The sequence below is a fragment of the Trichosurus vulpecula genome, chromosome 8, assembly GCF_011100635.1.
Source record: "Trichosurus vulpecula isolate mTriVul1 chromosome 8, mTriVul1.pri, whole genome shotgun sequence".
Classification (NCBI taxonomy): Eukaryota; Metazoa; Chordata; class Mammalia; order Diprotodontia; family Phalangeridae; genus Trichosurus; species Trichosurus vulpecula.
Window position 1 is genome coordinate 13,104,422 of NC_050580.1, and position 121,896 is coordinate 13,226,317.

General features: G+C 44.1%; 1 protein-coding gene across 1 annotated transcript; it reads right to left on the reverse strand.

The window, feature by feature from the left end:
• Window positions 1–36,576: 36,576 nt before the first annotated feature.
• On the reverse strand, window positions 36,577–117,619 carry PTEN (phosphatase and tensin homolog). The gene is made up of 9 exons (XM_036735336.1): window positions 117,394–117,619; window positions 89,812–89,896; window positions 74,265–74,309; window positions 71,095–71,138; window positions 70,038–70,276; window positions 56,525–56,666; window positions 45,104–45,270; window positions 42,902–43,129; window positions 36,577–39,979 (listed from the first exon to the last, which is right to left on the reverse strand). The coding sequence occupies exons 1-9, from the start codon at window positions 117,470–117,472 to the stop codon at window positions 39,794–39,796; spliced, it is 1,215 nt and encodes a 404-aa protein (XP_036591231.1). The 5' UTR covers window positions 117,473–117,619; the 3' UTR covers window positions 36,577–39,793.
• Between the last annotated feature and the right edge of the window lie 4,277 nt (window positions 117,620–121,896).

Below are 121,896 nucleotides of genomic sequence, written 5' to 3' on the forward strand. Positions count from 1 at the left end.
GCTAGGAGTTCCAAGAGGAAGAAGTGAAGAAGGGGAGGACAGAAAATGAAGCCCCAGGGATGAGGCGTGCCGGAGCTGGGCCCCAACTACTCGAGTCACCTGAGGAAGGTATCCTAGGATTGCCAGTATAGGATTTGAGAGATGAGGTTAAGAATCGAACCAGAGGAGGCTTGCAATCTGCGCTCAGGGAGGGGTCTTTTACACTAATGAGATCCTTGATCCTTTACTGTGGAGAAAGTTCAAAGATGAGCCCGCAAGTCCGATGATAACGCCCCTTCCTTGGAGCCCCAGAGGGTGGGGAGGGTGGTGGTGGAGCCGAGGCTCCACTGGGCCTGAGGAGCCGGAGGAGAGAAGCCGAGGACTGGAGCGGGCTGGGGGCATTTCTGTAGCTGCCTCCGGGAGCTCCTGGTCTCCTACGAGGCTCAGCTCAAACAGCACCTCCTCCATGAAGCCTTTCCCTATCCCTCCAGCTGATCTCTACAGTTAGGTGCTCAGTCTGGACCAGCTGAAATCCACTCATGTCATTTCTCCTTTAGAGTGTGAGCCGTCGGAGGGCAGGCGCGGCTTCTGCTTTCTCTCCTTAGCCCGAAGCGCGGTGCCTGGCGCGCAATAAACCTCCTGAGCGCTTGCTGATTGATCCTTTTGAGCCCATTTCACCGGTAAGCGACCTGAGGCCGAGAGAGAGATGAAGTGACAGCTAGTACACGCCGGAGGCGGGATCCGAACCTCTCATCTTCCCGACTCCCAGGCCAGTGTTCGATCGCCTACGGGATGCAGCCTCTCCAAAAATCCTCCGGGGCCGGCCAGCGCCCATGAGGAAACTGAGGCCAGAAATGCAAAAGGCCTTCCACACAGTAAGCGCTTAATAAATGTTCGCTGGCTTGAGCCAACAAGAGGAAGCTTGGCGTAGTGGATAGAATGCTAGGCTCGGAGTCAGGGCACCTGCGCTCAAATCCCAGCGCGGGCATTCACTAGCTGTGTGACCTGGGCCAGTCACTGGACTCCTCTCGGCCTCAGTTTCCTCGTGGGTACAGTAAGGAGGTTGGAATGGGTGACTTCTAGCTCTAAATCAGTGATCCTGAGAATTGTCATACAGCTAGCGAATAGCAGGGAGGGCCAGGATTAGAACCCAGGCCCTCTGAGTCCAGACCCAGGGTTGGCTCCACTGCACCAGGCTGCCTCGGGAAGAGAATCGGCCGCTCGCTAACAAAGCCTCTGCTCCTGCCTCGCCGAGCTGCTCCGAGCAGCTTCCAGCTCCTTCCTGGGGTGTCACTGCAGAGCGCTCCGGCTTTGTCTGCACAAGACGCGCCGGTGACTCGCAGACACACAGATGCCTTTGGCGATAGTCCCCGCCCGCAGCCAGCGGGCTGCCGGGCCCGGAGAAGCGTCTCTCTCCCACGTTCTAAGCGGAGAGCTTTCCGGGCGGCGCGTGTCGCAGATGCGGGGGAGCTGCGCAGCGGAGGGGCGCCCTGGGGGGGAGGCCACAGAGACAACTGCCAGGGTGCAGGCGCTGCCGGTCCAGCCCTGCAAAATGGCCTGGCATGGGCTGGATTTGGGGGTAACAGATGGTGCCCAAGGGTGCGGGGGACGTAATACAATGGAGACAGCCCTTGCGCCTCGCTCATTTCAGGTACTAGTCTATTAAATGTATGCCAAATGGAATTGATGGGGGCGGGGGGAGATCTGGGCTCAAGTCGCTGCTTTGTAAGGGATAAGCCACGAGACCTTGGGCAAGTCGTTTGCTCTGGACCTCAAGATAGCTCTATCGGGAAGGCAGGTACCAAAACTGTTATCGATCTACGACAGACTGCACAAGCAGCCATTCAGCCTTGGTTTAAAGACCGCTCCAGTGAAGGGGACTCCGTACTTGGAGATAGCTCTCATGGTGAGGAAGTCTTTCCTTACATCCAGCCTAACTCTGCCTCCCAAATGCTCCGGAAAAGGGGGCGGGGAGGGGGGGAGAGGAACCACAAAAAATCCCTTTAAAGACTTAAAGGCGACCATTTTGTCCCCACCCACCCACCCAGTCTCCTCAGGCAGCTAAGAGAAATGGATTGCGGGTTGGACTTGGAGCCGGAAAGACCGGAGTTTGAATCCTTCCCCAGGCACTTGCTGGCTGTGGGATCCGGAGCTAGTGACCGCCTCTCAGCCTCTGCTCACCCATCTGAAAAACGGGAATGATGATAACAGTTTCTACTTCACAGATGCGATAACACAGGCAAAGCATTCGGCAAACCTTAGAGCATTAGATAAGTTAGATAAAGCCAGTAGATAACATTACCATTCTATTCCTCTTCGGCCTAAACAGCCATTTCCTTTGAACAAGCCCCACGTGGGGCTTTCATGGTCCTAGTTGCCTCCTCTGGATGTTCTCCAGACTCCTAATGCCCTTCTTAGAAGATGGTGCCTAGGCTGCCGAGGTGGGCTAGCCGGGCAAGGACGATGTCACCTGCACCCTCTGCCTCTACATGGGCCAGGGGATGATGATGATCTACAGGGCTTGGAAGAAGCTGAAGAGCCAGCTATGGAAGAAGATGATGATCAGTAGCCCCGAAAGAGGAGAACTAAGTTGAGGTATCCCTAAAACAAGACGCTACATTATGGGCTGCTCCAAGCAAGCAGCAAATGCATCTGGAAATTTGTAAGATTCACAACTGAAGGAGAGTGTTGATTGAAAATCCAGGGATTTTTTTTAAAAGTAGTATTCATTCTAACATGTATGTAAATTCAAATGTCCTTTCGTTTTTGCTTTTCAATTTTTATCTTTAATAGCCCAGATCATTTGGTGAGACTCCTATTCTTTCAGGGGAAGGAGTGGGGGATGCAATGTATTTTTTTCCTACTTTTTTTTTGGTTTGAAGCAGGTTGTAAAGTTAAAAGCATCAGTGCTGCTGTCGTTACTAAACCATTTTAGTGTATGCCACACTCATAATATCTCCTATGAAGGTTCATGTCATCCCTTTAAAAAAAATCCTGCCTGTAGGGTTTTTAAACACATTTGATAATTCAACAACATGTCAGGGTGTCAAACAGCAGTGTCGCTTACCTTTTAGCTAGTCCTCCCTGGAATCGACCATTCCTTAGTCTGGGGAGGGGCAACCACTAAGGTAAATGCAAGGACTCTCCCCCTTCATACCAGTGTTACCATGGCTGAATGTCCTTGTATTTTGCTTTAAAGACACTTAGTTAATGCTCTGGAGCTGGATAGGACTATGCTATCATTTGGGGTTTTTTTGTGCCAACAATCACTGGTGAAAGGGAAGATGGTTTCTGGCTCCCCTCCTTAGACTAGAGCCAGAAGTAGTACCACCTTCTTAACTGTTGTGATACAGGGTTTTGTTCCACAACTTTCTGATGCATTGCTCTGTGGATGTTGGATTCTTTTCCAAGTGTACAAAGTGGTTTCCGCAGTAAACCAGGATGCTTATGGTTATTGGGAATTGGGGAGGGCAGTTGTGTGAGTATGGGCCACGGATGTTTGAGCTCAATCAGACTTGATAACACTTTAAATATTTCCACCATAATGTTGGAACTGAATACACTGGCCAAATACAGTTGAAATTTTAATTAAAAAAATGATGATGCCCAGGCCTGTCACCTGCACCCTCTGCTCCCCCCAACAGCCACCCCAAACCACCTCTGGTTTAGGGCCTTTACACCTCACTGTTGATTCACTGAGCTTGGAGTCGCTAAAGTTTTACAGACCTTTACAGACACATTGTCATCTAGCCAAGCTCCTCTCTCCTACTTGGAAGACTGACTTCTTAAAAAAATACAAATGGGAGACATTATATTTATCTTAATTATATTGCCTGCCTTTCCTGCCCAATGTGCTTGTCTTCTGGGATCTCTTCAGATTGTGACTGTCTCCTAACCCATTAGCTACCCCTCCCTGATTTATGTCATCTGCATATTTCATAGCCAGCCACTTATGCCCTTAATCATTTCATATATTTATATATGTGTGTGTATAATAGCACAAGAGATATTTATAGATCCCTGAGGCACTCCAATGGAGACCCCCTAACATGACCTGAAGCCACTAATAAGAACCTTCTTCTCTTCTATAAAAAATGCAGACAAACTTTGCCCTTCTCCAGTCCCAAAATTCATCACCAGTTTTCTATGGAGAGGGATTTCCCCATCAGTGGAGAGATCTATAGATGGCTCTTGTGGATGGTGTTACACTGGTTGCATGAGGCCCTGCAACATTGTGGAGCCTCCTTAATGGGAGTCATGATTATTCAAAAGAGATCAGCCTCACAATCCACACAGAAAGAGCCCAAAGGATAACAAATGTCTCTTTGTCCAGATGATGACTTGATAATGGATGGCTGGTCCCTTGGATTAGCACATCAGGACAATGGGCTGGCTCTGAAGAGGAGAGCCCAGTCTGGGTTTTCTTGGAGAAGTGGTGTAGCACTTCCAGCAATCCCCGGTGGCTCCCAGAATATAACCCTCCCCTTGTCACAAATACTCTCCCTGCACCACTCGGCAACTGCAAATTTGCAAATACCACCACCTCTGATGAATCAGCTGCCAGTGACCCAAAGGGCAACAGAGAGACATATGTGGGATGCATATAGGGCACAGTCTCATTCAAGAGGTGACTCACATGCAGAAAGGGGAGTGAGGAACACTGAAGAAAAAAATGCTTAGTAGAGGAGAGCAGCCACTTCCACGGCCAGAGCTCAAGCCCATGGCTGTACCGGTGCCCATGAAATGCCTGGCATATCTGCGCCATCTGCCATGGAGGATCTATGGGAGAATGTGGACAAAAATCATTCAGGATGAGAAGGTATAGAGCTATAGGCTACAACAACCCAGAGTGGTAGGTGCTACTATTATCACTCCCACTTTATAAATGGGGAAACTGAGGCAAAAGCATGTACCCTTCAGTAACTGTGTGGCCTTGGGCGAATCTCTTTGGGGCTCTGAACCTCAGTTTCTCCATCTGTAAAATGAGGGGGCTGGACTAGATGACCTCTGGGGCTCCTTCCTGCTCTCAGTCCTACACCTCTGATAGGATCATGACAATGATGGTGAAAATCCAAGCTGGTGTCCCTTCCCCCTTCCCCCAGCCCAGCCTGGCACTCAAGCAGAACTGGCCTTTCTTTCTGGTGTGAATTTCTCTTCTTCCTGGTTTGGGCCAGGAACACTCTGTCTCAATGTTTCAGCCCTTCCGTTTCCAGGCCCAGGAAAGAGCAGGAAGTGCGGAGGGGGGAGGGGGAGGCCCGTGTGAAAATTTGGAGAAAAGAAGACTTGACCCGAGCCTTTGCAATGACATGCCCCGGCCTCAGAGGCTCCACTTATGGCTTGTGGCCAGCTGGGCATCCCATCTGCCACCCCCATGTCTTGGCCCAGGCACTCCCCTCCTATTGTTTCATTCTTGGTGTTTGTATTCTAGGGCCTGGCACACGGGAAGCCTTGGATGCCCCATCTCGGAATCCTTGGCTTCCTTGAAGGTTCACTCCACAGGCCCCCACCCCGCCCAGTCATGGGGATGTCTCCCTCCTCAATGCCTCCCTGTCTGAGCACTTTCTTGGCCTCTCCCTCCCTCCCTAGCTGGCATTTAGCTGGGCACCTGCCGGTTGGGGACCCAATCAAATGCAAACTCCCTGGAAGCTCTTTCACCCCACAGGCAAGTACCCAAGGAGACTGTCTAAGACTGCAAGTTAAGAGCGTCTGGATTTGGCAGAGGGAGTTCTCTGAGGAAGTGACAGGTCTGGACCAAAGAAAAGTGTAAGGCTTTTCGGGGTGCACTCAGTGAGGATTTTCACTACTTTGATGCCACAAGCATTTACTGAGCATCTGCCAGAATAGGGGAAGAAAGTTCAGAAGAGACGTGGGGCAGAGAGACCAGGAGGGGAATGAGGATCCAACACAGATCCCAAGATCATCCAAGATCACATACAGAATCACTATAGAAGGAAAGTTCCTTGAGGCCAGGGACTGCTTCCTTATTCTCTTTGGGTCCCAGAGGCCTAGCCCACTGCCCGACACATAGTAGGTATTTTATCAATGCTGATCAAAAGATTGGTTGATTGATTACAGGCTCTGTGAGGTCCTTTAACAGTTTTTACCTATGAGAGACCAGGGCAGGGCAGCATTTGAGTTGGGCTTCAGTGCATGCCTAGGGATTCTTCTGGGGAAAGGGAAGAGGGGACAGTCCAGGTAGAGGCTTCTAGAATTTAGAGCCAGACTAGGCCCCCCAGAGATCATCTGGCCCAATCCCCCTCTTTTTACCCAGGAGGAAACTGAGGCCCAGACTGGCCCAAGCTCACATATATTTGTAGAAAGTAGAACCAGGATTGGAATCCAGGCCCTGGGACTCTATACCCAGGGCTCTCCTCAGCCATGTCTCTGGCATAGGGGACACACTGGCCCAGGTTGCCTGGGGCTCGTGGAGATTCTGTGGACGATATGAGGACCAGGCCTGCTTGGGGGCCTCCCTGGCCCCAGACACAGTTATTGAGAGCGGCATGGGGTGATCAGATGGGGCTCCAGGCTGTCTCCACACAGCATCCACCAGAAACTCTGGCAAGAGGAAGGATGTTTCCTCTCCCAGCTGTGGGCGAGGGGGAGGGAGACACAGCAGAAGTGAATCAGGATGAGTAAGCAAGAGCCGACTAAGGCCCAAGTGGATTGAGGCTCAGGGTCAAGCTGAACCCAGAGGCAGGCAGTGAAGAGAAAGACAAACAGGGAAGGGAGCAGGGCCTTCCCAAGCCAGGAAGGAGGGACCTTTGAGACCGAAAGAGACCTTGGAGATCACTCAGGCCTATTTGGCGGAGGGGAAACTGAGGCAGTGACTTGAGAGGTAACACAGTCACTGACCATTAGAGCCAGAATTTGAACTTGGACCCTGTGACTCGATCTTCTTTTCCCTGATTTAATCCCCCCTTTCATAGTGTGGGGTCTCTGCTTTCCTTTCAGCTTAGACCTTTTCTCAAGTCCAGTCCCACATCTGAGCCCAGGAAATCCCCTGCCATCCCACAGCTAATGTGTCAAGGAAAGACACTCCCTCTTCACCCCAGCTGGTCAGTGAAGACACACCTGGGACCCAAAATGAGGGGGCCGGATTCAGTGGCCTCTGAGGTCCTGCCCACCTCTAAATCTATGACCCTCTGACCTCTCTGAGCCTCAACGTCCTCATCTGAAAAACAGGGGAAGTGGAAGAGATGATCTCTGAAGTCATCTTCAGCTGTCACTCCTACAGACCTCTAATTGGGGAGGAAGAGGCATTCAGACATGGGGGAGGGCAAGACTCATTTGAGAGAGCCCCAAGTAAAGGGCCAGCGAGGTTTGGTGCCTGGGCAAACACTGTGGGGGTCAGAGAAGGCTCTGTGGGGGAGGAGACATCAACATGGAGCCTTGAAGGACAATCAAGTCAACAAGCACTTACTGAGTGCCTACTGTATAACAAGCCCCAAGTAAAGGGCCAGCAAGGTTTGGTGCCTGGGTAAACACTGTAGGGGAAGGGGACATCAACATGGAGCCTTGAAGGACAGTCAAGTCAGCAAGCACTTATTAAGTGCCTACTGTGTACCAGGCACCATGCTAAGTTCTGGCAATACAAAGAAAGATTAAAAAAAGAATGTCCCTCCTCTCAAGCAGCTTACAATCAAATGCGAACACTTATGTAGAAACAAGCTATCTGCAGGATACCTAGAACATGATCAAGAGAGGGAAGGCATTTGAATTAAGAGAGGTTGGAAAAGGCTTCTTGCAGAAGGTGGGACTTGAAGGAAGCTGGGGAAGGCAGGAGTCAGAGATGAGGAAGGAGAACATACCAGGCAGGAGCCACAGTCAGGAAAAATGCCTGGAGTGGGGAGATGGAGGGTCTTGTGTGAGAAGCAGCCAGGATTCAGTCCTACTAGAATGTGAAAGTCAGAGGTGACTATGGGGACCCAAACACTAAAGAAATTCCCTCTATGACCCCCTAAGGAGTGGTCTTGCAGCCGACAACCTCTAAGCAGGGGACCCCGGCAGCAATCTGGGCAGCCTCAGACAGGATGTACCCCCTCAGTTTCACAGAGAGACGCAGCCATTTGCTGAAGGTCCCTGAGCTGGGCTCCTCCTCCTCCAACCTCCAGGCTCTTGCCAGGACACCCTGCTGTCTCAAACTGCATGGCCCTTTTGCATGAGATGCAGGGGTCCCACTAGCACCGGCGGGCACACAACCATTCAATTGAGAGTTCACCGAACCCTGGTTTGGGAAGGAAATCGCTGTTCATCAATTGCAGCAAGCACGTGGGCCCTGCGCCAGGATGGGAAGAATCTCTGTAATGGGCAAAGCAGATGTTGCTGAACTGGTTGCAAAAGTCAAGCAAGCCCCAAGCCAGGCCTTCCACGAGCGATGCTGATCTGGCCTCCTGAATGGAGAAAACAGAGCAAGTTCAGAAATGGACCTGGGGCAGGGAGGAGAGCCAAGGATGCCAGCCCGGAGGGAAGGAAGAGACTGACCTGGACCTCAGGGCTCCTGCCAAGTCCTGGCTCCGAGCTGGTGAGGGCAGCTCCGGCAGCCTGGGCTGGCCGGGGCTTCTGGGAGGAGCGGCTGGAGACCCCACATGGCCCGTTTCACCTTTGCCTGTGCTGGCCATGACACCTCTCTGATAAAGACATTCAGTAGCCTTAGTGAATGAATGGTGGGCAGAGAACTCAGCTCAGAACCAGGAAAGCCCAGGTTCAAGTCCCACCTTTGAGATATACTGGCTGTGTGACCCTGGACGAGTCAGTGGTCTCTCAGTACTCTAGGCAACTCTAAAATGATAAAGGGCTGAGAAAGCCTTGGTATAGAGTTCCTGGACTAGTGAAATAACATGCCTGGTCGCTATCCCTGTTAGATTAAGATGTAGTACAGCAGCAGGGTCAGAAATGGGTTCCAGAAGGTTCTGAGGACCGCAGGAGGCAGCGCAAATACCTGGGTTCAAATCTTAGCTCTGTGTGACTTTAGGTGAGTCACTTCCTTTCTCTGGGACTCAGTTTCCATATCTGTCCAATGTGGGGATCGGACCTGATCCTTTCTGAAGTTCCTTCCAACTCCAAACATGAAACTCTACAACTCATCTTCATATAAAAACACAGAGGAGTTCTCACCCCCTGCTCACTCCCTGAGGCCTTCTAAACCCATTTTGAGTCTGTCTCCAACACAAGGCCTTCCCCGTGGATTTAGCCCTTGAAGATCTCTTCTTCCTCTGAGGGATTGTCGCCCTTAGACTTCTCATTTAAGAGCTGGGAGGGGATTCCAATGCCATGTAGTCTAATCTTCCCATTTACAGATGAGGAAACTGGGGCATAGAAAAGTGAAATGACTGGCCCATGGTCACACCTGTAATCGATGGCAGTCAGAATTTGAACTCAGCTCCCCTGACTCCAAAGGCAACTAGCACTTTTCCACCGTCCCACACTGTTTCTATCACTTCATTGTATCTGAAAACCACAAAAGGGATTGGCCTAGAGTCCTAGCCCATCTCCACAATTTCTTCTGACTTTCTGATGACTTCTGTCCTTTACATACCAGAATCAAGTCATCCTGATGGCCCAGAGAGCGGAGACTTCCTAGGGAGAGCCCTGCTCAGAGCTGCAGCCAGCAGGGCAAGAGGAGCCAATGGGCTGGTGGGGCTCAGGAATGCTGTGTTTACCCGCACTTAAAGGCACAGATCAACGCACAGGGAATTCTGGCCTTGATCCACGTGGAAGGAGGCAGCCTCAGCAGCAGCAGCATCATTTTTTTTTTGTCCAGCAGCGGCTCCATGCTAATGTCCTGAAGTCAGAGTCGGAGAATAAACAAGCCTTCCAGAGTTCACATTTGTTTACTTTTGGCAAAATTCGAGTTCCTGTTTGAAAGCAAAGGGGCAGCAAGGTTCTCTGGGAACCGCTGGGATGCTGGGCCTCCCCACAACCCATCGGTGAAGCAGGAACGAATCAGACCTAGGCGGCAAGGGCTTCCCTTCCCTTCCAAAGTCCCATCATTTTAAGAATGAGATGTCTCAGCAAAGTCAAATCAAGGATTAGAAAAATGCTGATCTGCTCCAGAATCCCAAACAGGATCCCTGCTCAGGCTATTCTTGAAGCAGGACAAACAGACCTAACAAAGGCAGCCAGCCTCTGTGTGCGTGTGTGCGTGTGTGTCTGTGTGTGTGTGTGTGTGTGTGTGCGTGTGTGTGTGTGTGTGTGTGTGTGTGTGTGTTCACACGCATGCGTGTGTTGTCTCCCCAAAGCAGCCTTGATACTCTATTTGGAGACTGAGATTTCATTTGCACAGAAAGCCAGAAATATGCAGTTTTCCCGCAGTTGACTTTAACCACATCCCCTAGGAAAAAGATGGCAAAGCCCAGCTTGGGGGTCCATGAAGTCTTCCCAGATGCTGTGGCTCTCCCAAAGCTCCTTCCCCAGCCAAGCCATGGTGCCTGGCCATGGAAGTGGGGGAAGAAGGAGGTGCAGGTTGAGGGTTTGGTCCAGTCTTTAAAGACCACTGAAAAGAGGAAAGGGCCCATCAGCCATGTGTGATTAAAGATATAGGTGCCTCCACCCAAACTGCTCATGGAGAATGTCAGCTCCTTGAGGGCAGGCCCCATCTCAAGGTCCTTTGTGTACGATATATACGCACAGCCATGAGAAATGTGTATGTCTGCATGGGTTGGCTCCCAAGAAAGCAGAGATAGACATGATCTGAGGTCCGGACCACGTCTCTGGAGAGGAGAGTCAGTGTAGCAGCTGCAGGCGGGGAAGGCAACGCCCGAGAGCTTGGGAGGCTGGGCGTTTGGTGCTCTCTGCCCTAGTTTCAAAGAGCATTATGAAACTAATATTCTATCTATCTGCCACAGTAAATATCACTGGTCGAGGTTCAAAACAAAAGCCACTTTCCTGATTGCTCTTAGGGGAGAGGACTGTCCCAAGCTCACCCGTGAAGGCTTAACTCTTTCCCACCAAATTCGGGCTATACCAAAGACCATCAGAGATAGCGAACAGCAGTTAAAAACATTTATCCAACCAAAAAGCAGAGAGAAATCGGAGAATTTGAGCGTGCCAGAAAATACAGAGTGAATGAGCTCTAAATAAAGGGGCCCCAATTTGGGTTATATTCGTACCCCCCCATAGTGTCGCCATCTTGGTACTTTGACCATAGTAAGTTCTTGATAGCAATTGAACTAATTAAATGATTAAGACTGGATTAAGTCCCTGACCCTGCAATGAACTCTATTCGACATTGAGGATGCTGAGGTTCAATTCATTTCAACACATGTGTGATTAATTGTGTGAAAAGGCTCTTATGAATTTACTATCTGCCAAGTATTGGTATTAATTGATGAAGATTCAAAAAGAAAAAGCCAGACAGTCCTTGATCTCAAGGCATTCGCAGTCACAAAATGGGGGATGTGATACATGTTGAGTGTCTGCTATGCTCCAAACACTATGCAAAGCACTGGAGATAAAATTTAAAATTAAGCAGTCAGTCCCACCCTCCAAGAGCATGGCCACAGGAACACGTATACAGAGTATTTAATCCAGGGAAGGAGGAACACGATCAATGTAGGAGCTCCAGAACAGGTCTGACCATATCACTGCCTTCCTCAAGAAACTCCTCTGGCTCTCTATTGTTTCTAAGAACAAGGTGACAGTATTCTCATCTTTACCCTTAATTCTAATATGACGATGAACTTGACTGTGCCTCTAACCAGAGGAAGATCTGACTGCCCACTGAGAGCTGATTCTGAAGCGACCCAAGTGCCAGGAACAACTCACTTTCTCTGTGAAGACAGAGGGGATCCATGTTTGGTGATACTGTATGGTGCCCATCGTACCTTCCAGCTCTCATCTCCTTAGTCCTAGATGCCATGTCTCCCTTCATGAGCTTTTCAGGCTGCCTCTTTTCATACACCTGGTGATCCTGTTCAGTGCTCTGCCCACCCCCACCTCCAAGCCCCACACTGCCTCTAGGCAGCATCAATTTGGGCTGGTCCCCTCAGACCTAAAAGAAGCCACCATATTTCCTGATCTCCCTGCTCCTTTCTCCCCTGGGCCCTCCCAGACACACAGGCCATTCACAAATGTTTATAGCGTCCCAGCAGATCCAAAAAGGTTTCTGACACAGCCTTTACCCTCAAGGGGCTTCTGGTACCTGGTCAGACACTTGGAAGGATGAAATAATGATGCCAAGCAGCCAATGAGAGGCCTAGACAGAGCGTTGGAGTTTGGAGGAGGAAGAGCCAGGTGTGGGCTGGGGCAGGCAAGGGAGCCTCCTAGGAGGGAGCCATTCAAGGGGGTCCTTGAAGGGTGTGATTTTTCAACAAGCAAAAGAAGTGAGAAGATGGAGGTAACGTGTGTAAAACCAGGCAGGGAGTAGTGGGGAAGAGGAGGAGGAGGAGGAGGGGGAGGAGGGGAACATGGGAGAAGGAGGTGCAATAGGAGGAGGAATGGGAGGAGGAAGAGGAGGAGGAATGGGAGGAGGGGAAAGAAATGCTGGGGAGTGGGAAGGGGGATGACTGGATCAGCCAGATTGAAGTCAAGGATTTGTGGAAGGGAGTGAATAGACTCCTTTCATGGGCAAGGAAACTCAGGCCTAGACAAATGAAGTCGGAGGTCACACAGGCGGCAACCAGCAGTGGGGCTAAGATTTGTGGGAGATGTGGCCAGAGGAGCCTGTGGGAGACTTGGCATCTGGCCTTGATTCTGTGGGTAGCGGGAGCCACCGAGGGTCTTAGATGGGCTTGAGTAGAGAAGGCAGCAAGGAGAGTATACCCAAAGAAAATCTTTCTAAGTGTTAGAAAAATCAACATGGTTGTATGTTAGATAACCTGCCACCCACTGCTGGGTCATGAGAAAAACAAGATCGAATCCGTACACAAAACCCTACCTAGTGAAGTACTGCATGTATCACCGTTCCCCCATGTTACAGATGAGGAAGCTGAGGCTCGTGGTTCAATGGCATTCACACAACCAGTATGTGAAACAAACAGACCTAGAGCCCATGTGGACTTCACCCCTCCATGGACACCCACAGAGACCCATGTATGGGAGGCATCCTTTCTAAGATCCTTCAAATCCTCCCATGCAGGCAGCCCTGCCTTGTGGTGGGCCTAGTGAGATGAAGGATCACTGGAATCACAGTCACAAGAGTTGGGTTCAAATTTCCAGCTCTGCCACTCATTGAGCTGTCACCTAACATCTCTGGGCTTCCATTCTATAAATGGCAGGGTTGGACTCTCAGCCTTTAATCTATGATCCGTGACCAGATCCCTTCCGTAGGTGACACGTTGGGTAGAGTGCTATGTGCTGGGAGCTAGGAAGACCTGAGTTTGAATCCTGCTAGCTATGTGCCCTGGGCAAGGTACCTAACCTTTCTCAGCTGTAAAACGGGGTAAGAACAGCACCTACCTCCCAGGACCGTAGTAAGGATCAAATGAGATAACATTTATAAAAGTGCTTACACAGTGGCCAGCACACAATAAGTCCTCAAATCATTTTCCATTCATTCACTCACTCGTTCATGTCATGTTTCCTGACTGGTTAATTGAAAACCAATGACTGTCCCAGAGAAATGCACCTCTCCCACCTCTTGGAAAAGAGGTGGGGAGCCATGGAAGCATGATGGTGTATACATTGTCAGGAGAGCTCTGATACATATATATTAGGTGCTTTTTTTTTCTCATGTTAGAGGAGGGTTTTGTTCTGGGAGACTGTGTGGGTACATCCAGAAATGAGAGAGATACTAAGCCAAAAAGCATCAATCATACGGTAAAAAAAATAAGCAAACATTCCTAGATCCAAGTGTCCCAGGACTCCCAGAGCATGAAGCTCAGACCCTTTCTCTTCTCCCAGAGGTCACTCCTGTCCTGACCCATTCCTCGGGAGCCATCTTCCACCTTAGAAATTCCTCCCTGAGGTTTCAAGAGCCCTTGACTTGAGGCGCTGCCCCTGCCGCCACAGCCATGGCTACCCACCAGCCTCCACTGAAGCCCAAAGCTGGGGCAGGCCATCCCAGACCGACCCAGGCCACTGTGGTTCTCATTGTTTGGAGGTCCACGAGCAGCTGTTTAAACAGGCCCGACCATATCAAAGCCACACTAATTAACTTCCTGCTTCTCTGGGACTTCAAAGTGGTTTTAATAAGTTTTAAACAGGGGTTTTACAGAGAATTTGACCTAATATTTGGAGAAAAATGTGCAAGCTTGCCTGAGAGATGCCCCTCTCTCTTCCCTGCCTCCTCCTTGCCCCCTAAAGCCCAAAGGACTGGAAGATTAGGCCTGAGAATGCAGGAGGAACAGGGACGGTCCCCCTCCCCTTCCCAAAGATAAAAATCTCCAACCACAGCATCGTCCCTCAGAGGGCCCTGCCTGGCGTTCCCAGAAGCACAGATTTAGAGCTGGGGGGAACTCAGAGGCAGAACAGTCCAACCCTTGGTGTGCGGCTGGCTCCTCATCCCTGCTCTTCACTGCTTCCATGGCTTCCGTGGCTGTGTTCTGGTGGGTAGAGTCATGTTGGCTGTCAGGAGTTGGTGCTGACCAGTCTCATCCGGCTCGGTCCCAGAGAGCAGAAAGAGAAATGAACAAAGCCACTTGGAGGAAGACTTCAGCTTGAAAGAGGGAGGGAGGATTCCTGACCATCAGAGCTGCCCCAAGTGGAGGGGGCTGTGAGTTCCGAGGTCCCCTCCACCAGAGGCACTTCAGGCCGGCTGACAGCTTTGTTGGGGATCTCAGAGAAAAGATTCACGTCTCAAATCGAGCAGACTTGGCTTCTGAGGGCCATTCTCTCTCTTAAGATTCCGCCCTTCTGTCACCTCCATTTCTCATCAAACAGTAGTTAGAGGACTCTGCCTAAGGACCCAATATTCCAGCTATGCCTGGCCCCTCTCAAGCTGAGACCCAGACATAGAACTGCAGGGTGGGAATGGACATTAGAGGCCATTATGTCAAACCTGTAACTGGCCAAGAATCCCTTCTATGACGTGCCCCCGAGTGGTCATCCAGCCTCTGCTTGGAGACCGCCAGCCAAGGGGAACCTGCGTCTTTTGCGCACTGTTCCTCTTCTTACCGTAGTGGGCCAAGCAGAATAGAGGAATCCCTCTCCCACATGGCTGCCCTTCAAATCCTTGAATGAAGCTAGCACGCCCCAGCTCTTGGATGCACCATCCACTGAGCCCTTACCCAGTCCCTAGAGAACATGTGCTGGGGTCCCCTCTCTTTCTTACCTGCTCTCCTGTGGCAGCCTGTCTATGTTTTTCCTAAACCATAGTGCCCAGCACCAGACAATCCTCCATATAAAAGCTGACCAGAGCAGAAAAGTCAGTCAATAAACATGACAGCAATCCCTTATTAAGCATGTGCTGGGCACTACGCTAAGTTCTGGGGACACAAAGAATTACAAGAACACAGTCCTGCCCTCAAGAGGCTCAGATTCTATTGGAAGAGACAAGCATACAGCTGACACAAACAAGACATTGACAGGACAAACTGGGGGTAATTTCAGAGGGTGAGAAGTACCCCTGAGAGGACCAGGAAAGACCTGTTGCACAAAATGGGATTTAAGCTAAGTTCTGAGGGAAGCCAGGGAAAAGGAGGGAGAAGGAGGCATGGGGGACAGCAGGAAAAAGGTATGGGGCGTTGTGTGTGAGGACCCACAGGAAGGCTGGTGTTGCTGATTACAGAATACGTACATGGAGGAGAGAAATGGGTGAGAAGGCTGGAAAGGTAGGAAGGATCCTGGCTCCACCCTGGCTCTGGAGCTTCCTTCTGCCAAGATCGTGGGAGCTTCAGGTCACTGCAGCTGCCGGAACACGTAGTTATGAAGTTCCTATTGTTCTTAAACCCAAAGGGAAAAATTGCCCTTATTCAATTACTTATTTGTATTCCATTCAGCCCAACATTCCACACATTAGCTAGAATGACAACTGCCATTTTCATCAGGTTTGCAAAGCACTTGTCAGGGGGATGGATAGGCCTGGGAGGACCAGCCCTTGAAGGCTGTCTAGCTATTCCTTGCCTTCCACGTGACTACGTAGAGCCTTGGGGGGCGGGGCCGGGGATGGGGAGCAAGTTTCTGGTCATAATGACTCAGGAGTTAGCACTGTGTGATGAGAAAGAGTCTTTTAACTAGTCGCACAGCTGGAAGAAGTGATAACTAGAGTTGTTGAACTGGAAACTCAAGGGGCAACTCTCCCCTTCATCACATTCTTCCCTTTGTAGCTTCCAATGAACTGCTTTGAGCTGGTCCCAATAGCCAGGTGGGGGAGAGATATCAGCCCTCTCTCTTAGCCACCCCTGGTGACTGGAAGATGTAGCCACTTGTGTCTTTTTGAGGTTTTTCCTCCTAATATTAGGGGAACATAAATCCTGAAATGGAAGTAGCCAAGAGACTAGACTCTCATTGGAATTTCCACTAATGGCTGGAGCTAAATTGTGGCAGTAAGGCACTGTCCACTGGAGCACTTGTGGCTGAGTAAAGTGCACAGGTGAGTGGCCTGGTTGCGCAGCAGGCTGGCCCATATAAGCAGGGGAGCCTCTTGTCCTTTACTAATTTCACACCCCAAAACAAAGGGAAAGGGAGGGGGTTTTCTAGAGCCAGAAGTTGGGAGGTATACCTCTGTTCCAAATTATCTCTGCTCTGGTACCTCACTACCACTCTCTCACTGGATTTTGTGAATACTATTGGGAAGATATGACACCAGGCTTTAGGGGACCATGTTTTATGCCAACTATTTTTGCTATACTGTCTTAGTAAATCCATTTTCTAAAAGCTAGTTGATGTCTACTGGCTCATTTATAATAACGGAACACAGTGGTGGAGGCTCAGGAACAATGGTATGATCGCTGGGGACAAAGGCCCCAGGTTCTTCTCAGTGACCTTTGAGACTCAGCTGCCAGTCCAGCTTCCCCATTGTCAGGGAGACACAGACCTGACGTTGAAAAGTGAAGGGAGGCCCAAGCAGGGAGACTTTGGAGACCCAACTCACTGCACCTCAAAGAAAGCATTTCTGAGGATCTGGGGGTGGTGTGTGACATCAACTCCAAGTTCATTCCTTGGGCACTGACTCCTCCTTACCGCCCCTGTTTTTAAAAGATGTTTTCACCATAAACAGAGAGCGAGCTTCAGTGATTCCCTGGAGAGAGGGCTGAACATGATTGAATGGACTCCACTGACTTATCACAGCAGTACATATGAATCTTAAGTGTGATTTAAGGAAAGTCACCAACTCTTCTGGGCCTCAATTTTTTCAAGTTTAAAATGGATGGGTTAGACCAGATGAGCCCTGGGGTCCCTTCCAGTTCTGCACCTATGACCCTATCATAGGATAAAGAGCTAGAAAGGGACTTTGTCTAGTCTATGCCCTCATTTACCAGTAGGGAAGCCAAGCAAGGGGGGAAGGGACCTGCCCAAGAACACCCACGAGACCAGCAGAGGAGCTGAGATGCTCTTTATGCCATGCCATCCCCCATAGACTTCTCCTGGGAGATCAGAGGCCAACAAAGTCTGGTTGTTGGCGAGCATTCTCATAGCGGGTTTCTAGGTTTACATATATGCATGCCATCTCTCCCTACGGTCCTTGAGGTCAGGGATAGTTTTTGTCTTCACATCATCAGTGCCAGGCACATAGTAGGTGCTTAATACATGCTGACTGGTGGGCTGGAGGAGTGGGGATGAGGGGCCCTAGGGCAACACAAGGCTCTCCCAGAAGCCGATCTTGGGTTTCTTTCTCGGGCACTTGTGTGTGTGTCCAGTTACTCTCCCCTTTGATGGCTGAAAAGGCCTTTTCCCATATATACCAATTGGCTTCCAATAGAGTAGTAGGCAGCCCCCAGGCTCAGGGCCTTCCTTCTAGCCACAGTGGGAATCCAGAAGAAAAATACAATGTTTTCCCTTATCTCCCCGAAACCACAGCCTCTGGAGACCACCTTCCACACCCCAAAGTTGTCCTGAACTATCCCCAAACCAAACACATACACCACTGCTGTGCTTTGTTTCATGGGGAAGTTTTTTCCCCTCAGAAATATTCTTGCCACCAAAAATAGAACATTTTCCATTCCAAGGAACGATCAGCATCCATGGGAATTGCAGGGTTTCTTGCCTGTCCAAAGGCTCCTGGCCAAACGCCCCCACTCACCCTCAGCGGGTTTGCAAAAGCTGGGCCTGAGAGGGCTCCCAGGAGGTGCAGAGACTGGCCATTGGGGATGAAGATCTGACCACTGCTTTCTGTTTAAGAAAGTGAGCCAGGGAAGGCCATGGAGATGCCCCTAGGAAGCTGGGCAGAGAACATCCAACACCCCTCCATTCAGGAAAAACAAACAAAACCCTCCAAATTCCTCCTTACTCTTTCCCCTGAATTTTCCTTAAGTCTAAATGGTCTAAGATGCCAGAGGTTCCAGCAGCCAAAGCTCACAACCTCGATTCCAATGAGCATGGCGGGTGGGTGCTCCAGGGCAGCCTCCATGGCTCAGAGTCTGGGAAGACAGTCATGATGTCAAGATTCATCCCAGGATAGAATGAGGCAGTGACCCCTAGTAAGGTCCACAGAACAGTGGAAAGTGTTCAAGTGGCCAGAGAGCATGTCCTCAGGGCATGAAAAGCCCTCTATGCTCCAGCTGCACCCAACTTGTCCAAGCTTATTCCTCTCCATGACTTTGCCAGACAAAATGGCCCACTCTGATGTTCCTTATGGTGGGTGGACAATCTCCCATCTACATGTCTTTGCACAGGCTGTTCCCCTGTCTTTTCACCAGAGGCATTCCTGGTCACCTTTGAAGCAAAGTTACAGGGTTGGTGAGTGGGCCCAGGGTCAGTAGTCTGACATACTCCAATGGCAGAGTTGATTTGATCAAGCTTCATGATTCCAGGACTGGAGAGAATTTGGGGTGGGGGAAGGGGGAGAGAAGGAAAGTTGAAACAGAGAGATAACATTTATTAAGAAGTGCTTACTATGTCCAGGCACACCTAAGTGCTGGGGATACAACTACAAACAATAAAGATAGTCTCTACCCTCAAGAAGCTTACATTCTAACAAGGACAGATGACACATAAAAGGGAACTGGAAGACTGGGAATGGGGAGAGGGGAAGGCCAAGGCTGCCAGGGAAGAGGTGGGAAAGTCCAGGGTCAGGCATGGAGTCCGCAGAGGAGTAAGCATGGAGGTCCTTGGGCATCTGGACAGGAGGAACTCCCCGATGGAAGTAGAGGGTCATAGGAGCAGCCTCCAGGACAAGAAGGCTGCTGCTGAGGAGGTGGGAGAGGAGTCCCCATACGTGGTGGTTGATGAGGCTGGAGAAAAGGAAGTCAGGCAGAGCATTTCTGAAATGGGGGTCTCAGAGAGAGTCGCCAGTCAGAACTCACTCCCTGGGCTGGCATCTATGGCCAGGAAGATGGATGGGCCCAGTGGGGAGAAGAGTAAGAGGTAATGCCTGGAAGGGCATTCATGAAAAGTCCCCAGCCTCAGAGGAAGACCTCCAGGACTCAGGATGAGAGGCAACAAGAAGTGGCAGTTCTCATGGAAATACTGAAAATCCTGGAGAGCCTCGGGGGTCTCCTATACCCATCCCAGGTAGCCAGGGCACCTCTCAATGGAGCCTCCCGAGACCTCGGAGGCAGGTGCTACAGGCTTCATCAGCCCTTTTGTGCAGGTGGGACATTATCCCCCAGGCCTGGGCAGGACCCAGGGGTCCTGCCACCTCCAGCCCTGTCTTGTGATAGCTATCAGCAATGTCCCTTCCACCCACATTCTGATGTCTCCCCAAGGATGCTTCTTAGAACTCAAGATTCCATTGAAGTGAGTGCAGAGAGACAGACAAAAGGTGGCCCAGTGGGATGACTGTTGGCTTTAGTCAGAAGCCGTGAGTCTGCATCCACCACCCGTGTGGCTTTGGGGAAGTCACCTACCTCTTTTCTTATCTGAAAAACAAGAGACTTGGATGAAATGAACTCTAAGGCCCCTAACAACTCTTTATTCCATGTTCCTCTGACCCTAAAATGATGAAATAAATCATTGTCTCAAGAGGAACTCAGAGGATTCAAGATTACTGAATTAATGTTACTAATGTTACTAGCTTCTAGGCTAGACATGAGTCCTCTCTTGAGACTGTGGAACAATGGCAGAGTAGCAAAGGAGAAATCCAATTCAACAGACATTTATTAAACACCTACTGTGTACAGGGCACTATGCTCTGCACTGAATAAATGCCAGGTTGGGTAAGTTTTGTCTCCTCCCTGCCTCTTCCAAAGTCTCCGTTGGCCACCATCACTGAGCTCTCTCTTTCCTCACTCCACCCAGTGCTGTCCCCCGGTCCAGATCCTTGTCTTTTACTCATCTCCTCTTTGTCCTTCCTCCACGTTTAGGGACCACCTGGTTCTCAGGCTGGGATGAGGGTCCAGGGTAGGTGACCTTCGACCATCCCCAGCCTCCATCTGCCTTTGCCAACTGCCTCAGGCTCAGTGCTCTGGGGTTGCTTGTCTTCCCAATGGCAGAGCTGGCTCCCAAGCTCTGATCCATTCCAACCTCAGACTCTTGAGACTCTTCTATTTTTGGCTCTAGTCCAAAGGGTCCTCCCCTGGTGGGAGGGAAAGGAGGAAAGCCCAGAGCACAAATATGAATCAGGTTTTATTCCTGCACATGAAAGCAAAAATAATTCTGGAATGATCACAATCAGTATTCAGACCTTTGGGCTGCTCAGCGTGTTTCCACTGAGTTGGTTGTTGTCCTTCGTTCTCTAAGAGAACCAAAGCAATATTGCTATGTTGGGGTCAAGGTCCAGTGCGCCCAACTGTGGCTGATCAGACGAGTAGGGGCTCGGAAGGCTCTAGCACAGGACGGGCACAAACAGGCCTGGCACAAACAGTCTGTATGAGCATTTGCAGGGGAGGTGCCTCTAAATTTGTGCATCTCATGTTTCTTGTGAGCTACTTCAATTCTGCTTCGCTCGTAGATCACAGCGCCTTCTCTGAAGCGGGCACCCCATGCCAGGCGGTCCAGTGTCAGTGTCTCCCCTGCCCAGTCAGTACCACCTCCCCCCCCACAAGTTCTGTTTCTCTCTGTGGGCATCTACTCCTCTCCTGGGCCCTCTGACCGCCACGATTCCCACTGTAACTGCTCTGGTTGTCAATACACCACTGCTTGGGTGCCTGTGCTGGGGAAGATGCCAACAGCCTGTGAAGATCTTGCAAGCCCCTGTACAGAAGGAAAGAGGTCACAAAGAGGAGGTGTTCCGGGCACGGACTTGCCAGGAGGCCATGCACTCCAGAGGGTCAGCAGGAAGTAGAGACTAAGAAGTGAAGACTGGCTTTTTAGGATGTCCATGGAATCATGGCTCATCAGCCAATTAAGTGAGTGCTAGCTGTCGAGAGGAAAGGGTCAAAGGTGACAGACCCTCCTCTACCACATGTGCCCCAGGTGGAGGAGGTGCTATACATTCTGTGGAATCAAAGGAACAAAAACTTCCTCAAAAAAGAACCCAAAGTAAGAAAACTCCAGAATTAAAGTGAAAACCTTGAGATAGAGGTGTGCTTATGTGTGTGTGTGCATTCATGTGGGGTAGGGGGGAGAGAGAGGGAAAGAGAGCGAGAGGGAGGGATGGAGGGTGAGAGAGAGAGAGGGAGAGAGAGGGAGAGAGAGCTACTGACAGCCTATCAACACAGTGTCTATTCTCTCTCCATCTGGTCACCCCTTCCTGCATCCTTTCTAAAATGTGAGATCCATACAGAGCCCAATGATCTGGTTAGCCCCTCCACCTCCTGGCCTCCCTGTCTTTCTTCAAGTCTCAGCTAAAATCCCACCATTCCTGGTCCTCCTTAACACTGGCATCTTCCCTCTGAGATCACCTCCCATTGACCCTGTATATATCTTGTGGGTATACAGTAGCTTGCATATTGTCTCCCTTATTAGAATGCCATTCGTTGAAGGTAAGGACTATTTCTTTGTATTGCTGGTGCTTAACACAGTGCCAGGAATATAGTAGGAGCTTACATATATATATTAATCAATGTATTATTATTTATAATTATTATTTATATTTTGTTTAAAAAATATTTATAATTTATATATTCATATATTATATACATTAAAATATGTATATATACAAATATATTTATATATGTTTATTATATATAGTTTATATATAAATAATAATTTATAATTATTAATACAATACATAATAATTAATAATATAATAAATGGAGGCTTTCTTGTCAACTAGTTGGCTGGCATGTTCTTTATTCAGACATTCTTTTTCTCCTAATTTGCTATTTCCCATCCACGCATACATTCATCCCATCCTCCTTGTGAACAACGCATTTAACATGCAGCGGTTGGCTGGGATGGGGGTAGGAGGTCCCAGTGCAGCCCGAATACACACATTACACCACCACTAAGCCCACCTCCACAGCCACAAGAGGCTAGAGTCCATACGCTGAGCCTCTCACTAACCGAGCTCAGAAGCCACAAACATCAGATCAGTTCCTCTTACTCTTTGCAAACTCAGCCTGGAACAAGGGGACACTAGACCTCACATACGGGGCAAACTTACTTAGGGAATAGGTGATTTGAAGTTAAAACATGGTACACTCGACTTTTCCTCTGATGCCATAACTCAGAAAAATAAGTTAGCTGAAGGATCTCTATGACTTTTCTTGTCCTCATGTGTAAGATCTACTGGAGTCACAAGCATTTCCATGTGCATCACCCATCTCTAATGAAGGCTGAGAAGTCTGAATTGTGTTTGTGGAAACTCTTTCAAAGCAAAAAAAAAAGTTTTAAAAGCACCACACTTTGCCTTGGAATTTCAGCAAACTGAGGCACAGAATGTGATGTGTTCTTAGACAGAGGTCCTGCTGTTCTCTGATCAGGCCCCAACCGGAGTCTTGTTTTCTGCTCTGGGAACAGCTGCTTTAGGGGGTCTAAAGGAAGGCAACCAGGATCAGTAAAAGCATGGAATCTATGTCACATGTGGATCAGCCCCCACCTCCAACAGAGAAGGAAACATGTGAAAATCAAGCCAATTCTCTTTGACATCAAGCACCTGTCTCAAGAAGAGAATGACCCACCCTACACAGGCAGTTCAGGGAACAGCTAGTGACCCATTAGGCTGGAGCAGAGAGCCTGAGGGAGGACCAGGAGAAATGAGGCTGGGAAAATTGGGAAGTGAGAGCCCAAAATGCCAGGAAACATCAGACTTTTCCATTCTTAGGAACCTTGTGTCTTAGAGATGGACAGCGTCTGAGATGGATGATCTTCTGGCTCAGCTGACAGCAACTGACCTGAGGTCACAAACGCAATAAATGATAGGACTGGGATTAAAACTCAGGTCTTCTGGCTCTGGATTTATTGGTGTTCACATTTAGAACTGAACCAGCAAAGAAAGCCCCAGGCCCACAGCCAAACCCTGCAAAGACTCCAACTGGCTCTGGCCTCCAGCCTGGAATGGCCAAGCACAAAGCTTGAGCCCCCAGGCAATCCGACCAGGGCAGCAGGTTCTTCGGACCCATCTTGGTTCTTAAAAAAACCCAACTCTTTTTGGACTCAGCATAATGTCAGCCTGCAACAACGTCCCTGGGAAAGAAGGAAAAGGACCTGAAGCTGCTTCACTTCGGTACCTCATCAGGTCCCAGCCACTTCCTCTTCATTACCCTCCAGTGTTTGGGGTACTGGAAGCGAGGACTACACATGTTCCCATACTCAGCTGACTGGCTACAAGAGGGGGGCCCGCAGAAGGATGAAACAGAGATTGTCGATGACCAACCACCTGAAAAAGCATTCAAATTCACCGACGGCAAGGGTGAACGGAAACAACTGAGATACCTCCTGATACCATTTAAATTGGCAAAAATAGAAAAAAATGGAAAAATTCAGCCCTGGCAAGACTGTGAAGAAACAGGCACACCATCGGATTTTTGGCATTCAGTAGAGTCATTCGGAAAGCAAATGGTGACCTCTAAGAGCTCTGAAGCTGCTGCTACCCTTTGACCAAGTGGTTCGACTTATTGGGATTAAGGCCTGTGAACATTATCAAAAGGGTAAAAACCCCAGAGCGCCTTCACCAAAACAGCCTCAAATAGCAGTAACACAAACTACCCACACTCCCAGTGATTGGGAACTAGCTGAAGAAAACCAAGGCTCCAGAATATCACGAATATTATTATTATTTCAGACAAAATAAGAAACAGGAATACAAAGAAATACAGGCGGACTTACAGGAAGAGTGAAGAGTCAAGAAGCAGAAGCAGAACTTTGCCCACTTCAATGACAACCATAATACCAGAAACAAAATTCCCTTTAAAAAGCCAGAAAAAAAAACAAGAGACACACAAGCAACTAGGATGCTTCTGTCACTATGTAATCTATAATTGGGAAAGTTGTAAAGAATTTGGAGTTTGTAGTTTTATATGTGACCTTTTATTAGAGGGTTTATATTGATAGGATAAAAACAATTCTTCAAAATTAAATTTTCTCAAGAGAAGGGGCCACCAAGGCACTTACTTTCACCCATGATCAAATGGTCACCCATGATCCCTCTCAGGTCACATTGGGATGTTCTAGACTGAGAATAAAGCTCAACACATGCTAGTCAGGAAAACCAAGTTCAAGTTCCAACTGTGAGCCAGTGTCTAACTACTCTGGGCCTCAGTTTCCTCATCTGCAAAGTGGAAAAAATGCCTGCACTCGTGACAAGATGTGGAGAGGAAAACACTTGTCAATGGCTTCTGTAAGCACAATCAGGCAAGAACTCCGTCTTCCCCAGCCCTGGGAGCATTCTGAGCATGGAGTGAGAGGGGGAAATGAGGAGGATCTGTGGGGCGTCTCCCAATGGCGGAGACCTCAGGGTATTTGTGCCAGCACACCGTGGGACTCTCATCTATATCCTCCCACCAAGTTCACCTCTTGGGATCCACGAGCACCTTCTTTGTCTCTGTCTCTAAATAGGAAGTGGGGTACCAGAACATGCGGACTCACTTTCTCTACATGGCCATGTCCACTTTCATCTCTCTGACACTTGAATATTGTTTCCTGCACACACCCTTCAATATTTGGGGTAGTGTTGTTCCTAATAATTTGCCATGACTATGCTATACCCACTATACATCTTTCCATGATCTTTGGTCATTCTTCTGACTCTGGGAGGTGGTACTCCATGATAGGCGGCCATACCAATCAACCAACAAGCATTTGTTAAGTGGGTACCCATGTGCCATGCACTGTGCTAAACTCTGAGGATACAAAGGTCCCTGCCCTTAGGGAAATTACACATGAGAAGTAAATCATAGCTACAAAATGCCTACCTAATGAACATGACATCACCTTAAATGTTCCAGCAGCTGTGGGGATTGGGAAAGGACTCCTGCTGAAGCTGAGCCTTGAAGTGTGGTCAGAATGGGGGGTGAGGGGGATGGGGAGACAATGACCTTGGGCTGGAAGTAAATAGGAGGAAGAGAACAGGTGGAATTACACTTGGGAATTTGTGTGGTGCATTCCCACCCCCAATAAACTTTATTAACACTCTTTATTTCCACATCACCTGCATTTCTCAATGTATTTCCTCCCAGAGATCCATCCCATACAACCTAGAATTGAAGAAAAGTGGGAAAAAAAACAATTCAGCAAATCTAACCAACATATCAAAAAAGTGTGACATTTTCTGCACATTATCTAGGGGTATAAAACAATACCCATAGGCCCATGCCATGGCAGCAGGAGGTGGAGGGAGGGGCAGGCTAGATGGTTCTAATTTCCCAGCTATTTTGTTGTTTCCATTCACATGGTTATAGTCATTATGGCTATCTACTGTCCAGCACTGTCAATCACTCCACAAATCTTAGACAAAAACTCATTTTTAACATTGTTCTTCTTCTGCTCATAGACTCAGACCCATATATATAGTCCACAAGGTCACAGATAAAAACAAATAAAAGATATCCACAAGCAGGGTTACCGCCATTCCCAAGACAAACTTCCAGCTAATTGAATTAACGAGTTAGATATACAAATAACCCACAAAGAGAATATGTTGAGTGCATGAAAGACATAAAATGCTCCATATGAGAAACGAGACAAGAGTATTTCACAGAGGAGGTGGCATTTAAGATGAGCCTTGAATTGATTTTTTTGAGCATTTATTCAGCACCAGCTATGTGCCAAACATCATGCTAAGCACCAAGTATACAAATACAAAACAGTCACTGGCCTCAAGAAGGTTGCATTCTACCAGGGGCACACAAATTGTACACAGAGAAGTAAACACAAGGTAATTTGAAGAGAGAGAAAGAGCACAAACAACCACAGGGAATCAAGAAAGGCTTCCTGGAGGAGATAAGACTTGGGCTGAAGCTCAACCAAAAATGGATTCCTGTCAGAGTAGAGCAAAGTCACAGACACAGGAGGGAAATGGTGACTTTGGGAAAAGGGAACAAGTAGGTCAGTCTGGCAGGATTAGAGAATACATGATAGGAAGGAATATTAAATAAATCTCAAAAGGCAGGGAGGAGTGCAAATTGGGACAGCTTTCAAAGCTGGCTGAGAAATCTCCTATACTAGAGGTAATAGGAACCACTGAGGATTTCTGAGCAGAAGAGTGACTTGGTCAGACAGATCTTAGTAATGTTGTCAGTTGAACGGACAACAGATTGAAGAGGGAGGAGAAACTAGACATAGAGGAATCAACGAGAAAGAAAAATACTGCAAAAGTCTCAGAAAGAAGGAGTAAGATCCTGGGGAGGCTGTGAGTGAAGAGAAGGGGTATATATGAAAGGAAATAAATGTGGAAACAGAAATGACAAGATTTTGCGAGTGAATGAATACACGGAGTGAGAGGAAGAAGTTGAGAATTAAATCAACCAACAAGTACTTACTAAGTGTTTACTATGTGCCAGCCATTGCTTTAGGCCCTGGGGATATAAATACAAAGAAGGAAACAAACTGGCTCATATTTTACTGGAGGAGGCAAGGACATGTAAAAATATAGAGTTGTTTTGTATGCTTTGATAATCTTATGAGAATGGAAGAGGAAAAGGGATACACTGAGGAAAAAGGGAGAGCAAGGGTAGGGGAAATTAGACAATCAGGGCACGTAAGTAGATAACTCTAAAAAGGAGGAAGAGGTAGGGGAACGAGGCAACACTTGAACCTGTCATCTGATCTAGTCAAAGGAAGGAAGAACACACACAGACACAGACACACACAGACACAGACACACACACACACACTGTTGGGTACAGAAACATATTCCCCTGAACTGGAGGGAAAAGGGAAAATGGAGTGGGTGTAAAATAAGAGGAAAGGTAGATTAAGGGAGGAATTAGTTCTAAGCAAAACAAACTAATAAAAAGGGTTAATTTTGAAGATGAGTTTTAAAGAAAAGAAAGGATAACAAACTAGGGTTGCGTAACACTGCATGAAGAAAAGAGAAGAGGGGCAAGGGAACAGAAGCGGATTTTGCCAAATCTAGAGCCCCAGGGATAGAAAATAAATAGAAGGAAAATGTATAATAGGACAGAGGGAAACTAAGAATAATCACTGTGGATGTCAATGGCATGAACTCACCCATAAAACTGAAAAAAGATAGCAGAATGGATTAAAAAGGAGAATCCAAAATAATATGTTGTTTACAAGAAGCACGTTTGAAGAAAAAAAAAAAGATTCGTGCAGAAACAAAATAAGGGACTGGAACAAAATCTATGCCTCAGCTGAAATCATAACCTCAAACAAGACATAAAAAATAGGCTTAATTAAAAGAGACAAATAGCAAAAGCATATTTTGCTGAAAGGTACTATAGACAATGAATAAATATCAATATTAAACACATATGCAAAAAATAAAAAAAGGAAAAGTTAAATGAGTTACATGGAGAAATACAATAAAACCATAATAGTGAGGGATCTTGATTTATTCCTTTCCTTTCATACTAGATAAAACTAACAAGCAAGAAAGAAACAAAAGGAAGGAAGAAAGGAAGGAGGAAGGAAGAAAAGAAAGAACTTACAGATATAAAGAAAATTTTAGAGAAACTACACATGATAGTCCTCTAGGAATTTTAAAATGGTAACAGGGGTATAAGTATTTTTCAGTGGTCCATGAAAGTGTAACAAAAATTGACCAAGTATTAGGGTATAAAAATCTCACGAATATAGAAAAACAGAAATGCTAAACGTATCTTTTACAGATCACAGTGTAATGAAAATTATTTTCTTAAATAAAGGGTCACTGAATAAATGATTTAAAATTAATTGGAAACTAAATAACTTAATCCTGAGGAACTGCTGGATAAAAGAACAAATCATAAGAAATAATGAATAATTTCATTAAAGATGATGACAAAAATTAGCCAATTTACCAGAATTCAGGAAATGTGACTAAGCAGCCTTAAAGAGAAATTTTATATCTCTAAACACTTTTGTCAATAAAAGAAAGAGCAGATCAATAAACTGGCCATGCAACTTAAAGAACTAGAAAACCAACTAATTAATGCCCTCAATTAAACATCAAAATAGAAATCATGAAAATCAAAGAAAATATTAACAAAATTGAAAAGCAAAAAAGCTATTAAATAAAACTAAGCTGTTTAAAAATATATAATAGATAAACCATTAACTAATTTGATTTTAAAAGAGAAACAAAACTAAATTACAAATATCAAAAATGAAAAAACAAATTCACAACCCATAAAGATGAAAGAAAAGAAATTATTAGAAACTATTTCTGAATTCCATTCCATTTCCAATTATATGCCAATATAACTGATAAGCTAAATGAAATGAATACTTATAAAATTACAAAATGCCGAGAAGAATGGAACAAGAAATAGAAGACTTAATTCAATCTCAGAAGAAGAAAATGAACAAGTCATACATGAACTCCCAAAGGAAAAGAAAACCCAGGGCCTGATGGACTCACAACTAAATTCTATCAAACATTCAAAGAACAATTAATACCAATAGCATAAACCTGATTGAAAAAAAATAGAAAGGGGGTCCTGCCAAATTCCTTCCATGATACAAATAGTCTATGATACAAAAAGTCTTGACACCTAAGCCAAGGAAAACCTAAACAGAGAAATAAAACTATAGAATAATGAATATCAGTGTAAAACAACTAAATAAATTTTCAGAAAGTAGACTTTAGCAACATATTACAAAGATTATGCACTATGACCAAGTTAATTTTATATCAGGAATGGAGTGCTGGCTCAATATAAGGAAAACTAAGAATACAATTGACCATACTAACAATGAGAAAAACAAAATCAAATTATCATATCAATAGATGCAGAAAAAGCTTTTGACGAGATATGACATCCATTCCTGTTTTCAAAAAATACAAAGTAGAGTAATAATCGGATCTTTCAGAAATATGATAGATAATAACTATCTAAAGCCAAGAGCCAGAATTATCAGTCATGGGAATTAGAGGATTTTCCAATAAGAACAGGGGCAAAACAAAGGCGCCCATTATTACCACTACTGTTTGATATAGTGCTAGAAATGTGAGGTGCAGTGATAAGACAAGAAAAAGAAATTGAGGAAATAAGCAGAGGCAAAGAAGAAACAAAATATTTATTGCTTTTTGCAAATGATTTGATGGTTTTCTTAAAGACTCCTAGTCAACTAAAAATTAATTGAAACAATAACTCAGCCAATTTTCAGGCTATAAAGTAAACTGACAAAAATTATCAGCATATCTGTATATTTCCAACAAAAAGAGAGATTCCACTTAAAATAACTACACAAAGTATAAAATACTTGGGAGTCCACTAGCCACCACACACACACACACACACACACACACACACACACACACACGAACTATATGAATACAACTAAAAAACTCTTCTATAAGAAAAAAAATATAGCTCTATATAGTTGGAGAAATAATAATTGCTCGCTACTAGAGTGAACCAATGTAACAAAAATGAAAATATTCCCTAAATTCATCTACTTATTCAGTGTCATATCCCCCTCCCCCCGCCTTGGGGAGAAAAACCCCAAAGGATTGCTTAACAGTTAAAAAAAATACCAAAATTAATTCAGAGAAACAAAAGTTCTGGGATCTCAAGGGAAATACAAGAAATAGAAAATAAAGAGGTCTAGTACTACCATATCTCAAACTATTCCACAAAACAGTAATCATTAAAACAACTTGGTACTGGTTAAGAAACAGAGGTTAATCAGTGGGACAGATTTAAGACACAATATGCAGAAGTCAATGAGCACAGCGACATAATATTTGATAAACCCAAAGATTGAATTTATTGGAATAAGAACTCAATTTGACAGAAACAGTCTGGGAAAATGGAAATCAGTCTGGCAGAAACTAAAAAAAGATCGACATCTTATACCGCATACCAAGATAAGCTCCAAACGGATGTACTTAAGTGACATCATAAACAAACTGGAGGAAGAGGAATTATCTGTCAGATCTATGGATCTGACAGATCTATGTGACTAAACATGATTGGATTCTTGGAGATAAAAGATAGTTTTGATTACATAAAATTAAAGTTTTTGCGAAAATAAAACCAATGTGGTAAAAATTAGAAAAGAAGCAGAAAACTGGGGTAAATCTTTTCAGTAGGTTTCTCTGATACAAGTCTTGTTTTTAGATATATAGGGAACTGGCTCAAACTTTTAAGGCTAAGAGCCATTTCTTAATTAGCAAATGGTCCAAGAAAAGGAATAGGCAGTTTTCAGAGGAAGAAATCTTATATATTAAGTCATATGGAAAACATTCTTTAAGTCAAATGCAAATTAATATTCTGAGGGACCACTTCACATCCAACAGATCGCCAATGCTGTCAAAAAAAAAAAAAAAAAGGAAAATGACGAATGCTGGAGGGGTTACGGGAAAACAGGTCCATTAAGGTACCATTGGTGGAACTGCGGACTAGTCCAGCTAGTCTGGAAAGCAATTTGGAATTATGCCCAAAAAGCTATTAAATTGTGCATACCCTTCAACCCAGTGACACTGATACTAGGTTTATACGTCAAAGAGTACAAAGAGGAAAAGAACCCGTATGTAGAGCAGCTCTTTTCATGGTCTCAAAGAATCAGGGAATGGCTGAACAAATAAGCTGTGGTATATACGAAGGTGATGGAATATTATTGTGCTGTAAAAAAGGAAGGGATGGTTCCAGGAAAACCTGAGAAGACCTATATGAACTAATGCAAAGTGAAGTGAGCAGAACAATTTATGCAGTAAAACCAATACTATAAAGACAATTTGGAAAGATTTAGGAGCTCTGCTCGAAATGATCAACAACCACAATTCCAGGGAACTCATGATGAAACGCGCTATCCACCTCCACAAAGGGGTGATGGAGTGTAGTTTGAAATGGGGGGCAGGGGTGGATGGGGAAGGGAACATGACTACCTTGGGGATTTTACTTGACTGCACATGTTTGTAACGGGTTTGGGGCTTTTTTACTTTCCAAACGGGGAAGGGAAGGAGTTAATTCAAAGCTGAAAGTGAACCTTCGAAAATAAAGCTACTCATTTCATTCACTGTATATTATTTTCCTTTCTTCCCATAAGATCACAGACTTAGAGCTGGATGAGGATCTTAAAGGTCACCAAGGCCAAACTTCTCATTTTACAAATGAGAAAACTGAGGCCCAGACACATGTGGTGTCTTGTCTAGGGTCATACAATGGATAGTGTCTGGCAGGATTTCAACCCAGGTCTTCTGGACTCTGTGCCTAGCACTCTTAAAAGGTTATACCACGCTGCTTCTTTCAGCAAAAACCTAGTTTTCTTTTAAATGCACAATTTTAAGAAGTTAGTTCCATTTTAAAAATCTTGGGGGAAAATCTTCATGGGGACTTATTTACATTTTTATTCATCATCGGGAAATGTGATTAAATACACATTAAAAAAGACAAATTTTGGTTTTACTCATTTCTAAAAACGCATTTAATGCATACATTCAATGACAAATTTGGTTAAGAACCATCTAACACTACCTCACGTGTAGATTATCAATGAGCTGTAGTTTATAGGTCAGCTAGGTTGGGCTAGCTTTACTTTTCTTTTTTAAAAGTTTTTGTTTAAAACATCAAGTTTACCTGAGTATGATGCAATGCAGAGCATCAAACTGGGAGTCCAAAGCCCCATGCTCAAATCCTGGCCTTGCTCCTGACAAGTGTGGTCCTAGTTCAGTCACTTAACCCTGACAGGCCTGTTTCCTCAGGTGTAAATTAAAGGAGGTGGACTGATCTCAGGCATTCCTTTTAGCTCTAAATCTATAATTCTCAATCTGTGAAATTATAACACAGCTAAAGAAGCTGAATTCTGAAGTTTAGTAGCTAACACATTTCAAGATCACCCTAAAAATCTATTTCTGTAATCTTACTGCACACCCTTTGGCAAGGCTATTAAATGGAACAAAAATGAGCCAATTCAGGCAGTCACTGATTAATAAGAGAAAAATCAAAGGGACTAGAGCTTCTAACCTGTGCGTATGGAAAGAGGAGCCAAAATATCCTCACCAAAAAGAATTCCACAGCGGCAGATAGATACATGTCATTTCTAAACTTAAAAAAGAAAATGTGTAAATTCTGAACAAACTTTATCAGGGAAGTCTACCAAAGTTCAGATACTCGTCACCAAGATGCTATTAGCAATTCGCTTTGGATCTTTTCCTTTCTTCACGGATTGTAGAAAAATAAAAGCTCAGCTTTTCTGTTTTAAAAATCCAAATAACTGTTCAATATATGAACAATATGAGACAATAGAGACATACAAATTAATATTCTCAGGGACCACTTCACATATGAACAATAACATAAAATTTTCACGAACTGGTCACAATAGATCCCTTAAAACTCTTGTCTATATCATCTGCTTAAATTTTTTAAAACTTATTTTCATTCATTTCATTGCTAATGTTCCTGAATCCATGACCCGGGGAAGCAGTCTGTCTAATCCTTAATTATGGAAGAGCTGGCCAAGGCGTGAGCATTCAGGTATCACATTTACTGTAACAAAAAGCGTAATAAATTTCAAGGCTGAAGGAAAGTAATTCATTCAAGAAATGTTTGCTAATGAAGTTTTAAACTGAAATAGGAAAGGTCACTTAAATACTAGGAAGACTGGAATTTAAAAATACCTCTAAATATCAAGTTGTGTTGACTAATATCAGAATGAAAATTTTATTTCAAATTGAAATTGTAATATCTACTTGTAATTATTTGTAAAGTACATTTACACATAAAGAAAATATTTATTACCAAATATATTTCCTTTCCATTTGGGATATCTTGTCCTTCTAACCTATTAGAGTGATAATCTAGCTTACATTAATTTCTTTTGAAGTTGTAGGAGGAACAAAAAGTCTTTCTGTAGATGAAATCATATACTGAACAATTATTTGGGTTTTTAAAAAAGCAGAAAAACTGAGCTTTTATTTTAAGTGAATTGTTAATCTAATACTTTAAATTTTCCATATTTACCTGGCTGAAAGTTCAATTTTTTTCTTTAAAAAACCTATTTCCTAGCTATAGGTGTTAAAAATTCATAAGTACAAATGATTTTGTTTTTAAAAATATTACACAAAATTGGAAAATTAAATGTAGAACCATGAAGGATCATTTTAAATATCTGGTTTTTGGTGCTACCCATCATCCTAACAGCATAGCAAAAAATATTCACCAACTGCCCATAATTAGCTTGTTTAAAGTACAAAAATTTCAAAACACAGCAAGATTCTCTTAGCTTAAATAACCAATAACCAAATCATCAAATTTCTCATTAGTTGTACAACTAATCTGAAAAATCACAATAAGCCTACAAGAATGAATATTAAGATTAAAAGGTCATGGGAAAGCATCCTTAAGACAGAAGCCAGCCACCCTAAGAAGCAAGAGGTCTCTCCTATTTCTGATGAGCTGCCACTATACACTGCTGGCCTGTACAAACACCCAGGCTTTATCACTCCATTTTACCCACAGCTACGAAAATTCTGTCCTCAAGCCTTGGCCCCAATTGTAAAAGTGTTAAGAACACCACCAAATATGTGCGCATGTGTGGCACATACATATACCTTTGTGAGAGGGGCCAGTAAAAGTCTGATAAGCTATTCAACAAAAATATTTCTGGGCTAATGGAAAAACAGAAAAGGCATGGTAAAATCTGGATTTACATTCTAAATTTGAAGTATGAATTTAAAATTGTGTTAGTCTTCTATTGGCTGTAAAGTACGAAGGCGGTAACACAAACCTCCGTATTTTATTGTGTAATCAGCGCCTCACTAGATTTCTACTCCCAATATCATTTTAGGCCCCTACCTCTCTATCTTAAGGACTGATTGGGGGGTGGGGGGCAGGAGAATGATATAATTTCTGCACGTCTACCCTAAGAGATCTGCCAATCAAAATAACCCAGATTTCACATCATTCTGAACACCGGCAAAGAGGACAGAGATAGGAATGGTCAATGTTGGAGGGGTCACAGGAGTGTAACAAATGTGCATTTTGCAAATAACATCACCAAAATGTCCATATTCTTTGACTTAGAGATACCATTACAACCTATAAGCCAAACAGGTTATTCATTGGTAAGGAGTCCTCATAGACAGCAAAGCATTTACAGCAGCATTTTGGGGACAGCAATAAATTGGAGACAAAGTAGATTGCCCGTCAAAAGGAGAAAGTCTAAACAAACCGTGGTACATGAACATAACAGAATTATTGTGACGTAATGACAAATAATGCAAAACACAGAGGGAAAGCATGAACACAGTGAAGTAAGCAGACCAAGAAAACAATGTGTGACTACAACAAAGTCAATAAAAAAAATTAGAAAAATCAAGTGAATGTTGCAGAATTACAAAAAATAAGCCTGCCCCCACCCTACCCCTTCACCGGGATGGGAAGCCCAGGAGTGTGGTGGTGTTGTCATTCAGTTCTGACTCCTGGGGACCCCATTTGGGGTTTTCTTGGCAAAGATACTGGAGTGATTTGCCATTTCCTTCTACAGCTTATTACACAGATGAGGAAACTGAGGCAAACAGGGTTAAGTGACTTGCCCAGGGTCACACAAGCTAGTGTCTGAGGCCATTTGAACTCAGGAAGATCAGTGTAATACATCACACATATTTTCAGACTTTTTTCAATGTATTCTTATGCTTTTTTTTAAATGCTAATATATAAGATGGCTAAGAGAGGGAGGAGGGATACTGAGGCAAATTATGGTGATGTAAAAAAAAACATCAGTAAGAACTTAAAGTCTCTGCCCATACTTACGCACTGTTCCGAAACCAGCTACTAGATGGTGTTGGTCACAAGTTACGATCAAGCCCTCTGTCTGCCCACCTGATACTTACTACTTGTTGCAGTCTTTTTTGGTGAAACTCAATGTGAAACCTGAGATGGTTTCACGATTCCAGTCAACTAAAGTGGGCCCTTTTGATTTCCTGCAAGTCTTTGGAAAGCTGCACAACCCTGGTGACTTTGAAGTTCCCCCAAGCACAGTGATGGCCCTTGAGGAGTACCCAGCACAAGTCTCACCGTGAAGTCTGTAAAGGCCTTCCACATTTCCTCAGCTGAGCCTCACAACAACTCTGTGAGGCAGGTCCTACTATTACCTGATTTTATAGCTGAGAAAACAGAGGCAGAGGAGAAGTGACTCACCTAGAGTCACCCCAACAGCATCTGGTGCAGGATTTGAACTCAAATCTTCCCGAGTCCAAGCCCGGTGATTTCATCTCTGTGCCACCAAGCTGAGAGGGTTGGCGATGCACAAGGGCTGGCTGTTTGCCAAGGGTTTATCCAAGAGAATGATTCCATTTCCACAGGTTCCTCGGACTGCTACCAGCCCATGTTCCCTATTCAAGCAGCATTAGTTCATCCCCTCGAGTTCCCATCCCTAACCGGCAGCACTGTCCATGGAGGAGGCCAGGAGCTCTGACTTGCCCTGGGTTACATCATCTGCAGGGGGCAGAGCCTGGACTCAGACCCTGCTTCTTTGACTTGAACCAAAAACCACACACTCTAGACAAATACTGGAAACTATCAGTATCAGGCCCGCTCCCAGCACACAAAGACACCCTCAGGACTGCCCCTGCCAAAGCCTCAGTGCATTCCTCTGCCTTCACGGTTCCCTCCCATGTCTCAGGGCTCTCCAAGACTCATGCCAGGGAAAGGCTCTGGGTCTGAGGCCAGCAATGTCCTCCGACCCAGGGCAGCACCAACTGCGTGTTCAGGATATTCCAAGACCACTCCCAGGGCACAGAGTTCTGCTGGACACCAAAGAAATCACAGATCGCTCGAGCCGGAAGTCTGAGCCCAGAGAGGGCTTTTTCTTTCCTGCTTTTACAATAAAAACTGAAGAGATCCATCCACTCTTGAGTTGAATGCCCTCAAAGGATGGAGGGTGGGGGAGAACACCCAGACATAAACCGTAGTTTAATACAAACCTCACTTTTAAAAGTAATAGGATCTTTCCCAGGATGCTGGTGTATTTAGAATTCTTTTTTACTGTAAACAGAAAGAGCTCCTAGCTGAAGCCTCCTCCTCCACTCCTCTGTCCCTGAGGCCCACCAAACTTCTGTAAATACACACTACCCAATACATTAGCAATCGAAGTTCAAAATGCTCATTTAATAAAACACCCACACAGTGACAAGAATGAGACTTTAATCAGTTTTAAGTGGAGTTTATAACACTAAGAGATAAAGGGTTAACAAACACAATAACAAAGGGACATCTGATTGGTATGAGGCATTAATTATCCTGTACACATCGTATGGTGGTGGTTGTGTATCCTCAGTGCATCCAATTACACACGGGGCCACTGGGGCACAGCACTGGAGGATCTCAAGAGGCTGAATCCGAGTAAGGCTGCTGAACAGACTGGACTTTGTTAGGATATATACTCTATAGGGAAACAGACTGAAAATGTGACCGGGCAGAGTCGAGGCCCCTCGGAAGCCCCCGTGTCAGGGCCCAGCTCCACCCCTTCCATCTGCATGCAGGACACGCTCTAACAGTATTAAAGGTGAACGAGGCACTTGGTGGCAACCACAGCCATCGTTAACATATTGCACACATTTTCTATAACTAAAACACGGACCTTGCACCCTAATTTAATTTTTTAAAGCTGAACCATCTGAGGCTGCCTGTAAACTCCACTGAGGCTTACAGCCCACGCCACAGCACATCATCTTTACTCTCTCTGTTCAACTGCCCTTCGAGAATGGTGGCAAAAAGAGTCGGGGGGGGGGGGCCTCCAGGCACCTGGGGAGGGCCCAGGGCCCAGTGGGGAGCTCTGCGGAAAGGGATGGATGCCTTCAAGTAATTTCAGACATGTAAGCTGCTGCACATCCAGAAAGTTTAAGCATACAGTCCAGAAACTCAAAGACATGAGCTATAGAATGCATCTCAGGCTACTTGTGAATACTGTCATAAATAAAGTTTTCATAAGGACTCAAAAAACCTTTCAGTCGTAGTAATTCTTGTCAAGTTCTATGGGGATGGTAACTGAAATAAAGTATAGGAGAGTATTATAATATATATTTATATATATAATATATATATATAATGCCATTTTTCCATTTCCAATGACTACACCATAAAATGTAAGCAAGGCTTCTCAAAAATGCGGAAACATTCAGAATTGAAACCCTCATTCAGACCTTCACATTCCAAAGGAAAAGGAAGTAGAGTGCAAAAGCCCATCAGAATGTCCTGACTTCCAATCCAGGCCTCAGCAGGACCCGTTGGAACAATACAAATTAAACTGTAACGTCTGGAGCCCAAAACCGGAGCAAACAGTGTCAATAACTAAAGTATCTCAAAGCGTGAACATCGGATTGAGTCGGCAATACTTGTTTTTTGTGAGTGGTGGGAGACCAATTTCACGTGTCTATCTGCGGGGTGACTACCTCCTGCCGGTCAGTTTCACCAGCCTCACCTGTGAGCGCCAAAGCAGTATTTTTTGTACATAAAGATCATTATGGGGGAAAATGAATCATTGATCCGTTGAATGAAATTGACCAACAGATATCGATAGTGTTGCACTACTGACCAAGATTCTTTAGATGACGTCCTGCCAAACCAAATCACCATCCAAACCCTACAAATGCTGCTGTACTGGGCCAAATGCATTCTAAATTCAATAGATTAATGAGGTTAGACCACAGCTGATGAACAAGGTCAGCACCAATGAGTTCATTAAAACGGGATTTTACACCAGAAAGAAATGGTATTCGAATCTTCTGAAGATCAAAGTAATTTGAAGTACGCCAAATTTCTGGAAAAAAAAATTTCAACAGCATCCTCCCATCTGCCATAGCCTACCAGTTGTTCCCTGCTGATCTCCTGGAGTCTGGGCACGCTCGTTCTGTGGCCATATTCGAAAGGGAAACGCAAGCCTTCCCTCCGACTACAGGCCTCCGAACAAAGAAGACAACACTGCCAGTTTAAACAGAAATCTACAACAAACACTGTCTGATGAGGAGGAGACGAGACCCCTTCTCCTTACAGCTGGGCAGTGCCGAGAAGTTCCTTGTTTCCTGTTTACCGTGTGTCATGGTCTTTCTTAATATATAAATATTCTAGGTGCTAAGTATTCTTCAAGTAAAATTCCCTAACAGTTAATGACATTAAAAAAAGTGTGCAAAACTGCAAAACTCATGGTGATCGAATGTGTGCGGTCCAAGGGCGGAAGAGCTGACAGCTAGGTGCCTGAATCAATGCATCATGAGTCTTCGGTCTCACTTACTGGGGAATCTCCCATGGAAATTTTCGGTGCAGCGTCACAACCGCGTTCCTACTTAAGGAGGACGCAAAGCTTGCAGCAGCACAGGAAGCAGCCACAGCAGGGAGGGGAGCTGGGGGCTGAAAAGTGAGGGGCGGGGGGAGGGGGGGGGACACACTGATGTGTGGACTAACAACCTCTGACCTTTAGCACTGGCCTCGATTACGTGGAAGAGGGAGCAGTCGGGACAAGCGAGAAAGCCCATTTCAGAGCGCACTGTCAAGGTTCATCTCCAGCCTCCACATTTGTATGGTGAAGTCACTGTTGCTGTGTTTCTTCTTAGCTAAGACCCCCCTTCGGCTTAGACCCCTCACCTGTGGGGCTCTAGGATGTTGCGGAAGGTTCATTCCTGTACCCCTAATACAGAATCACTCCTTCTAGCTGCCTTTTCTAGCACCAATATGCTTAAAAAAATAAAACGCACAAACAACAAGCAGTGAGAGCGGCCAATTTCTCCAATGTCCAGGATTAGTTACTGTAGCATGCTAAAGAAAGGTGCCTGTAGAACAGCTGGAGATGGTGCCTGGTCCAGAGTCCAGCATCAAAGAGACTCCTTTCTGAGCATTCTTTCCACTCCCCTGACCCCAATCCATGCAATATTACAATGGAGTCAAACCCTCGGGAAACTCCTCGCCACCAACTGCAGCCCTATCTGTCGCCATGTGAGTGCAAAGGGGCAGGCTGTGAACCAGGACAGCTCGGGGAGCTCTGAAGCCACATCGGGAGGGGACAGAACACAAAGGGACACCCCTACGCATCACACACCAGGTCTGCCTCCACTTGTATAAAACTTGAAAATGGGAAAGTGCCATCTTTATTTTTCCTAATTGAAACTTTAAGTGTCCTTTGAACACAAAAGGTATATACAGAAACGAGGCAGCCTCCTTCCCACGGGACGGGACGAGCATCGCAAGCCTGCCACCGGTGGAGAGGCCCCGATGAAACTGGTCAGGGAAAGGTCACTGTTCCTATCACTGGTCAGCTGATACAATGTCCTATTGCCATTTAAAAAAAAGGTCCTTTTTCAGATTCTTCAAGTTTGTCTCTGATATTTTTTCTCTCTTGATAAAAAAAATATTCAGACTTTTGTGATCTGTGTGTGTTGATCTTCATCAAAAGGCTCGTTCTCTGGGTCAGAGTCAGTGGTGTCCGAGTATCTATAATGATCAGGTTCATTGTCACTAACATCCGGGGTGACCGAAGTGGAACTGCTGGCCTCTGGGTTTGACGGTTCTTCTACAGTTTTTGTGAAGAAAAGCTTCACCTAGATGACAAAAACACAAAAGCAAACCCCCCGGTGAAAACCCACAATAAGAGTAACCAGCAGTCAGGTGACACTTTGTCTTCAGAGAAGAGGAACCAGGCCCAGAGGGGCAGGGGCCAGCTTTGGTGAGTGCCTGACTCGGTCATTCGCCCCCACCGCTTTCTACACTGGTGTATAACACACTAGCTATTTAGATCACTTACTCCGAGTGGCTGAGAACAGCTCCAGGAAGACCTTCGTCAGGCAGGACCCAGGAGAGTCGAGTGCCCACAGATTAAAACAGTCTTTCAGAACAAATTCCTCATTTTTTGAGAAGCTCATAATTGTAGCATTTTCATTAGTACTGAAATGCATTTTGATGAATGATAACCAAGTGGTGATTTCAGAACTAAAAGAAGCCAAGATATGCAAATGGGCCAAGGTCCCAAGGTTCCTTCACGACCTGCCAATGTTCTGTGTGGCAATTCAAAAGCCCTTTCCCATAAAAATAGATACACATGGTGCTGACATTCCCAGGTTAGCCAAATTAATCCATAACATACTCAAAACAATAAAATTTTACAATAAAGAAAAATAGCAGAATTATGTTCTTTAAAAACAGAAAAGCAATATAATTACAAGTTTATTTTGAATGCTGGACTTGAAGGAAAGTGTTCTAGAATCAGTGAACAAAGAGGTCAAGGGACCTTTGTTACGGAGATACTTCTGAAGATGTTGAGAGGGACAGGTAGTGTGGTGCAGGAGACTGTGTGATGACCTTGAAATAACGAACACGAAAGCTCAAATCCTGCATCAGACCCAAAGAGCTGTGGAATCCAAGGAGTCCCTCAATGTCTCTGTGCCTCAGTTTCCTTGTCTGCAAAATTCTAAGGTTGCTCTCAGCACTATAAACCTATGCCTGGGGGTCGGAGGTGTCCACAATAGTCAGAGACCTCCGTAACCCTTTTATGACTCAAGAGGCTCAGAAACAGAAGAAGGGGAAAGGAGTGGAGATGAGAAGAAAGAAGAGAGAGGACACAAGGGACAAGAAAGAGGAGGAGGCTGAAAGCCAAGTGGAGTAGTCCCAGCCTGGAGGAGCTGCTCCCTGAAGCATGGGACGGCCAGGAGCGGAGAGCTGGGCACGCACAAGACCAGAGTCCCTTTAGCGCTCTGGCAGTCCCCAAACTTTTTAATCTCAGGATCCGTTTAGTCATAAAAACTGAGAACCCCTCCAAAGCTTCTGTTTATATGAGTGTTATCTATCTACTGATGCAGCCCATGTTTGACACTAAAATGTCTTAGTATTATTACAAAAATAGTCTTACTACCGCAGGTCCCCGAGTCTGCAGAATGGACTTTGTGAGAACCACAGATGTCCAGAATGGCTGTGTCTGAGATGATACAGGAGGTGGTGATAAGTCTCTCTATGTGGCTCCCAAGCCCTGCAGCTCCCCCACCCTGGGCCCTTCTGCCCTCGGACTCATGGAGATGGCTTATACAGGCCCCGATACACTCAGTATCCACACTACAAAAGGCAGGGGCGTTCACAAGTAGCATTCCCTTCACTAATGCAGACTTCAAGGTATACCTTCTACAGCTGAAGCTGCTTCATGAGCTGCTATGGCTGGAAAAAAATGACTTGCAATTGCACAAGGACTTTTATAACTTAAGAATAAAGTGGGGACCTGAATTCTTTCATCCCAAAAAACTATAAATTGGAGGGATCTTAAGGTAATGTGAAATCTAAATCCAAAGGTCCCAAAACCATTCCTCACAGCGAGGTAAAGCAACGGAGCCCTGGGTTTTGAATCAAAAGACTCAGGCTGGAGGCTGGCCTTGCCACTTCCTGCATGTGTGACACCCCACCTCCACCCCCCCTCCTCACAGGTCCCTCCTCCTCCTCCGGCTCAGGGGCTGGACTCAGGTACCTCACAGCCCCTTCCAGTTCTATCTTGAGGATCCCAGCAGCTCAGAAAGAAAACAGACTGAAATACTTCAATTAGCTAAAGCTGAAGTGAGCTGACGGGAAGAGGGACCAATGCTCTGACTCCAGAACCTCAGCAAATACTGCATGGCAAAAGAAATTTCTTGCATTTACAAACAAAATTCAGCCCTAGAATCAAGATGAAAACAAATGCTAAATCAAAGTGTTCCAAACAATTACTGTGATCGAGGGTTGTACCAGCCCAAATGCCATAGAAGACACAGGGTGGGCTGCCTACCCTGTCTGGGCCCATCTCATCTATACAATGGAGAGGGGATTAAATGACCGCTAAGGTCTCTCCCAGGCCCAGATTATGACCTTCCTCTACTACGGCTACAGCAGCAAGATCATGAAATGCCCATCACTCCTCTCCCTCCCCCCCCCCCCCCCCCCCCCGTGACACAACAGTCACAAAAACCCTTAGCTAACTAAAATGACATTCAGAGCATACTTTTTTTTTGCATGCTACTACTTATTCAATACGATGCAGCTTAATTAACAAGATACCATCTTGATCAATTATACACAGAACCACAGGTTTAGGCTAGAAGAGAACTGAGGTCATCTAATCTTCTCTGTTTGTCTTACAGATGGGGGAAGTGAGGTCTGCAGAGGCTAAGTCACTTGCTCAAGTCATACAGGTGACCATGGGTGAATCAGAATCTCAAGTCAAGTTCTGAATCAGAATGGATGCCTCTCTCCTCTGCACCACACACCCCACTTTTAATTTTAAATACAGAATGTAAGCACATTAGATAGGGGCTTAATTAATGCTTACAGAACAAAAATTAAATTCCTTGATAATTAACAGGTTTATGTTGCTTCTTTAGAAATTCCTCAAGAACTTGATGCACATTCTTTTTAGATAATTTCACATACCTCGATCTAAAAGGAACTGAAGCAATGCCTTGTTTTATGTCTAATTTGTAACATTAAAACCTCCACAAGGATTTACTGACCTTAAAGTTTGGAGAAAAGTATCTGTTGGCCTTGTCTTTATTCGCTTTGTCCAGATCGTTTTTGGATAATGTGAGTATGAGATATTCCTTGTCATTATCTGATCTCTCGGCACTGCAAATACTATCAATCTCTTGATCACCACAAAGACTTCCATTTTCTACTTTGTCTGAGTTTTCCTCTGGTCCTGGTATGAAGAATGTATTTACCCAAAAGTGAAACATTTTGTCCTAAAAAACAAAAACAATTCATAAGCTTGTTTACCATCAATTGATGTAAAAAGAAAATGTCTCACACATTCCAACTTTGACACCAGAGCACAGATGACTCCCCACATAATATTTGGGATTAGGACAAAGGTACAAACACTAATGTCTTAGAACACATAGACAGTAACACATCTTCACCCCTTAGCCATTTTCATGTCAAGAATTAGGATTTACAGTAACTTATTTTGGTTTAAAATAGCAAGTCCTTTCTCCTTTCTAAGATGAGGCCAAAATATGTTGGCCCTGAGCAGCTGCTGTGAGGTGGCTGTTCCATGACAGCCTTGGACGGTAAGCTCTTTGTAGGGCAGCCCAGCCTGAAAGGTGATGTCTCTCATTTCTGACTCCCACAGACATTCCTGCCAGGGCAATTCATCCCAAGCAGGGACTGCTTCTATTTGCTGATCTGAACGTCTGCTGCCTTCTTAAGCACGCCTGTCTTTTTGCCCTCACCAGATTCCCCTCTGCAGACCCTCCTAGCCCAACAATACCGCTGGTTTTCAGAAAATGATGGCCTGAATCACTCTACCTAAGTATGCCTGGAGTAGGTGACTACAGTCTTAACTCACTAGGCCCTTGCTAAGAGAACAAGCCAATAATTCTTACAGATTTCTAGGATGTCTGTCTGGCCTTTCTGACCAAAGGTAAAGCATTCCTCTAAGCTGCTGTCTCCCTCTGCCCATCACAGCCGAACGCCAGCAGCAAGCAGGGAAGACTCATCCCAAAAAAGGCTGTGTGCCCACTTTATGCTGCAAAGTACAACAGTGTGCACAAAGAGACGGGATGTAAATATGTAAGCCAGCCTCCACTGGTCAATATTTACAAGTGCTGATATCATATAATCCCTCCCACTCCTGCGGTGGCAGGGAAGCCCACCTTCCCACATCTTTCCCTGTTGATCAAGCCTTGTTAAAGGCCCTCTGCAACCCTTGGCTTACACGTGTTCCCTAGAAAAGCTTCCTGGAGTCTCAAGAAGAAACATTTCCAATTGAAAAGTAAGATACAGTTTAACTTCCACTTAAGTCTTGAATGAGGAATGGGGGAAGAATGGCACGTTCTGTTCCAACAACTTGTGTTATTCGAGTTCCTCCAGAAAGTCCCTTGGGAACCTTATGGAGCTCAAAGAGATGTGGATTATTTTATGGAGTTTCCCTGGCCAACTGTTTTGATGTCTTTACCTCAGGACTCTGTAACATGTCCCAAGGACACCCATCCCCTCTGTTCATCTACTTTTTCTAGCTGTTGGAATTAAGTTCTCCATCAATTTCTATGATTCATCAAGTGATTAAAAATGTAGGTTTAAATGAGCGAAATTTCACCTTTTGCTTTCACCAGGGGACAGTTCTAAAACAAGTTAACGATTAAGATGAACTAAACGTTCTCTTATCAGGTGTGCCCAACTTCAATCCTGCCATCTACAAAAACGCCCAAACAGGAATCAAAAAAAAATCTTAGGGAATCACTGACATTACCCACTCTTGATCAGGATCTAGATTTTAAGGCTCTAAATGGGAATCCCTTTAAAATAGGACTATGCAATGCTCTTGGTGCTAGCTAGACAGTCTGGCAAAGGTCAGAAACATCTCCCTTGCTAAACCAGAACATTTCACATGTCCAACCTCCCCCACTCACCACACCTTCCTCTACTAGCTAAGAGATCCCAAGCATTCGTTGGGGAGCAGGAGACAAAGTCAAATGCCTCAATCCCCAAAGTCTTTTTCTTCAAAAAGAGGAAAGCATGAGAAGCAAGTAATTAATTACTTATATCCCCTAGCCTAACTTCATTTAGAGTTATGTCCTAGCAATGGAGAGAAATGGGGCCATCTCTTCACTCCTCCTTCTCTTCTGCACCTCACTGCCACTGAGGCAGAGCCAGGCCAGGTCCCCGCTCCTGCCCAGCCCTGGGACAATCTCCCCCAATAAAAGTAAAGTGCAAACCTTCTTGAGCATCTTGTTCTGCTTGTGGAAGAATTCCACTTTAATGTCACCGCAGACAGGCAAAGGCTGGGGGAACTCAAAGTACATGTACTTGTCTTCCCGCCTTGTGGGGCCAGAAGGGGATGTGTAGATCTTCACCTTCAGCTGGCAGACCACGAACTGAGGATCTGTGTGGGGAAACACGGAGGCTCGTCACAGAGCTGCCAAACACACACCACAGGACCTCCTGGCCCAACTGAAACTAATCAGATGAGCTTTTCCAACATGCTGCTTATTCCATACCTTTTTTAAAGCAGCTACAGATGAAAGCTGGTTATATTCCACCCTTATGGATATATAGTACATTTCAGAGCTTTGATTTAATTAGCGTTCACTCCACTAAAAACAAGCCGTAAGAGTCAGTGTTCCTAAAAACCTCTAAGGTGTTTTCAATGCCCTAGAAGATTCCACTTCACCAAACAAAAGCAGAGCAGTGCCCCTGGATCCCAATTTGAGCGCTGCCAACAAAACCTGGCCCTGGCACTTGACTTTGCTGGGCATCAGTCCTCTTGAAACACATTTTCCTCCCGCAAAATAAAGAGGTTTTTAAGATGAAAGGAACCACAGTGATTAAGACTGCTGAACCTATAACAACAGCACGAGTTTACAAGTAAGTGCTCTGAAGGGCTGAAAGAAAGTAACAATGACCACAATTACAAAGAATGGAGATACAAAATCTCAAATGTTCTAACAGCACAGGCAAATAAGCCTTTTTCTTTTTGCAGGTAATCGAGGCTGAGTAACTCGCCCAGGGTCACAGTTAGTTAAGTGTGTGAGGCCACATTTGAACTCACATCCTCCTGACTCCAGGGCCAATGCTCTAGCCACTGAGCCACCTAGCTGCTCCCACGTAAGCATTTTCCAAAATATGAGCCGCATTTCACTTTAGCTCTAATACTATATTTTATTCTTATAAGGTATATGAAGCCAGAACCCAAGGGAAAACAAGAAGAGAGAAGGCATTACGCAGAGAAAAAAAGGGGGAGGGAAGTTAACAATAAACCACCAAAGAGTAAAAACTGCAAAGAATGTTTTGTTAAAATCTGCTGTGATTGCAACCCATTTCTTCCTGTCTTAAGATGACTCTGGTAAAATCTAGCCTCTCAGCACACTGTCACTCTTTGCGTTACTTTAATTCCCAAACATAAAAGCACTGTAGGTTTATTTTTCAGGTTATCTCGTACGCTTACATGCACATAGCAACAGGTGAATCTGTATGCATCATTAAAAAGAAAATATTAACTGTATCAAATTAAAGCATGCAACTTTTTCGAAATAATTTCTTCTTTTAGTATGCTGAGCTTGTCTAAAAGTTATTTTCGTTTCTTCCTATTATAGAATTTAAATCTATACTGTCAACAAAGAGAAAATACCGGTGATTAGATAAACAGAAAGATTCTCTAAAAATTAAATTTGGGAAAAGATGACAAGCATATATAGCTACTCTCACAAAAGAAGCATTTCAAACCAGATTATTCACTCCTCAGAGGGAAGCCCACCATTTAAGAAAAGAGAAGAGAGGAGAGAGAGACAGAGACAGAAATGGCTTCTTTATTTGCTGAAATCCAGGCTGGTTAGTTCCCATTGGTTTGGTCCTGCTTTAAATAACTTTTTTTTTTCTTTAAACAGTTTTGAAAAAAATTCAAGACCTTAAAAACAGGATTCAGGGAAAGCTGATTCATTTTGAAACAATAAAAAGTGGAAAGAAAGTTGGTGCCCATCAATTGTGGAATGAATGAATAAAAAGCAGCATAAGAATTTAGGAGAATATTACTGAACCATAAGAAATTATGAATATGAAGAATTCAAATAAACACAGGAAAACTCATATGAATTAATGTAGGAAAAGCAGGACCATTTATACAATGACCACAAAAATGTAAAAGTCAAACACATTGAAGATTTCAGAAATCTCATCAATAAACTCCAAAAAACTGATTTAAATTGGGTTAGGATTAGATAAGTTGATTTGAGAATCATCAACACAGAAATAACTGAATCTGTAGAAGGTAATGAAATCCAAGTGAAATGGTATAGGAGAAGAGCAGAGGGCCCAGAACAGAACCGTGAAGGACACCTACAGTTAGAGGGCATGATCTGGAAGAGGATCCAACAAAGGAGAGTGAGAGAGAGTGGTTAGAGAGGAAGGAGTAGAGCTAGGAAAGATTTGGGAGGGAGGCCTGAAAACCTAGAGAGAAAAGAGTGTCCAGCAGAAGAGAAGCATCTACAGTGTCCAGGGCTAATGAGAAAGGGCCACTGGTTTTAGTGCTTCAGATCACTGCTAACCTGAGAGAGCATTATTTGAATAAGGTCAGAATCCAGACTGCAAAAAGCTGAGAGGGAGAGGAAGGGAAGTGGAGGCATCAACTGTAGAGGACCTTGGGAGAAGAGCTATGAGACCACAGCTAGCAGGAGCACATGGTTCAAGGGAGGGGCTTTTGAGGATGGGGCAGACGAGGGCCAGTTTGGAGACAGTGAAGGTCCTGTGCTGGAAGAGACGCAATAGAACACATATGCTGGTGGAGGGTTTGCCTTGGCAAGGAGAAGGGCCACCTCTTCATGTGAGATGGGTGAAGGACATAGCCTGAGGTGACACAAAGAGAGAAACAGGAACTCTTGGCAAACGGCATCAATTTCTTCAGTGAAACATGAGGCAGGGGCTTGGATGAGAGGGTGGCAGGAGAGGAGTGATGGGGGCCAGAGGATAGATGAAAAGGTCCAGCAGAGCCAACGGGGCAGGTGGAACAGGGCCAGCTAGGGAGCCGTGACAAGGCTGCCCTGCTTCGGGAAGGACCCACTTGGGATTACCAAACACTAATTTGTAGGACAGCCAATCAGCACAGGTGGCAGCAGTTGTCGGAGCATCCAAGGCTGAGACTTGGCAGGGTAAGGCTGATGAGAGCCCTTGATAAGGGGCCCTCGGGACTTGAGAGAAAAGGACAGTGAGGAGTTGAAATGGGCCTCCAAGAGGAGGCCAGAGCAAGGGCGACAGCTGGGTGAGAACCGAAGGGAAGAGCAACCGAAGGTCATGGTGAGGACCCAGAACAGGGTTTGGGGTTGCAAGGCAGAGGGGGAGACAGGAGACACTGTGATCAGAAGAGGGAGCTCCTTACATAGAAGTGGAGCACATGGAAGGGACGGTGACAGCAACCACTCACCCCTAAAAACCAAATAATCATACAATGGTGTAGAAACGAAGAAATGTAGACTCAAAGGGATCATCGGAGAAATCCAGGTAAAGAAGCACTGGCTACAAGGAAAGTCAGAGAGAAAAATGGGAGTGAAGTCTTGGGTCAAATTGAGTCTCGATTGTAAAAGCTTTCCAATTCAACAAGCATTTATTAAGTGCAAAGATGACCCACGATGAGAAGAATTAGTGTTGGGGCCTGGGGCGGGGGGCAGCTGGGGAGAGACAGGCACACAAGTGCATTGTTGGTGGAGCTGTGAATCAGTACAACCGTTCTGGAAAGCAATTTGGAATCACGCAAATAAAGTGATGAGAATATCCATACCCTTGACACAGAGATTCCTCTTTTAGGCCTTTACCCATTGCCCAACACCTGCTCAAAGAGGGTCCTCCTTTCACCAAAATATTTGGAACATTTTTTGTGACAGCAAAGAACTGGAAATAAAGGAGATACTCTTCAATTGGGGAATGGCTAGACAAATTGTGATATAGGAATATATGGAAATTTACATTTATGAAGCACCTACTATGCACCAGGTCTTGGACAAAGTCCTTTCATAACTTTATCTCATTAGATCCTCACAATCACCCTGGGAGGTCTCATTACCTCCTGAGGCAGACAGGTGAAGTGACTTGTCCATAGTCACGCAGCCAGTTAGTGTCACACTCTGGGCATTGCATCATCTACATGAGCTGATGCAGAGTGAAGTCAGCCGAGCCAAGAAAACAGTACACAAAATGACAACAACAGGCCCCTACACAAAAATCAGAAATACATGTTGCAAAATCCCAAACTCAACGCTCAGCTCTAGAGGAGAGAGAAGACACTGCCACCCCACGCCTGCTTTGCAGAAGAAGGTCAAGCACAGACATCGACAGTGTACGTAAGTTCGGTCTTTTTTCGATGCTCTGGTTGGTTGTGTTGATTTTTTCCTACTGTCTTTCTAAAAAATATGATTTGTTAGACAGGATGGCTCCCTGGAAGGAGGAGGTAAGGTGGACCAAACAAGGCTGATGTTAAAAAAATGCATAAAAAGGTACTCAATTTTTCAAAAGAAAATACAGTTTGCAGAGAGATGGGCTTTGAACACCAACTAGAGGAGTTTGCAAGAGTTGTGAAGCTTCCTGAGCAGTGGGGAGACGTGGCCAGAACTTTGCTTCAGAGGCCTACGGACTTGGCAGCCATGTGGACGGAAGGCTAGCCAGGCAGAGACCAATGGTGACGCAGTTACAAGTCCTGGCAGGCAATGAGCGCCAGGTGCCAGGGCGGTGGCCATACCAGAAGGGCACAAACCCAGAAGACTGAAGAAGGTAGGAACAAATCAGAAAGGCTTAGCAATTGATTAGACCTCAGAGATAAATGAATGAGAGGAAGAATCAAGGGTGGTTTTATAGGCCACTATTCTCATCAGATAATTAGCAACTGAGAACAATGGGTAAAGTTCTATCAAATTAAACAAATTTCCAAATTCTTGGGGTTGTTGATTCCAGGCTAACTTTGGTTCACTTATTTCCTCTTTCAGGAGGTAGGTATCTCGATCCCAACTGTGTTTCTGATAAGCATGAATTATTATAATGGATATTAAGAGTCAATATGCTAAGAGAAGCCAGGTCCTCAGGCCAAGTTACACAGCAGGCATAGGCTTTTGTCACTGCTGCCCTTGTCAGCCACCCTAGAGGTGTTAAGTGTAACTGCCAAAGGACGATGAACCGTTTTACAAATGCTATGGAGAACTCAAGTTTTAATGGAAAAATATGAAGTTTGTAAAGAAAAGCCAGGCTTCATTTTACTGCTTTGGTGTAACACTGGCATTTATTTGGCACTTTAAGGTATGCAAAGCACTTTCTATAAATCAGGTCATTGGCTCCAGACACTTAGGAAAGATTTTGTGATGTCCAACAACTGAAGTTACAATACTCGAATCATTGTTAGCTAGGAGGTCCAATATATCTTGTCACTTAGAAGACAGAATCCTGACTTGGTATGGAGAGGATGCTGGACACTGCTGTCACTTCGGGTACTTCCTGTACCTGAGTGCTGACGGGGAGGGCTAGGGGGTGTTCCACAGGTACACTAGGTAAAAGAACTGTATGGCAGGTGAGAAGGTGGGGCTGTGTGTGGAGCCTGAAAAGGTAGGAGGGGGCAGATGTGAAGAGAATTAAATATCAAACATGGGATTTTATATTTGATTTGAAATGTAATGGGGGCCCCGGAGTTTACTAAGCAGGCATGACAGGAAAACCGGCTGGTGGCATGTGGAGGATGGACTGGGCTGAGGAATCTGCAGACAGAGAGCCTCCAGCAGGTGACTACCATGCTCCAGGCAGTGGATGGTAAAGCCAGAAATGGGGGGTGGGGTGGGGGTGGCGTGGTCTGTGCTAGCTGAGAAAAACCAGCTATAACCAAGATAGTCTGTGGAGTGTCTACAGTGTCTCTACCCAGGTGATTCCTAGCACTGTACCTCTCACCCCTGGCTCTTTATTGAGCTGGCCTATTAGACACTTCAGCAGCTCCAAAATACATGACCACATCTCAAAACCACCACGCCCAGACCAGAAGGCCTTATCTTTCCCGACAACTCCACCTCTCTTATGACCTTTCCTTTTTCTATTTTGGTTACCAGTCAGTCCTCTGTAAATATTTGTTGCACCTACTATGTGCCAGGCCCTGTGCTGAGCACTGGGGATACAAAGAGAGGAAAAAACTAGTCCTTGCTGTGAAGGAGCTCATCCGCTAATGGAGAGCCAACACATAACTAACTAGATGCAAACAAACTGCAGACGAGATAAAGTGGAAGGCAACAGAGGGAAGAAGGCACCAGATTTAGTCAATCGCCAAATGGCGCAACCTCCCTGGCATTCTCAACTCATCACTCTGAGTGGCCAAATGACCTCATCAAATAAACTGCTGAGCCGGCAGAGGCGGGGTCAAAGAAGTGGGAGAGGGTAGAGGGTAGAGGGAGAGAAGAGACCAGCCCAACCCTGGAGACAGCACTTCAGGAGAGAATGAAAGGAACGGAGGAAGAGGAAGCCTCTGCAGCCTGGCTGCCCACCCCCTCAGGGGACCAAACACGGCAGGCACGGTGTGAGGCCCAGGGCTAGCGAGGCCTGGGATTCAGGATCGAAGGGATGGGGGAAGAAAACAGGACCAGAGTTTGCTAGACACTGGAAATGAGTCCAGGCAGAGCGTCAGTCAATGGGAGCTGCTTCTTCTGCTGATGACAGCAGGAGAGTAGGAGGTCTCCATCTGCACTCCCTTCAGACTCCCCATATGGATGTCTGCAGTAGCACCCAGCAGGGTGACCCCAGGAAGAAAGGAGATGACCCTGCAGGAGCAACAGCAGCTATTGAAGTTGGCTTATTAATTTATCTGTCCTTTGTTTTTGTATCACCAGCACCTAGAAAAGTGTCTGAAAAAGAAAACAGAAGGCGCTTAGCCAATTTTTGTTGACTGACTAGACAATGCGACAACTGACTATTTGGGGGTGGGGTGACTTGAGGATGACTCACCTTGTGTACCTGTGCATCTGAAGGATGGAGGGGCCTCAGAAAGAAAGAGGTAGTCAGGCCCAAGGGCGGGTTTGGGGAAGATAAGAAGCTAAGTATGAGGTGCCCAGACAATATCCGGTAGTGACATCCAGGAAGAAGGAGCCTTTGTGGCACTGTACTGACTAACTGAGACTTCTTGGTAAGGTTCTATGTGGCCACAAGGAAAGGGGAAAATGTTTGTTCATTATAGTCAACAAAGAAGTTAGCAAAAAGCCTTGAGAAACCAAATGTCTAATTACAATGTTTAAGTATTTTGACACTGTTAAGCCTAAAAATACAAACTTACATAAAAATGCCCCAAAAGTAAAAATTTTAAAATTAAGCTAAAAGTCTCTAAAAAGCAAAAAATATCACCAATGCACAAATACTAGCATACTAAAAGAAACAGTGCAATGCAATCCATCTAGAAACAACAGGACTACACTTTTAAGTACAAAAATTAATTAAATTTTAAAGATAAAAACACAGTCAACTTCCAACTTGTAAAAAAATTCTGTTGGATGTTGAACCAGGTGTCTATGAATGAAAAATTTTCAATATTCCCTCAATCAAAATGAAGGAATCTACCAGAGCTGCCTACCAGTTTAGTTTCTCTCACACTCAGAACATTCTTACTTGGTAATCAATATTTTCCAAAAGAAAAACAAGAAGCTGTCTGGGCAAGACTGGAGACAAGATTATTAAACCAAAACCGAGGCTGTCTTTTGGCCAAGATAACTGTGGGGCCAAAGGCAGTGAGCCTCCTCTAATTCAAGCAGGAGCCTTGATCTAGCGGAGGAGACAAAGGCCTTGGGATGTTCAAGGCAGGTTTATTAGGTAGGGAGAGCAGGAAAGTAAATGAGGAGTGAGTGAAGTTTTCCCAGCTCTCCAAGTAGACAATCCACCAAGTACTTATTAATAAGCACCTACTACATAGCAGGCTCTGCTGGAATGGGGAAAGGGCATGGACTAGCCTGAGACCTCCCGCCTATCACTGGAGTGACCCTGAGTGCAGCTTCCTCTTCTGTAAAACTTTGTGGGGCTTTTCACCCCAGCTGGAAGTCTCCCCTTATCCTTAAAGAATACTCCTGATACCATCTCCTCTCCCCTTTTTACAGCCAAAATTCTCAAGAAAGCAGCCTACACCCTTCAACTGTCTTTCCTCTCCTCTTATTTCTTGGCCTTTACCTTGTAATTCAGAAGGAAACTTCTCCCTGAAACTACCAATCACTTCTTCATTGCCAACAAAGCCCGAGCCACTGTCCCTTTTAAGCCTTCTCCCCCTTCTCTGTCCACAGCCCGCTTCTCTCCAGGGACACATGGCCCTCCTCTCTCTGATCACTGCTTCATCATCTACCCTGCACTCCTGGGAGGACCACAAAGCCCAGTCCTGCCCGAGCTTCCATTCTCTCTCCACTCCATCACTTGGTGACCACCCTCATTAGCTTTTAGGGGGCTGTTTCATTCTCATCTCTGTGACAGTGACTCTCATCTATACATCTATCTCCGCTCTCTCTCCAGATGTCTGTCAGACCTTTCAAATTGGATGTCTCAAAGACATTATGAGCCCAGCAGGAGAGAATCATTTTTCCTAACAAACCAACCCCTCTTCCAAAATAGCCTGTTGTTACTGATGTCCGCGCCATCCCTCCAATCGTCCAGGTTCCCAACCTTAGAGCCACCCCACCAATCCAATCACTGCCCCATCTCAGTACCCCTTGATCCACAGCTTCTTTTGCCTGGGGTCCCCTTCTCTTCGCTCCCACAGCCACATCCCTCTTCCAAGCCCCAATTCCTACCCTTCTCCACATCATACTTCCTTTCCTAGACGATGCAGCAAGACTGGCCTTCCTGCTCTCCCACACATCTGACACTCCATCTCCCTGCACCTAGAACACCTAGAACCTCTTAGACTCAGCCCAAGGGCCATGTCCTGCAGAAAGCTTTATCTGAGCTCCACCTCCAGTGGCCAGAGATTCTCATAATTGCCTTAGATCTTGTATGTATGTTTAAGAGTGTATGTGTACGAGACATGTGTATGTGTAGTTTGCAGAAACTTCTATGTTGTCCATGTTTCCCTCAGTAGAATAAATCCTTCGAGGGTTTAATTTTTGTGTTTGTATCCCTTGCATAGCATCTGGCACATAGTAGGTGCTTAACAAATGCTAAATGATTGATTGGTTGATGGAGTTATCCTGAGGAGAGCACCTGGCAAATTACAAAATACAAATGCCCCACAGATGTCAGTCAGTAAACAAACCTACCACGTGCCAAGCACTGTGACTACAAGGAAAGGTCCAAGTGAGTCTCTAGTCTCAAGGCACTCACGTCTAAAGGAGAAGACAATGCGCAAATACCTCCTCACTAGAGAGAACTAACCGGCACTAGCATTTCTGAGAGTTTTCACCAAGTAACAGGCTCTTGGCTACTAACCACTCCCCCTCAGGATGACTGCTCAGGCTTCAGCAGTGATGCCTCCAGGGGCCAGAACGGAAATAGAAAAAGAAGCTGCCAACCCCAGCCCCCGTCCCCCTTCCCCCCACTCCAGTCAATTGCACTGCCTGTGGTCACCTGGGACCACACACCTTCTAGCCCTCTAGCCCCCACTTCCCCGGTGCTTTCCTTTAGATTGCGCCCATCCCTTTTGGAATCAATGCCAAGCTCAGGTGCTAAGATCACCCTATGGTCCACACGATCACAGGCTCAGAGTCTAAAAACAGCCTCGGGGAGCTCCTTACCTTTCTCACACAAATTCATCCTGTATAACATGGTGTCAAACTCAAACAGAAACAGGGGTTGCTAATCCATACATAGTAAGAATCCCTGAAGGCCACACATTCACTTAGTTTGAAAATGTCGTGCTATGTTTTCATTTATTTTGTTAATTCCCCATTGTATTTTAATCAGGTTCAGACTCTACTCAGGATTGTTGTGAGCTGCACCTTTGACATCCCTGCTGTATACCATGACCTGGTCAATTTTTACCAACTATATCTTTGATTAGAGCCTTCTCCTGCTCAAAATTTGTCAATGGCTCATTTCTGCTTAGAATAAAATCCAACTTCCTTATGCTTGTATTCAAGGCCCCCTAACTCTGGATTCACTGGCCTTACCTCCTGCTGATAGCCTAGACAAAGCTCCTCACCACTCATCACTGCACATTCTCTTGGTGGCCTTTGCTCCCAGAATGCCCTTCTTCCCTGCCCGGCTTCTCCTTCATGAAGCTTTCTGAGAATGCTCTGGTTCTCAGTGCACAAAGCTCACACCACTTACTGGACAATTAGTCACACAACGTTTTGTGGCACATCTCTCCCAGTTTCTGTATTTATGGTTAAGCCTTAACTTTCCCCACATCTATGACTTGCCTTAAATCCTAAGCTGCCTGAGGCAAGAACACTCATGCATGCTGTGTCTAGCCCGGCACCCTTGCACAAAGCTGCCACTCAGTAAGTAAGGGTGATGGAATGAGTATTTCTAGCATCTTCACAGACAGAGCAGGGATTTCTGATCATGTACTTAAAGAAGTCGGCTTTTCCTTGATCCCAGAGAACTGTAAGAAAAGGATGATTTTGAGAAGTAGCCATGGGTCTCAGCGTGTACAAGGGATCACAGAGGTTCTTGGGTCCACCTGCTCATTTCAGAGATGAGCAGACAGAAGCCCCAGAAGTAAATGACTAGCAAAGATTTGAACCCAGGTCTTAAAACTCCAAATCCAATACTTTTCCCACCACAGCAGCCACCTTAGCAATATAAAAACATATAAAGTAAAGTGGACCACAAGGCTGATGTACCAGCAAAGAAGATTCAAACCAAAACACCAAAAGAAAAATTAAGTTTAAAAGGTGAAAAAAAGTTTTTTGGTGATGTGTACTGCTTGGAGTCAGTTTTTAGTCATCTGTATATTTACTTTACCCAAGAAGACGAATACAGACACAAAGACAGCAGCAGAGTGAGAATGAGAAGCTGAGGAGGAATCCGTGTCAAACACAGAGAAAGATCTGGCCAGCTCCAGCTCCTCTGCCGGTTTCCTGGGACCCTCCCCCACTCCTCCAGATTCTGCCTGCCGACCCCACCCAGCCAAAGCCCCCACCCACTCCGGACGACAGAGGATCTTCCTTGGTGTGGATGGAAGCAGCCAGTGAACAGCTCAAAAGACAGTGAACAGTAAAACCATCCCTCTCATGGCCTAGGTGAAGGCCTTGCTGCCTAGACGATTCAGAAGCTGGGCCAGGACTCTAGACTTGAAGCCTTGATCTCTAATAAGACAAGCAAATGCTCCATCTAAGGCGGCTGCTGTGATTTTAATCAGGTAAGTTGTTAAGGATCACGAAGCTCCTTCCTCACAACATCCCTGTGAGGCACCAGTACAAATAGAAAACTGAGGCCCAGGGAGGTGTGGTTCTCACTAAGTTATACTGGCCATCCACATCCATTCTGTCCATCCTGAACCAGGTCACTGGCAAAGGTACAAAAGAACAAAACCTCTCCACCATCATCCATCCCCTTTTCCTACTTCCCTTGAGTCATGCAAGAGGGCAGAGCCCTCTCTCTGCAGCCCAGAATAAGACACCCATCCTGCCTAACTGTCCTTCTCAGATTTTTATGTGGTTTTCTAGTTCTGTAAAGCAAAAAGTTACAAGCAATGAGAATAAGGTGAGCGTTCTTACTGCAAGTGCCACCACTGAACATTGGAATTGTTTCAAACATCATCTTGTGGAACAGCAGGGCCACTGGTCTATAATCCAAATGGTGCTTTAACAGGTGGCTGTAGTAGTACACATAGCGCCTCTGGCTGGGAATAGTTACTCCCTGTAGAACAGAAGAAAGAGAACCTGTTAAGTGCTTCATCAGTCACTTCATTAAATGCACCAAATTAATCACCTTCTAGCCATCAAATAACATATATTGATGTTAAAAGACAGTAAAAATGTTACCTTCGTTATGACTTTTTAAAAAAATCTAACTAATAATTCTTAAGAACCAGATCAATCTGGTGTTGAATGAAACACTCCGTTCAGATTATGTTACAAATAGCACCACTTTTATCAGATACCCCCGTTTATCCATCACTAAGTATTCCTGCAAGCACATCAGTGCTCTAGAACCTGGCTTTGATTCCCCGAAGTAAGCAAAGCAAGGTGTGTCAGCTCCGGAGACAGATCCTCTACTATGAAGCCCTAAATCACAGAACCTCAGGCCCTTCCGCCACCTCCACTTCCCAATAAGCAGGGTCATCTGGGTTCCCAGGTCCCAGCAGACGGGAAGCAGACCAAAGAAACAGGTTGCTGTCATCACTAAGTCCCCAATCAGGAAACTGCTCTCGTTATAGATGGTACCTCCTCTAAGGACTCTAAGAAGGGAGAGAGGAATGAGGAGAGAGGGTGACCCAGGTGGGACAACAGAAGGGCTGTCAAAGACCAACAAACAGATGTGTGTCTGACCCTATGCGTAATGAGCAGAAGCCCCTGGGGCTGAACATATAGGAGGGCAGTTTGATCAATCCAGCAGCTGTTGGAGACACACTTGAAACCAATGAAGAAGCTTCTGCAAGAGCTCAAGGGAGAGGTGAGAAGGGCCTGGAGCGAACCTCCAGGGAGAAGGGGGCAGATGTCAGGGATGCTGGGGAGGAAGAAACCCAAACTATCAGGTGGGTAGGTACAGGGGACAAGGAAGGATGACTCATTTGGTGCTGGAAACACCGAGCGGAAGGCGTTTATGGGAAAGCTGGTTCCAAATGTCTAGGGGGCAAAGTGGCCATGCAGGCCTGGAACCCAAGAGAGACACCAGGGCTGACACCACAAAGTTGAGTGTCATCTTCAGAGAGACAGCACCTGAACCCTTAAGTGTTGATGAGATCCTTGGAAGAAAGGGAGTTCCTAGACTCAAGCCTGGGTCACAAACCTGGGCTGAATCACATTTGGGGATACAGAATAGATGGTATTCAGGAGTGTCTGTCTAAGAAGGGAGGGAAGTGTACACTTTATATATTCCTAGAAAAGGGCTAAAATTTTTAAAAAGTTTGGGCATTTGAAGAAATAAGCTTAAGTTATATAGAAAATTAGTTTCTTTATTAGAGCTTCATTTACTGGATAAAGCCTGGCCAAATGAAGCATTATTCTACTTACCAAAGCTATTTATCCATCTTGTTCAAATGATCACAGTGCCAAAGTCTACAAAACCAAACATTTAATTCAGTAAGAAAAAATTCGACTGCCCCCAGGCATAGATAAGGCAAGCTGCTGAAGGAGCTCCGATGAACTGGACCCTGATTCATGGGAAAAGGCCTGACTGGTGACAGAGCAGAGGCGAGGGGCAGTAATACCTAGGGAAAGGCCTCTGCGGATCCCCAGTGCTATCAGATAAGTCCAGGCGATATCAGAATTAAGTAACGACCTTTCTTTTTTTATCATTTATTTTATCTTTAGTTTACAACACTCAGTTCCACAAGTTTTGGGGTTCCAAATTTTCTCCCCCCCCAAGACGGCATGGAATCCAACGTAGGTTCTATGCATACCTTCGCACTGAACTTATTTACACAAGAGTCAGGTTGTAAAGAAGAATTATGACCAACAACCTTTCTTTTAAAAAACATCTTTCTGTTGTTACCTTTTACCTGATTTTTACCAATCACATTTATTTCAAATTTACTGCCCACTCACACAGGAAGAGGGGAAAAGGTAGTTCAACCAAGCGAATGAGCCTATCAATTGTGCCTGACAGGATATGCACTATTCCACACCCACAGCCCCTCACCTCTCTAATGAGGAGGGAGGTCTATTTTCTCACATTCTCCTCTGAGGCTAAGGTTAGTCACTCTAATTACACAAGATGAAGTGCCTGGCATCCCACGCCTATTAAGTGACTAAGGCCAGATTGGAGCTCAGGGCTTCCTTCCTGACACTGACAGCCCACCTCTATACCCTGGGCACTTTCTCTGGCTGTCTGTCTCACAAATTGTCACTCTGTCTGTCTCTCTCTTCTTCTTCACCATCTCCTTCTCCTGACTTCCAGGCTCACCTCCTGTAAGAAGCCTTGGCCAATCCCCTTCATATTGGCGACTTCCCTTTAAGAGTCTCTCCAACTGAACCTGAACATGGCTTCCTTGTACAAGCTGGTGTGTGCGCTGTCTCCCTCATTAGAAAAAGAGCTCCATGAGACAGGGACTGTCTCATAGCTTTCTTTGTATCCCTAGGACTTAGCACAGTGCCTGGCACACAACAGGTGCTTAACAGATACTTGCGGACAACTCCCAGCACTAGATCCGGGATCCCATGATCCTGGGCATCAGGCACTAAGCGGGGGTTAGCAGCACTGTGTTCAAGGAGATACAGTTTACACACCAAGCCCCTGGAGCTTCCAGGTGAATAAAGGGCTGTGACCCTGTAGCCAATCCTCATACACCGCCTTCATAAACTAATTCTCCTACTGCCCATGGTGGCTCTTCTAAACCTTTGCATCTCACCCCAAACCTCCCATGGCTCCTCTTCCCCCACCCTCTCCACTGAGATCTTCACCTCATATTTTAAAGGAAAAATTCAACAGGAGGCCCCTCTTCTCTCAGGGGCCTTCTGCCCCTGTGCCTTCTTGTCTCACATAAAGAGGCAGCTGTACTCCTCACCAAGGCTGGCCCCTCTAACTCCTCAAGCGATCCCACCCCACCTGGCTCCTCCAAGAGATCCACTCCTCCGTCACCCCCATGGCTCACTTACTTCCAACCCCTTCCTCTGTACGGGCTCACTCCTTACTGCCTACAAACATGTCCATGTCTCCCCCCTCCCCCCGCTATCATCCTATGTTTCTTCTTTATGACTAAACTGTTCACAAAGGCAGCTACCCTAGGTGCTTCCACCTTCTCTCCTCTCACTCTCTTCTTAACCCCTTAAAAGCTGGGTTCCAACCTCATCATTCCATCAAAACTGCTCTTTCCAAAGTGACTAATGATCTCCTAACTGCCCGATTCTATGGCCTTTTCTGACCTATCTGCAGCTGTGGACGCTGGTGATCACCCTCTCCTTCCCAAAACTCTCTTCTGTCTAGGTTTTCAGGACCACTCCTCTCCACCACCACCCCTCCATCCCAGGCCTGCCTCTTCTCCTCCCTCTCTGACCACTCCTGTCTGTCTTCTTTGCTGGATCCTCATCCAAAGCACACCTTCTAACCTTAAGTGGCCCTCAGGGCTCTGTCCTGGACCCTCTTCTCCTCTCCCTCTATACTACTTCACTTGGCGATCTTATCAGCTTCCATGGATTTAATGACCATCTTTATGCTGACAATTCTCAGATCTACCTCTCCTGCCCCAAATGCTCCTTTCAAGACATCTCAACCTGGATGTTCAGTAGGCATTTCAAACTCATTATGTCCAAAACAGAACTCATTAGCTCTCCCCCTAAACCTTCCCCAACTCTACCTTCCCTAGTATTGTAGAGGCCAATATCATGCTCCCAGTCCCTCAGGCACAACCCAGTAGCCATCCTGGGATTCTTCACTCTCTCTCACCCCTCCCCCCATATCCAATATGGTGCCAAGGTCTACTGATGTCACCTTTGCATCATCTCTAGAATGTGCCCCCTTCTGTCCTCCACTACTCCCCAAACCCTGGAGCAAGTCCTCATTACCTCATGCCTGGATTTCTGCACTAGGTACTGAGGAAGAAATCCTGCCTGCCTCAGGTCTCCCCCCACCCACCAAAGTGACTTTCCTAAAACATAGGACTAACCACGTTACTCCTCCTACTCAGTCAACTCCCATGGCTCTCATGGCCTTCTGGAGCAAATATAAAATGCTGTCTGGCCTTCAAAGCCCTTCATAACCCAGCCCCCTCCTCCCTTTCAGTCTTCTCACACCTTATTCCCCAACATGTACCCTTTGACCCAGTGACACTGGCCTCCTGACTACTGCATGAACAAGACCCTCCATCTCTGGGAGCCCGGCATTTTCTCTGGCTCCCTCCTTTGCCCCATACAACTTCCCTCCTCATTTCTGCCTCCATCTTCCTTTGAGTCCCAACTAAAAGCCCTGCCTTTTCTAACCCCTCTGAATTCTGCTGCCTTTCCTCTTTTATCTTCTGTTTTTTCGGTATTATACCTTGTTTGTACATATTTAATTGCTGTCTCTTCCATTAGACTGTGAGCTCCTTGAAGGTAGGGGCTGTCTTCTGCTCTCTTTGTATTCCCAGCACTTCTCAGTGCCTGGTACATAAGAAGTACTTAATAAATGGTACTTAATGAATGTTCGCTAACTGAAAATAAAGACAAAATAAACTCAGAGATCCATTTGTAAACTATCTAAAGCTTCATGGAAGGCAGTCACTAACTCTAGGCCAAAAGACTATTTCTGAATAGGCGCTCTCCAGTGACTGGGCCCTCCTCTGAGGCGGATGGCAGAGGCAACATGATGGATGGCTGGTATACTGGACTTATAGTGAGAAGATACTGCTTTAAAGGCCACCCCAGACACTTAACATGGAAAATGAGCACAACTCCTTTGGTACCTAAATCTCACAGGGCTGTAATGATAATAAATCAGATATCATGTGTAAAGTGCTTCGTAAACCTTAAAGCACAAAATAAAGAACGGCTACTCCCAATCTTGTCATCAAATGCTAATGGCAAAGGCCTGTTTACAGACAGTCAAGAACACAAATCTAGATGAGGCAGTTAATTTGTTAGAAAACAACCTAAACTGAATAATGAGATCACAGGCTAGAATAGGAAATGGGCTTAAACACAGTTCAACTCTCCACTGAAATGTGGCTTACAAACCGCTGGTGTGAAAGAAAGAAAAAGACAAGAATTCCATTAAATACAAGGTCTGTTATGAACAAAACAGTAAGGACATGGCTGTGAAAGTCATGGGCTGAATTAGGTGCACCAGGGAGGCCAGCAGCATGCACCTGGCTGGGCTGGCACTGGGCAGATCACACATGGAATTAGGGCCAGTTCTTAAACTGAAATCATCATTCAAGAGCTTTTCTGCTCATAAACAGGTGACCTGAGAAGCACATTCTCTGAGCAACTGCCGAAGGAACTGTTAACATTTTCACTGGACTAGGAAAGGCTAAAGGAGATGCAGCAGTCACCTCCCAAGGAAACATGAGCATTCTAATGGTCCTCCAGGGGACCGAGCTAGGACAAAGAGCGAAGCAAAAAAGGGTAAATTTTTGACTCAAAACAAGAACATGGGCACTGAGTTGAAATCAATCTTAAGTTGTTTGGATGTGGCTAAGCTTACTACATTAGAGTTTTTATGTTATGTTTGAAACCTGAATGGGAAAAATAAAAACCAATTCAAAGGTTTTTTTTCCTCCTCATTAGTAATTTGGAAAGAAACTGCATGAAACTTTCAAGAAAAATTGAAATGGTTTGTCTACACTTAAGGCACTTAGAGAAATACTGGGAGAGGCTGATTTTTATCCTTTTTCTGACCTTGGGTCTTTTTCAGGAGATGAGCTGTGACTGACCAGACAATCGAAGGAGGCCACCCCTGCCTAGCACAGGCACTGGGAAGCAAGGAGGCCTGGACACCCCAACATCTCAGAGAGAACGTGCGTGATGCACAGGAGCTCTCCTACCAACTCTTCTCCCTGTCCCCCAAATCAACTAAATTCATAGTTGTAATAGAGGCAGCAGCAAGTTTAGGAGATAATCTTTAGACTATTGAAAAGGCAAGGAATAGAAGCACAAATAACATTTTCAGAACCAAAAAACCCACCAATTTAATGTCAAGATAATGTCAAGCTTTCCTAAGAGCATGGGTGAGTATTCTCCATCAGCACTGTCAGACAAACGGAAGTTGATTAGGGGAAGCCTAGTGGAAAGAACACCTGCCTTTGGCCTCCTGCTCCGCCACTTACTTCTCTGGAGCTCGTGTCCTGGGCAAGTCACAAACTTAACCTGTTTCGTGATCTGTAAAATGTTATCTTAAAGCTGTTTCAAAGAAGGTATTTAGTAAATGGCAAAGTGTTTTATAAATGTGAGCTAGTAGGATTTTTCCATAAAAAAGTTATAATTTCAATTTCTCAGTGTAAGATAACAGACAGACAATATCTTTATTTCAGTAGCTACAGTTACATGAAGATGCCCTATCACAGCACAGAGGTAACATGGAGATTGTGAAGGAGATTGTGGGGAACCTGCAGCCTCAAGGCCACCTATCTGTAGGGTCCAGCGGCACCTCAAAGCCCCCCACACACTTGCCCAGACAAGATAAGGCTTTTTCCTCTTCCTCACCTGGATTTTTTATCACAACCATCCTCTCCACTTAGCTCTCAGCCACCACCAGACTCACTGCCAACAGTGTTTCCTCTCTCCAATCCATTCACACATTGGTTAAAATGAACTGACAGAGATCCACAGCCAGCAGTGCCCCCAGATGCCACCTACTGAAATCTATCTGTTTTAGAGTTAAGGTTAGGACTAACCTATTTGTTTTACAAATTGAGGAAACAAAAGCCTAGAAAGATGAGGGAATTGCCCAAGTTTACGCAGGTAATTTTCATCATAACCAATATCAGAAACCAAATCCTCTGATCCAGGACCAGTTCTCTTTCTTGTACTAGGCTTCCTTCTGAGGCAAAGGTCGCTCTTCTGAGTACCTGAAGAGAGGATACAAGCTCCTTCCCAAACTGGTTCCAATGCACCCTTGTGGCCTTTCTTCATAGGAGTCCCCTTCATGCACGTGGCATCAGCCAAAGTCTGGAATGCTAGCGATTCTCTGGATTCCAAAAGGAACGTAAGACAGATCGACAAGTTGAGTGATGAGTTTGGAATCGACGGTTTCTTAGAAAGTTCAGATCAACTGTGAACTGGTCCAGCCATTCTGGAAAGAAATTTGGAACTACCACATGCTCAAAAAGTTGTTAAACTGCACATACCTTTTGGCCCATTAGTCGTGATCTCACTGCTATGCCTATATCACACAGAGATCAAAGAAAGCAGAAAAAGCCTCATACGTACAAATATGTTTACACATCAGCATTTTTGGAGTGGCAAAGAACTAGAACCTAAAGGCATGCCCATCATTTGGAGAATGACTGAACAAATGGAAGGGATTATTACTGCACCATAAGCAATAATGAGACAGTTTCAGAGAAACTTGAGAAGATTTATATGAACTGATGCAGACTAAAGTTAACAGAATAAGAACAATTCATACAATAACATCAACGTAAACAAAAAACACCTTTGAAACACTTAAGAACTCTGGGTAACATGAAAACCAACCATGAATTCAGAATCCTGACGATAAAGCATGCTCCCCACATCCTGCCAGAAGAGCAACGGACTCAAGATGCACAAGGAGATGTCCACAGGGACACAGCCATTGTGGGAATTTGTTCTACTGACTGCTTGTTTCCTCATGATCTCCCACCACCCTCCTCTGTAAGGTTTTACAAATCAGCTGACATTCTGAAGTGATGTTATTCAGCGCTCGCTACATCCAGGGACTTCTAACTCCCTTCCTAAAGTAATCCCATATTTAAACATGAGTGAACCCACAAGCCTGTCATCTCATTTCTTAATCCGAAGCCACATCTTCCAACAGATCTTTGACAATATTCCCCATTGCTCTTTAGCAAGAAAGTGATTAATTATTAAAGCCTCTGTTGACTGAACTGGGAGAGGATCATCAAACGTTTAATGACGCTGTTGTTGTCAGGTTGTGCCTGACTCTTAGCGATCCCATTTGAGTTTTACTGGCAAAGATCGTGGAGTAGTTTGCCTCTTTCTTCCCCAGCTCATTTTACAGATGAGAAACTGAGGCAAACAGGGTGAAGTGACTCACTTAGGGTCACACAGCTAGTCAGTGTCTGAGGCCAGATCTGAATTATTCAGGCTGGGCACGCTATCCACGGTGTCACCTGGCTGCAAAGGTTTAATAATAAGCTCTACCCTTTCAGCTCCTGTGGAAATCACAAGTGTGGTCTCTGTGCTTGTGCTCATCATGAATGGTGGGAGATGCAATGACAAGTGCTTCTCCACCAGTCCCTGTCCAGAGAAACTAGGAGCTGAACTCCTGCTGGGCTGCAGGGTCTATGTTCTGACTTCCTTTCTGTGATTCAGAACTTCCAGCAGGGCATCATCATGAAGAAGGCTCTCAAACTCTAGCAGCACAAAGAGAGTCCTTGGACATTTTTCATCAACTTGGATAATCTACCCAAGCAGAGCACAAATGACCCATCCCTATCTTCTTGGCCCATGGAACACTGGTGCATTCCCTCCTCTCAAGCTAATGCACCAGTAAATGGGGTAGGGAGGAGCTCTAAAGCCAGGCCTGGAGTCAGGAAGACTCAAGTCCAAATCCTACCACCAACACTGACCAGCTGTGTGACCCTGAGCAAGTCACTCACCCCTGTTGGCCTCAGTTTCCTCATCCATAAAATGAAAATAATAAAACCTAACTCACAGGACTGTTGTGAGGATCAAATAATACATACAAACATATTGCAAACCTCAAAGCACCATAAAAATACCTCTATTATTATCATTCTTCTAACTGACATGCCATGCATACCATCAGAGGCCACAGGCCATAACTGGCCCAAACCTTATCACACAAAGATGAAACTAATTCTTTAGTTGCTCATGTAGGAATAATTCTTACTTCTAGGGGTACAATCATACCACTAACTCGTAGATCAAAATAAATACCAAATTAGCAAAATAAAAATGTGAAGATATGATGTACAACTGAAATAACACCAACCTGATACTTTTAACAAGATTCTGACACTGAAAAAGGGGAAACGAGTTTTAAAAAAACCGGCCCCAGACATTAATATAATCACTATTTCTTAAGGAAGTGTAAGCAACATCAATCAGTGGTCATAGTGAGATCAGAAGAACCTAAAAAACCTGATTCAGCCACAAACACAGAAAATGGGTCATCACTTCTATGGATGGCCTAGAACTTGTAAGGGTCTGAACCTCAGCCCCTGCTCTTCCTGCCAACCTTGCTCCATAATTGCATGTCCGTAACAGAGGAGGGGCACAGAGGGCTGGGGACCAGGGTCAAAGACTCCATCACCCTAACAGAGGGCTGGGGGCCAGGGTCAAAGACTCCATCACCCTAACAGAGGGCTGGGGGCCAGGGCCACTAATGGGACAGCCTACAGCCTAACGATCCCTCAATACTTGGCTAGATTTATTCTCAAATAGCATTGATTACACCATGAAAAGCTCAGAGCTTTGTCTCGATAGATACCCAGAGACACACAGATAGAGACAGGAAAGACCGTGTGAGTGAATAAACAGGCACAGAACCCTGTGACCTCCTCACTCTGGTGCTACCTCCACACAAGAACTGCCTCTGCCAACACAGATCTTGGCCCATCAAAAACTTTGTTGATAAATCCTAGGAAGTTGTCTAAGGCATAGAAATTAAACGATATGCCCGGTATCATACAAGGTCAGGGGTAAGGCCTGACAGTGGCTCTTCCTAACTCCAACTCATTACTTGACTCCATAAGTCCACTGTAAAGAGATCGCCCAGGTCCAAGGGGTAATCACCCCCCTCCAGGCTGCCCCAATGGCTCATCTCCACTGGACTTTCTCTATCTTGCCCCTGAAAGCCCTTTACCCTAGAAACTCTCTCCACTCCCCCAAACTCCTCTGCAACCCTGAGGCTTCACTTTCTGATTGGCCAATTTGGCCCAGAACCTCCAATTCAAAGAGGCGGCCCAGCCCCAAGAGATCTTCATCCCTCTGCAGGATGGGATGCTGACTCATCTCCACCTTCCTAATCCCTCGTGCTTTTCAGCTCCTGTTTAGGGACTATCTTCCCCCATGAAAAAAGACAAGGACTATGCTTCTATTTCTATTCCTAGCACTTAGCCTAGGACGTACTAAGCATTTAAGTACTGCTTTCTGACTGATTATAACTACACTAAGCTCCATAACCATGCCTCTACCTGGCACATAGTAGGCACTTAATAAATGTTTACTGAATTGAACTGCAATAGGATACGTGACTGTAACTCAATGTGATCGCCGTCCTGCTACATGTCAGTCTGGGCCACAGGCATTTCCCATTTGCTTTTTTTCATCACTGTGAATGGTTAGTGGATCGCCTTCCTATCACTGTAAGACTCTGATGTGTTCCCAGGTCAGATGCAATTAGTACAAACATGAATGACCAGAAGAGCGCAGCCTCAGGAAGGAATCCTCTTGTGTGCACTCTGTAGGAGATGTGGGACTTAGACCTGATGGGACCCTGACACTGGGGAACCCATGAAGGGAGAGCGTGTGCTCCTGGTTTATACCATACTTAATAGTATGAAACACAGAGCTAAGGAAAGTTGTTTCCACAGTGTTGCATGTCACCACATCATGTACAACGTTAACACCTGCATCAGTAAGACTGTATTATGCTCTAGGGAATTTTTTTTTCAATTAACAAACAGAAACAGGGCCCCAAATCCTCTTCACTTCAGTTAGCTGTGTGGCTGTAAAGATGTGGTCCACTACAAAAAGTAAGCCACAAAAGGCTTTCCCTGCTCCCTTCTTAGACTTTTGTTAAGGAAATCTTCAGTGTGTTAAGACTATTTTTTAAAGATTTTATAGAGATGAGGAGGTAGGCATAGGAGTTGTCAGCTACTGATGCCTTCCTGATGACACTTTTGGGGAAGGGTACCCTTAATGGTCTCTGTTCTTTTCGAATTGCTTGTTTTTTCAGACTTCTCAAAAATCCAGCCCTGAGTGGTTTAAAATGATTTTGGCTGCAGCATGAATTTCTTCTGAGGTGATCTGGTCATGAGCTACAAGTATAAACAGGCTGTAACATCTTACAAAGCACAGCTTCTGCATGAGAACTGGGCAGGAGACATTACCAAGGGCTGTCACTAGGAAGGGAAGTGGGCACCTCACCTAAGAGGGAGACAGAAAAGAGTGAAGCCCGAAAGCCATTCTGAAACCCCATCACCCCCAAAGAAAGGCCCTGAGAACCTCGGGCAACCAGAGAAGATGAGCAGAATCTCAGCAAATGAGGAGGTGTGGGAGGGTCAATCTGGACGGGAGCAGGGAGTGAACACAAGCAGGCTCAGCTCATCCTAACTATAGTCCTAAGTGTCATCATCAGAAATTCCTCAAAGCACACAACGTTTCAGCAGGGAGACTCCAAGGGGGAAATTCCATTTTCATCTCTTAGGAGAAGAGAGTACTCCAGAGATGGCTGCAAAGCAGAATACTTCTGGTTTCTAACTCTCAGTGGTTTCAGGATAACCCAGCTTAGCTAGGATCCCACGTCCAACTCTCTGGCAAGCTCCTTGTCTTCTCAGAGGCTGCTCCCTCAATGAGGTCAGCAGCGGCAATGTTAGTCCTATGCAGTCCAGAAGGGACTGCAAATGGCCTCGTATTTCCCACACCAGCTGAGCTGTAGGGCCAATTTACTCAATCAAAACAAAATAAGGCAGATGAGGACACATCTTCAGCCACGACACGTCACGACTAAATTCTACTTAATCTCTGACAGTGGCATCTTCAATGGCCCAAAGCAGGGGTCCTTGACCTTTGTATGTCCTGGGCCACTTTAGCAAACTAGAGAAGGCTTCTCAGAATCAGGTTTTTAAAAGAATAAAATAAAATACACAAGATTATAAAGGAAATCAGTAACGTTGAAATACAGTTATCAAAATACTTTTTAAAAGAGGGAAAAAACAAGTTCACAGACACCGGGTTAAGAATTCCTGAACTACAGGAACCAGTGCAGACAGCATTAGAACCAACTTAAAGTTAAAAAAAAGACAAAAGAATGGGCTACAAAATACTGAGTGAATGAGAGGGCACTACAAAGAGCAATGTCAAGAATGCTGAGAAGGAGCTCATATGGCGGGCTGTGACTCCTAAGAACAAAACACTGTTATCATTTAGATGCAAGAAAACTGGAGGAGAGGCCAGTGGTTGTTCAGGGAGATTGGGCTAAAGGGAGATGAAAGGAACCTAGGACTATTCAAAGGTTACTTTGCCTCCTTTTCTCTGCAAAGAAAATGTCCGGAAGAACAAAAATGGCCAACAGAGAATGAAAGGAAAAAGTAAAGGGAAAGGATGCTAAGACACAGCTCCCTTGAGTTTTCAGGAAATCCATCATGACACCCCAGGCCCTCAAGAGAACGAGCCCACAGGACGGCTGAACTCCTGGGGGCTCGGGGGAATCACACAAAGGGAGAAACAGTACTACAGCACTAGATAGAGGCAAATATTTTCCTTCCTTTCAGAAACAGTAAGAAGATAGAGTCTGCCAGGCTGAAGAATTTGACTTCTCTCTCTCTTTCCAATTTCTAGAATGCATCATTAAAGGGCTCATGTGTAAATATTTGGAAAGCAAAATGTTGACCACCAAAGATAGGAGTGATCTACAGAGCAGACGAGGAGCATTGCAGATCTGGTACGCACTAATTTGAGCCAAGTGTTTCCCCAGTCTCTGTGGCCTCCTTTACTGAGAGTACCAAGAGGGTAAGTGCCTTGGCAGGGTCACACGGAACCTGACCCCAGGTCTTCCTGGCTCCGAGGCTGGTGCTCTCTCTCCACTACACCACACTGTCTTTTATACTACTGTGCTGATCAAACAGAACAGTGAATCTGAACCTAGAAGGACCAGTTAAGTCTTTGGAGAAACACAAGAATTAATGCTATCCAAGGAGACCTTTTGCCTGGTGTGTATTACATTTTTAAATACTCATGATAAAGTTAGGAAAACCCTTTATTTACTGAAAGAAAAAAGTTCATGGGGAATTTATCATACAAGCAAACTTACCTTCCAAAGGCACTTTATTTCCAAGCGTACTTGACACATCAGCCTGACCTGTAACTCACAGGCTTCTATATGTATTAATTTATAAAGATTCAACAACAATAAAGTTGCCGTTGCATTTGTGGACACAGAATAATATAGCTCAATGTGCCTGAAGGCACCGGTGCGCTCACCGAAACTCAACGAACCAGACATTACCCGCTTGCTCGTTGAGAAGGAATACGAAGGGTTTACTACAAAATCTGAAGTAAAGACTCCATGCAATAAGCTACAAGCACACCACTCCACTCCCTGAGGAACATCCAATGATTTTCTGTTGACTAGGCAAATGAAGTAAGCGTAACGTGTTTGTCCCAGGACAGGAGGCGCCGTATACAAGTAAGAAGCTCTAGACCCTGAGAAAAGAGGGGGCAAAAGTGTCTACACACAACTCACCTTTTTGTCTCTGGTCCTCACTTCCCCATAGAAATCTAGAGCCTCTTGTGCCTTTAAAAATTTTCCTCGATGTAATAAATATGCACAAATCATTACACCAGTTCGGCCCTTTCCTGCTTTACAGTGAATTGCTGCAACATGATTGTCATCTTCACTTAGCCACTGGTCAAGATCCTCACAAAAGGGTTTGATGAGCTCTAGCTGGGGTGGGTTGTGGTCTTCAAAAGGATACTGTGCAACTATGTCAAGAAGAGAAATAGCACCGTTAGAGAATATCCGTTTTATCAAACACTGCTCTTGCTCTGAATGGTTAAGCAGCCAGAGGTGTCACTGCATACACTAATCCAACATATTCCTCCACTTGTACTCCATATAGACTTCTAGCCTTAGCAAGCCAGGCATCATCCCCACTTCCCGGTCAGAGAGAGTAGCACTGGGCAGGTCAGCCAGCTGACCCTGACATGTGATGAAAGATCTCTCGGTCCTTCTCTACTCTTCCTCCACTACCCACAAAAAAGTGCCTCCCATCAAGAGCAGGGGCATCCTCAAGCATGGTCCATCCTTTTAAAATATAAAGGAGATGGTGGCTCAGTTGAGTAACAAAATAGCCTCCTTCTTTTCAATGCCACACAAAGAACACTGGCTTTTTTAAGCTGCTCTTTCAGTTACTAATTTGGGTTTATGCGAGACAGAGAAATAACAAGTGATCTACTGACAGCAGACACATAATGGCCAAAAAAATAAATTATTCTCCACACAATTTTTTTTAAAGTATCACAGATGGATAGACAAGAGCCCAAGCCAAAGTGAACACCGACAGCCTGTCTCCTACACGGTGTTTCCCCAGCACTCAGTAGGGCTGAACTACAGGCAAAGCCCTGGAATCCTATCCCACTGAGGCTCTAGAATCCAATGACAATCTCAGGGTGACCAGTTCTCTAACAGCATCCTAGGGAGACACTTTCTCTAACTTTCTGAATTATTCCCCAAACAGCAGAACTGTGCCTCTTCATTTTTTAACTGCAAGCCTGAGCCAATGGCAGGACCTGGCACTTACCTCTACAGTTAAATTTGGTGGCATCATAATGTCTTTCAGCACATCTAAAAGAAAAGGTAAAATGGTCATTTACATATGTAAAAATCTTTCAAATTCTAAGATGATACAGAGACTACGGGTATTTTGCAGTCATTCACAGCTGAGCAAAAGTACTCAAAGTACCATAAAGTTACTTCCTCACTACAATTCTGTGAGGCAGCAGATAAACGCAAGTATCAACCACCCACTTTTATTTATTTTTTATTTTTTGGAGGGGGAAAGCAGGGCAATTGGGGTTAAGTGACTTGCCCAATGTCACACAGCTAGTACATGTGTCAAGTGTCTGAGGACGAATTTGAACTCAGGTCCTCCTGACTCCAGGGCCGGTGCTCTACTCACTGTGCCACCCAGCTGCCCCACCATCCACTTTTAAAGATGAGGAAACCCAGGTTCAATGAATTTGCACCTTAGAATCATAGGATCCAAAGCTTCAAAGGATCCTAAGATTTTCTGGTCCAATCACATGGGTTGTGGCCTTCAAACCTTTCCCACCTCTATGGTACAGGCAGGAAAACCAAGGTCCAGAAAGGGGAAATGACCTAAGAAAAGATGCAGCAAAGCACAAATCCTAAGCCAGGGCTGCTAACACCAAGAAACCCAGCACTCTTTCTACCACACCAAAGTGGCCCAGATCGCTCCTAAAACAGCAATGACCAGCAGCCTCAGAATCTTTCCCAGTCCTTTTCTTTTCTTAGGAGGAGCTTGTTTTGGCAGGTGCCCATTTTTTATTTCAAAAAATACTGGGCATCACTGTCATGCTCAGGTAGTTCTGTTATAATCTGTTAACATATCCTTTTAACATGGACTTCCCAAGTCTGTGCCTCTCAACAGAACAAATCCATCTGGAAGGCGGAATTAACAAGACCTAATTTAAATGAAAGGCAGGGCACAGTGTACATAAAGCAGCCTGGTCTTGGATTCAAGTGCTACCTCTGTCTTCTGTGTGACCTTGGACAAGTGATTCAGCCCCCTCAGTGTCCAAATCAGATCTCTAAGACCAGGGGAATTCCCATGCTGAGATCCCATTGATAAATGAGATCAAAGGTTCGGAACTATACTTCCCCACACAGAAAATAAAAAATAAAGTTAATCAAGTTAAGAAAAAAATAAGAGAATTCCGGAAAAATTTTATTTTACTGCTTCAAAACGAGCTCGTTCATATGTAGTTTATGAAATAATCCTGGTTAGGCAAGGATGCCGTCCGTATTATTTACCCCCATTAAACTGAGGTCAAAATATAGAACGAGAGAAGGAGGAAGATGTAAAAACAGAAGGACATTCCTGTTCCGGCACAGGCTGGGGGCCCTTCCAACTGTGCTTTCTATGACGTAAAAGGTCAAATTGATCGAATTTTTAAAGGCATGGGGAGAGACAAGTCATTCTGATAACATAGTAAGTATTTTCAAATATGTTGTACAAATGTTTCAAACATATATTTTAAACATACCAAGAATTTATTCCATATCACGAAGGAATGGGATGTCCATTTACATTTTCTAGCTGTTACAATTATCCCTATAAGCACTAAAGCTCATTTCTGATTAACATTTTCCTAAAATATGTACCTATATTACCGTCCTTTTAAAAGTACAGTGAATATGCGTTAAGCATTTCCTGATGACCAAGATTCCAGGTCAGAAAGCCAACAAGAGCCAGGCTTCACCTTTGTTCAAGCTATAAAACTATAATCCCCGTGCATTCCTTTCTCTGTCCTGAGCCTCGATCAAATAAAGTCCCCATTTCCTTGTTCCTAACCACTAGCTGCCACTGCCAACATTCACTCAGCTGCTCAGACTTTAAGACAGAGAAGGGAAGAAGAAGCAGAAAGGCATGATGGGAAAAGCACTCAACTGGAAGCCGCAAGGCCTGCTCTACGGTCTTGGGCGAGTCCTTCCCCTCTGGGCCTGAACAGAGAGCCTCAGAGGTGCCACCTTCCACCTGGAGGTCAATAATCCTGTATCCTAAATCTGCCCCTCACAAGTCAAAAAGAAGTGACCCCAGAGCAAAGAAAACAAGACACCTCCACAGTAACTGACACTAAAATGGCCTACATTCCCTCTAACCATCCTATAAGATGGCCAGGGCCAACAGTATCTATTTTTCCCACTTTACAGAGGCAAAGACTGCGTGACCTGCCGGCAGCCACATGGCCCAAGGGTCTGGGACAGGTCAGTTCTAGCTGTCCTGCCACTGAGTCTCTCATTCTTCTCTCTTGAAAATAACAAGTAACTGCATCTTGCTTGTGATGTTGATTTATACAATATTTATCCATTCTACACAAGAAGTAAGGGGATCAAATGCTCTGAGATAACAGAAATCTCACTACTGTAGAGTGAGATAATAAATATATTAAAATATATGATAAAAAATAAAAATAAATCATTTTGAAATTACAAAAGTTTTTTTAAAGCATAAATGCCCTATCTCAAACATTTTTTTCATCTAAATAAATTAGTACACAATTTTTCATAGATTTTTTTCCACAATTTTTCAGGAGGAAAAAAATTATCAGAAAAACCTGCTCCCTTCCAAATATAAAGGAACTAAAAATAGGAAAAATGTCTATTTTCCCCTGGGGCCCTCACATCACCACCAAGAAAAAAAAAACGGAGACAAAGTTGCTTAGACATAGAAAATCCCTGTAATACTGACCTAGAAAATAGAAACCACCCAATCCAAGCATTCAAGCAACATTTCTGAGTTCCATAAAGAGAGAGGCCAAAAGAGTGGTTTTGACGGCATCCCCATGAAATGGATGCCAAGAACAAAGAACCACCTCTAACTTCAAAGTGCAGGTCTAGGGGAAGGCGGGCAGCCGTGTCACCACTGCTTAGGAGCAGGAGGCTCTGCTGGGAATTACCCTTCCAGTGACCACGTGGTAATAGGCTCTCAAGACCGGCGGGATGCCAAGTCATTTAAAGCATATCAAGTAACAGAAATCCTTGCCAACACCCCAGTTCACCTCATCACTACATTTGCTAAATGAGCTAATGATATTTTCAATCAGACTTCTTGAACTAATTGTTTTACAAATACAATTCAGTAAAGTAATATCTTTAATGCTACCTCACCCCAGAAAGGAAACAACTTTCACTTAAGAGCTGTTTTTAGAAGCAAGGAAACATACTTACAGATTGTATATCTTGTAATGATTTTTATGCTTTGAATCCAAAAACCTTCAAAGAAAAAAAGTCATCATTAACAAAAATAATTAACTTAATATTAACAATACTCAAGAAACTCTGAAGATTGATCCGAAGATTTCTAACTTCAAGCAGCATTTCCATTCAGTGAGATAAGATTCCTGAAAAACCTTCCTCAGTATGTTTTATAGTTTATGTCATACTAATATTATCCTTAAATGATGCTACTATTCTATCAATTTCTGGTAGGTAGTGTGAGGAAAGCACTTGATTTGAAATCAAAAGTCCTTCATTTGAATCCCAGCCCTGCTACTTACATGGAGACTTCCTGTTCACTTAACCCCAGGAATCCCCTTTCTCATTTGTAAAGTTTATGAGCAAGGCACGTCCCAGCTCTATGTCCTATGATACATAATGTAAAGAGGGGTTCTTAAGGTGAGGCACGTGGCCTTGCATAGAGAAAAGGTTCCATCTTTATTTTCGCTAATCTTTAGTTGTTTTTGTAACTCTATATATTTATCTTAAGCATTTAAAAACATTCTAGCGAGATATCCATCCATAGCCTTTACCAGAGTGACCACAAAAGGATCCAGAATGCAAAAAAGGTGAAGAACTCCTGATCTAAACAGAAGCCAAAGCAAGAGAGAGCAAGAAAGGGCCATTATGGTATTAATGATTCGATCCGATTTTTAAAATAATTTAGCATCAGAATTTGGTTTAAAAAGAATCCAGCTTCTACAAATGCATTTTTTTTAAAGGACTAGCTCCATGAAGTGGGAAATACCCATACACACAAGTGTTCACACGTATAAACTTGAAATGGCACAGAAGCCTTTGCCACTTGTCAGGGGCAAGGCTGTCTTAATTAAGTAAGATCCGTCAAGGGACCCTCCACAAGTCCAACATCAAGTGATTTATTTACTCTCCACTCCACTGTCTAGACCAATGCATGAGCACCTGGAGGAAGGTCTTGCTCCAGCAGCTATCTCTTATCTGTTCTGTTCTTTCCCACCCACTCCTCATACTTTCCCCCTGGGTTTCACAGGAGTTTATATTTTGGAGTGACATCCACTGTTATTGTTTTTCTGTAGGCATACTTTTTTTTGTTGTCTGACTCTCCATGACCCCACTGGGGGTTTTCTTGGCAGACATGCTGGAATGGTTTGCCATTTCCTTCTCCAGCTCATCTGAGACTGAGATGACAAAACTGAGGCAAATAAGATGAAGTGACTTGCCCGGGGTCACAGAGCTAGTAAATGCTTGGGGTCAGATTTGAACTCAAAAGATGAGTCCTCCTGACTTCAGGACAGGTGCTCTATCCACTGCAGCACTGCCTAGCTGCTCAGGAGGCATATTTGTGTTCTACAAACAGTATAAGGGCCAGAAATGAGAGAGCAGAGGCTCAGAAGGACCTAAGTTCAAACAAGAAACAAGACCAGAACAAGACAGGCAAGCGAAAGCATCCGTCAGAGCGTTTCAACTTTTCTATAAAAACTTTTTCTCCCTAGTTGGGAGGATGGGGAGAGGAAGAATGCATTACACTGCAAGTGTTCATTTGACTACTCAGAATATTCCAGCATTACTCCAAAGGCTCCAGAGACATGAAGAGAAGCCCCTTGTTTAACAGATAAGCAAAGCAGAGGGAGGGTCAGTTAATGGCAGAACTCAGCCAACAGCTCCAACTTCCTGACTCATTGTTCAATTCTCTTTCCATTCCACTCTATTACCTCCACAGTCTATCTCTTGTTCACATACAATTTTTCATTCAATGATTTCCAGATTTTCCTACACACCCAAATATTTGTAATATGCAATAATGAATATTTGGGCCCCTATATCTATGTATGTAAAAAAATACTAAATCAACATGAGGAAAACTGGGAGAGATCTTTACCAGAACATAGAAGCTCTACAAGCTATACTTATCTATGGCTGCCAAACTGTTCTTCCAACTTCTGCAAACTGTAAATAATGTCTACCTAGTTTACTGTGTATACCATTCCCTCCTCTAAAAACAAGCAGATGAACACAATTTTGGTGCAAAGGATATACTTGGGTTACCAAATCAAAATAAAAGATCCTAATTATATAATGCATGTGGCGATGTTATACACACATATAAATGCTAAAACTGGACATTAACAATATTCCATGTCAGACACGGCAGGATATGTTCAAATTCAATACAAACATTTATTAAGGAATGCCCTGACCTGTGTGAGACACTGCACAAGTTCCCAGGAATACAAAGACAAAAAGCAAACCGTTCTCTGACCTCAAGGTTATAATCTACATTCAAACCGAAAGAAAGCAAGCTGCTCAGTCTTGGAAAACTAAACTAAAACAAATTCTAGTTATCAGTTACAGTATTCCAGAGGCATTAAGCTCAGATCAAATGTATATATGTGAATATTTTTTAATAACAAAAAATCACCTATCTTAACACTCTCTCTAGAGCAAAAAATCTCACTGCTGCCCAGAAGAGTCTGCTGGTCTCCCTCTAGACATGCCATGTATTCTGTACTACTTCGTATCTACAACACAGCCTTTTCTTCTAGGGAAATCGTTTTCCAATTTTATAAATTTGGCAGTTTCCCTAAGGGCACAATATATGACAACATTTTCCACCTTTTCCAGGTGGAAAATAAGAAAGGAAAAATAGGGTCATTCAAGGTTATATACCTAATATTCCAAGTGCCTGGTTCAAACAAAATTGTTATCTACAAAACACTCACTGTGTATGACTAATCAAAGATGATGAGACAGAACATTTATTAATAACAGTAATGTCAACTATCTGCCAGGAATTGTACTAAGGACTAGGGATACAAATACAAACAAGAAATACAGTCTCCACCCCCAAGAAGCCTACACTCTAAGTGGGGGAAAACAACAGAGAAATGGAGACAAAAGACAAGATAAGGGACAAGCAAAGGAAGCTTCCATTTTGGTTTGGAAATTACTCATTCAATATTCAAGTTATCTGTCCTTCCTAATACATACCTATGTAAATCAAAGCTGATTTTCAAGTTTTTTGGCTTTTCCATGAAATGAATAGTACTTTCTATAAAACACTTTGTTATCACTGGAAGATAAATATTCACTAGGCTTAGGAGGATAATCATCTCTCTCCATATACTGTGCTTCTTCAAACAGAAATACGGACCCAAAATAAAGGGGCTTGTTGTGGTGCTGATTTTTGTACACCCATCTTTCCCTTGAACCACACTGCCTGCCTCAAAGTCTCTTTGTTTTTGCCCAGCTAGGTCTCTCTTATGTTTTGTTGTTGTTCAATTGGGTCCAACCCCATTCAGGTTTTTCTTGGCAAAGATACTTGAGTGGTTTGCCATTTCCTTTTCCAGCTCATTTTACAGATGAGGAAACTGAGGCAAACAGGGTGAAGTGACTTGCCCAGGGTCACACAACTAATATGTGTCTGAGGCTGTATCTGAACTCATGAAGGGGAGTCTTCTGGACTCTAGGCACAACAAGCTATCCATTGCACCACCTAGCTGCCCTCTCCTCCTCCTTTGTCAATGAGGATAAAAGGACCTTCTAGCAGAGACTCAGTTTTAATCACTAACCCAAATCTAGAACATCCCTCAATTTCTCCCCTTTTGCCCTGCTCAGCGCCTCTGCTTATGCCCTCTCCCCATCCTCCCCATCATTCCCTCTCTTTCATCTTCAATCTGTTCATCTACTGAACCTACCTCAATGGCCCAGATATCTGCCCACGCTTCCACACCCCACCCCCAATCCTTCATCTGATGCTTGCCAGCCCACAAGCTTTGGCTCTTTCTCTCCCTTTCATCAATAAACTCCATTTCCTCACCTCTCAATACTCTGCTATCTCCTTTCTGATCCCTCACTTAACGTTCTCCCCAAGGTTTCCAAAGATCTCTTATCCACATCTGAAAACCCAAGTGCCCTCTCTCACGCCACCATTCAGTCTGATTTCTATGCTGTTTTCACTGTTGGCCACATCCCTCCCCCAGAATACTCTCTGGACTTCCCTGGGCCATCCTCCAATGTTATCATTCTTTTTGAAGTGTCCTTTGGTGGATCCTTAGCCATCTTCTGCCCACAAAGATCTGTCCCAAACCCATGAATCTTCTTTGTCTATGCTTTCCCTCAGTGATTTCATCATTTCCCATGGGTTAAATGATCTCTCTACATAGAACATTCCCAAATCTATATAATATTCAACTTTAACCTCTCTCCTGAACTCCAGGCCTGCATAATCATTGCCACTTTACCTGGATATCTACTGGCATTTCAAGCTCAACAGGTCTAAAATGAAATTCATCTCATCTTTCCCCCCAAATTCACTCCTTCCCAGACTCTGATATTTCTGTTAAGTACATATATCACCATCCCTCAAGTTACCATGGTTCGTGAACTCAGAAACATCCTTGACTCTTCACTCTTCCTCAACCCCTGTAACCAATCAGTTGCCAAGCTGATCAATGCTACCTCCACATCTCTGACATCCAAGTCTCACTCTCTACTCACGCAGCTACTGCTCCAGTTCAGATCCTCATGACTTCTCTCTGAGACTATCACAACAGCCTCCTGATGAGTCCCAACACTTCTAGCTTCTCTCTTCAATTCATATTCCACACAGATGTCAAATTGATCTTTCTAAAGAAGGCTTAGGTCTGACTATTCCATTCTCATAATCAAAGCTTCCCTACTCCCTCTAAAATAAACAGAAACTCAACTCAACGCAGCATTTACAGCCCTCCCACAATCAGGTTTTCTACTTACTTTCCAGACATGGGTTTCCCTTCACACTCTACACTGCAGCCAAACTAGACTCCGACCTGGACTCCAAACCTAACATTTCATCTCTTATGTCCGACCCTATGGAGGCCATCTCCCCTGCTGGAAGCAAACTCTCTCCTCACTTCCATTTCTTAGGCTCCTTCTAGGTACAGACAGATTGCTTCCTCCTATAGTACGACTTTCATGATTTCCACCAAAATGAACATTCTCTCCTTCCTCATGTTATCCTGTATTTCTTGTCTATGAAGGTGTTGTATCTTCCCAGTTATATATAAGCTCTGTGAGGACAGGGACGATTTTGTTTTGTCTTTGTAGCTATCTCTTTTGCACATCGGTAGTGGATCCTTAGTATACGTTCAACATGTTAAACTTAACATTAACCATTAAAATACCCAGTGACTGGATCATATTTGGAATGGTGTACTGAAAACCCAGTCAGCTCAATTAGTGCAATACAAAACATCTCTCAGGCTAGTCTTTCATAAAAATAAACACTGGGTAAACTGTTACTGATGAGAAATCAGGTGCAATTCAGAGAAGAGACAGCTTAGTTTTTGAAAATTGAGTAAATTTACCAGAGAAATCCAAAAGGGGATATATAGAACACTGATTCCTTTCTTGTAGCAGAGAAGCTATAGCTAGCTCAGCAAAGTGCTGTGGTGGGGGGCTCTCCTCAAGGTGATGAAGACCTCAGCAATGCTTACGAGCACTTGCTGTGCTGAGATTACCTGCCCCACAAAAAGGACTGAGCACACCTAGACCAATTCAGTGATTACAAGGTATTTTCCAAATCTCCATTCTATTTCACCTTTACTTTAGTCATGCATACTATGTTAGAGTCCACAGAAAGCCATACAGTGTGCAAGGCATGCCTTTAGAAGATAATGATTTCAAAAGCCACACAGCAGTGCTTCATAATCTCACCTCGTCCCAACTTTACAGAAACCCCAGGTCACTCCCTTTTATACAATCATCACTACCATTTTCACTATTTGCTGATATGGCATATACAGAGTATGCAATTTAGATAAACAAAATTTTAAAATACAATACAATGTAGTCACCTGTCTATTTTAACAAAAGGTTTCCAATTATTAAGTTCAAATAAAAGAGGTCAATGCTGAACCCTCACACTCACTAAAATGGGATGCTACCTACAGCATTTAAGGCAGGAAAAAAATGGGAACTGAACAAAACAGCTGAACTGTTTAGGGAAATCAGACTGGACGTTTTCCCTGAAATCAAAATAGTCCTGACAACCACCTTGAAGGACTTGAGAATTCTGATTAAGCTATGTCCAATCAGGACTCCAAGAATGATGATGGAGCATAGTGCCCATCTTCTGACTGAGAAGTGAGATGCATTTAATTTAATAAGGTAGATGTTTTCAGTCTTAGTCAAGGTAGTGATCCATTTTGCGTGACTATACATGTGTTACAAAGCTTCTGTGTTCCTTTTTTGAACGTAAGAGAAGGAAGAAGGGGAGGGAAGGGAGAAAGAAGAGAAGGGAGGGAGGGGAGAGGAGGGGAAGAGGGAAAGAAAGAGAAGGGATCATTCAAGTACCTCATATAAAATGGACCAGAGAATAGAAGGCCTGGAAGAAGCAAAATCAAGTAGAACAACATTGAATTTATTATATATTTAACATAATGCAAGCTGTATAGAAGAGAGCTCTGGAATTTCGGGTCATCCTTTTCTTCTGTTATACTCTGCTATGAAAATGCTCCTTCTGCCCATATGTACAAAAATATTTATAGCAGCTCTTTTTGTGGTGGCAAGAATTGGAAATCAAGGGGATGCCCATCAATTGGGGAATGGCTGAACAAGTTGTGGTGTATGAATGTGATGGAATACAATATATTGTGCTGTAAGAAATGAGGAGCAGATGGACTTCATGAGAACCTGGAAAGTCTTATATGATCTGATGATGAGTGAAGGGAGCAGAACCAAGAGAGCACTGTACACAACCACAGACACGTTGCTTCTGTGATGATTCTGATAGACTTGGCTCTTCTCAACAATGCAAGTTTCTAAGACAGCTCCTGATGGAAAAGGCTATTCACATCCAGAGAAAGAATTATGGAGTCTGAATGCAGATGGAAGCAAACTACTTGCTCTCTCTTTTTTTTTCTTTTCTTTTCTTCTTGGTTTTGTTACACCTTTCTCATGGTTTATTTTATTGGTTATAATTCTTTACAACTTGATTATTGGGAAAATAATTTTAATGTGAAGGTATATGTGGAACCAATATCTGATTACACGCCATCTTGGGGGAGGGAAAGGGAGAGGAGAAGAAAATTTGGAACTCAAAAACTTGTGGAACCAAGTGTTGTAAACTAAAATAATAATAATAATAATAATAATAGAAATTGTTCCTTCTGTTGGGAGGGGAGGGGAGAGGAGAGGAGAGAAGAAGAGAATTCTTTTCTGGCCAACACAGAAAATTGACTCAGCACAATGGACAGCTCCCCATTCAGAGCCAAAACAAAGAATTTAAGCATAGAAAAGAGGAAGGGGGGCAGGAGGATCATGGCATCACAGACTTAAGAGTGGGAAAGCAGCCCTCCTTTGCTCAGGCCATTTCCTTACAGTACAGTTAATTAAACTGAGGCACTCTGGAGCTACTGCTGGGCCTCAAGTCCATAAGTACTGAGTTCAAATCTTGCCTCAGACACCAACCGTATGATCCTGAGCAAGTCACTTAACCCCTTTCAGCCTCACTTTCCTTATCTGTAAAATGGGGAAAACGACAGACCCTACTTCCCAGGGGACAGGGGAGTGCTGGGTGGTCCAGTGGGTAGAGCGCTGGGCCTGAAGCCAGGAAGACTCAATCTTCTTACATTCCAATCTGGCCTCAGACACAACCTGTGTGACCCTGGGCAAGTCACTGAACCCTGTTTGCCTCAGTTTCCTCATCTGTAAAATGAGCTGGAGAAGGAAATGGCAAACCTCTCCAGGATCTTTCCTAAGAAAACCCCAAATTGGGTCACAAAGAGTCAGACACAACTGAAACAATAACAACACTTCCCAGGGCTGAGATACGATACGCGGGATGATATCCATAAGGCATTTAGCACAATTCCTGGAACATAGTAGGCACCTAATAAATGCCTATTTCCCCTTCTTTCTCTAAAATTCAAATAAATAGGAAGAATCAGTATCGATTAAACTATTTACGAAGGATAAGACGCATCCCCTGATTTTTGGAAGCCTGTTCCATACTCAGTAACCAGGATCCTTTTCTAAAATCTGTAGGAAAGCACATGCGCAATCTACACCAATTGTTTGCCTTCTCAAGGATGGGGGAGGGATGGCCAGAATTTGGAACTCAACATTTTTTTTTAAAAGAATGTTAAAAATTGTTCTTATGTGTAATTGGAAAACTTTTCAAATCAAATTTATAGTCAATCTTTGTATTTCTATTTATGCCACCATCTAAAACTGCTTTTCCTCTTAAACCAATTAAAAGAAACTTAAGCAATTCTAATCCTTAACTAATGGAATTATTTTTTATGTTCCCAGAATAGAAAGGAAAAGCTAAGATGGGCACACAGACACAGACACACACTCACTCGCTGTGTTCCCAGTGCAGTGTAACCCATTAAAGCTTAAATTTGCACTAAGCTTCTAGAACACTCTTCATATTGACTATCTACGCCGTATCACCTGTTTGTACAGTGTCCCTTTCTAGAATAGTTCCACTTTATGCCTGTATTAAACAAACAGGAAAATACCAGTCGATAATTATCTAATCACTCCATCTGTACCCTTTAAAACAAAACTGCTACTGATAGTAACAATATAGTAACAGCTAACATTTACAGAGCACCTACTATGTGCCATGTGCCATGCTAAGCACTTTACAAGGGTTCTCTCATTCGGTCCTCAAAATAACCCTGGTACATGTTATTAACATCCCCATTTTACAGATAAGGAAACTGAGGCAAACAGGCTAATGAGAGTCACAAAGCTATTAAGTGTCTGGGGCTGGATCTGAACTCAGGTCTTCCCAACTCCAGACCTGGGGCTGTATCCACTCCACCACCAACCTGATAATTATGATTTTCTTCAAGCGCTAGTGAAGATCTGATAAGATAGTAAAAATGTCTATCTTATGAAAAGTATTTATTGTCCTTGTATTTCATTTTCCTTTTTTTCTGCAAAACTCTTAGATTGAGATTTAGAGCCCACGTTCCAACCCGGTCATCTCCTTTTCTCACTGGGACCTTGGAGAAATCTAAGCTGCAAAATCAAGGCACTGCATGAGGTCCTTAGGATCAGAATTCTACATTCCTAGAAGAAAATTTTGACGACTTGGCACAGTATGATTTGTTTATCTTTCAGCATTTAATGATTTTGTAACAAAATAGGATGTGTTCGGCAATTCAATTTGTCTGGTTTCCTTCAAGAAAAATCCATTAAATTCAACTCAACTCTTCTTGGGATAGTTTACTATGTAAACTTGAGAAATTCTTTAAAGTTGTCATTTTATCAAAAATGACAAGAAAGCCACACAAAGAAAACTGATCTGAAGAGCAAATGGCATTTGATCCAGCCTCCCCTTCCCTCAGCCCAGAGGGGCAGAGGAGGCACTGACTTCAGGGTGGTCTCCAGTTTCACAGAATGACTGAAAGATTTCCCCACCCCCATTAAAATTCACTGTCCTTTTGAAGCTCCATATGCTAGCTGCCCCTTTTGCTGGAGCCAGAGATGGTGCTAGAGGAGAATCCATACCAGCCAAGTTTGGAATCATCTTGTTCCCACACACAGTTCTCACTCTGCCCAGTTCCCTTTTCTTCTCTCATGTATTCCCTGGATAGGAAGAGGTAATGAAGCATTGTTTTAAATGGCTCCTGTTGGGTTGTAAGCTGCAAGGGAGAATGAGCAAACAGAGTGTTTCAACACTGGCCCTTTATCATATACTCTACTTATGTCAGAATTTGCTTTTAATTACAAAACAAATCTGCCAGATAGAACAGCACACAAATATCTGAATCAACTGTAACAAAGTCTGAAGGTAACAAACCCTTCGGGGATATTATGTTTCTAAATAGTTTCTTTCTCATATTGTGGTTAATCAACAAATCATTTCCATTCCTATAATTCTAAGAAGGAATCTGTTACATCTAATTTGAAATGTTATCCATGCTAAAAAATATATATAATGTACCTTGTTGAGGCAATGATTAATCTCTAGTAAAAATTGAAGGGCCAACAGGTTATAAATTTTATATTTATATATTCGGGGGGAAACATGCCAACTTCCAATAAAAAAAAAAACCTATGCCATTATCCCTTCATAAGCAAGTGGGTAAAAAAGCAAAGATAGATTGAAAATCATTTTTTAAAAATGTTCATGACAACAGCCTTAATTGTTGATTATAACGTATATATCGTTATATTATTTTAAAAGGTAAGGGGATGGGAGAAAAAATACTAAAGCCATCTTCAACTTAAATTGAAAACTTAAGTTGCTAATAATTAACAGTTCAATTCTGAAAATATCTCTTCTAACAAGAAAAATTAATTTTAAATAAAGGCGTTATTTATCTTGCAACCTGACTTTAACAAAATTATGGGTGTGACAGACCACAGGATAATCTAACAGAGCCGGAAGGACCCTACATTTAGTCCAACGCTCTCATGAGGCAGAAGACATCCGAGGCCCCAGGAGCCACATATTCTAGGCAGAGGTGGCATGTGAACTCAGCTCCTCCTGATTCCCACTCCAGTGTACTAACCATACCATTTGGCCTGCCTCATGGTTTCACTGATAGGCACCCACTACTAGAGTCTCAAATTCCAAATTTTCATACCATTCACATGCATGGACAATGCCTAATAGATGAGAGACCCAAAATAATTCAACTTAAAACTGCCTTTGGCTCTCTGATCCTTGAATAAAGACAAATTTTCTTTTTAACAAACAATTATGACAATTATCCTTCAGGCAAAAACTTTCCATTACTTGGTGGATCATCTGTTTTCTTTGTCCTGAGTCTTCAAATTATAAAACGCTTAGTTCAGCTTATTCTCCTCCTCAAAAATCTTCGACAACTCCACTGAAAGTTGCAGATTCTCAGGGCATTCCACCAAGGAGCTTCCCAATCTGACTCAAGTCTGCCCTTCACTTTCTCCTTCCTCCAAATCCAAACTCCCGCTCCGGCCAGGTCATCAGATTCATTTGGCACAACTCCAGCAAGCCTCCAAGACTCGGGCTTGTCTAAACTGTCCTCTGCTCCGCTCTTAGCCACACTCACCATCCAGCAGGGCGGATCAAATGCCATGTCTTTCACAATAATGCCTTTCCCAAATGCTGCTCTCCTCCTTGTCAGAGCTATTTGCCTTTACTACCTAACTGGGCACTCGTGACTGTATTATTTATTACTTTCAATATCAGATGTGTTCATATCTTGTCCCTCCTCTTTCCCAACCAACACAGCCAATTAGATTATGAGCTCCAGACCTGGGCTCATTCTGCTCTACTATAAAATGTTCATGTGGCTTTCAAAAAGTCACTCCAACTTTGTGGGCCTCAGTTTCTTCATCTGTTCAGCACAGTGCCAAGTACACAGGAGGAGGCACTTAATGAATGCTTGTTGTCAACTTGCCTTAGAAACGCAGGACCATTTGCTGACTGAGGTTCCTCCCGGCCCAGGCTATAAATTCCATCATCACTTATTTACCTCCATGATTCTCAGACCATGAATAATACTTCTTCTGTATACTGCACTGCGCCCTAGTACTTCTCCGTTGCCCAATACACTGGAAGTAAATTCGGACACTTTCTCTCACTCCCTTTTGATACTTGTTCTTTCAGATATCTTATCTGGCACCAATGAGCAACAAGGAGACCACTGAGGAAGCAAACAATTAGTTTAACAAAAAAATAATCCTGCACAAAAAAGAAGGCTACAATCAGCTCCTTCAAGAACCTGAGCGAACATCTGGAGAAACATTCGTGGCCAGTGCTGCCGCCTCAACCTCTTCCTCTTCTCCTCTCACCAGGATTTCATGCCCACAGTTGGCAGACTTCCTTAGCAGACCCAGACAATGGAGACGCGGAAAAGGCAAGCGAGCAGGGCTTTCTAAAGGAACATGGGAAGGCTTGCCTCCACATTGTGGGAGAAGGATTACAAGAACTGAGGAAAAGAGGCCATCCCCAAGAAACACGGACAACCTGCAAGGTGAATCCATGCACGAATCCTACACTGTAAGGCAAATCCAGCAAAGGAAAACAAGAATTTATAAACCAAAGATATGAGGGGCTGATTAACTCCATGAAAGCCTCTTCCCTTTACTGAAGGACAGCCTATTATATCACTAACAGTTCATCACTGTACAATGTAATTATAAGAGCCCCAACTCCACCCTTCACATTTGGGAGTTTGGTTACCAGGGGCCATCTAATTTCCCACTCTTGTCTCAGTATCCTTGTCTATAAGCCCACCTATAGAGCCCACACCACAACACTGGGAGGACCATGATTTGTAGGCTTTATATAGATATTTGTCAGCTATTATTCTTGGATTCCTTGAAATAAGGCTCTCCCTTAATGAATTTCAAATGATCCTATTAATAGACCACTCTTTAAGAGCCCAAATGTTAGGATCACAGAGTTTTTCTACTAAAAAGGACCCTGGCCCTGTCATCCTACAGTGTCACTTTCACAGATCCTGAGAGCAACTGATCCATCTCCTGTGCAAACTGCATGTGAAAGCTCAGCCAAGAATCACCTGCGGTTCTCTGGACCATGTCCCTGATAGGCTTTGTTTTGGCCAGTCCTGGGATCTCCTCAGCTGAGTCACTGTCCAGGGCTCCCATGGAGATCAGCCCCTGTTGTGCCAATCAGAGAGCTCAGAAGCCTGCCTGGTGACCTGGCTCTTATGTGTGTATCTAAGCATCAGAAGGAACTCAAACACAGACCTTCCTGGGCTGGGATGCTCTTCTTCACTGGGCTCAGCTGCAGTTCCTAAATACGTTATTCAGTCAATACCAAATGGTGGGAAATCCAACCCAAACTTTTCTGCATCACTAAGACAGCAAACATCAAGAGATAAATGGCACCCAGGGGGGAGAATAAAGGAAATGGGGTGGGAGAGACACGATGACAAATTCGGAGACCCTTCTCCCCTCCTCTTACTCTAAAAACCTCATCATTACCTAGCTGGGGGTTAGCAATAAATGATCTACTGAGAAGGCAAGCATAAGCTTCTTGATGAGGAACTTCCAAAATGAAGATAATAAATATTGTTTAAAACCTTTCTTCTCTTATAATTCCTGTTCAAGGGCCATGACCCCTTCAAGGTGGAAACTGCATAACACAGCAACATTTTTATTTTTTTGATTTTTTTTCCATAGTAACATTTTTAAAAAGGATAAGGAATCAACCCAGAGAGACAATGATACACAAAGCTCATGGAGATGGAGCAGAAAATACCAGTTAATGTACAGAGGATCTACTGAACTTTCATTCTTACTAGGTGGTCTCACCCAAGAACACAACGTTTGAATGTAGCTGCTTCACATGTGAGAGACCATGGGCCTTAGAAGTGGAAAGACCATTAAGAGATCACCTAGCTCAACTCCCTCCTTCCACAAATGGGTTAATGTAGCTTGTCTAAGTTGGTGAATGCCAGGACTAAAATTCAAACTTGGGTCCTTTCTATAGAGAAGGAAGTGTTTGGGGGATGGGAGTGGGGGTTGGAGGCATTCTTCTTGTGGAGGGAGGTAGAGAACAGAAATGGAGTCATGGGGTGGTGGGGGTGGGGGGAAGAAGAGAGATAAGTTGGGAAGGTTAATAAGAGAGAGGAAAAAAAGATTAAAGTAAGTCAATGAATTTCAAGGTTGGCTGAACAAAACACCAGGTTTTTGCAGGCCATGCTATCTAGGAAAGGAAGTGTAGCCTATGGAAAAGGTTCCTGGGCTTGTACCTAGTGGGGTTGTGGGGCTTGGGCACCTCTCCATGTTTTTCTCCCAGTTCTAAAATGCTTTCATGTTACAAAAAGGAGGGCAGACCCCTTCCTCACAGGCTCTCTACTTGAATCTAAAGGCCTGAGAAGCAGCTCCTAGACAGAGACAACAGTCTATCACATACACACACAGCCAATGCCTTAATACAGGTTCTTTTATGTCTACACACCATGATGATGTAACAAATGTCATTCTATAACTACATAAAAAACCCTCAATATTTAACTGAAACAATATCAAATGAAAAAAGGTACAGCTGCTCTTTTGTTCACAACTAAGTAATTCAAAGAAACCTAAAACACACCAACACAGCAGTTAATGACCAGAAAATAATTTATTCATGAATCTGTTTATGTGTCTATTCTGAACTCCTGAAATAAAAAAAGATTAGAATATTTACAAAATAGTCCAAAAGATAGATATCACATGCTCACTGCCATGATCCTAACAAAACATTAATCATTCATCTTGGGACATTACATCAACATTCAAGTTCTCAGGATTTCTACTGAGGATTCTTAAATTATAAAAAAGGACTCTGAGAAATACAGCCTGAACTGCCAAGTCCAAGAATTCAGTAGAGAAAGTCTGTCTCTGACTCCCCTGACTAACCTCCCTCCCTTAGGAAGCCGCCTTCAGGTCTCTTGCCCTCCTTGCACCCCCAATGCCCAATCCAACCCTACCCCCAGGAAAGCTGCACCTGCCGGCCTCCCTGAAGTGCTGGCACTGCTACCACCTTCTCTCTTTTCTGGATTTTCAGGACCTAGCTCTGGTGGTTCAATGACCTATCTGACAACTCGTCTCTTGGCTTTCCTTTGCTGGTCCATCACTTCCATCGAAGCCCTAACTGTGAGGGCTTGGCTCAGTCCTGGGCTCACTTAATCTCATCAACTGTCAAGGGTCTAATTACCATCTCAAGAGAGCTCCTAAATCTGTTTTTCCAGCCTCAAACTCCAGGGCCCCATCAACTGGACTTCCCAGACACAGCAACTAGAAATGTCAACAGAGTTCATGAGCTTTCCTCTCATCCAGAAAGAATGTCACCATAGCGGTTCGGGCACTATGATCCTTCTATGAACAAGGCTTACAACTTAAGAAGGGTCTGATTTCCACCTCTACGTCTCTCTACTTACACTGCCCCCGCCCCAGTTCAGGTACCGTCAGCAGCCTTCTCATTCATCTCACTACCCTCCAAATTCAGCGGGCATCCAGTGGCCAAAGTGATCTTCCTAAAGTCATTTCCCATTCGATAAAACCCAATATTCCCAACTATCTCTAAAATCAAATATAAACTCATTTTGTATTTAAAGTTCTTCACAACTCAGCCCCATCCTGCTTTCCAGCCTCAATGTATGTATACGAAGTATCATACCTTGGTGTGACTGATTTGTGTTAAGACAATTATGTCTCCTAAGACTATTTGCATTTCCAGCCCCCCAGTGGCTTGAATTCCCTTTGTAAAGGAATGTTAAGCATCAATTATCTATCTAGACAAAGGGGGATATTGATTGGAGGGCTCTGAAAACACACGCCACAAAGGTGTACATATCCACTTAAACGGGGCTGTTTTCAAATTTATATGGAGAAAGATGAAAGCACATTAAGTCCCAAAACAAACGTTCTCAACTACCACAAGTGTAAAACACGCACACATAAAGTGGAATACATACATAAAGTAAAATATTTTTTAAGTTGCAAAACTACTTTCAAAGTTAAGAACAACATGGATGCAAGACAGACACTCAGCATAAAAGACAAGTATCGGAAAGGTTCTTACCTGACTACATCATCGATGTTGTTCCTGTAAACGCCTTCAAGTCTTTCTGCAGGAAACCCCATAGCAATGATGTTTGGATAAATATCTGAGCAGTTCAGAGTTAGGGAAACATTAAAGATACATGTGTGCTTAGCCGTAAGACACTAACTGCACAACTAAACAACATGTCAGTAACACTTATCAGAATAGGACATTTTTCAAAATATAATAAAGCAACATTAGTATCCTAAAAGTACCTCAGCACATGAAAACATATTCTAAAAAGTATATTCAATCAATAGCTGCATATATAAACTATATATACACATAATTTAAATATCCTGAAACCAAAACTATAAATGAACTGAATCATAGACAAATGATTAAAATGATTAAGAAACCTCTTTCTTGTGCAACCCCCACCCCCACCCCACACAATCTCACATACCACAAAGCCATCCCTGGCCTAATAAGTAGTCATGATTGTTTTTACACTCGTTCCCATTCCTGCTGACCTCAGAGTCCTTGAGTACCATCAATAGCCAAGAGAATAGGGGGTCAGTACTTGTGCCCCCTCCCCCATCCCAAGGTGGGAAAGCACAAATCAGAAAACATAAAGCCCTTCACAAATTTTAAGGCAGCACAGTAGTGTCTGCAATTATTACTGTTACGTATCTCACATTCCAGTAAAATAAACTATAAAAGCACAGGATGAGAAACGGTCGGGTAAACAACGGAATCTTTACTGTTGAAATATAACCTCCATGAGTCACGGTGGCCCACAACAGCCCAAAAAGCTGCCGGGCTCTCAGCTCCACCAAGAAAAGGCAGGTATCCAGAACACCAGGAAGGGTCTCCCAGACCACATGGCCTGTGCTGGGCAGGCCACGTGTGAAATGGCTCGAGCTTTGGGCATGACATTTGGGGAAGGATGTTTTGGCTGGAACCCATTCAGGTGCAAGCTAAGCAGCGCAGAGAACTGGAGCCCTTGCTGTACATGGACTGTTTAAGGGACCTTGAGAATACTTAACCAGGAAAAGAAGTAACCGTAAGAGACTACCCACACTGTCTTCAAGCACAGAAGGGAGACTGAGCCCAGAACTAGCAGAAGGTAAAACCACCAATAGGGAGAGGAGGAAAACCTTCCTAACAATGACCGCGACAAATAAAGGAAAATTTATTAGGCACTGACAATGTGCCAACCATCCTGCTGAGCACCAGGGATAGAAATACAAAATCCAGGTGGTCCAAGGAGCTCAAAGAGTTTACATTCTATGAATAATGCTAAGGATTTCCTGCAAAGTGCAATGACCTAAGAGGCAGCCTGGTCCAGTGGAGTACAGCCTCTGGAGTACACAGGCCTTAGTGAGGAAAGAGGCATTTAGTAAGCATTTGGCATTTGCCAGGATCTCTGCTAAGCACTGAGATAAAGAAAGGCAAAGAACACAAGACACCTGCCTGCCTGCCTCCAAGGAGCTTACATTCTGATGAGGGAGACAACATGTAGAAAGTAACTATCTAAACACACACAGGCTATATGTGGGTGTACAAACACAGACATAGGAGTGACCTAAATGACAGGTGATGGAGAATAAGAGTCAATCAAGAGCTTTCCAGGCCTGGGAAAACCAAAGAAAAGAGTGAGAGAAAGATGGAGCATCTTGTTCATAGACCAGTCTAGCTGGATCAAAGATCTGTGATGGTGGGGAACTGCCAATGTCCCAAAAGGCTTCGAGCAGTTTTAAGCTAGTAAAGACACAAGAAAACTAGAAAGTGGGAAGAGTGAGGCCTTGACCGACTGGTGGGGAAAGACTTTAAGTGCCCAAGAGAAGAGCTTATCTCTGATCCTGGGGGAGGGCGGTCTGAGCTTTAGGAAAATCCCCGAGTTCACTGAGCAGATGATGGGCAGGAGTGGGGAGGAGGGAGGCCATCAGCAAGAGTACAGGTGGGAGGTAAGGAGGGCCCAGAGCAGGGGTGGCCATGCCAGGAGACAAGAAGCACTTCACATGGGTTCATTTCCAAAATCTCCTGAAGGATTCTGCCCAGATGGCCTCTCAGGTTCCTGCTTGCTCTGAAGTTTTGTAATCTTATCCTATGTCAAAGTTCTCTCTTGAAGCCAGTCCCACAGGCCTTTATTTCACACTTTGATAATTCATTACTCTTCAGGAAGTTTAGCCTTCTATTTTGACTCTCCTCACAAGAAGAAAGAAATTTGTATTCTCAAATAGAAAAGCTTATCAAAATGCAAATATACTTCAAAAGAAGTTTACCCAAAAAGGACTTATTAAGGAAATAATATATAAAAAGAGAATTTTTTTCCTTAAAAATTTACTGGCATTTAAAAAATATGAATTATCAGCAACTATTCTACTATGGTCTTTTTTTCACATCATGGGCACCATCATGAGCAGCCAATCCCTTTCAATATTCCTATCCAAATTACACCAAACACAACCAAATATTTTTGGCAAAATTCTTTGTAACTAAAACTGATGTAAGAATCAATACAACCAATTCCTTAGACAATATATAAATTACTGAAGAACCAAGAGCTGTGTTTCTAATACAGTGAAACCTCACAAAGTTGCATTTGTCAAATAAATGATACAGACTATTTAACAATCCAACCTATCAAATTTATGTGATAAATTCAAATGAGTTTAAGAAGAGACTGTTAATGTAAATGGTGACTTTTTGACAAATCTAAAAGGTTTTGTCAAATTAGCATGCCAATTACATGTGAATTAGGACTAGGGAATCAAAGAAACTGAATGAAATTAAGTCAAGACATTTGCTTCAATATCTAACTTACAATGTTAAGGTGCTTCCTAAGTCAGAGGTACCACACCATCAAGGCCCTGTCTCATAAATATGTCACAACCCCAAATGTATCACCTGAAACAGACCCAGGGCAGAAGCTCCATCACTTCTCCCCTTCTTGGGTGGTCAAGGGTCCCGGGAAGTGAAGGGAAAGGGCAGGGTGTGAATAAAGCACAGAGCCATGTCCAATGACTGCTTCCATTCATCACTAGACCCATTTTACCAAAGAAATCGAACTCAAGAGTGTCTGAGTTCCCAGCGTGATTGCTAACAGCCAAGGTTAAGGCAGAATGTAGCTGAATTTTCTAGGACTCCAATGTTGCTGATAACAGACTGACCCACAGCATCACAGTTCAGCTAACATCATGAGCTTCGATGGGGAGCCCTGGCTAAGCTCCTGACTGTTTAGGTAATATTATTCCTGAAAGAAAATGTATCCCAAATCCCAAAGTTTGGGAGCACAGTTTTAAAATGAGGAACAAATTCTGTAGCCCAGCAAATTCTTTGCCTTCCATGACCTAGCACAATGTCCCTGTCCTGCCTTTTTTTGAGACCCCTTTACGAAATCCTGTTCTTGGACCCTGCTCTGCACTCTCCCATCACTCCTCACCTCCATGAAGCACTCCCTGATATCCTCAAGTGAAAGGAACCACTCTGGATCTTTCCTTTGTCCTGTCGAATTCGGCTTTGTATCATGATTTTGAAGATCACCCATGGCCCCTTTAGATTTTAACTACTGGAGGTCGACAAGGACTGTTACTTTTTTCATGGTATGTCATCAGCACCTAGCACAGGACCTCGTGGATAGTAGGTACTTAATAAATGTTTGAATTGCACTTATTGCCTACAATTATGATAAAAAAATATTAAGAACAGAATATATTATAAAGTAAGTTGGCTTTGTAAAAGAAGTAAAAGAAGCCAATCTCCAATTAACTAAAATTGTGCTTCACTTAAAGGGCAATGGAGGGGGAGAAGGGGGACATGAGTAGGTTCAACTACTTAGAAAATGCTTAAGGTTCTTCCTAAAGAGATAAGGCCTAGAGGAGATGGGCCGATGTGGAGCAAAAGCAAGAGCAAAGAATAACCAGGTACACAGGCTTCCAACTTCCTGGGCAGATCCCTGCAATCCCAAGAGATGCAGAAGCAGTCCCCCAGCATGTGAGGAGGGAAGACCCATGTGGAGAATTTGCAGGAAGACAAGAGTTCCTCAAGATGAAAAGACAAAAAACAGTTGTGTTCTACACCAGTGAAGAGGACTCAGATTAATAAGATCAGAGATGCAAGGAACCACCACATCATATACCAAAAAGATAGCAAAATGAATCCAATCGGTCAAAAAAAATTTTAAGTCCATATTAAGATTATGCTATAGACACTTGATTTTTAAATCATGTATATATGAATACAGGTATTCTTGACTTTACAGTCTCAAAAAGAAAGGGGTTTTGTTCAATAATTTGGTAGGAAAACAATGCCATGGACTCCAAGGACCCAGGTTTAGCCTGGGTCAGCTACTTGATATCTCTGCAAACTCAGGCAAATCCTTCAGGGTCTCAGTTTCCTCATCTATAAACTGGATGGCTTGGACTAGACAATCCCTAAGGGATTTTCTGGTTCTAAATCCTATGACAGCAATTTTATAAAAACCTATCTTTTTAATTCTATAAATGGAATCACAATGCACTAGAGAAATCTTAAATTAATAAAAACCTATCATGGGTGGATCCTTTTATAAGCCAAATAATCATCTTCTACTTTACTAGTTATGTTCCTATTTCTATAGAATTCATTTCTTTAAAGCAAGGTAAACTTTTATTACAATAAACACATGAGTGTTCCTATTCCAAAATTATCCCCCCATACATACACACACATATATGTGTATATATGTAAATATCTATGTATACACACACACACACACACACACACAAATTATGTCTACTGTGATTCCAAAGGCTCCACGATGAAAGATGCTCTGCACATCCAGAGGGAGAACTGACGAATTCTGAATGGGGATTAGTTTTTTTATTTTACTTTTCCAGGGGTTTTTTAGTCTGTGTTTTCTTTTGTAACATGGCTAATATGGAAATGTTTTGCATGATTGCCCATATATAATTGATATCAAATTGCTTGCCTTCTCAAGAAGGGGAGGGAGTGGGAGGGAGAGGGAGGGAGAGAACTTGGAACTCAAAATTTTTTAAAATGAATGTTAAAAAAATGTACATGTAAATGGGAAACATTTAATAAGAAAAAAATAAATTACATCTATTCACCAATAATAACATTACAAGTTATTATCATTTAGTTAAGAAAAATACCAATATTATCAGGAATCATAGTAAAAATATTAATTGCCCAAAATAAAGGCTATGGGTCAAAATTTGCAATTAACTGAGAAACCTTTAATGGTGAAAAATAAATGGATTCTCATAAGGAAGCTATAAAGCTCTTTTTAAAGTAACCAAACTTAGAGAAGCAGCAGCTAAGACAGAAATCTGGAGTAGTTCTGACTCCAGCTATGAGCTCTGGCTGGGAGTTGAGGAAAAGATGAAGAAAACAGGGTTGACAACAGATGTCAAGGAAAGTCAGCCAGTGGCAGGACTCAAAGTTCCATAGGTTCTTTAATATTTTCACTTCTATCTCTGTATCTTAAACCCAATTTAACAAGTATTTTCCAATTATCCAATTTTTTTAAAAGCCACCTCTCGTGTGTTTCTAATTCAATTCAAACATCTGTTAAATATATTTGTTAAGTTCAGGGTCTCATGCTAGGGACGTAATGAGGAAAAAAACCAGTAAACTGACCCTAGGCAGCTAGGTGGACAGTAGAGAAAGCACTGGGCCTGGGGTCAGGAAGCCCTAGGTTCAAGTCTGACCTCAAACACCTGCTGGCTAGCTGTATGACCCTGGGCAAGTCGTAAACCTCTGTCTGCCTCAGTCTCCCCAAATTTAAAATGAGCATAATAACAGGGTCTCCCTCACAGGTTGTTGTAAGGATCAAACAAGATGCTATCTGTAAAATGCTATGCACAGTGCCTGGCACATGGTAGGTGCTATATAAAAATGCTTATTCCTTCCCCCCTTTCTCCTCCCCTCAGAAAGCTGGAAGAGATGCAGATAAGATTATCAGTCCCACAACAGATTGCCAATCCACTTGATCTGGCATGAATCTCAGGGACCATCTAGCTGGTCCAACCTGTCATTTTAGAGAGGAGAAAATGCCTAGGAATGTTAAATGACTTGACCCAGGTCAGGTAGGTAACAAGTGTCAGAAGAAGGCTCTGAGTTCAGGTTATCTGATTTCAAAGCCAGTGACCTCACCACTACACTATGTTGGTTCTCATGTTGAGTTGGGGATTACCACTCAGATATAGGTAACAGGCAGTGAGCAACATAACGGAGCCCAAAAGGGGATGAGAGATGGATATATAGATTTGGCAATACTCATGGAGCTATGAGAAATAAACAGGAAGGCAGCAAAGCCACTCCTTAAGGGCAGTACAGAAAGAGAAGAGGCCCTAGGTCAAAGTTTTGGTGGATCCTCGACAACAGGGAGGCAGGAGACGTGAGGATTCAGCGAAGGTGAACAAGGAGCAGCTGTCAAACAGCAGAAGTCAGGAAAAACAGAGTGGGGAGGCTGGTTAATGGGGCAAAAGCATCAGAGAGTTCAGATCAGATGAGGCCAGCTGGATAGAGCAGTTAAGAGACTGTTAGAAGCCCTTAAGAGCATAATCTCAGGGTAAGTGATGGGGTCAAATGCCAGATCACAGGAGACTAAGGAATGACCAGAGGGGGAAGAGATGGGAACCGCTATTTGTTTTACCTCCTCCCAGTTCCACCTGCCATCCCCGGGAGCTCTCAAGTTTCTCTGCTTCTTCAAGATTTTACTTTCCCATGGGGCCAAATGTATTTATTCAGCTTTAGTCTCAAGGAAAAAAAAAAAAAAACACCTTATTCTTATATTTGGACAAGCGTCTCTCAAAACACACTAGATATGGAGTTATTGATCAGGAATGGTTATTCTACTGAAGATCTGTATTGAAAAATAACAAACATTGGCTCCTCGATGTTGCCACTTGGTAAAGTCTCCTATAACACAGCTTCTTACTATTTGATGAATGATGTATTCAGCTACTTAATATGAAAATCATACATGAAACAAACTGTTTACCAAAAAAACTTAGAATCTAAAAATAATTGGGGGGGGGAGGTCCAAGTACCAAACCAGTTTGAGGTTTTGATTTTTTTTTTCCCTTCTCTACTATGAGCAAAAGCAAAAACACTCCACATTACTTCTAAGAGGCAGCATGAGATTCGACAGCAGATTCAGTCACATGACTAGGACCTGAATCCTAGTTCTGACACTGGCTGTTGTCAACACTGAACAAATCCCTGAACTGTCCTGGGCCTCGGTTTCCTTATCTCAAAAATGAGAAAACTACTGTCACCACCTGCTTCATAGGAGTGTGATGAAAACACTCGGCAAACCTAGATATGCTACTGAAACGAGCGCCACTGATACCAAGCTACATATCAGGCTCCAGAGAAAGAGTCCTGGACGTGGGCCTTGCCCTCCAAAAGCTTTTAATCTAAGATGAGAGATCAGACATGAACACAAAGGTGACAGAAATAATATCTAGTACAAAAGAAAAGTCCAAACAAAAATGTAAGCAGATTTAAAAAGGTCTAACACCCACTTCCAGCTAAGGGAAGCTAAGAAGGTAGCGCCCCCCTCTCCCCCACCATGTTTGGCAAATAACAGTACAAGTTCAAATTCACATTTCTATCACACCTTTTGGCCTAGTTTAAAAAGCAGGGATCTCCAAGAAAATGTGAACAATCCATTAACTATTTGGTCTTAACAGAATGGCCACTTCTCCATAGTAAATTATGTCTTACTGTGTATTTAATCTCACATTTGTCTGTATTGGAAACATTAACTAAGTCTTGCAGCTATTAGTTTTGAATTCATAGAGATGACAAGACATCTACCAACAGCTCCAGACCCAGAGTCAGGAGATTTTCTTAGAGTAGTAACAGCCTTTCAGACAAAGAACTAAGACTGAGCTCCTGGCCAAAGCTCCTAGCTGTGCACCTCCCCCACTATGGAACTTTGGAAATGCCACAACCTAAGGGCTCTAAAACCTTCAGTCTCTCTTTCTATACCTCTGAAATTGGCCTCCTGCCTCTGTGAAAGCACTTTGAAAGTTGCAAAGTCCGTGCAAATATATGGTATTTATTTTAAACTACTTGTTTGTTTCAAAATTTAATTTGATTACAGAAATTCCTGTAAAACCTACCTCACAGGGTTTTTGTGAGCAAAGAGCTTGAAAAAAAAATTACTGTATAAAGTATTTTAAGGTAACTACATTAAGGCAATATTTGGTGATGAAAGATGACATTAGCTTTGTGTATAAATCGTTTTCCTCATCATTAGCATCTCTGTACTGAATTATCACAGAACAAACTGCTATCCAACATCACCAGGACCTAACACTGCTGTCTCCATACCAAATACTTCAATCTCCAAGCTTCATTCAACAAAATGCTTTCAAAATATTAGAAGACCAATTCAGGACCTAATCCAAAAGATCCAGATCGTGGGGTAACAGGATGCAGCACATCTCCAATCTCTGTTATTCTGTCTGCTACTGGAACTCTCCTAAAGATGACTTCCCTGCATAGATCAGCCCCAATTAATCCAGACTCTAGCTTATTTGCACAGAGCTGTTTTCATGTGGTCTCCTTCATTAGACTGGGAGCTCCTTGAGGGCAGGGCCTGGTTTTTGTTTTTCCTAGCAGTATGTGGCACATAGTAGCCACATAAAAGCTTACTAACTACAGCACACAGAGGGTGAGCTTACATTCTAATAGGATCATAGACCTAAAGCTGGGAGGGACCTCAGTGGCCATATAGTCCAACCCCCTCATTGTACACATTTCTTCAGCTGCACAAATTAGTTCTTTTTTCCATTTGTACTGCAGTGTGTTCACTGCACACTGATCAAATATAAAGGAATCATAGCAGGATAAAAGCCTGCCTCAGAACCATTTTAATCTGAACCTAATGAAAAAAAAGATGAGACTAAGATGACGATTATAAAATATTCTAACAAAATTCCACACAATGAAATGTTGAGCCTATCACCATAAGGCAGCTACAAAAAGATTAATGCCTCCTGGTCAAAAAGGAGAAAAAGGATGACAGACATTCTTAAATCTCATGCTGAACAGGTCAAAAATCTACAGAAAGACTTCTGAAAAAAAAAAAAAAAACAGACATCATCACTTCATCAAACAACAGTAAGGGGTGACATCAGGTACAATCCACTGGACATGGTGAATGGAATCAGAAGTGGTTTACCTCAAAATGGGGCCTATGAAATGGCTGAAATCCAAGAATGGAATCAAAAGGCTTCCATGAGTGACACATATATAAATTCAGCCAACCATGTTAATTAAATTTTTTTTTAAGAAAGCATCAAACCAACAGCGAAGTCATGTGGATTTGTTTGTAGAAATGGAAGGGTTTATAAAATAGATGAGTTTGATTACCTGAGACTGAAAAGCGTTTACACAGACAACATTAATGCAATTAGGATAAGAAAAGAGGTGGTCAAATGGGAAAACTTATTGTCAAACTTCTCTGATAAGAGTTTGGAATCCAAGATAAATGAACAATTTATAGATATAGATATGGATTCCCCAATAGATAAATTGTCAAAGTATATGAACAGTTCTCAAAAGAACTGTATTCACAACCACATGAAAAAAAAATGCTCCTAATCACTAATGATAAAAGAAATGTAAACCAAAACAACCCTGAGGTTTTACCTCATACCCGGCAAAGTGGTAAAAATGAAAATATGCCAACAGTCCATGTTGGAGGGTTGCAGAAGGATAAGCACACTAATACATTGCCAGCAGAGCCATGAAACCATACAAGCATTTTGGAAAGCAATTTGGGATTACACAAATAAAGTAGCTAACATGTCCATACCCTTACACTTGCACCCAAGGAAGCCAGCAAGAAGAAAAAAGTCCCCATAAAATTACAAGATATTTATAGCAGAACTTTTTGTGATAACCGAGAAGTGCAAACATAGTAAATGACCATCAACTGGGTAACAGCTAAACAAACTGTGGTCCATGAATGTAATAGATTATCACTGTGCTGGACAGACCATTCTCACATAGGCAACTGTTCCTCCCAATCACCTAGACAAAGCACTGATCCATAGAAAGTTAAGACCAATATTTTTAATTGGCATTATCATCTCAAATCCTATTCCAAGCTACAAGAAACAAAGAAATTCCGAGAGAGAGAAAGGAGAGGGGGAGGGGGAGAAAGGGAGAAAGAGAGAGAGAGAGAGACAGTCAGAGAGAGAAGAGATGAAACAACTGTCTACCAGAAGAGCCCAAAACCACACAAGAACAGTAAGCAGTTCATACACATCAGACCTGTCTGCCATCTGGCTCAACCTGGTTGCCCCTAGAACTGAACCAAGGGTGCTTGGTGAGAGCCCACAGAAGAGGCACTCCCATCTTAACACTCTTACTCAACTACAAAAAGCCATTACTTTATCCACCATAGCAGGACAGTCATTTCTCTGAGGACCATTTCTATTGGAACCCCATTGAAAAAAAAGGAAAATATGATGATGATGAAAAATACCCACAGCACTCTAGCAAAAAGATGAGCCTTCCTCACACTCACTGAATCTCTGCCCTCAGAGCCAAACCAAACAGGAGAATTTATCACCTCCAAATATCACTGCTCATTCATTTTTACTTCCCCCAGCCACCTGTAGCCAGAATGGACTTTGTTTTCTTTGAATGACTCAGCTTGCCTCGTTGAGCTTCCCTGGACGCTGGGGCTTGCTCTTCCGGGGCAGGACCAGAGCTTCCTGTGTGATGAGTCGTGGCGCTGGCTGAGGGGAAGTGTGTTAAGGTGGTCTACGCTGGGGGAGGGGCCAAGTCAAGAACCAATCGGCCCTGGTCGTTCAGGCGGCGCTTGATGATGTCAAAAATTCTATAAGAGGGGAGAGGACAGCTTGAAGATCCTCCTTTCCTTTTCCGGTTGGAGCCAGAGACACCTACAGCCGAAGCTGAGCTGCCGGTAGCAGAGCTGACTGGAGGCTAATGGGTAATCTTCTTACCGTAGAGGGGAAGCATGTATACGATTTTGCCTTATACCATCTCGCTTCTCTGTGGCCTCCTAGTTACCCTTGTAAGGTGGACTTATTGGGCCTGGAAGCTTTTGATGAAAATATCAAAATGGGGACGCTGGTTTGTGGGATTGTTACTGTGGAGTGTAAATACATGCTTTAGTTCTCCTGCCTTCTGCCTAGAGAATTCCTTATATCCTGCGGTTCCGGACCTTTTAGGCACATATGAGATTCTCTTTGAAATCATAAATTCTGCCTTCCTAATATACCACCTGAGTCCCATTCCTTCTTTCCCCATTTAATATGTTTACTCTCATCAGCTTTGTACTACAAAGATTCACATTGGGCTCTTCAGTTATTTTTTATACACCCAAGACAGCTCAATAAACTGACACTTAAAATGTAAAATATTTCTTCAAGGGCACCATAAAGACCATCTATCTTCATATTAATAAGCTAAAAATATTTTAATACATGTTATATACTAAATGGATAAAGTATAAAAATCTGCACAGTATAATGTATGTTTTATTGTTCATCATCTGCTTCCACCAAAGTCTTCCTCCAATGACTCACTATGGAGATGATGATGGGTTTTCAAAGGCTCTGACCCTATGGCCACAGTGCACAGATACTATCAAGCTGGAAAGTCCAGCTGACAGTAGTGAGGTCTAAGAACCAGCCTAGCTAGGAGTGCAAAGGGTCTGTCTGACCAAGCTGCCCCTAGGCCTAGGCTTTCTGGCCAAAGGAACTGCTAAACTATTAACACTAAAAAGGTTTTGATCTGCAGCCATCAATGAAGTATGTGCCAGGTCCCCCCTCCCAGAAACCTCTTTTCATCAAAATATTAAATATCTCATCACCTAATCATAAAGAAATTAAATCTTCACACCTCCAGCACATTTTTAAGGGCAATGAAAGCAGTCTGCACTCCATTTATTGAACTAAATATAAGCTGAAACAAATCAGAACTACCAAAAATTCATTAAGCAGGTGATTGAAAATGCTAGCAACCTTAACCTACTAGACTACTAAGTAGCCTAATGATAGTTTGCTTCAACTAATTTAATGCTTTTTTTTTACAGTAGGCATTGGTTAATTATGTAATAATATAACTACAACTGCTCGCACGGCATCTGTGAACCACGAAATGTTCTGAGTTGCCCAACTAACTGGCTTTTAACGAGTACACCCAATAATTACCCTCTTCCTAGGTCTCTGGATGAATATGATAAGAATGGTTTCCTGTTTCAGAACAATGCTACTGTTAAAAAAAGAAAAGAAATAGAAACAAAACCCCCTAAGGTTTCTAGCTTCCACTGAAAAACAGCTAGGATTTACCGCCATTGCCAAACAAACCAAAAGAGAGATCTGACTGACATCACCCCTTCCATGAACATCAGTTTCACCACAAGCATCAGCATGAACCTCTGTGCTAAGTCCAGACCAAGGAGGCCAAAAAGCATCTGGAAGACTCTAAACGATCAAAACCTGTTTCTAAGACTTAGCCAGCCCAGTCTTGCTGAAAAGTATACAGGACTAAAAGGAGACTCATCTGTAGCTTTTAAAACATTTTTCTCTGAAATAAAAGCCATGCCTCACTCACTCTTATCCAAACCAGGTAATTAAATATTAAGTTTGGGGGCTACCATATGATTAGGCCTCTAAATACTACACTCAAAAATTCTTCAGGGGTGGGAGAGAGGAGGCTGCATTGGTCCAAAGAGCAGGAACTAGAGAACAAAGCTATGAAAAGAAGTAGCACTGAATGTACCTGGGCAGAGAATTTTTTTTTAATTTTCTGATACAAAGATTGTGGAGCCCTGAATTTCTAAGATAAAGTCTAAGATGAGCCTTCCTCACACTCACTGAATCTCTGCCCTCAGAGCCAAATTCACGTCTTAAGAACATTTTTTTTCTAAATGTCATAACTTGAAAACAAAATATCTGACACCAAAAAACTTCAAATGAAAACACCCCAGCTTATTTCATTCTGCATTTAGTTTCAACACAATAAAATCATGACCACTCTGTATATTTGTATTTAATTAAGACTTAGGTTTGTCCTCACTGTTTCCAGTGTCCCAGGGAGGTACATGATCCAGACTGATTAAAAGCCCATCCATCTGTCTCCTCAGCACTGAGCCCTGCTTTGATTCTAGGGTGACTGGCAGACACCTTAACACTAACGTTGTACTTCCTAGTCGTCTCATTTTAATCATCCTCAGCACTTTAACGGAACAAAAACCAATCAGTTCACTCAACTACAATTCACTGAATACCTACTATGTGCCAGGGACAGTGCAAAGCTATGGGGACACAATGAACAGTCCCCCCGTAGCCCCGCCAAAAGTCCCTGCTCTCAAACTCACCAATGAATGAGGGAGACAATATGCAAACACCTGTGCAAGACAGACACAGGACAAATTGGAGCTAATCAATAGAGGGGATTGGGACAGGTGACCTGAAGAAGTTGGAACTGGAAGGCAAGAGCTAGAACCGGGGAGGGAAAAAGTTCCAGATATGATGGAGACACCTGTAAACACCCAGAAGCAGGAAATGGAGTGTCTTGTTTGAGGAAAAGGAAGAGTACATGGAATAAGAAGATTGGAAAGGTAGACAGGAACCAGGTTACGAAGGGCTTTGAATACCAAACAGAAGATTTAGTCATTGATCCTGAAGGTCACAGGGAGCCACTATTACCAGGGAGTGATATAGTCAGCCCTGCATTTTAGGAAGATCAGACTGACAGCTGAGTGGACAATGAACTGGTACAGGAAGAGACCCGAGGCAGGGAGAACCACCAGAGACTACTGCAAGTAGTCCAAGTGTGAGGTCAGGAGGACATGGCCCAGGGCAGTGCCAGTGTCTGAGGAAAGAAGGGGGAAATGAGAGATGTTACAAAAATGTAATCAACAGGGCTTAGCAGCTGACTGGATAATGGGGGCGGGGGGGGGGGCAGACAGAAAGATGTACAAAACCAATTACTACTGGGTAGGAGAAGGCCATTAACTGACTGGGGGCATCCAGAAAAGCTTCATGGAAAAGCTAACACTGCTGTTCAAATAGCAAGGAGGGGCAGGAATGTACAGGGTAGCTCTGGGGAAGAGCTAAGAGAAGCCCAGTACAAGGAGTGGGTGGTCAATGTGTATCTTTAGTCAGGAAGAACTGCCCTTCCCAAAGAGAGCTATCCCCAGGGGAATGGTTTCCCTTTCAAAGGCTGGATGATGATCTGGGGAATTTGTTACAGATTGTTCAGCTACATGCTGGATGAAAAGATGGTGACCTTGGAGGACTTTCCCACTTTAATGTGATTTGACCAATATCACATGGCTTGGTGGAACCAGCACTAACACCCAAGATTTCTGACTTCAAGCCTAGTAATAGTTCTGTTCTACCAAGGTGACTGTCCATTACACTGGGCCCTAATAATTTCAGTAGAAAAGACTTTAACTCAAACACAAATGTTGCATGGGTTTCTTCCCTTTCCATTTTTTAAACAGACCTTCCTTTCCCCCTACCCTCCACATTTTCTATTAAGCAAAATTCAGCAGCACCCACACAACTGTGCTACTACCAATTCTAACAGTAAGTGAAAGAGGCCTGGCCTTGGGGCCAGGAGGACCCGAGTTCTGACACAGCCAGACTATGAGACTCTTCCGCCATAAACACTCAAAGTCCAAACAGCTAAGATCCAAGTGCAGACCTACAAGGTAATGAAGAGCTCCTCTATCAATACCTAGCTATAGTCAATGTTCAAATCACCGCTGATGGCCTAGATTTCAAAAAAAGATAAAAAGAAACTGACATTCTTCACTTGGCAAATGCCCATGTATTGCAAGCACATCTGATCCAGCTCAAGTGCTATTTGCCTTACGACAAATCTTGGAAGTCTTGGTAAATAAAACCAGGCAATGCATTCTCAGGCAAAAGAAATACATCAAGTCTAAGGGCGCACCAAAGGTTCACCAAGGAAGAGTAGAAATCACCTTGGCAGTTGTAAAACTCAGGAGGATCACATCACTTTCCAAATACCAAAGTAAAAGCAATAATCTCGCACAGACCAACCAACTTGTACTACTCAAGCAGAAAGAAAAGCAACCAGGATATAAAAATGAAAATTCCACATCTCTTCAGAACCAAATTGCAATTAATTGCTTGAATTGCTTAAGAGTATAAAAATTATAAATCAGTAATAAGATATAAAAATGAGAGGGGTTTGTTTCTGCAGATATTGTATAGTAATTTTAAACATTCCAAGTTAAGTCCAGTTTGAGTTACAATGTGGTGCTACTTTTCTATATGTGAATCGGCAAAAAAGGCTAAAGACTCCAATAATTTATCTATTACCTTCAACATTTTAATGATTCACATTTTCAATGTGGGTCATCCCTTCTCCAAAATCCAGCAAAATTCCCTGGAAGGTTAGGTCAATGGTTTCTAATTTCACAAGGCTGTCCCTTGGACAACAGACAAACCGTCTGCTTACCGAGGCCCTAAGGAAGCTAGTGCTCCTTTATGGTTCCTAGCTTTTGAGGACCCAAGGTCAACTAACAACAGGCAAGGCTGTGGCATCACAGAAGGAAGAACTGAGTGGAGAAACTGACTTATTACAGTTAACAAAAAAATCTGCAGTAAAAGTCAAACATCTTCCAATAGTTAAATGACCTTAATCCTACTTCCAAATATACATCATGGAACAAAAGCATCAAAGGCAGCGTCAATATTTATAATATGACACAATGAAACCTTAGTCACTCAAAGTAATAGTGCTAAATGACAAGTCACCATTCGATCAAAATGCTGAAGTTGTCAGACACTTTAACAAAATGGTTTCTAATCTTGGTTTTGCAGTACCTACAACATACCCAGATTTTCTGATTATCAAGCAGCATTAAATCCAATACAAAGTGTTTGCTCCCTTTAACTTAAAAGGGGCCTCGACTTTTTTTTTTAAATAGGGACAGGAGGGAGGAATAGGAAGTAATCTGCAAAATCAAGTGAATTATTATCACAACAAGCAACCTGCTCCTAGGATGTTTTCTAGTCATAACCTTTTGTCCTTAAGAAACAAAAGAAACTAACAAAATATGAGTAACTACTTTTTGGGACCTCCAACATTGACCAAATGGAAATAGTATTCCATTATTCTGAAATTTGCAAGTTAAGTTTTTAATTTAAATAGCACAATGAGCTCACAACTGAATAAATATTTATGGCCCTACAAATACTAACAAGAAAAATATGTGAACCTCTTAAGACTTCTGGTAGTCAACATTACCGTCTCAAATTTAAAAGGCTTAAAAGCAATCTAAGAGAGGGCTTTTAAAAGAAAGTAAAAAAAAAATTTTAAAAAATGTAAAACCTACTTCCAAATTGACAATATTTAGGGTTACAGGTATCCGCTGTTAGAAAAAAATACACAATCAAGTAACAGTATTTGGTACATATATGTACTCCCAGGCTTCAGACAATAACTGTGTGGCCCTCAGGTTGGAAACTAAAAGGGAAAAAAAATTAGATATAGTCAGAAACACAATTTGAGATTTTATACTTTATACTTTTTATATTTTATATTTTTAACTTTATGTCATTCAATGTTAAGAATAATCCTAACTACCACTGACAAGAGTATAAAATAGAGCTTTTTCTTTTAAAACAAATGAGATTGAAATTTCCAAGTGGAATATGGATAGTGGAATATGAGCCTATACAACATGAAACAAAACTACCTTCAGAAGTCCTCTGAAGAACATTTTAAAAATTGCTTGGAAGAAATGAGCAAACCAAGAAGAGCTCCAACTTGGGGAGGGGAAGACTACTGATTAAAAGAAGGAAAAGAAAAAAAAAATGTACTGAAACACCAACACTAACATCAGAAACAAAGCCAGAATTCTCAAGACACATCTAATGTATAATGAAACAATTCCTATCATGAGATGAAATAAAAAAGAAACCAAATGCAACAAGGAAATCTCAGGACAAAATGAGGATTTTTGACTCAACAATTTACAAATATCCAGAGGAAAGAAAACAAGTTTCGAAAGGAAGAATTATTTTACAAGAGTTCAGAATTGGTGGAAAAAAAAAAGAGTCAAAAGAGAATGGCCAAAATGCTCCACTTGAAAAAGCTTCAAAAGCAATTGGGACAAAAGTGACAGGTGTAAAGTCTTCTCTTCTTGATCTGTTCTTCAGGACAATCTGCTGGCTGCAACCCAAATATTTCGATTTGAGGGCAGACAGGCTGAACGTAAAGCACACCAAAAGACACATCCTTGAAATTCAACTCCTCCAAAAACATCAAGTCCACGGCATGATCCTCAAAAAAACCCAAGGTCTCTATGGGTAATGACATGATTATTTCCTTCTGAATCATACAGTCAACTATACTTGCAAATATTTGCAGCCTCTCCTAAGAGAAGGTCTCAAGGCCACATCTTTAAGCATAGCTCCAGCAGCACAATATTAAGAGGCACCTTCAAAAACCCCACACAAGGGAGGTCTGCTATTTATTCTACTAGTCACACAAGTCAGTACTGGACCATATATCTGTAGTCCAAGGTGTCAAACCTACAGAAGACACTCCTTAGAGTCCTACCTCAGAGAAATTTGGCACCTCCATACAATAACCACTAGACACTCAAGACTCTTCTTCCATGAAGGACTTCATGCTTAAACAGAAGGATTGAGCACCATCTTCAAGAAAAAGGAAAACCATTTTACAGAGAAAGCAAGAGTTTCCAACTGTGCCAAATGAAAGCTCCCTTCAATTCAGGGTACTCGGAATTGCTCAGGAAGAGATGCCAAGGGAAAAGACTGACATCAGTTCTGGACTCTGCCCATGACGACCCCAGCCAAGCCATTTTCATCTCTCTAGGTCTCCATTTTCTTGGTGTAAAATGAAGGGGATTAACCAAATGACCCCAAAGGTCCCTTCTGATTACGGATCCTATGAAAACTCTTCCTGGATAATTCAGCAGAACCAGAGCCCAGAGATGCTCTCTCCTCCACTTACTCAGACTCAGTTCATCTTGCGCACAGCTGCCCAAGAGGCATTCCTAAAGCACAGCTCTGGCCATGTCACGCCCCCCACCCCCCCACTCATCAGACACTGCAAACTGCCCCCTCTCCCACCTCCATTCCCATAATCCAACAGGCCTCCCTTTCCTGACACCCTCACACACACACATACACATACACACACACACACACACTCACACTCCTTCTCTCTCTCTCTCTCTCTCTCTCTCTCTCCCCCCCCCTCCCCCCCCTCACCTCCCCCTAGGCAATTCCCTGGACTTCAACTAGCACCTCTACAGGAATGAATCCTCCAGTCTAAATCTCCAGTACCACCCTCTCCTTCTTTTAGCTGCACAAGGTCATCTCCAAATGTCTTCCTCTCAGTGCCTGGATGTCTCAAATTCAACACACACAAAAGTGATCTTAACAGCTTTCCCTCAAAACCAGGGGCACTTTCTGTGAGTAGCACCACCACTCAGGCTACTTAGTTCCTCATATTCAAAATCTTGGTGTTATCTTTAGATATCAGGGGTAAGAAATGGAAGAGTCTATCTGTTACCAAGTCTGTCAGATTCACCTCTGAAAAGGCTCTTCCTTTCATTCATTCCCCTTTCTTTCTAGCCCCATTGCTACCCTCCTCACACAGGCCTTCATTAGATGCCTCCACCTTTCACACTATCAGATGAATCTTCTTTACACCCAGACTTGGTCATATCAAACCCTTCGATAGAGATTTGCCTACCAAATAAACACTGACTCCTTTAAGCAGACAGTCAAGGCCCTGTCTAACGGAGAAGCCCCTTACCTCTCCAGCCTTATCTCACACTGGCCTTTTATAGAATCTATGCTCCAATCAGACTGAACCATGGTCACGCACATGCTACCCTTTCCCACCTTCTATTCCTATGCCCAGAAAGCCTTCCCAGTACCTGCCTGAGCTCCTACCCATCCTCTAAAGCCCGGATCAAACAGCAATCCATCTATGAAAACTTTTTCCTGACCTCCTCCTCTTCACTCTCCATGGCAGACCTGCACTACACACCCCTGAGGGCAGAACGTTGTGCAAGCCAGTCAAGGGTACTAGGACTCTTCATCACTTCTTAAAGGGCCAGTGAGCCCTATTAGCGCTGTCTGAGAACAGCCTTGGGGGCCTGAGGATGACCTGAGCCTTAGCTGGCGCAGCCTTCTGGCCCAAAGTTGTGCAGGCCTGCACAAGGTAAGACGGATTTTTCGAACCTAAAACATCTTAGAGTAGCGACTTAACATGTATGTAGCACCTACTACGTGTCAGGCACTGTGCATAAGCACTCTACAAACATCTCATCTGATCCTCCTAAAAGCCCTGCAAAGTAAGTGCTGTTATCTCCATTTTCTAGTTAAGCAAACTGAGATTCTGTCCAGGGTCGCACTGCTAGTGAGTGTCTCAGTCTACATCCTCACTCCAGGTCCAGAGCTCTGTCCCCCTGTCACCTTAGGCACCACCTAGATGCCTCCAATTCTGAGCCTGTCTGCTTCATCTATATGCGCATATGTGCTGCGTCATGTTCACCTCCTAAACTAAACGCTCACTGAGAGCAGGGATGATGTCTTTCCTAAAAATTCGATCTCCCCTGGCCCACCTCAGGGGAGGCACATACTGCAGGAGCAGCTAAATGAATGTTTGTTAAATTGAACTGAGCCAAGGTTTACTTTATAGGAAAGAAGCCAAACCATGGCATTGACTATGGCCTAAAAGCAAAAAAACGATTAAGGGAAATGAAAAAACTCTGAGGTTCTACTTCATGCCTAGGAAAACTGGCAAAGTGATAAAGGGTGGGAAGAGTCAGTTCTAGAGGGGCAGTGGGCAAAATGGGCAAGCTAATATGTTGTTAGTAGACTTGTAGATTGGTCTTACCATTCTGGAAGGTAATTGTGAAGAAAAAGTGACTAAAATGTCTACACCCATTGACCCAGAGATTAATGTCTATACCCACTGACCCAGAGATTCCACTGCTAAGCACATACCCAAGGAGGTCAAAAAGCAAAGTCCCATATACATGGCACTTTTTGTAGAAGCAAAAAACTGCCCATCAACTGGGAGATGGTTAAACAAACTATGATACGTGAATGTAATGGAATATTACTGATAAGAAACAATGAACCTGAACAACACAGCAAAATATGCAAAGACTCATAGGAACAGATGTGATGTGATATAATAAGCAGAACCAGGCACATAATACACACAATCACTACAGCACTGTAAAAGGAAAGGGCCAAAACAACACAACACAACCGATATGCACTGACAACACCTGGTCCCAAAGACCATCTGGGGAGAAGACATCTAACCTCCACCACAGCCCTCTCACTGCTTGCTAGGGAGCATGCTCAGAACATCAGACTTGTTTCAATTTATTGCTTAGTTTTGCTGAACTGTTCCTCCCTCCACCATTAAACCCCCCCCCATTTTTTAGCCTTTGTTTTATAAGGGCTGGTTTTTTGGGGGGGAGGGGGAGAAGGATCATTGGGAAAATGTGAATGATTCAAAAACAAAAGGTATCTATTTTTTTTTTAATTTTCAGAAAAGCAGAAATATGCGTTTCATTAACTGCAAATATAAATCCCATTTGATTTGTAACTTCTTCAGACTGCACCTGGTCCAAAGAAGATTAGTTACCTGTAGAATCAAACAGCTTCACCCCTACCTGGCATACGAATTCATCACATACTTTATCCAACTATCATGTCCTCCTTAAAGAAAAGGTATTAGACACAGGGAATCAGTCAACAATCCTTACTACTACCAAGAAAAATTATATTCATTCTTAACCTGAAAAATCAGGCACGCACAAATCAATACTATCCTTTCATCACTTCTCATCAATTTTTAGTTACAGGGAAGAACAGAGGGAAGACCAATGGCATTCTATTAGTATCCCCTTTTAAAGACAAACTAGGGGGCAGGAACACCATTTTTCATCCTTGAATTTTTCACATAATAGCAAGTCAACTTAACTCCAAAGTCAGGAAAGTAAATAAAGTTGTTCTGATGTCACAGTGTGAAGCTCAGACCTTTGACAAGAAATTTGGCTAATTTCTATGATACAGAAAACATAAAATGTGGCCTATTAATCATGTAATCTCATAGATCCTTATAAGGATCAGAAAAAACTATAAATTCTATTCCTAAAAGAAACAAATCAACAGAAGACAAGCTTCACTAGGATAGGTAAAGAAGAAAACCAGTGTACCCCATTAAAAGTTCACTACAAAACATTAGAATTTACTGCCCAATTCCCTCTATCCATTACTTCTTGGATAAATCTTTTAAAAAAAATAAGATCGGGAGGAAAACTGTTGTCCAATGATCAGTCTTGATGTCTTCCTTTCCATCTCTAAGTTCCAAGATTTTATGAGCAAGCAGGACACAATGCAAATGCCGATCAAAATTATAAGGTAAGGTTTCATACCAAATGTTAAGATTCTCATGCTATATTAATGAAGCCCTAAATGAGACAGGTCAAAATTCTCCAGCAATTATGATTTTACCTTAAAAAATCTCTACTTAAGTCCTACAAAAGGTTTATATTTTTGACACCTAATATTTACTATTTCAATATAAAAATAATTTTCATTTTAAGAGATTTTTTAATATTTTAATCAAAATAACCAAAGACTTTCTTTAAATAAAAAGTTTATAGTCTTCCAGTTCACTTCCCATATTGACATATTCTGTGTTTCCATTGGATCTCTCAACTTAAATCTCGAAGTAACAGTTAGTTGTTACGTTCACCCACAGTAGTTTACTGAAGATACTAAATGCGATCTGGAAGAATTTTAAAAGTTTAAAGGATAGGACACTAAATGAGTTATCAGACCTTTTTACAATAGCATGGCACAGTAATATAGGTAGTGTCCACATCTATGTTGTATGAAAATTACATGTGCAAATCATTCAGTTTTTAACAAAAATAAAGGTCTACAGATTCTCTCTCTCATATCAATGCTACGAACGGCTTTCTTTGGAACCCTAAACTTTCCATCTCATTTGCGATGGATCAACAAAAAAAGCATCAGAGAACAATATTCCATTAACTAAGATGTACAAAAGGAATATTGATTAACATGTGAAAATTCTGGCTTCTCATTTGGAATGAAATTTAAAATTTTAATATTTTCTGAATTAAAGAAATTCATTTTCAATAACTATCCTGAAATATAATCTGAAACAACTGAAGTTTAAGATACTGTTTCATGTTTTATCTAATTTAAAAGTCGTATATTTGTTATGAAAAATCCAGATTACTGACCGACTTCCAAACATGAGAATTTAACTAAATATTAAAATTTTTCAACAGTTAAGCCTTGCCTTGGTTCTTAAAGAACTAGTCAGCATTATATGACACATGATTAACTCTTTTAATAATCAAACAGATTCAGAAGCAGAACTGAGAAAAAGCATCTTCTCCTTCCTATGTGAAGGTACCAACCCAAAGGGTGAGTTATCATTCCTCCCTGGGCCATCAATAGAGTCTTTCCCACACCAGGTACAGGTGGAGAATGCCCTTTCCTAGATGCTGAAGTCACTGTTTTCGGCCAAATGGCATTTCAGCCTTATTGAATGAAAAGTTTGCTCCATCTCTTAACTGGCATTTCAAGATCACTCAGTCAGCCTTTACAGGGAAGTGAATCCAGTTGCTCTCACTAGTCAAAATACAGGCTAATAACATTTGTTAAATTTGCCCTCCTATTAACTTAGACAATATATGAAAAAAACCTACTATAAAGTGTTTCAAAGGAACCAAACTGTTGCTCTCTAACTCGTAAGTAATAAAAAATGTAGAAATCAGGGAAATGGTGAATGGTCAAGTCCAATATATTTATTTACCATTTCCAATATGTTTTACCAATTGAAAAGTACTTTGTAAAAACTGAGCAACTACCATATTTAGATACACTGTATCTACAAAGGAAATCCTTATGAATACAAACTTTTCTATGGTGACATCTAGGAAAGAAAGCACATGGGAGCCATATAACCTTTATAAAAGTCAAAGACCAAAATCATCAACACTTTTCACAAACCTGGACCATTTCATCAAATTCCAACACACCACCACATCTCATTTTTTCATGTAAAATATTTTCAGGTCAAAGCTACCACCTACAAAGCCATTTGTAAACCAGAACTGAACACCAACCACCAAAAGCATTACCAATCCCAGGAGCTCACTAGAAAGATGTAGCATTACCATTTCTATCACACCCTCCAAGAATGAATCTTGCCTATTCCCTCTGGCTCTGTGACAAGGCTAGGCCACACAACTCCTCACTACAGATTTCACTGGATGCTATTTTTCACAACCTGTCCGTATTAACTATTTTTATCCAGTCAGAGTATTTTAAATATTACATAACTGTTTTTTATCAAAATGTTTTCTAGGTCCTAAATAATCACAAGAGTCATTATGATAGAACATTATGCATGTAACAAAAAATTCACAAGAAACAAAAATGAACTAAACATTAATTTTTACCTAATTTTGTTTTCCATAAAAATTAAGACAAACTATTTTGCACTTTTGCTTGTAGCTAGTTAAGTTTAAAAAGCAAAAACACAAGATGGAATATTAGTATCTCCATAAAACAGGCATTTTCCCACAGAAATGCTACACACAGCTGTGAAGGACCTTCAGAATTCCCAGCACCCACTCATTCCTTTCCCAACACTCAACACCTTCTCACATGAATTTGCTTTCTAGGAAAAAAGTTCTTTCATCAAATGCACATTAACCAAAAGTAGAGGATATAAAAAATATGCACATCTTTAAAAAACACACACACACAAGGAATTGAAAGCTTTCTGAGGTTACTTTAAAATCAAGAGCAAGTCATTTAACTGACTTGTTCCTTTCATGAAAAAATACTCATGTTACACTATATGAAATGCCAATTCAAAACCCTTATACTAGCAGATTTCCCAATATTTACAACAAAATTATTACAAAATATAGCAAAATCTGAAGTTAAAAAAGTTTCCCTGTTGTCTAACCATTAAAAATTGGCTCATCACTTCCCAACATGTTACGATTTTTAATCACTTATTAATCTTTATATAGTATAAGTCTTTTAAAACAATTTAAATCCTATTCCGTGAATGTCAAACAAAAAATTAGCAATAAACTGCAGCAAAACTAACTTCCCTTTATGAAATGTAATAAAGTAAATGACAGATTATCTACTTCTTAAATTCTTTATTATTGGATAAAGCTGCTAGGGCAAACCTTGCAAAGTAATTAAAGGTTACTAGGTGGCCAAGTCACTGGGGGGAAGTTGGGGGCAATAACAGATTTAAAACTATAAAGGGTTAGGTAGTCACCCAAAGACCATTGAAAAATATTAATTTGACAGTCACCTCAGAGCCATTACTGTGGTCTAACTATATGAATTCTTGTTCAGAGCTGGTTTTTATAAGATGCAAATGAAGCCTTAAAATGTCATACTATTCTAAAGGGGCCTTTCTTCTCCCACATAAAACTCTGTACTCTAGTTTATACCTCTGGATAACCTACAAGCCTGCTCAAGGTGAATTTAACCTCAAAAAATTTAAATAACCACAAAAAAAATTACTGAAACACAGACTAGTGCAGTTGCCCTGCAGTGATGAGAAATCTTTTTATTAACAATCTATTTTTACTTAAGCAATATTCTTAATGCAATATTGCAGAGCTGCTATTATAAAGAATGGTAGCCACCTCCTGACAGAGACATGATGGACTCAAGATGCAGAACGGTACAAGTAATTTTGGTTAAGGCCAATAGGGAATGTTTTGTTTAATTATGCATACTTGTTATAATCTGTTTTCCCCCAATGGAGGGGATGTATTGGAAGACAGAAAATGTAAATGCTTTTTAACTGAAAATAAAGTATATTTTCAGAAATAAAATTTTTCTACTTTTCACAGATTCAACTTGAGGCCACTTTTTTTTTAAAGACACTACAGTTGACCAGAGAGTGATAATGTCTTCTTTCCTTCCTACTCTAATGTTTTCCCACAATTATGAGAAATAGAGCTGGTCAAGTGAAGACTTTGTCTGCTAAGGAGATAAGCTCCTGCAGAGCAGAATCTGCTTCACTGGCATCTTATTTAAAACCCTATACCACATACTGGGTGGCCCTCATAGATGCTTGTTGATTGACTGACAGTGAAATCAAGCACATTTTTTTTTTTGGTGCATCAAAAATTGTTGGAAACAGAAGCTTTCGATGATCTTTTGCTTTAGTGACTGTGTCTAAGTTGCATAAAGTTTATGTACCAATGCCAAAACTATATAGGAAAATTATACCCCATCCCCCCAAGAGTAGCATTTACTGCTCACATAAGAACCTGGTAGAAGATTTGCAAAATTAGCCATATATTGATATAATTTAGATAATCATTAAGAGGGTCATAATTTATTAAATCAAGTTTAAATTTTGCAGACATTACCATTTGAAAGCTGACATCATTTTTGTCATTTTTAATATGTTCAAAAAAACCCACTAAAAGCACTTAGCCAGGAAAAGGTTTTCTTCCTAGTTCCCAGATAACTGCTATTATAATTTGAGCCCCCAAAATGAACTGCTGGTAAAACAAGTCATAAACAAAACCTGCAACGAGCCACCTCCTAGGCAGTGCTGTCCAGTTCAAATGTGTCTATGACGGTTCAATCAATGCAGTCTCTTAAATTTCCAAAGCTACTCTAAAAATAATGAGTTAAGAATTTAACAGGAATATGTATTGTTTTCATCTATGTTTAGTAACTTCCTCTAATAAAACATGTGCCTACTGTTCTTCAGAAAAACAAAAACACCTGTATGCTTACATTCAGCTGGCATAAAAATTAACATAAAATTTTAACACAACAGTAGAAGGCAGCAAAAGTATAAATGTAACAAATACGAAAAGGAACCAGTTTCTTTACACACTAAATTCTGTTATCACATTCTCCTCCAAACTTTTTCAGGTAAAAGAGTCATTTAAATGTCACTCTTCCCATTGAACGTTTCCCTGACCATTTCTGAAGTGTTGCTGAGGAAGGATATTCTTCTGCTCAAATCTAGCAGGCCCCGTAGTGAAGGCTCACAAGCCACCTTATAACCTCCCTATGGAAGGGTATCAGCAAAAGGCAGTTGCTTCCACGGAAGAGATTGTCAAAACAAACTACTGATTTTTTATTTTAAAAAAGTCCATCTCATGCTCTGTATCTGTTCAACTCCCTCCATATGGTTTGCTACTGCAGTCACAGCACCCTAGGTCCAAAATGCTCCAATCACCTGAACAACAAAAATCTAATCATTTAAATTACACTTCTCTGTATGTCATACCAACAGGACAAGGAATTATTAGGTAAAAAAGTGTACCTTTCATGAGTTTGCCAATGAGGAAAATGAATATAATTCCCAGGTTAGGTCAAAACCAAAACTACAGGGGTGACAGTAAAGGGCTTTGATGACCTCCCTTCTTTTGAATGCAATGGCCTAACCTTAATCCTGCCAGAGCAAAGTCTCGGCCAAAATTCTTGGTTTCTCTTCGTCAATAAACTGCCTCGGTAAATTTAAACATTAAAAGCCTGAACGATTAATCTACAATGTAACTCAATTCAAAATGGGCGCACTGACACTCTTACAAGTTCTTCCAGGCCATGTTAACTAGTAAAAATATAAACCACATTTTTCCCTCTCCTTAAAAGTGGAATAAAAAATTAGCGAGGCTCCTAAGACGCCAGGACACCCAAAAATTAAATATTGCCAATTATCAACCTGGCCTCACAATAAACTTGAAACTTCCAACGAATATAAAATTTAACCTTTGCAATAACCATTCGGGACACAAAATGCCCACAGATGCTCTTGACATTATCATTAGGGATCAAAACCACTCAACGTCCGTTCCACAGCATGTGGATACAGCACGTAAAACGCGCCTAAGCAGTTAATTTCATGCCTTATCCGACATATCAGCCTACTATGAGGGGAAAAAACACATTTAACAAAGAGCTCGGATGAGCGTAGGCCTTATAGGGTTGGTTACAGCACTAATAATTTAAAACTTAGCAAACTACTCCATCCCGCTCCCGATAGTCATTAATTTGGTTCTCTGGCACAAATCGGGGGGGGGGGGGGGGCAATCTCCCCTCTACCCACAAGGGCGAAGGCTGAGCCCCTTGCAGCCCGGAAGGAGCCCCTCAACTCCCGGGTCTAAGGCGCATCCCGGCATAAGGAAACGATCCCTGCAAGATTCTGATGCAATCTTGGTCCGTGCAGCCCCATTCCGTCTGCCCTCCAGACCCCCGGTCTGGGTAGGCCCAGCCTAGGCCGGGGGCGCCCCGCTGCTGCTCCCAGGTAAGTCCCCGGGGAGCCCGCATCTGGGCTCGCTCGCCCGCTCCCTTCCTCACCCACCGGGGGACAATACTCCCCAGAGGAGGCCGCTGGGGGCCTGGGATGGGGGGAAGACCCTAGCCTTGACCCTCCGGGCGGAGCCCCCGAAGCTTGTCCCGGGGGGGGGGGCCAGGATGCTCGCGGAGGGGAAGGGGAGGGGAGGGGAGGGGGCGCCTTCGCGGTGGATACAGGTCAAGTCCAAGTCGAATCCATCCTCTTGGTATCTCCTTTTGTTTCTGCTCACGATCTCCTTGATGATGGCTGTCATGTCTGGGGGCCGCTGGGGGAGGGAGTGAGGGAGCGGGCGGACGGAGGCGGCCCGCGCGGCGGCGGCTCGGGCGACTGGGCCTGCTCAGCAGCCTGGCGCCCGGCCTGGGCCTCTGCCCGCGGCGCGGCCCGGCGCCTGAGCCTGGGCCTGGGCCCGCGGGAGCGGGTGCTGCGGGTGCGGCAGACGCGGCGGAGGCCCCGGCGGCGGCCCCGGAGGCTGCCCCGGCGGGCCCGGCGGTGGGCGCGGGCGCGGCGGGTGCGGCTCCTCGGGGCCCCGCGGGGGCCCGCGGCGCGGCCGGGGCCGGGCCCGCAGCCGCGGCAGGCCCGGGCGGGCGATCAGGCGGCGCGGTCCCCGCTGCAGGAGGCTGCCCCAGGGGCGGGGGGCCCGGCGGCCGCGGCCCCGGCGGCGGACGAGGACGACGGCTACGAGGAGGACGAGGCCGAGGCGCGGCTCCGGCGCGGCGGCCCGAGGCCCGGGAGGGGGCGCCGCCGGGGCCGCCGCCGCCGTGGTGGAGGAGGGGAGGGCCGGGGCTGCCGCCGCTCGGGGCCCCGCGGCGGGAGCGCCGGCCTAGGCCGGGGCCGGGGCCGGGGGCGCGGAGCGGGGCTCGGGGCCGCGGCCGCCGCCGTCTCGCATTGCCGCCGGGGCCGCCTCGCCTCGCCGCGCCCCGCCTCGCCTCGCCGCGCCGCGCCTCGCTTCGCCTCGCCTCGCCCCGCCTCGTTCCGCCTCGTCCCGCCTCGTCCCGCCTCGCGTCGCCTCGCCGGGCCGGGCCTCGCAGGGCGGCTTGCAGCGGCGGGCGCGGAGCTCACTCGGCTGCCATCATGGCCGCGGCGGCCGCAGCTTCCGACGGGAGACACCAGGCAGCTCGCGCCCGGGAAGGAGCCGCTGCCGGCCCCGCACGCCTGCGCCTGCGCCTTGCGCCGCCCTGCGCCGGGACACGGCCCCCCGCCCCCTCCCACCACCACCGAGGCGGAGGCCCGCCTCTCCGGACCCGCCCCCTCCCCCCTGCCCGCGCGCCTGCGCCCGGCGCCGCTCGGCGACACGCCACACCCCCGCGTCTGCGACTGAGCCCCGCCCCTCCCTCCGCTCCCGCTCCCAGGCGCCTGCGCCTGCCCCGCCCCGCGTCGAGCTCCGCCCCCACGTCCTGGGACCGCCCTCAGGGCCGGCCCCGTGAGCCAAGGCCCCGCCCCCAAGCGCCTGGGCCTTGCCCCGCCCCGAGATGCCGGCGCCCGGCCCCCGTTCCGGGGTACCGCCCCCAAGCGCCGAGCCGGACCGGGCCGAGCCTGTGGCCGCGCAGCTAGCCCCGAGCGCGGCGCGGAGCCCCGCCCTTCCCCTCCCTCGCCCCGTTTACTGGTCACAGCAATAGCAACACCACGTAGTATCCCGCCGCCGCGCACAAAGAGTCCCGCCACATCACCGCCTGCCACAGGAAACAGAGGGGGAGAGAGAGCGAGAGACGGAGAGACGGAGACGCGGGGGGAGGGCTGAGAACTGATGCAGAAGAGAGCTGGAGTCGGGAGAATATAGGGGAGGGAAACTTCGTATAGAAGAGGGGGAAAGGTGGGCAGAGAAACGTAACGTGGGAGGAGAAGAAGGAGTGGTGACGACGGCGGGGAGACTGGCCGTGAAACGGGAAGGAGACCTGGTGGGGCGGGGGAGGGAGAGAGAGAGAAATGAGGGGGGAAGGAGACTGGCGGGGGGTGGGGGGGAGGGAGAGGGAGAGGAGAAGTGAAAGGTGCCGTGGGGTGGGGCGGGACTGTCAGGTGTCAGGCTTGCCTGGGTGACCGCGCTCATGCGCATGCGCAGCGCCCATGCCGGGCTCCCAGGTGCTGGGGCTCTGGCTGCTGCAGCAGGCCGGGTGGTGGGTGAAGCCCTCTGCCCAGCACCGGGCGGACCCTGGCCGCGGGAGAGCGAACGTGCGCTGCGCACTCGGGGCTTTTTCAGGGGTGCTTTGCTGCGTTGTGGGCCAACACGTGGAGTGAGACTTGACGTTGGGGGGGGGGGCTGCTGCTGTGCTCACCTAACGGGGAGACGCCTCCCCCAAATTCCTGAATGTGTGGCCAGGTTCCTTTTTTCCCTTTCTTCCAAATGGGCCAAAGAGGATGCGGGGAGGGACGCCCCTGAGTCCCTCCTTCCTCCTCCCCAGCTTTATCCCCGCGGGCTGGCCCCCTTTCTTCTTCCGCTTCCCACACACACTAGGGATTTGGTGAGGAGATAAGCTAGCCCAGTCCCCCTCCCCCGTCCAGAGCTGGGGGTGTCCTCCCAGGACCCCCCACTTCCCTCCCCCCCCAGAAGAGAAGAACGGGATGAGGGAGGACCTGCCCAGAAGTCCCGCCCTCCGGCGCGGGCTGCCCTGGGATACGCAGCAGCCGTCCAGGTGTCCGTCCTCTCCCGGAGAACTCCGCCCCCTCCCCGCCGGTGGCCCCCGCTTTGTCTCCAGTTTGCCTCTTGCTTTCCACCGGCGCCCGGCGATAAAGTAGCTGTTCTCTGTAAATCAGCGTCCCCCGCGGTTTTCCCCAATAAAGGACCCTACGTATGATAATGAAATCCCCCCATTTTCCCCTAGGCTGCGGGAGCTGAACTCCCTGTCTGCCCCCATTTGGAGGAAGGTCTGGGGCAGTAGGTTAAACATTGCCCCTGCCTCCCTAAGCTAGGTTCCCCCGATCCGGTCCAGTCTCCACCTCCCTTTGGCAGCTGAGAAAACGCGGTCCGGATTGAGCTGAGGATCAGCGCCAGTGCTAAGGACCGGCTGGCTGCAATGCGCATGCTCTGCGGGAGGGCGGGCCCGTCGGGTGGGCTGACTGGGGCCCTCCGAGGGGGCGGGGGGAGATGGAAGAACACACCAGTTTAGCCGAACTACTTTCGGAGCAATGTCACGTGGGAGGCGGATATCCAGGTTCCTCCACCCCCTGCTTGAGGGCGGCGTTCAGAGCCACTTGCTTCTTAGGGCCGGAGCATTGGCTCAGCCGAAGGACGCCATGCCCGCCCCTCCTCACCGGGGGGAGTGTGCATTACACGAAAGGGGCGGTGCATTATCATAGGCTTTGGGGTGGGGGGAGGGAGCGGGGGAAAGAGAATGAGAGGAGTGGGTCCTTTTGTCTCAGGCCACAACCCCGAACACAGAAGGGGTTTAATAAATGCTTCTTTCTCGGTGGCTCGTTCCCTCGAGGTAGAGGACAAAGAGGCTAGACTTGGAGCACTGATCCAGCCCTCTTTACAGATGAGGAAACTGAGGCCCGCAGAGGTTGGGACTGGCCCAGGGCCACGCGGCAGAGCCTGGACTCCAGCCTGGGTCCCAGGTCCAGCTGTCCGTCGTCCTTCTGGGTTTCCCTGGGGTGCGCTCGGACAGGGTAGGGAAGGGGCTCTCCTGCGGGCGTCACGATGTCCTGCAGCGGACCAAGCCCCGGGTCCCTGCCTGGGCAGGGACCGGACCCGCCCTGTCCAGCTTTAAGCCTCCCAAGTGATCCCCGGGAGAGCCGGACCCCGCCAGGCTGGATCGATGCTGGATCGATGGGACATTGGTGCCTACCTCGAGGGGCTGGGAGTGAGATGGCATCGTTCTCTCAAAGCCCGGGTGGCCCTATCTGCCCCCGCCCTGATTCTACGGGCTCCAGCCCGGGCTGGAGGTGTGTACGCCCCGCCCCACCTCCGTTGCTAGGTCCATTTAACCAGTTAACGTCAGTTAGCTTTTTTCTAGGAGATACAGAATAACCAAATTACAACTATCCCAGGCTTCAGGGCCCACTCTCCTCTGTCCCACTCAAACTTAGATTAGTTCCTACAGAATATCGATGCCACCAAGTTCATGCCTAGCTATCTGACCCATAGTCCCCCTCTCAACTACAGCAGTGAGTCCTGAGGCCACCCCTGGACGTCACCACTTGCTAAAGGGGCCCACTGGAATGCTGTCATGCTGTTCTCCCTGCTCCTAAAACAAAAGGACCCACTCTGGGGTAGGCAAAGAAAGTCTTCGTGTATTGGGAGAAGAGCAAGGTGGCCTGAACCAGAGATGAGCGGGCCCCAGACCTCTCTGTCAGGGTTGTCCCTCACCAGATGCCATCAGCAAAGGAGTCCAGAAGATCCCCAGAAACACAGCTACCGAGAAAATGGCCCAAGGCTCCTGCGTAAGTGACACTCCCGCAGTGAAGATGCCCCTAGCTACGGCTGTGTGGCCAATCAAAAAAACCAGTCGCAGGATATCTATGCCCCTTGGTCTATGCAAAGCACTTCATTCTATGTCATCACTACTCTCCTAGAAGTAGAAGCCCTCTGTAGGGAGATACTGAGGCACCCTACATGGGAGCCAGTTCCAAATCACATCTGTAAAGCACCCTGCAAACCTGAACGAAATATTAATAAACAAAAGCATTAATCTCTTGCCATAATAATGATTGTTGTTGTCAGGCAGTTCTGACTCTCCATGACTC

Excerpts from the sequence above, each read along its gene's own strand:
- PTEN (XM_036735336.1), bottom strand. The coding sequence starts at position 117,472 with ATGACAGCCATCATCAAGGAGATCGTGAGCAGAAACAAAAGGAGATAC. Across the intron at positions 74,310-89,811 it reads AACATCGATGATGTAGTCAG|GTTTTTGGATTCAAAGCATA; the intron begins GTAAGAACCTTT and ends TTTTCTTTGAAG. Across the intron at positions 45,271-56,524 it reads GTTCAGTGGTGGCACTTGCA|ATCCTCAGTTCGTGGTCTGC; the intron begins GTAAGAACGCTC and ends TTCCCCACACAG.